Below are 141,731 nucleotides of genomic sequence, written 5' to 3' on the forward strand. Positions count from 1 at the left end.
TTTGTCTTCGAATCCCTATCCACGAGCGCGCGAGCGAGCGCGCACACATACACACACACACACACACAAATAGAAAAGAGAAAGAAAAGAAAAACAGTAAGAAAGGGAAGGTGCCTCAATTGGATTGGTATAGATAACGTCTGTTGAACAGGTTCTCGATTGCTAATTGCTGTAGGAGGACCCAGACCACCACAGGCAGTATCATCCCTAGACAGGTAAGCCTGGGCTGTAAGAAAGGTAGCTGAACAAGCCAGTAAGCAGTGGGCTTTGCTTTAAGCTCTTGCTCCCTTTAATGGACTATAATCCATACCTGCAAGCTAAAACAAACTCATTCCTTTCCAGGTTGCTTTGGTTATAGTGTTTATTGAAGCAACAGAAAGCAACCTAGGGTAGCTAGCTACCTTTAAAGTGCTGATTGACATCAAGGAAGTCTCTGACTTCTTTCCTCTGTGGGAGTCTGATTCCTGGACAGAGGTGACTGGACTTAGAGGTGTCTCAGCTTTGCTGTAAACCATGTGAACCCCAGAAAACAGACACACAATATACAAATACTTGTCATTTAAGTAAGAGAGTGGCCGAGAGAATAGTAATGGCTCTGCATACAGAACTCGGTATAAGGTTGTTTCCGACTACAGAGCTGCTGAGACATACAGCACTCCACAGCCACACCACCTTACATACTAGGATCACTACGGCGGCTATGGCGCCCCAAAGCAAGAGAAGAAGGCTTCCATTTGCGGAGTAAGTGGCCAGCCAGCTACCAGGCAGGAAACACAAGGACCTGCCAGCAAGGCTATCAGTAGGAGTGGATACACATGAGCCTCCCAAACTAACAGTAGGGCTAGATACTGACAATTAGCATCCACTTCCACGTTTTCCTTATCTTCCCAGTGTCAGACTTTTCCTGGGCACTATGGCCTTACCCTTTGATATGACATCAGAAATGACAATGTCTCAAAAAAAAAAAAAAAAAAAAAAAAAAAGCTAAACAGGGCTAAGATGTGACATGTTCTTGTAAACCCCAGTCAGAGCCAGGGAAGAACTCTGCCTTCTGTCTTAGTGGCCCTGTGGAGAGCTGACCATGGGGGACAGTGAAGGAAGGGGAGCTCCACTCACCAGCTCCAAGAACCGAGACAGTCCCAGGCCTGGAGGAGCATATGGCTAGCTGCACACACTGAGGGAACAAGTGGCTGGCTTGTCTGGGTTGGCAGTTATTCCAAGCAACATGTTATTACTAGTTTTCAGCTGAAACCTTGAAAGTTAAAATTGATTAGCTAGAAAGAAAACTCCCCTTTGCATAACCATAAAATTTTCTCTTTATTTAAAAACAGTCAGGTGTAAACATATAATTCAAAGCCAAGCACAAACTTTAGCACAAGCATTGAGTAAACAGGGTAAAACCACTAAGCACAACAGACATCTGTTTAAACAAGTGTGATGCTCACATCCATGTCATGTCAAATACAAATGTGAAACAAAGCTTTTGGAAAAAAACACAATTCATGGGACACTTGTGTTTGATCTTATCTTAGTACCATACAGAGAGACAGTGAGGAACACTTTGTGAACACTCACCCTATCATGTTAGCCAAATGTAGACCTGGGCTGAAAGTGTCCCAACACCGTCACTACCACCTCTTCCGCTGCACAAGCACAACCTAACCAGTTTTGGTTTCCAGAGGCAGGTTCTCTCCACGCAGCTCAGACTGGCCTTCAGCTTCCTGAGGTATATGCCACCATGCCTCACCCAATCTATTGTAGAGTATTTTTCTTTATGAAAACAACAGAACTTCACGATAGCGATGTAATGCAGGACTACATTTTTGCCTGAGAGCCTACAGAGTAATTGTGCTGCGCACCACCTCCATTTCTACTCAGCTCAGTCACAAAGAAGGAATACTTATGCTCTGTTGGTGAACCACACTATTGGGCTCTAAATAAACTCATGACTAGAATCCTGACTGCATCACTCTCTCCCCTCCATATAAGCATGACCTTGAAGAATAAAATCCATGAACACTGCCTTCTGCCTGCTACTCGGCAAAGCTGCCATGTCTGTAGGCTGCTTGAGTGTAGCTTAGTTCCATTTAAGGACAATTTCACCTACTGTCCACTTAGGCTGAGTAGACACAAAGCTGATTTAACTTCAAGAAGGTCTCAGAATCAAGAAAATGCAGTTGAGGGTCTAATAACATGAGAGTCTGAGGCACAGTCTAAAGTGTCTGAGGGGCCCTGATGCTTTCCAGGAACTTAATCCACTTCATTTAGACCCCGCAGGGATGGCCTTCCAATCCAGTACCTCAAGGGGTTGCTTCCACTCTCTACCAGCACACACCATGAGAGGCTGCCAAAGCCTGGCTGTGATTCCTGAAGTCCAAGGTGTGCTATGTTGAAAGAGCTTTGAGTATCTGACTGACGGTTGGGGGGTCCATGCTGATTTGGAATGCACTCCACTCAGCTCAACATGAAGAGCAACACTGTGGTGGCAAGGAGCCCCGAGTCAGCCTTTTAACCACAAGATAACCATTGTTTCTTCTAGGAAGACCTACAACATGGCTTAGCCTTTAGAAATTTTATCACTATACATTTTTCTGGCCTGAAATGCATCCAAATGCTAAGAGCTACCTCTTGGGGGAAGGTAAAGCAAGAAGGGGATGACCAGTACTTGAATCTGGTCCATTTCAGGAACTGCAGCCACTCAGCAATCCCGGCCATTTAGCTGTTGCCAGAGGTGCAGGGCTCCCAGCCCAGGGCCATGTTCTACCATCTGCACCTTATCTGATACTAAAATAGCCAAGCAAATGATTAAACTTTCCCAATACAGGAGGCAGAGGCAGAGGCAGAGGCAGAGGCAGGTAGATCTGTAAGTTCAAAGCCACCCTGGTCTACAAAGGGAATTCCAGGATAGCCAGGGCTATAGCATAGTGAAACCATGTCTCAAAAAACAGAACAAAACAAATAGAACACAAAACTTTCCCAATCCAATTAACTTGCCAAGCTTGTTGCTAGGTCTAGCCTACATGCTTCTACATCGATGTTAAAAACTTGCTAGAGCCTAGAGGGACAAGCAGGAAAATGTAACATGTGACCACAGACTTCTCTGGTGCTCATGACAACTTCTGGTAGATCTTGTAGTGGGTAAAGCTTCAAGTCTAGAGGTGAACTTGGTCTAGGTCTAGAACTTCAGCATGAACACAAACCATAACAAGCTACCCATTTCCTACATAGAATAATAAAAACCAATAACCACAGGTAGAGAAGATTTGATACATAGCAGCACTGCAGCTCATGCGGTCTCTGTAGTGTGCTCCCGCCTTCAAAATGCAGGGTAGCAATTCAATGGCTACTTTTCCTCCCATGCTAAAACAGCTACTATAGCAATCGAAACCATCTCAAGTCCTCCACCAAGCAGCACAGGCACATTCGAGCTGGAAGAGGCACAAGACTGATGTCACGCCCATTTTTCCAAGGTTCCTCCAATCAACCCTCCAGGGTTCTATATACTGACCCTTAGAGAAGAATTCAGAAGTGCCCTATACAGGAGGCTGCCATCAATCCTAAATTCTCTTGTTCACCCAACTCTGAAGATTAACATCGATGTGTGGTGGGAGTGAGGGAGGATGTTGGAGGGAGGGAGGCATCCCTACCAGCTGTGGAGACAATTGGCTGTGGCTGGATTTCAGAGTCCTAAGAATGCTGCTGGGCAGATGGGTGGTCCAGGTGGTGGTGGTGGTGGTGGTGGTGGTGGTGGTGGTGGCGGTGGTGGCGCACGCCTTTAATCCCAGCACTAGGGAGGCAGAGGCAGGAGGATATCTGTGAGTTCCAGACCAGCCTGGTCTACAAGAGCTAGTTCCAGGACAGCCTCCAAAGCCACAGAGAAACCCTGTCTCGGAAAAACAAAAACAAAACAAAACAAAAAAAACACCAAACAAACAAAAAAAAAAGAATGCTGCTGGGCCAAGTCCCTTACTGAGAACAAGTATAGATCCTAGAAATCCTTTCATTACTCCCAATTGTTAAAATTTCTCAAAACTGATCAACTGCTTTAAGCAATCAGTTAGGTTCTAAATGGTTACTAGCATAAATTCCCTGTGAGAACACCTAGGGCGTTTGATTCAAAGGAGCAAGAGAAAGGAAACTCGGCATTCGTGGTTGACAGACTGGGGACAACTATTGATACCATCTCTACTCCTGCCATGTGTCCTGTGAAGAGTGACAGTTGCAGGCTCTGCTGCAGCCATGTATAGTCTGAACTGGGTCAGACAGGGCTCTTTCTTTGCTGCCCCTTAGGTCTGGATAGATACTGTTCTTGAAACAACCCCAAGTCAGGACATTAAAGACCCCAGCAAACAATTCATTAAACACATGGCACAGGGCAACAATCTTAGCAGGACATTTCAGAGCAGCTTCTGGCAGTGCCTCTTAGGGTCTGTCACCAGTGTGCAGCTATTTTTCAAGGCAGGAAATGTGGCAGGAGGGCATGTGGTCTGTCTCTTACTGTGGTACCTAAGTACCAAGACATTATTTCTGAAGGGAGGACAGAATATCTTTCACTATGAATACAAAATCAAAGCAGGAAAGAATGTTAAAATAAAAGTATAAAGGATGATGAAGGAACAAAGCATTTCATGTTCTGTCCTTTCCACCCCACTTTCCAAAACATACAGTTTCCGGAATGTGTGCACCACAGTCCAGTTCATTAGCACCAATCCTAGAAAACTCAAGACTGTGATTCCAGAATGCTTCAGGTCTGGTTAAGAGCTAGCAGTCAACCAATAGTGTGTGTCTCTTCTTTAAGCCAACAAAAATACCTGTATTCCAATCATTAAGGACCTTTGGCAGAAGAAATTCCCAGGTTTGCCCACTTGAGCTGCATATGCTTGCAGCACAGAGCTCAAGGACCTCCAACTCCATGTTGCCATCTCTCTCCAGAAGTCCCTAGACCATCTTTTCCCCCAGATATTGAGTGAAAGGTCTGGATAAATCAATGTTAAAAAATACTGAAGTTTCAATTTAATACTAAAGAAGAAAATACTTCCCCTTTATGTACCAATATCTTGGCCACACAGTTGGGTATGAAGTGGGGCTGTGATGAGGGAAGGGGTACTCACTCTCTTCTGACATACTAAGGTCAGGAAATCTGATGACACAGGAGATAAAAATAAATGACAATTATTAACTTCTAATAGTCACCTGATCATTTGATACATCAAGATTGATTTTATTCTTGGCTTCAAAAATATAGTTTTAGGAAAATGTCTTCCATGTGCACAGAAACAAGTCAATGGGCAAATGAGTCTGCTGAGCAAACACTAGCCACACACAGCTTTAGACACTTTAAGATGTGTTGGCACAGGGGGTGTCACGTACCAACCAACTTGAATCCTCTGGAGCCGCAGGCAGTTCCAGACCAAAGCAAAGATGAAAACCGAACTCACAGTGAGGTCCTCAGGTTCTCTAGAAGAGCCCATTATGTCTCAAGGGGCAGAAGCTTCCGCTCAAACTGCTTTATGCAAGACACTTGAGAAGTGGTCCTCATTGGGTGAGGAGCTGGGGGTGGCTAATGTTCACCTCAAAATGACTCAAACTCTCTGCATGTAGTCATTGAAAAGATATCCTTCAGTTCCTGAAGATAGTGTGTGTGCTGGCGAAATGAGCTCAGGGATGACCTCCCTTCTTCCAGTCAGAAGAGTGTCTCCCCACCGTCCTGTGCCAGGCTTCCTCCAGCACACAGCTCCTCAGGCTCCAGGGCACTTTCTATAGCCGAGTCCATGTTCCTCCATCTTCCTCACTGACACTCAGAAGACAGGAGAATCACAGAAAGGGCAAGGGCTCTGCAGCAACCTCTTAATCCAGTCAGGATCTGCAAAGGAAAGACAGTGGGACCAAGGGTCAGCCTCAGCAAAGGTGACAGGACAGGATGAACACAGCACTGTAGTACAGAGACATGAGGCTCAAGGGCCCAAGCAGTCCAGCCTTTTTTTTTTTTTTTTTTTTTTTTTTGGTTTTTCGAGACAGGGTTTCTCTGTGGCTTTGGAGGCTGTCCTGGAACTAGCTCTTGTAGACCAGGCTGGCCTCGAACTCACAGAGATCCTCCTGCCTCTGCCTCCCTAGTGCTGGGATTAAAGGCGTGCGCCACCAACTCCCGGCTGCAGTCCAGTCTTTCAAGGCCCCAGTTTCCAACATTCTAATGAGGCTGAGCTGAAATGAAAAGGGTTCCCAAAGCTGGGCCTGTGATGAGATGAAGGCCATGGCAATGAGTGGGTGCTTCAGAAAGCCCCTGTACTGGGCATGGCAGTGCACACCTTCAGCACTCAGGAGGCAGAGAGGATAATCTCTGGAGTTTGAGGTCCAGTATGGTCTACACAACAAGTTCCAGGACAGCAAGGAGCACATACAGAGAGACCACGTCTCAAGAAACCAACCAATCAAACCCCTAAGCAAACAAAAGAGCCACAAGTGTTCAAGTTAACCAAGAACTGTATTCACATTTTTTTTTTTTTTTTTGAGACAGAGTCTCACTATGTAGTCCAGGCTAGTCCATCCTCCTGCCCTAGCCTCCCTGGTGCTGAGATTACAGCTATGCGTTATTATGTCCAGTTTATAAATTATGAATAGTATTCTTTTATAAAGTAACAGTAACAGCAACTTTTCAGAAATGCTAACATACCACAGCAGAAAAGTAGGCATGTAGTGACAACAGACCACCCCCTCCTATTGCTGGCCTGTGAAATCTCTGCTCTATTCCAGTTCTGTTCAGATCCATTCTCAGAGCAAGGGTGGAGGTCTTGGTTTTAAATTCCCACCTTGCCTAAACATCAAGTCTCAACTGTAGTAACTGCTTAAGAACTCTCCAAATGTTTTAAACCAGGAGTAAGGTGCAGACTCAGATGGGAGAACTGAGGTCAACTAAAAGCAGATATAGAACCCAAGCTGCCAACATGCAACCTTGAAAGAATTAATTAACAAAAATAAGTATGGATTGAGTTTTAGGTACTCTTGTTTTCTGTTCACCAAAGCATGTTTGATTCTACAAGCCTGTTTTGCTGACCTGTTCAGTTGGAGTGTAGAGTTAGTGAAGTTCACAACAAATGACATTCTTGTGACTATTAGACACCTGATCTCTTGTTTGCACCCAAGATTCTTTCCTTTTTTGGGTTTTTGAGACCGGTTTCTCTGTGTAGCCTGGCTATCCTGGAACTCACTCTATAGGCCAGGCTGGCCTTGAACTCACATAGCTCTGCTTGCCTGTGCCTCCCAAGTGCTGGGATTAAAATGCTACCATAGCCCAGCTCTAAGATCTTATTTTCTAGCTAGCACTCTCAGAAACAGAAATGCTTGAAAGAACACACAGACCAACCAGGAAGTAGCCCTCAATGGCTTCTAGAAAAGCAATACCTGCACCAGGTGCAGCAACAATGTTTCTATATACAGTATCATCGGCAGAGCTATCACTCAAATATAGCCCCTACACACTCCCTTGAGTCAGGCCCTCACACTGGTCCTGGGACCATTTGTTAACTGGTTCTGGCTTCACAGTAACTGCAGAGTGCAGAAATGAATCTGCTCTGAGCCAAGAGCAGGACATTTACATAGTATGGAAGCTGACTCCACCCCACCCCAAGACTAGACCAGCACCCACCTTCTGGAGCAGGGTGCCGGGCAATGCTGTCATGGAGCAGACACCGTCGGTATATCAAGCTCTGGCAGGACTGGTAGGTTAGAAAGCACCTGAAAAAAGACAAGAGTCCCATCTTGGGTCAACCAGCACCGAAAAGCAGTTGGTGCTGAGGGAAACTCACACAGTTATGCAATGCATTCTTAGTAAGTAAACACTCACATATCATACACAAAGCCACTCATTAGTTTTTAAGATATACGAACTGCCTCAACAAGATGATGGGACAGACTTACTAGACTTCTTAGGGGAGGCCTTACCCTCTCCGAGGAGCAGACAGAAGGGGGGGAGTGGGAGGAGAGGAGGGAGGGGGAACTGGGATTGGAATGTAAAAAATAAATTAGCAACAACAAAAATATGGATTATCTTTTAGTAGTTCTCAACCTGTGGGTCTCAACCCCAGAGGGTGTTGAACAGCCCTTTCACAGGGGTTGCCAGGATCATTGGAAAACACATTTACATTAAGATTCACAACAGTAGAAAATTTAAGTTAGGATGTAGCAATGAAAAAATTTTATGGCTGGGGTCAGCACAACATGAGGGACTGTATTAAAGGACGGTAGAGAACCACTGACTCAGGTGCTGGGACTGGAAAGTGTTTGCTACGTAAGCATGAGGACATGAGTTTGGGTTCCAGCACCATGTCACAAGCCCTTGTGCTCCCACTTGCATTTGTAGCCCAGTACAGAGCGGGACATAGACAGGAGAATCACTGGGGCTTGCTGGCTGCCAGCCTGGCAGAAAAATGTGAGGTCTGGTTTCGAAAGAGACTTTGTGTCAAAGGAATAAAGTGGACTGTCATAGAGGACACTCGATGCTCTCCTCTGGATTCCACACACAAAAGTATGCATATACCTCAGGCACATATACCACACACAACACATGGACTTCTTTAAGTATCAAAGATGAAATTAATGGTGTTAAAAAGAAAGGAAACTAACAACTAATAAATGTTCAGAGAGTTCAATTCAATTCTGCCCAATGAGTATTCACTACGCACCTACCAGAAGGCAAAAGAGCAGGAAGTGTACAAGGTGAAGAGAGTATAACTGGGCTCTGGAGGAAAAACCCCAAGAGGTAGTAGTTTTCAGGTGAGCAATTAAGGAGTAAAAAATAGGTCAGAGGAAGGGACTCCAAAGTTGGCCTTAGGACTTTGGTATATAGGAAAAAAAAAAAAAAAAAGAGTTCACCAGAAAGAAATTATGCCAGTGCATTTGGGGGCTAACCTTAATCAGAAAAATGGAAAACAATTTCTGGGAAACAACCCACAAATGTGGGAGGCATGACCAGGCAGTGATTACTGTGAGGGCTCTGAGCCCACTAGCTTCAGGCAAGTTCTTACTATCCCCACACCCCAATACCAGTCTATCTACAAGCTGGAGATCCTCATGGGGCTTCCTGTGTGTGGTCACTTTGAGGATATGGTCACTTAACAGATGTGCATCTGTCCCAATTTGTCTGGCATGCTGACAGTGCTCAACAGATGTTAGTTTGATTACAAGCCCTGGACAGTGGTTCTGTGCTACACAAAACTGAGACAGGAGCAGCTTTGGGGGCTTACCGGAGCCAGATGTGCCCATTGGAACAAACTGCCTGCTTGCGATCCGTGAATGGTAAGACCTCCTTACACAGACTGCAGTGCTCGGGGAAGGTCTGCTTATTCATCTTCTTGGAGATATGTCCAATCAGGACCTGGTGAGACACCATGGATGGCAGAGTGAAGGGTGGATGAGTCTCTGGGAGCAAAGGGTACTCACCGCCAATACAGGATTGTGTCAGGACAGGAGAGGTGTATATCTGCAGGCTAGCTGCTGTCCAAAACCTGCACCTTCAGCCAGTGTCAACAGCAAAGTAAAATAAATAGAGGTGACCCTTACCTCTAGGGTGAACTCTAACCTCAAGGGAGAAATCTCTGAAATCCAAGCTCTCTTGCTTTGTTTTAGCTGCTTTATAAGTATAGTTTTTACTTAAGGTGCTTTAAGAAGGAAAGTCATTAATTTCCCTGTGAAAAGTGTGGACTATTGTGAACTTTGTAGAATTATATAACTACACTGTCTTTAAAAAGATACTTTTTAAAAAAAAGATTTTGTTTGTATGTGTGCCACTTGTGTGCAGGTCCCCACAGAGGCTCCCTTGAAGCTGGAGCTACAGTGGCTGTGAGCTGCCATATGGATGCTGGAAACAACTTGGGTCCTCTAAAAGAGTGGTAGGGGTTTTTCCAGTGCACAAATGTTTAGTCTTTTATCACAGATTTATAAAATAAAAAAATTATCAGGATTAAAAAAATAATAGCCGGGAGTTGGTGGCACACGCCTTTAATCCCAGCACTTGGGAGGCAGAGGCAGGCGGATCTCTGTGAGTTTGAGGCCAGCCTGGTCTCCAGAGCAAGTGCCAGGATAGGCTCTACACAGAGAAACCCTGTCTCGAAAAACCAAAAAAAAAAAAAGCGCTTCCCCTTTTGATGGCCAAAGAGGAGATCTAGTAGCTCCTGCATCTGAGATAACCGGAGTGACCCAGCATGGGAGAGGTACTTTCCTTGGTCCTACTGTTACCTTTGTTTTGGTGGTGGTGGTCTTGAATGTGAGGCTTTGCACATTCTAGATAAACATTACCTCCGAGCTCCAAACCTGCCTCTTTCAATTCTAAATTCTATGACAGAGTCTTAGTAAGCTGTCCAGACAGTCTTAAACTTGCTGTACATACTCCTGCCTCAGCCTCTGAAGTAGCTGCATTAGAGATTACAGAGTAGCTGCATTAGATTACAGGCCTGTGCTTCCAGACCTGGTTTAAAATTTTTTAAAAACAAATGTCTGAAAAACATATATCTATTTTATTATTTTGTTGGAAAACACACACACACACACACACACACACACACACACACACACACACACACACACACCCACCCACCTTCACGGTCTTAGGTTTGGGATATACCAAACCCTTAAGTTTCTTTTACTAGTAACTCCTGTCCTTCCCAGATCTGAATATATTTATGCTTTACCTCCTCTGGTAGTCTATAAGATCTTGTACTTTGGGTTAATTAAGTCACCCAAATTTCAAAGGGTATCTTAATTGCTAATTTGAGCTATCCATGTTAACTCTTTTGAATATAATTTACAAATTTTTGTAGGTTTTTTTTTTTTTTTTTTGAGACAGGGCCTCACTATGTAGTTCTTGCTGTCCCAGAATTCACTATGGAGACAAAGTTAGCCCTCCAACTCACAGAGAACCTATGCCTCTGCCCCCTTTGTACTGGGATGGAGGCGCGCACCACCACACCAGGCTTAATATACAAATTTAAATTACTTTTGGTCTTCAAAATTTTAATTTACAGTCCTTCACATTAGGAAGGACTTCACTCCTATTTTCCAGGTAATCTTAAAATCCCAGCAGTGGTATAGTAGTAAAGATGGCTCAGTGTTCTAAAGCAGAGCAGAGCACGGCCTAAGCTCTATATGAGGAAGAACTGCTTCTATTTACTCTTTGTGGCCTCAATCATGGAAGCTGACTGTTCAGTTTAACTTGTGCATTCTCTATGATAATCCTTCTCAAGGAATTCTGGTTCCTGGAGAACAAAAAAAATTCTTAATTCTTTTAATGCATAAAGCACAGATAGACTTATGAGACAAAAACAAATACACAATAGGTCTGTAGTATTAACTATTAACAAGTCATGGGCAGGATTGAGGAGAGGGGAAAGTGGGGCAGTTGGGAATGAAAAACAGGTTGAGAAATATATCAAACCACATGCCCAATAGTCATAGAACATTTAAAACTACAGTAAAATCAACAATATAGGCTGACAGGTCTTTGTATGAAGCAGATCTAGATTCTTAGACCACAAAGTTATTCTTTAATCAGAACTCAGATGCTACAGCAAAGCAGGGTACAGTCTTCCCATTGTTTTCATATGGCTAAGTCAGAACCATATAACCATGTGAGACATAACAGATCTGCAAGCAAACAGCATCTAATCAAGAATCCTAAAAGTAAGAATGAAACCTATTACTTTTCACAAATGCTTTTGCTAGCATATCAGATTACTTATAGTAATTCTAACCAATACCATGACAGTGAAAAGCAGAATATTCTTCTAGACAGTTTAAAAGACAGAAAATAGGGTTTAAATGTTGACTTTTTAAAGAAGAAAAGTCATGAACATGACTAATACCCCTTACTGTGTTTAATATCACTGCAGTTGTCCTGTGGGCAGCAGTTTCAGGGGCAGACAAATGCATTGTGAATTGAGTTGGCAGGGACAAAGCTATCTAAACCTCTCAATTTCAGTGAGACTTTAGGCAGTGAGTGTCAATATCCAGAGTGAAAGGAACAGACTTGTGATTTAACCTTTCCGTGTATAGCCTGTTCCTTGGTGGGGTACTCTTTAGGGTTCCACAGCTCTAATAGTGTTCCCCTGACCAAGCCTGGGAAGCTGGGCAATAGTTTCTTTACTGCAAGAACCTTCAGAACCCACAGGATGAGAACCTTACTGAGGAGCACATCCTACCATATTCCATATGCTTGTAGCCATTCCATTCTCTGGGGGAAACTTGAAGTCTGTGGAATACACTGTAGACAAGACTATTACATTGTTCCAGTACCCAAATAAATATAACAGCCCAGTTAAGAAAAAAAACAAAAAAAACTGGATTTAACAATTGGTTTCTTTACAATACCCAATCTCAAGCCTTTCAAATAGAAAACATAATCCACAGTAAACCTTTGTAAAGCATGATGGAAGACAGCACAGGTGGCCATCTTCACTTCTGTGACTGACTATCACATACCACTTGCCACTGCAGTCTCCTTGGCTCATCCACAGCCTGGAAATGTCATCTGGTAAACCCTGCACATCAGCCAAAGGTTCATGAAAGGAAGAAAGTATGACCTTAGCTTCAATCCATATTTCCCATCTCATCTATTTCTTTGTACCTCATGCCAATCAGTTACCTCAATAATGTCAATGCAAAAGCCAACCCAAGACCCTTTTACCTAGTGAGAAGAGCAGATGGTTCACAGAACTGGTAGTTTCGATAGACACCTACCCGAGCTGTTCTGTCATCATACTCCTCATCAGACATCAAAAAGTTACAGAGTCCCCTGGTGGGTATACTGGTGTTCTCCGTGATCCAGGTGTGCAGGTACACTTCTCCTAGGACCCGCTTCATGTGCTCCCTGGTCAGGTGCATCTCCACAGCTTCAATCTTCCCTTGGATCTCGAGAAGCTTCTCCTCTATGGGTTCACGGCCTCCGGTGTCTCCCATGGCAGTGAGTGAGTCTTCAGGGGGCTCCTCTGTGTCACCCTCTTTGCTCCTCTCCTGCAGGCCAGCCTTAGTCCCCTGCTTGGAAGTGCCTTCCTCTTGCTGTTCATCCTCACCATCACCCATCCCAGGTGAGTCAACCAGTAAGATTTTTGAGTCCTCGTGAGTGGGTTTCCATAAGGCCTCTGAAGGGGATTTTTGCATTGACTGGTACAAAATCCTTAGAAGAAAAAGCTTAAAACGCCAAAAATAGGTTACCCCACTGCTTTCAATCTTTTTTTCCAAAGCTTCATGTAAAAACTGAGGGATATGTTTATCTTTTAAAATTTTCCATCGGACTAAGTCAATCAAGTCCACCTGCTTAAAGAGATTCTGAACTGAAGACTCCAAAAGCTGAGCAGCTGCCTCTTCAAAGGTCTTAAGAGTAACAAACTGGACCTGGTAGTTCTTGTTCACAGGATGGAGGCCATTGATCATGCCCTCAGTGGTGATGATGGCCAGATAAGCACCACAGGGGCTCACTGCAATGCCATGAGTCCTCACGGAGCCAAATACATCTGAGAGTTTAATCAGCTGGTGTTCAAATTTCAATGCAACATCTGTGAAAATGGGAATCAACTGCCTCACCTTCCCATCACTAGAACAGGTGTACACCGTTCCATTCTGCTTGTCTGCAGTCATGGAGACGATGGGCAGTGAGTGAAGGCCTGTGACGTGCGAATTGTGAACATTCAGACCTGCCTTTGAGATCAGAAGAAGACACCAGAACACATAGGAGCCTCTTGCAGCTACCACTAAACTACAGCTACACTTCTGGTAAGGATGATAAAGTGGCACACATTTGATGCTATGCACAGGCAACTGGTCCATTTCTTTCCACAAGACAACAGGCTGTCTTAAAGTGAAGTAGCCTTTGACTGCTTTGAGATTGACAGGGAGAATTTTTACAGGTCCAAAAGCACTGCCCACAATAAGGCCACTCATTTTCCGATTATTGTGCTCATATTCCCACCAAAACAAAACACTGGGGGAGCTGATTCCTGACTCAATGGTGTTGCATGAAGAGATGGACTCCTTGCCCACAAATGGCAGCTGAAATTGCCACACAGCTATATTTCCATTCTCAAAGAGGACAGCCAGGAGCACACTGCCCACATCCCGGCACTCATTGTTGTGCTTGACTTGCTGAGTAGTACAGATGCCTGACCATTCCATTCTGACTGGGGTCTGCATGCTGTGTCTCCTCTGAAACTCAGCAAAATCCCCCAGGTTTCCTCCGGGACCCTCATTTTTTGAGAGCCTGTAACTGGTCTCATAAAGACGTTCTCCATAAATCTCAGTCAGATCAACCAGCTGAACCCACTGGAGTCTGTTGAGGTTCACTTGCACAGTCAAGCGATTGTCCATGGTCAGTGCTGCCAAAAGGCACCTGCCATTTGCATCACAACCCATAGGAGACCAGCTGGTATATTTGAAGCCCCGCATTGGGGGCAATGCCTTCCCCTCAGGGTTGAACATCCTGTCCAACATGAAAGTCTGGCTGATGGTGGGGTCTTTAGAGGAAGCAAACTTTTCCTTGCATTCAGCAACTTCTGTTTTTGAGCCAACCTGAAAATAAGAGATACAGAAGCTATCAGATATTTACTCATAATAACTGATTTCCATTAACACACAAAAAAATTTATATTAATTCTGCTAATTTTGACACTATATGCATTTAAAAGATCAAACAGCCAGGTGTGGTGATGCACACTCATAATGCAAGCACACTGGAAGCTGAGGCAGGAAGATCACATGTTCAGTCAGCCAAAGTTGAGGTAGAACAACTCTACCTCAAAACAAAATAAACAAAAATAACAATAAAAATGGATTATGTTTAAAGATTTAATGGACATTTACTCAAAAAAAGTCCCCCTCCCCCCTTTTTTTAAAGACTCTATTAATGTGACTGACTTCATGACTGGATTTCCAGATTCTTCTTAGAATTGGCCTATGGAATAGACAGTTGATCCACAAGAGTGAAGGAACACTTGGCTCTGAGCCAGTCACAAAACAGCAGTCTTAAAAGTTAGGGAAATATGTACATATATTCATTTTTGCTATATTAGATAGCTGGATTTTCATAATAGCTTTGTGACACATGCTGAAGATCAAACCAAAGGCCTCATGCATGCTAAGTAAATGCTCTACCACTGAGTTACATTTCCAGCCCAACCTCAGACTTTTTATTTTTATTCTCATTTTTCTCGCTCCACCTTGTAGAGGCAAGGTCTCGTTTCTGCTTTGCTTCCCATGATGCTTCCATCCCTGCCTTCCATCTCACTATAGGAATGTTGGGATTACAGATGCAAGCCATCACACAGCACATTGGGCTTTTTCATGTATGTTCCAGGGACTGAACTAAAGTCATCATACTTGTGCTTTTTGCCCACTAAACTTCCTCATTAAACAACTCCAGGCCTTTTAATCTGCAGTTTCTTTAGAATCACACACATTTAACACCAATTGCCCTGTCTGGTCTTGCTACAAGCTGGCTCCTATAAGACTTCTCTATTCCACCCACTCCTTTTCCTGGGTCCCGTGCCTAACTTGCCCCTTCCCATCTATCCTACCAGGGCTTGCTAGTTCTATGTGGCCTCACATCATTCTAGCTTTGCTTCATCACTCCCTTGTCTAGGCCTGTCAGATGTATGAGTATCTCAGCCAAATGATGAAAACTCTGTAAGATTTTAAAAGGACAGTAAAAATAAAGTTATAAATGACTAAAATTATAAGCCAAAAAGGCTAAAGCCAAAACAAAACAAAAAAACAAAGATTGATCTAAAGATATTTTCAATATACTGAAAGGAGGAAGAACTCCATCTACTGTTTTCAGAAAAATGGATAAAAGGCATGGTGGTACATCTGAAATCACAACACTTGGGACACTGAGCCAAGACTATCACCCTAGCAAGTTCCAGGCCAGTTAGGGATTATGAGGCCAGACTTTATCTCAAAAAGTCAAAGGGCAGGGTGGTGGTGGCAATGCCTTTAATCCCACCACTCTGGAGACAGAGGCAGGCCCATCTCTGAGTTTGAAGCCAGCCTGGTCTACAAAGCAAGTTTCAGATGTTACACAGAGAAACTGTGTCTCAGGCAAGCAAGCAAGCAAGCAAGCAAGCAAGCAAGCAAGCAAGCAAGCAAACAAATAAAACTAAACAAACCAGAATCTTCCTTCCTCAATCTTTCTTCAGACAAAAAACAAACAAACAAACAAAAAATTTCCATTTCAATTTTAATGCCAATCTTTTTAAGAAATTTAATCTTGGAAATGGAAAAGGTAGCGCATGATTAAAAGGGAGTTCAAGTCCTTTTATTATATGGATTTATTAAGTGATTTGATGTAAGCACTGAAGTTAAAACTCTAGAACACAGACAAACCTTGGAAAATATTCACTAAGAACCAGTGTCTCTACATCCTAGCAAAGTTTAAGACACTGTTTTAAAAATCTCTTTCAAATGTTAAGCATATACAAACTGTAAAACCTAATTAATAACAAAATTCCTCAATGTATCAGCAGTGAACAATACACTGTGCAATAGCAACAGCTGTGGACATCACTCACTCAGTAAAGAGTCTGTCCTGCAAGCATGAAGTAACTGGATTTAAACCCAGAATTCATGTAAAAATCTAGTAGGTAGAGTATGTGCCTGCAAACTTGGTGAGGCAGAGATAGCAGATTCCTAAAGCTCACTTAGCCAACTTTTCCTAAAATGCTCCTAGAAAAGATGTCTATAGACAAGTTTTGGAAATGCTCAATATTACCCTCCATCCCTCCTAGAAGTAATGGGGAGTATATAAAATACATTAGTCAGGGAGCCACTGTAGAAACATGTTTAACCAGAGCTAGGCAAACTTTTAATTTAAAAGTAGAATCTTCTAAGTCAGGTGTTGTTGGCACACACCTTTAATCCCAGCACTAGGAGGTAGAGGCAGGTGGATCTCTGTGAGTTTGAGGTCAGCCTGGTCTACAGAGTGACTTCGAGGACAGGCTCCAAAGCAATACAGAGAAACCCTGTCTTAAAGAACAAAACAAAAAACAAACAAAAAAGTAGAATCTGCTAGGCTTTGAAATAGAACTGTAGGCAAACTATCCCAATTTTACAACATCAAGAGATTTGAGGAACAACACTGATCTTGAACAATAAGGTAATTTCTAATACATAATGAAATTTGAATTTCTTTAGTTGATTACATTTCCCTTCCCTTCCCCAAACCAGTTAGCAAATGTAAACAAGCACTCAGATGTCCAAGGACCTAACGACCTGAAAGTTGAGTTTCCAGAGGCTGCCAGAGCCCATCACTCAATCATTTACTGGTCAGTTTCAAGCTAACCACTACCAATATAAAAGCTGGCACAAGAAGCCTCATCTGAAAATTCAAGTAGCAAGGAGCTACCTGAAGACAGAGGATGTGTGATTTCCAAACACAGACAAGTAATTTCACTTAGTAGACATGGATAATACTTCTGTAAGCAACTGATACACAATAAGACTAGGTCATAAATAGCATTGGGATTTGGAACTGTAACAGTAGTCTAATGGGAAAAAATAGGCTTAATCTTTTTAAGATTTATTTATTTTTTATGTGTATGAGTGTTTGCTTACATGTATGTATTTGTCCTGTATGTGCAAGCCTGGGGCCCACAGGCCAGAAGACAGTGTAAAATCCTCTAGAACTGGAATTACAGTTGTAAGCTATCCAATGTGGGCTGGGAACTGAGCCCAGGTCCTTAGCAAAAGCAGCAAAATGCTCTTACTGTTGAACCATTTCACCAGTCCTGTGACTTACTCTTAAGTCACTATTTTCTTGTTTTTAATTATTTTTATCATTCAACTTTCTGTCATATAATATCACTACCCAAGACAGAAACTTACGAATAGCTTATAATCAATGTTTGAGCTGTGATCTCTCAGAATCAAAGCAATAGCTAAAAAAAAGGTTTAGTAGTACTTTAGCTGTGCTACATACTAAAATCATCCCCTAAATTACAAATTATCTGTTATTTGAGTTGAAACAGTTGGCCAACATTAAATTTCTAGATACCATCTCTATGTAGGGCACAGAAGAACTGACAGATTTCTTTATATCCATATTGCAACAATGAAGGCCTCATCATGTAAACTCTATCAATTAGAAGGCTATATAAAGACTTTCAGCTACTATTTAAACAGTGTGGCAAATGTCAAATGTAGCAGTAAGTTGATCAATTTATCAGAATGTTAGTATCACCTTCAAACCCACACCATATTAACACAGACTTTTCCTTCAAGCCTGTATTGTTGTATTTTTGTCTTGGGCACTAACATGTACTCATTACGTGACAATGCTGTTATATAGATAGGTCTATTTTATGCCACAGCCCAGTCAGTCAGTCAGTCTGTCAGCCAGTCTCCCTCTCTCTTGATCGTTTTTTGAGACAGGCTTTCTCTTGGCTGTCCTGGAACTCACCTCATAGACCAGGCTGGCCTTGGCCTTGAACTCACAGAGATCAGCCTGTCTTTGCCTCCTGAGTATTGGGATTAAAGGTGTGTACCATTACTGCCAGAGTAAAGTCCAGTCTCTTATCCTACTTTTTTTTTTTTTTTTTCAATCAGCCTAGCAATCATTTGCTTACCTCTAGCTCAGGCAGTCTCATACTCCTAAAGTACACTTAAACTGTACTCCTAAACTATATTCTCATAAAATTGAAACAACACTCAAGAAACTTCCTGGACTAACCTTCCTATTTCCTAAACTGGTGTCATTTTCTCTGACTCTAGAAGAAATACTTCAACTCCAGGTGATTCATCAGTACACAAGCAACAGTTACACTCATGGCTTAAAGACCTATGTGCATAAGCTAGATACCACCTGGATGGACTTTCTGAGCTTCAAGAAGATCTTACATGGCTCAGCCAGTAAAGGTGACCACCTAATTCAATCTGTAATCCCAGGCAGGATTATCAAACTCATAATGCTATTTAAGAAGAAAACAGATGTATTATCCAATTCAACATTGTGTTTGAAATTTGAATTTTGTGCTAAAAAGAGCTCATGAGGGCTACTCAAACTGTACCCATGACTAATGGCCCAGATTTGGAATGACTGTCTAAAAGAATGTGAAAAAACTGCTTTCAAATTAACATACTGCTATGTGGGTATGTAGCTTTATAGCAAGCACTCTTTGCTTTTAGACTACATTGTTTGTTCATGACCTGCCAAAGAATGTAAGTTCCTTGGGTACTGTTCTCTAGCCTGATTTATCCCAGAACCTAGGTAGGCACTCACTCACTCTGACAGATTATGCACTGTATCTACATACAGAGCTATACAGGAAATAAGTAAGCTTTTTTATTTTTCTAGGCTACAAAAAGGAACAACACTGGTCACTACTTAAAAATACACCATGTGGCATTAACACAATAAAACTTTAGAACTCTAAAGTTCAGGGGCAAACTTGGGTTATAAGAAGTTGAAGGCACTAAATTTACAGAGACCTTGGACTTGGAAGTCTAAGCACTGGATGCTTCCTGAGGTTTTTTTGTTCCACTTCCAAAGTTTCAGAGTATAAACCACTATTTACCTGTCTACTCAAGGAGACACCAGGACCATTCACAATGAAATTGTCAAACAGGTAAGACGATGTTTTGAGACCAGTTTTTCTTCTCAAAGCAAAAGTGGCGCGAGAGGAGGGCGCAGGCAATACAGTATTAAAAAAACAAAGCCAGCCCAGAGCCTCCCGGAGTTGGTCCAGACAATAGGAGCAACGGTAGAGGCAGGTTTGGGGCTGGTCAAGTGGGGGTGGAGTCTCAGAAAGCACCGGGGCAATAGGCGCTCTCTGCCCATCACGAAAAGAGGAATGGATGTCGGAACCTGAAGTGGGGCGGGGCTGGATGGGGTGACCACCGTGTATTGGTAGAGGGGTGTCTGGTAACAGCACAACAGCTTGCAAGGCTTTTTAGAAGCTGTGTCGATATTTGCCCCTTGTTTATTAAGAGTTGGATGAGCAGAGATGTCACGGCCCATAACGATGGCTCTGCTTCATCTTGCCTCAAGGTCAGAGAGTTCAAAACTGTCCTAAGTAAGTCAAAAGACTTAAAGGTCTAAGGCTTGGCTACTGCAGGATGTTTCGGTCTTGGTGGCTGATGTCTTATCTAAGTAACGGACTTGGGCTCAGTTGTGTTTACTCTTGACCCTCAAGGCAGGATAACAAGTGTAGTTACCAAATGCTGGAGGATTAAGGGAAGACTGATTGTTCCTTACACATGATAAAGAAGTCTTCTGCCATGTCCCCCTTTTGGTTAGGGTACTTAAGAATGTTGACGAATAAATTTGGGGCGTTTAGTATTCATTGGATTGCCCTTCTGACTCTACCCTGTGTCTCTCTTTCTTAGCGTCTTTCTTTACCTGCCGTTTCTCAATCCACACTCCCTGTCTCAGGTGCAAACCGGGCGAGTCGGCTGGATCCGACTGAAACCCCACAAGGACGGGTTACTGCCGTAACGTGAGGCTACTACAGGCGCTCACCACACGGAATCCTAGACCCAGGTGCAGGCCAGGCTTCCTTTGGGATTGGTGAGGCGTCCGCGGGAGAACCGCAGGCGGTGGACCAGAGGCTGAGCCGTGGAGGTGACTTACTTTGAGGAGGCAGCTGTTGAGAGGTGCGGGCACCGAGGTGCGGTGGATCACCAGGTCCTGGCCTGGGTTGTGCACATCGCAGATAAGCTCCAGGACGGCGATGCTGCGGGCCGTGGACACTGACACGCGGTGGTCCTCAGACCAGGCCAGTGGCTCCAAGCCGCTCACCGCGTACTGCAGTTTCACGGCCGGCTCTCGTCGAGTAACCATGAGGCGGAACGCGGCGCTGGGCCCGGGGGCCGCTTCGGTCGCGGGCTCCTTCCCGCCCCCTTCGCCCTCCTCCTCTGGGGACGGGGAGGGCTCTTCAGCCGTGGGCCCCACCGGGGCCTGGTCCGCCTCGCTCATCTTCCTCGGGGCGCAGAGGTCGGGTTCCAGGGCGCACAGAGCCCTCGCCACCGTTCCCCGGCCGCCCCCCTGCACCACGGCGCCGCCCCCAGCACTCTCCGCGGCCGTTCGCTCCCCTCAGGCCCGGAGCGCCACCGAGCCAGAAAGGACCCCGCCGTTGCTAGGCAACGCCACCCTGCTAGGTGGCCGCGGAGCTGCCTGTCTGGAAAGTGCGCTCTAGGCGGGCTGACCCGTGGCGCGCCTGCGGCTGAGAGTAGAAAGTGGGAAGTTGCTTTGCTAGACACTGGGTGCTAGGCCGGACTAAGAACCCAAGGAAAAGTGAGTCTCGTGTGGGTGATTGAGACGCTAAGAAGACCAGCGTGGCGGCTGAAGGAGACCCCGCCAGGTGGGCGGTGCGCGGCCTCTTCCGGTTTCTGAGGCATTCGGGACCTCTTGGCTTCGGCCGGTGCGCGCGCTACCGCGACTCCCGGACCCGGAAGGGGCGGCAGCGGCCCGGCAATAGCTGCGAAGTGTCTCACCATCCACGTGCTGCTCGGGCTTCTAGCTCGGTCCGCAGCTCCGCGTCCCGGCCATGGCTACCGCCTGCAGCTCGCTCCCGGACCGGCCTCCCAGAACGTACTTCGGACGCCGCCAGGCCCAGACTAAGCGGGTGAGTTCAACCCCAGCCCGGGAGCTGCGGCGCTCGTCAGGTCGGGTTGAGTTCTTCAGGGTGTCTAGAGGGACCGGCGGGAGGCGCTCGAAAACACGTGCGTCACCCGGGAACCTCTCCTTGGGGGCGAGAGCCGGACGAGCTCCTGAAAGTAGCTGAAGAACTAGTTAGTGTTAGGATTGGAGGCTGTAGGAACCGGTCAAGTTCCCGAGACTAGCTGGTGGTCTAGTTTCATAGGGTCAGTATTGGAGGTTGGAATGTATCCAGGCTGGAAAACAATCCCTAAGACATGACCGCCGTGCAGATCTTGACTCCTGAGCCGGTCGTTCTGCCGTAAGGAAAGTTCAGGTCTGTTAGGAATGAGGACTGGACTCATTTCTTTGAAGAGCTTTTAAAGCGGAGGTTTTCATCCAAGTAGCAGGGAAAGAATATACAGTCATTATAATCTGTTGCCTAGAGAGGGAAAAGGTGACTTAAAACGAACCCTACAGGAGCAAATAGCTCGTTTTATGGTTGTTGGTTTATCTTCTAGAAAGTCTGTAACGTAGTCTGTTGGAAAATCATACGTGATCAAAGATCAGGAACGAAGTGATTGGAGGTTTAACCCCCCCCCTCCCACCACCACACACACCCAAAAGGTAATATGTAATCCCATGGAAATTGAAAAGCAAATTTCGGGTGAGTTCAGATCAACCAATGTTTTGAAGATAAACTTCTTTCATTATCTAACCCTCACTGCCTAGTTTCACTTTGGTAGAAGGAAGGAAGAACCTTAATAAGCTTGGATGCTTAGCAGTAAGGAGTCTTCAGCAAGCCATTGGTATAGCTGAATCTGTGTTTGAGGAGAAATACACAGACAAACCTTGAGGGTAGTGGAGGAGGAGACATGGGATTTACAGTACGATAGACCTGGGCTATTAGATACCAGCTTTGTAACACACTAGCCTATGATAGTTTCTCCTGTCCATAAATAGGAACATTAATTTGCTTCTTAGATTGTTATGAGGTTTCAATGGGATAATACCTGCAATAACTCTGTACATTGTCTGGCCCTTAGAGGCAGTTGCTGAGTGCCAATAATAAAAACAAAAGCAATGTTGTTTCCATTTGGGAAAGTAGATGGCTACATTAGGTCAGCAACATTGGATCAGAGTGGTGCTTGTGTCATGTGAACAGCCCAGTAGAAGGATGTACTTTGCTCACCTAGTATATGCAGGCTTTTGAGTTCTATCCCCAACTATACAAAAAGAAAGAAAATTCCAAAATTTTATTGAGTGAACAGAGTAAATAAGCAGATTATCTGGTTTTCTATTACTTCAACTGGTGTTTCTAAAGCGATTGCTCAAGAGGTAACTCAGGCAGGGTGTGGTTCACACGCCTTTAATTCTAGCACTCAGGAGGCCAAGGCCTTTGGATCTCTGAGTTTGAGACCATTCTGGTCTACATAATGAGTTTCAGACGGCTAAGGCTACAAAGTGAGAGACACCCCCACACCCCCACCCCCACCCCAAAAAAGAAGGAAAGGTAATACAGGCCAGTGAGATGTCTCAGTGGGTAAAGGTGCTTGCTGCCAAGTCTGATCACCCGAGTTTAATCTCCATGACTCTAGTGAAGGTGGGAGGAGAGAAACAACTCCTCATAGTTGTCCTGTGTCCTCCACATACAAAACCAATAGAAAAGATGCTGCAGGTATCCATAGAGACCTGACTGCATCTGTGCTTTGGTTTATGTATCCAAATGGGAGTGGAAGATGTGCAGATTTGCTCATAATGGAAACTCACGGTGGGTAGCTATTACACGGGATTTGGAAGGACCTTCACAGCTTAAATTGGGTTGCTCTGTCTTTATACTGTGCAAAATACTTTATTTTTTCATAAGGATGTTTTCTGGTTATTAAAATAATACAGTTTCATTTAAGAAAAATTAGAAGGTGCAAACCCACCCATAGTTGCCATACCCAGAAATAATTTTTAATATTTTAATGTATAGCCTTCAAAAAAACCCCAACTATATTTTCTAACCAAATAGGATAGAGTTAATCAGGCATCTCAGCGTTATCTTCATGGAAGAGCATGGTACATTCTGGGAATTTAAGAAAGACTGGCAAAGCTGTGGAGATGAGTAGAGGTTGTATTCTGAGGCTTCCTAGACCTCCTTGTAGAAATTTCAGTGTTAGCCTAACGGCAGTGGAGAACCTGCTTCAGTTCACTCCAAGCACTTGTTTTGTTTGTGAAAGGCTCTTACTCTGTAGCCTGGTGGCTTGGAACTCACTTTGTAGCCCAGGCTGGCCTAAAATTCAGAGTCTTCCTGCCTTAGTCATGACTACTGGATTTGTATGTGTAAGCCACCATGCTAGCTTTTGGGTGCTTGCTTTTAGAGAGACCTTGACTTATCTGTAAAGAGTGAGTAGGATGCTGTGGTGTCTAAAATCTGTGTACTACCTGGAATGTTTAGTCCAAAGAAGGGAAAAGGAAGGGTGTGCAAAGGAGGCTGTAAGCTCGCTCTGTTTTGCTACAACAGCATTTTTCAGACTGGTACCTGGGTGCTCAAGGAGGCAGGTCTTGTCTTGATTGGCAGAAAAGTTTCCTGAACCTGAGACTGGCCTGTAGCAGAATAGGTTGTATGCTGAAGTGGTGGAGGTATATGGGCAGAGGCTGCTAGGCCAGCTCAGGAAACCTGTGGTGGATGACCTTCAGACCTTTGTGACTATCAGGTGAGGCTTGCAAATCACATGCTGTCTGACAAATGATCCAGCAGACCTGAGACCTGACTTCATTTTTCTTTAACTGGAAAATTCATAAACTTGGAACTTTTCAAAGACAAATTTTAAGGTGAAGAGGCTAGTGCTCACTTTATTGATATTCAATACTTGAAATTGTGTTTATTGAATTCCTTAAAGGAATTCTTAAGAGTGCCAGGAAAAGACACTTGTCTTTTTTCGTTGGTAGGTTGGTCTGAAACTGACAGTCTTGGTGAAACAAATCAGTGTGTAAACACAAGTTGTTTCAAGTAAAGAGGAAAAGAATGTATTCTAAAACTCAGAATTAGAAGCACTGGCTGTCATATATCCTTGCAGCCTGGAAGAAAAGGCCAAAGAAAATAGGAGAATCTGGTGCTTCTTAGAGGGCAGTGGTTCTCAACCTTCCTGATGTTGTGATCCTTTAAAAACAGTTCACAACACAAGTGGTCACCCCAACCATAAAATTACTTTTGCTGCTATTTCATAACCATCATTTTGTTACTGTTATGAATTATAATGTAATATCCAATATGCAGGATATCTGAAATGTGACCCTTGTGAAAGGGTTGTTTGACCTGGAGTTGCGACCCAGAGGTTGAGAACCACTGTTCTTGGGAAAGTTTGGGCACCATGCATTTAATTACATTCCTTTTGTGAGAATAAGCAACAGGCAAGAAGTGCCTAATGGTGTACGTTATTGATCAGCAGTCAGGAAGGGACTTCGAAGGCAAGAGGGTTGGAAACAGTACGATGGAAGTGATGGATGGAGCGCCACTCTCATTTGGAGTGGGAATGGCAAGTAGCAACTGACTCCAGACCATCTGAATCTGAGCAGCTTGAGGGGAGAGGATGACAGATCCAAGCCCTAGGGAAGAATAGTAATGACAGTTTCTGCTTCCTGGGCATGAGCTAGGATTCAGCACCCCATTCACCTCTCCAGTTTCTTCTTAACATGCTTTATTGGTAGAAAAGAACAGATTCATTTCCCTGTGTGCCTCTGTTCTCACACAAAATGGATTCCTAGGGGTGTGGTTTGACTTAATAAGCATTCGTGCTTCACAAGGTAGGTTCTTGCTTCCTTAGAACAGACTGAATTGATTAACGTCAGCTGGCAGGACACTTCTGTCTTCATGATCCCCACTCTCATCTTGGGTGACTTAACAGTTTAGATGGATGGAGGTCTGATAGATGAATGGACTGAGATTGTGTGTCTCTCCCCTCCTCCACCTCCCCCCCCCCATTTCAGATGAAGCCAAGGAATCTGGTTATAAACCCTAAACTGATGGTTGGCATATGGGGCATAATGATCTCTGCAGGAAGAGATACATTTTGTGGGCAGTCAGGCTTCACTCTGAGGATTGTCTTCATGGACTAATGCATCTCTTCTTGATCTTTCCTTTTGGGAACAATGCAGCAAGCAGAGGCTACCAAGAGAAAGCACCAAGTGTCCAGTGGTGCTCCACCAGCGAAACGGAGGAATGAAATATCCTCTCTTTCAGCCAAGGAAACCATTGATAAAGAAACTCCAAGAACATTTAAGGGGAGTGCACACAAAACGTTTCCTCCAAAGACGTACTTGGACAGTACAGGCAGTGGAAGGCAAGAGAAGCCATGCATCAAGACTTCGTCACTGTTTAAAAACAATCCTGAGATCCCAGCACTCCACAGGTGTGTTTTGCGGTGCAGGTATACTTCGGCTGTGAGCAGCCACGGACGCCGCCTTTTCCTTTGCCACCTTGGCACTGATGCACACTTTGTCTTTCCTCTGCAGAGCTGTAGTAAAGCAGGCTCGAGAGCAAGTGTTCTCTCCAGAGGCATTCCAGGAGCTGGACCTCCACCCACACCTAGTAAGTGTCCCACCCTGCTCTGCAGGTGCTGTGGTCTGTGTTCTTGTTCATTCTGTTTCTGCTCTTGGCTACCCAAGTGAACTTAAGTGATGGGCATTCCCTGACGGCAGCCTGGGTTGCTGTCCTCACTCTCCTCTCCAGTGAATTTTAAGAAGTGCTGACTTTCCTCACCCAATTTAGTTTCTGTTCTGGATTTCATTTATTGGGCTTAAAGCAGCTTTCTAATTACTGGTAGATGTGGTGAAACTGGTGGCAGATGTCTCTGTGGCCTTGGGAAAAGAGCTAAGCTGGCTTCTTACTGTCAAGAGACATGCAAATTTTTGGAGAATGAAGACAAAGAAGGCTATTTAAAGTGTGTTTTCTACGAGCAAATGGACACTTTCTTTCCCCTTTTGTTTAATACCTTGAGTGAGTTTTCTAGTTACTGTGAAAAAGGAGAGAAAAAGACATTGCCTTTGAAGCCTGGATTCCCTTGTCAGCTGGGCACAATTGACCTCTTCTTTTTGGTAGGCTGTGTAGGATTGCTTCTCAGCCTGAGTGTTAGGGGGTTAGGTGATGAGTTGTGAGGGTTTCCTTGTGCATTGTCAGTTTGTAATAGCATCCTGATTCTACAAACTAGGAACCCACCTATAAGAACCAAAAATTCTTCAGGTTCTGTAGGGTAGAGGGCAGAAACCACCTACCACCCCTGAAAATACTGGGATTTAATATGATCATAAATGTCAAGTGCTGTTGTCACTACAGTATTTTGTCTTTATGTCATTGAATATATTTGTATTAAATTGATATACTTATTTTCCTTTTCTATTTTAGATTTCCACAATAAATACAGTCTTAAAAATGTCGAGTATGACCAGGTAAGAGGCTGAGGCTGTTCTTGACACACACACACACACACACACACACCCCCCCCCCGCCTTTAGGGTTTTAATTCCATTATCCAAGAGGGCAGAACACATTTGTGTCTTGGTGCTGGGAATAGCACAAACTGCTGAAGGACTTGACATGACACTTAGCCTGTGGGGCTCTCCACCTGCTTGCAGGCAGACCAGGTTTCTTTCCATTTCTGCACTCAGCTCCCTACTGCAAGACAGCTGGTTTAGGATATCTGCCATCAAGGCATCTCTGAAAATGACTTGAGCCAAAATATAGTATTTAGTCGTGTTATTTATTAGCAGAAAAATAAAGTCAGTCAAGAAAAGGGAGTAAATATTTGCTTGGGTGTAGTGGGATACTGAAAAGGTTTTCTAAATGTCTGCTGATTGGAGACACTTGTAAGAGAGAAATTCAGAGTTAAAGTATAAGCAGTGAGCTGTAGAGTCATAGTTCACTTTGCATAAGTAAAAAGCAAGAACACAGAAGACTAAAGAACCACCAGCTTTTTCCATTTTGTTTTGCTTTTGTTTTTGAGACAGTCTCATAGACCAGCCCAGCTCAGTTGACCTCAAATTTATTTTCCTCTTACCTCAGCTTCCCAAATTAAAGGCACACGCACCATGCCTGGCTTGGTTTGCTTGTTGGCTCAACCAAATTTAAATGAGTTCTCTATCCATTTTGGGCTTGGGATTTAATATACATATAGATAGTGTTCTCAGTATATGTGGCCATTTTTTCAGAGGGAGGTTCTGGTGCTGCTTTGCTGCTGCCTGCAAGCTTTTGCTTTTCTGTGTGGAAATCTTATCTGTGCTACGTGTTGCTAATCCCATGTTGAACAGCAGGCAGGAGGGTGTGTAGTATACTTTGGGAGTGACTCTGATTTATTGTTATGCCTATCCTCTTTTTTGTTGTTGTTGTTTTTGCTTGTTTTTTTTTTTTTTTTTTTTTTTTGCCAAGATAGGGTTTTCCTGTATAGCCCTGACTGTCCTGGAACTCACTTTGTAGTTCAGGCTGCCTTCAAATTCACAGAATCTCCTGCCTCTGTCTGATGGGATTAAAGGCATGCCCCACCAGTTTTTTTGTTTGTTTTAATTTTTAATATTTCAGCCAATCTCTGGCTTGCTTCCCCACTTTCAGCCAAATTTCAGGAGTTTAAAAAGTTCATTCTGATCACCAGAATGTTCTCAGCACTTTCTCTCAATGAAATAACTTTGGGCAGTAAGTAGGCACAGCCAAATACCAGGTGTTTGCATGTCGAGTAACCCGTGTATCTGTCTGCATGCATGACTGAGCCATGTGGTAAAGAAGAGGTGTGTTCTCTCTTTTGGGTACCCCAGTGTTCAGAAGCAGAGTATCCCAGTGCTGCTGGAAGGCAGAGATGCCCTTGTGCGGTCCCAGACGGGCTCAGGTCAGTTGCTGTTTATCCTGCCCCTTATCCCAAGGTACCTAGCCCATGATTAAATGTGTTAGACTCATCAGGAAGGTGTCTATGGTGGCAGAGTATGTTTTGTCTTTTCTGGGGAGGGTGACCATGCTTGCTTTTGATGGGAAGCCCAAAGCTTTTAATAGCTGAAGGAAGGTGGTGATGCTTCTATGGTCAATAGTGTTGAGGGAGTATTCGTAGTTGAGTTCTGCTGCTTTTCTGTGCCTACTACCATAGTGGCCAGTCAGTTTTCACTATGGATGGAGTGACTGTTTATGGCTTGAAAGCAGTTCTGGCCTGATCACAGTCGATGTCAGGGATAGACAGACCACTTTCTTCCTGGTCTGCTCTTCTGACCCATTTTTGCCTTCTTGCCAGCTCAGCCATGTTGAGGAGAAGCCCACAGTTTCCTTTAATCTTTCTCTGTCTTCAGAGGCTGGCTTGGGTTCACACTTGGCACACCAGTACCACAGAAGCTGTTTAATGGAGGGAGAACTTCAGAGCAGCCATTTCCTAGCTTCCATGGACGACTGTGAGGCTGAGTTTCTGTCTAATTTGAGAAACATCATTACCTCCCTTGTGGATAACTTAAGGAGCTGAAGCTTCAGGGTTTTTTGAAGTACTAAATTACAAAACAAAGTTAGGAGTCATGGCAGACAGGTAAAGTGCCTCTTAGATGTAGAACACACAGTTTATCTTCTCCCAGATTTAGCATTATTTACAGAAAGCAGAGCCTGTTTGCATCCCCACTGATGCCATTCTCTTTTAAAAGGTAAAACTCTTGCCTATTGCATCCCTGTGGTCCAGTCTCTTCAAGCACTCACATCAAAAATACAGGTGAGCAGAAAATGTATTTCTGTGCTGTGGTCTATTGTGCCCATGCTGCTGCCCAGCTGAACCCTAGTGGCAATGCTAGAGTCGTAGGGTCTGTCTGCACTTAGCATTGTTTCTTCTCTTCCTATCAAACTAGGTGTGAGTGGGCCAAGAGTGGAGTGTAATAAAGACATCACAGCCACCACTGTCTTTGTGTGGGGCATGTGAGTAGAATGCTTCCAGTGTGCCATATGTGCCAAGTGCTGTCCACATATCACTTGCTTGGCTCCCATCTTCTGCCCATTAAGTTGTGGGGGTTACTGTGACCCTAGTAGTGTAGGCAAGTAAAATAACCAAGGCCACATAGAACTACCAATGGACTTAGAGCCATACTTCATTACTGTGGGACTCCAGAGAGGAAGCTTTGTCATCAGGGCCATGATTTGTGGTGAAGCTTTGTTGATAGTTCCTGCCTTGTTAGGGGGCCTTGCCTTTTTCTTACACAGTATGCAGCATTGGACCTCCTACAGAATTACTGTTAGGGAAATGTGCCAACATGCTTTGACTGGCCCCATTCATATAGTCTCATATCTTGGGTATCTGTTGTACATGTGTGGAATTAACCCAATGTGTTTACTTTTGAGTGAGGAGAGCTGTGCTTTGTATTTAACATGGTGGATTATCAGTACTGAGTGGAACTGAGTGCCTATTAGTGGGTTTAGCAGTCAGGATGCTATATAGTCAACATTATCTAAAATTTGTTGCTGATTGTGAAACATGGTTAATTACCCAGGCCAGACTAGCTAACGTTAGATTGAGAAGCCCAGTTGGCTGCTGTAAACACAGACTTCATCTTATGGCCCAAACTTTCTCACATGTGCAGTGCCATTACTTTCATTTGAGTGAAAATGATGAGAACAGAGATAGGGTGTCGGGTGAGTGCATACTGACAGAGGTCTCACTTCAGGCACATAGATGTGGACATGCCTCAGACCTAACTGATCAGAATGTAGTAGAGGAATGTTGCATTGTAGAGGAAATTCTTGAGCCTTTAGATTGAAGAGAAGACAAGTAAGGAGCTGAAATAGCCAGCACGTGGTGAACTGTCTCTGGCATGGATCATCAGAGGCTAAAGTGAGTAGTTGATAGTTAGATGAGAAATGGTTTCTCCATGGCCTTCAAGTGTCCATACAGGAACTTCTGAACAGATGGGAAAGACGGTAACTGTAATAGGAAGCATTGGCTGCCGCTCCTTAGGCAGTCTTAAGAAGGATATGTTACTTGTGTAGTTTATTTTTGTTGTTGTTGTTTGCCTAAAATGAGTTTAATCTCAAGAGAACATGAGACAAATTCCTGGCCAGAAGTCTTTTGTTTTTGTTTTTGTTTTTTTAAGACAGGGTTTCTCTGTGACTTTTGGATTGGAGGCTGTCCAGGAACTAGCTCTTGTAGACCAGGCTGGTCTCGAACTCACAGAGATCCACCTACCTCTGCCTCCCGAGTGCTGGGATTAAAGGCATGCGCCACCAACACCCGGCCCTGGCCAGAAGTCTTTGGGAGTGTTAAAGGCATAAAAGAAAAATACTGAAGAATTGTCACAAGAGCATGACAAAGGAAGCATGGCCATGACACACATGGTGCCTGGGAGACTATAGACACCTAGAAGTCAGTTGATGAGATTGAATGAAGTCTGTAGATTAATAGTGCAGTCAGTCCTTATCTCCTGGTTTTAGTAATTATCCTGTAGTTTAAATGATGACATGTAGAAGTTGAGACTGTCAGAGTTAGTTGTATAACTCATCCATTTTACTTTTATTTTTCTTGTAAAAACCGGAGCTTTCAAAACAAATAGGTTAAAATTTGTTTAAAAGTGAAGTTTCTTTATAACTTTGTAGGCTTGAACAAGTGTTCCTGCTGTGTTAGCTTAAGAAATGCAGGCTACAGAGCTGCATGCTGTGACTGAGGTTTCACAAATGATAGTTTGTCTTGTGACTCATAGCAAACTAGAATGACACTAGCAAATTGTGGGCTTTTTCTTTTTTGTCATTTGAGAAAGGGTCTCATTTAGCTAAGCTTGAGCTCTTGATCTTCCTGCCTCTGCTTTCCAAGTACAATGTGGACATTTGCTACCATGTCTTTCTCAGCAATTTTTTAAATTAAATAGCAGACATGCATATAATATCTTTGGATATGGTTCCTCCTTTGTGCCCCCTACTTTTCCCTCCCAACCCCCGCCCCCTTCAAATCTAATGTCCATGTAGTGCTCGGTGTGTGTGTGTGTGTGTGTGAAACCTAGAGATATCTGGGAAGAAGGAATCTCAGAGTAATTGCCTCCATCAGATTAGCCTGTAGGCAAGTCTGTGGGGGCATTGTCTTGATTAATAATTGACATGGGTTGACCTAGCACACTGTGAGTGGTGCCAACCTAGGCAGGTGGTCCTGGGTACTATAAGAAAGCAGGCTGAGCAAACCATGAGGAACAACCCAGTGAGCAATATTCCTCTATGGCCTCTGCATCAACTCCTGCTTCCAGGATGCTCCCTTGACTTTACTTCATGATGGACTATAAACTAAGCCAACTTGGTTTTGGTCAGTATTTTATCACAGTAGTAGAAAGGAAACTAAGACAGTATACTAAGACAGTATATGATTATGGGTCAGTAAATTGTTAACAGTGTTTTTCTCTGAGGTAGGTAAGTGAGGAATTCTATTTTCCAAGGGTAAAATGACTTTTCCTCTATTAAGAACTTTACAGAGAGCTGATTCATGTACAGTGCATATAGCCTTGTCCCTAGCATACAGTCAGTGAAGAGTGATAATGGCTTGTGACCAAATCTCACCCTTAAGATTCTAGGATAGCTTTCTAGTAAAGGGTTTTTGTTTGTTTGCTTGCTTGTTTTTTTTTTTTTTTCTTTATACCAAGTTGCAGAGTTTGACAATATTGAGCTGGAATGACTCTTACACTTCCAGCCTAGTTCTCTAAATGGTAAACCGAGAGCAAGAGATTAGATGGCATACATATCTGACAGGTGGGAGGTTCTGCTCAAACCCTGGCCTGAGTGGTGATTTTATTTTTATTTCAAATGCTGAGACTGAGCCCAGGGCCTGTGCAGGTTCATTTCATTCTCTGTCATGACATTCTCTCCTGTCCCAAGTATAACTGGGCATATACTTTTATGCCTTTGTTTCCAGGGTTATGACAACACAGAGTGAGCTGCTCATGTGAAGTGTTGAGACCTAGCATCTGGTCCCTAGATATTACCTGTTATCAACACTGTCATGTGACCATTTCAAACAACACTGATTGGATCTGCTTATATTCAGAGGTATTAATAATAGGCCATATGGTTGTATATTTGCTCAAGATCACTAAGACCAAAGATCAAAATGTTCTGTAAAAATGGTTTTCCGAGCTGGGCATGGTATTGCATCCCTTTAATCCCAGCACTCCAGAAGCAATGGCAGGCGGATTTCTGAGTTTAAGGCCAGAATGGTCTACAGAGTGAATTTCAGGACAGCTAGGACTGTTACACAGAGAGAGAACCCCTGTCTCAAAAAAAACCAAACAAACAAACAAACCACAAACAAAAAGTGATTTTCCAAACTAAACGTGGTGACACATGCCTGTACTTCACTTCAAACACTTGGGAGGATGGTGGTTAAAAGACAGCTTGACCTATACAATCAAGAGCCTGTCTCAAAAAAGAAGGAGGAGGGAGAGGAGGAGGAGGAGGAAAGCATAAATGTTTTTATAAGTTCCAATTTGAATATTTATTTCATTGTATGTGTAAGGGTGTTTTTGTCTACATGTGTGTTTGTTCAAAATGCCTGGTTCCAGTGGAAGTCAGAAGAGGGTATCAGATCCCTGGAACTAGAATTACAGTAAGCCATCTCTTGTGCAGAAGTGTGTGTGTGTGTGTGTGTGTGTGTGTGTGTGTGTGTGTGTGTGTGTGTGTGTGTGTGTAAAGGCAAGAGCAGCAAGGAGCCATCTCTTGTAAGCCTCAATTTAATTCACTTTTTCTAGTTGTATTCAGTGAAGCCCCTTGTAATTCATCATAAAATGATGTGACCTGGAAGCCATAAGCATCTAGTCCTGGACCCTGGCCTGTTCCCAGCCAAGGGGCTGGCGTAGAGTAGACACCTTCAGTGTCTGCTCTCTCCCAGTTATTTTGGCTTTGGCTCTGATTTTTTTTTTTTTTTTAACATCACATCCATCCTGCTTCAAGTACTTACGCCCTGTGAGGAATTGGTGTTTCTATCTTCTTGTCTATGTAGTAACACCTTTTGAAATGTCAGAATCTCCTATCATCACTTGGTGGCACATTAATCCTGTTGTACTAGCATGTTTACTGTTCCTCTCTGGGGCTCCAGTGCAGTCTCACAAAGTTGGTGTTGAGTATAGACTCCTCAGGTTTGAATTCTAAATCCTTCTCTCCTGAGTAAATGTTTCCAATGCAGAACATGAAAGCCAAACACTAATTGGATTTGCTGCTGAGCCCATCCTTCATTTGCACAAATTGCTCGATCATGCTCTCTGAGCCCTTGATGAGAAATGCACCATTGACATAGTACCTTCTTTACATTGCTTTGGATTTTTATTATTGTTGTTCAGATACACCATGTCTAAAGAATTAAAAAGTTCAAAGAATTCCAAGGATCTATAGGGTGTAAGCAAAGCTTCACCCTCTCCAGAGTCCCAGTATGCTTCCTATACAGGGTGTCTCTTTCCAGGGACAGCCTGTCACATCCATCAAAGGGGACTGCACACTTCCTCTTTGCCTTTTTATGTGGAGTCATTTGTTTCTGGGTTGTGCTGAACACACAGATGCTTACATATGATATCATTTGCCCTTTTGATACAGGGTGTAGTCCAAGCCACCCTCACTCAGTCTTCCTGGGATAGCAGCTGTGCTGTCCTTATCGTGCCTTGGGTGGTTTCTCACTGTGCCACATTGACCTGACCTGTCTGTTGTTGCTTGCTTGCTTGTCTTGCTGCTTTGTGGCAGGATCTCTTGCAGCTTAGATCCCTGCTCTTCCCTCTGCCTCCCATTATGTGTGTGTCATAATACTGAGCCATGTCTATATCGGTAAGTGATATTTATACATTATGTCCAGAAAACAACAGTTAAAATTCTGGACACCTGTGAAATATTCTCCAGCTCCTTTACACACATGTAAACATGTAGGAATAATTCCTGGAAGTAAGATTTTTGTAGTTTTGTTTTAATAGCTAAAGCCAAAGTTGATCTGTTAAGGAGTTTTACCAGTGTGTGCCACCAGCAGTGTGGTGTTTGGTTGGCCATACCCGTTCGGCATGTGGCCACTTTATAAGTCTTTCTGTATTTGATTCTATTCCAAACCCAGTTTCTGTTGTAACCTCAACATGCCAGTGCTACTTTGTGACTGCTATAGCTTTCAGTTACTTTATGGAGATATGTTTCCCACAAATATCTTAGTGACTTTTGTACTTTTAAAGATAACTTACTTTGGAATTGTCTGTGGGAGGCTCTACTGCCCACATTCCCTGTGACATTTGTTAGGACTGCATTACAGTCATTAACCACTTAGGGAGTAATCACTATGATATTGAACCTTCTCTAAAGAGAGGAAGGATACATCTTTCCTTAAAAAAAAAAAAAAAAAAATGCCCCTCTGGTATGTTCTAATTGTTCTTCAAATAGATTTGATACTTTTCTCTTATTTTGAAAGTTTCTCACTGTGTGGTCCAGGCCAACCACAGGCTCAGGTCCCCCTCCTAGCCTCCTAGGTGCTAGGATTGTAAATGTGAGCCCTCATGTCTCATAGATTTCACACATTATATTTGTGTCTTTTGTTGTTGTTATTGCCATTGTGTGAAGTTTTCCTTTTATTACAGTTTCTAAATTTTTTTATATATTGGAAAGTCATTGAATTTTAGTTGGTTTAGAGCTTCGAAATCACTCTCACTTGCTGTACTGCCTTGGTTTCCTGAATGCTGTGAATGAATGTAGATGTATGTTACTACACCAAACCTGGCTTCTTGTTGGTTTTGGAGACAGGTCTTTCTATACTGCAGCCCTGGCTGACTTAGAACTCACTATAGTAACCAGACTGGCCTCAAAAATCAGAGGTCTGCCTGCCTCTGTCTCCCAAGTGCTGAGTTTAAAGGTGTGTGTTACCATGCCTCACTTAGCCCTTTTTTTTTTAAGATGTATATTTTATCTGTGTATATGCTTGTCTGTAGAGGCCAGAAGAGGGTCTTAGATCCCTTGGAACTAGAGTTACAGAGAGTTGTGAACCACCATGTGGGTGCAGGGAACTGGATCCTAGTACTCTGGAAGAGTAGCCACTGCTCTTAACCACTGAGTTCTCTCCTCCAGCCCCCCATTGGCTATTCATTTTTATATTTTGCATTTAGCTACTTGACTGAAATATTTTATCGACTCTGTTACAGTTTCTAAGATAACGTTATCTCCTTGTGATTATAATTTTGTTTTCATTTTCAAGTTCTGTACATATTTCTTCCTCCTGTTTGGTTGAATGGGGCAGGAGTGTTGGCACAGTAGTCTGTCATCATAGGTATTGTGGGCATTCTTGTCTCTTCCTTTTCTTCCATAGAAATGTTTCTGATGTTTTTAGCTGACCACTCATAAATCATCTGTTTCAATCTGACCTTCTTTGGTCCTCCTCATGGAATCCTAGTCTAGTCTAGTCTTGTCTTGTCTTGTCTTGTCTTTTCTTTTCTTTTCTTTTCTCTTCTTTTCTTTTCTTTAAGGCCCGCTCTCATATAGCTAAAGCTGGCCTCAAACTAAAAACTTTTGACTCGCCTATCTTAGCCTAGACCTGGCATTCGACTCATTGGCATTTCTTTTTTCTATCAACAGCGCAGTGATGGCCCCTATGCGTTGGTCCTAGTGCCCACCAGAGAGGTAAGCAACTTGCCTGTTAGGTGAGGTTTGTGCATACTTTGTGACAGCCTGTTGAAGTGCTTTCTCCACTTCCTGCCATGTTGTTAAACAAGTCATTGTGTATGCTTTCCTTCATGCTCCTTTCTGGGAACCATTCTGCTGATATTTGAATGCTCTTTGAAAACCCTGAGCTAGGCATGGGAAAACATTTCCTCATTCTCAAAAAAATCTAAGGATACTCAGATTAATGATCCTTCAAAGGGGAATTGCATTTTTTGTTTGCTTGTTTTTCCATATAGGCTTTCTCTGTGTGTAGCCCTGGCTGTCCTAGAACTCACTTTGTAGACCAGGCTGGCTTTGAACTCACACATATCTGCCTGCCTCTGCCTCCTGAATGCTGGGGTTAAAGGCGTGTGCCACCACTACTGGGCTAGAATTGCACTTTTATACTTTAAATATTTTAAAGAAAGTAACTGAAAACATTTGGGTATAAAATAAAGCTACTGCTGCTGTTAATTCTTCCTTCTTCATGAACACCTCTGTCAGAGCTGCAAGATATATCCATAGGGGCAACTGTTAGATGTCTTCGTGAACACTTACAGGAAAATTTCCAGACGACCCTTCCTCCCTCCTTTCCTTTCTTTTCCTTTGCTTTGCTTTGCTTTCCTTTTTTCCTTTTCCTTTTCCTTTTGCTTTTGCTTTCCTTTGCTTTTTTTTTGCTTTGCTTTCCTTCCTACCAAGATTTTTTTTAATATTAGTGTTTCGCCTGTGAACCACGTGTGTACAGAGCCCATGGAGGCCAGAAGAGGATGTCAGATACCTGAAACCAAAGTTAGAGATAATTTTGAGCTACTGTTTGAGTGCTGGGAACCGAACCTGGGTCCTCTACAAGAGCAGCCAGTGCTCTTAACTGCGGAGCCCTCTCTTCAGCCCTTCTGGTCAGCGTTTCATACAGCCGCCCCTGTCTGTTTTATCCCAAGAAGGAGCACACGCAGGGAGGCACATTGAAACGATTTTAGCAGTCAACCTGTTGCTTCCCTAGAACGCCATGCACACTAAATGTGGGAACAACACATAACCTTGAACATAATTCTGCCTGAGCTATTTTGATAGTGTTTAATGACTGCTACCTACATTAATTTTACTTGTCCTATATACATTGGGTTCACTGGGTTTTTGTTTTGTAAACTTAGGAATGACACCTCTATCTTCAGATATCCTGCTATAGCCTTAGGACATGGCCAAGTTCCCCAAGTGCCTGTCAGGCCACTGTTGTCCTTTATTTGAACTATTCTGTATGGCACTTTGGGAATTTGAGCCAGCAGAGGGAGCACAAAACACTATTTTTTGTATGTCTAAGAAATATATGTGATGTCTTCACCCTCATTCCCTAAATTAACAGACTCCAAAGCTTGTTTAAGAATTCTTAGAGTATTTTCAGGGCGATTTCCTATGTGGGATTACCTGTCCTAAGCCTTGAGGTATAGGGTTGCACCCTGATCAATTTAGATTGTCTTGTCTTAAAAAGTGTAAAAAGAAAACAAGGGCCCTGCTCACTGTCTCCAACTTTTAATATTTACAGCTGGCTCTGCAGAGCTTTGACACTGTCCAGAAGCTGCTCAAGGTAAGATAAGCCATGAGGCAGTATTGTCTTCCTTTCTGACGTTGCGAGAGAAAAGCCATATGGCATAGTCTGTTGTCGGAAAGTGAGAATGGCTCCTGTCTCATCTTCCCAATGTGCCTCTGGCCTCCTTAAGAGCAGTTGGTAGATTTCACTGGCAGACCTCAGTAACTTTTTTTTTTGAGACAGGTTTTCTCTGTGTAGGCTTTGAACTCACTCTGTAAACCAGGCTGGCCTTGAACTCAAAGATTCAACTGCCTTTGCCTCCTGAGTACTGGAACTAAAGGCCTACACCCATCTAATAACTCTTGCTAGTAGTTGCTAGAGGTTACTGTTGTTGGCTCACTTGACTTGAAGTGACTTAAAGGCCCAGCCCTTAGGTAACCCAGTGGAAAGTAGCAAGAACCTGTAAGGGCATTCAGGAGAGAGAAAACAGAAGGGCCAAGGTTCAGCACCCACAAAAGTTGACCTTTTTGTGGTCTAGTAGTGAGTGGGGAGTGTATTGCTTAGGTTTTATCTCCCACCCTACCTACAAGACAATGGAATACATTTTCTATTTTGACACCATGAGGAAAAATGCTTTGTGTGTGTGTGGGGGGGGGGAGTGCTACTTGGATTATTTTACAAGTTCACATTTGTCCTAACAGTACTTCTGGTTTAGTACTGCAGCTAATAACCTTAGGTACCTCGGTGCCACCAGGCTGCATCTGCACAGAAACTCCTTTCACACTACAAAGCCCAAATGCACCCTGCTATACACTGGCTTATGCTAGGATTTTAGGATCAGCTCTGCTTCTAGGGAAGGGTCTTTCTGTTGATTGTGGTCTGGTATTTTTATGTAGCCATTCACTTGGATTGTTCCTGGAGTGTTGATGGGTGGAGAGAAGAGGAAGTCGGAAAAAGCTAGGTAGGAAGTGGGTTTGTTTATTTCTCTTGGAGTTTTGTCTGCTCTGTCTTGTTCAGTAACTTGGTTCTTTAGCATGCAAGAGAGCCTCCTCTGCTTCTGTGCCTCCTGGTCCCCACATGCAGACACATGCCAGGTCAGCTGTCACCTCTAGACAGTGCTGTTTATCACAGATTCCCTTTTGATACAGTTAGTGACAGTGCTATGACCTGCTTAACCCACCCACTTGGTGCCCTACAGGCCCCTTGTTTGCTATGCTCTCCTGCATGTGACTCTCTTTGGTGCATATTTGAGAATTTGGTTTTGCTGTTTAGATTATAAAAACAAGAAGATAGGTAGGCTGGGCTACATGAGAGTCTGTCTTCAAAATCAACAGCAACAACAACAGGATGATAATTTCCTTAATGCTTAGGTCTTAATGTATTGATTCCCAGCTCTGCATTGAAGCTTGAGATGGATGTCATTAGAAAATTGTTAGATGGGTACTTTAGCAGTTACACCAGTTCTTTGAATTGTCTGTAACTTGAGAGTGAACATAAAGCTTGACACTTAAAAACAATGATCAGATTAGATTCAGCTATGGGGTCCAACAGCAGTGGGGTCCAGGTGTGGCTTCTCCATCTTTGTGTGTCCTTGTGGAAACTGCCATTTTCAAGATTACCTCATAGCTCCAGCCATTGCACTTTAGTTTCTTGCTTGAAGTGACAAAAATTGTCATAGAAGCTCCATTCAGAGGTGCACATGCGATTATATACTCTTCATTCTTCATTCCATAGCCAAAGCATAAGTGTGGTATGTTGCCACACTTGGCTGAAAACAAGAAAACCTAGCCAAGTAAGATTGTGTTCTGTCTTCTGCTATAAAATAATGCCATTATGGTTGTTTGGGGAATAGGAAAATTAATGATTTTTTTTTTTAAAGGATGTGAAGAATATGCTAAGGGAAATTCAGAGGGGAGAGAAAGTAGAGAGTGGGGGGGGCAGGTATGACTAAGATGCATTGTTTATCTTCCTAAATTATCCAAGAATAAGTTTAAAAAGAAGTAAGTTTTAGTCTACATCATCTTTGAGGCAAAGATCAGACCCATTTTATGGCAACTACCCAGAGGGCTCAAATATGAGAAAAACATCCTAACAGATTATGTCTTAACAGTTAGAATGTGTTTCCTAACAGTCAGAATGTGTGTCCTAACAGTCAAAATGTGTGTTCTAACATACCCACACTGAAGCCTTAAAGAACTGGCTATGGAGCTGAAAAGATGGTTTAGAAATTAAGAGTGCTTACTGCAAATTTTGGATTCCAGCACCCACAACAGGTGGCTCACAGACACCTGTGACTTCAGGTTGAAGGAATCCACCGCCCCTTCTGGCCTCCATGGACACCCAAGTGTATGCACACATAAAATAAGGGTCTACAGAGCAGTCAAAAGCACTTGGTCTTCCAGAGGACCTGAGTTCAGTCCCCAGTTCCATGTTGGGTGACTTATAGGCTGCTTGTAACTGCAGCTCCAGGGCCTCTTCTGGCCTGTGCGGACACTTGAATTCATGTGGCATATGCTCATATACACTACATAAAAATTATAATGTATATAAATCTTTAAAAGTAGATCTTGCTGGGCAGTGTTGGCATACTCCTTTAATCCCTGCACACGAGAGGCAGAGGCAGGTGGATCTGTGAGTTTGAGGCTAGCCTGGTCTACAGAGTGAGTTCTGGGATAGCAAGGGCTACCCAGAGAAACCCTGTCTCAAAAAAAAAAAAGAAAAGAAAAAGAAAAAAAAAAAAAGTAGATATTTTGAAAAGGATTGGCTAGATGCCCATCTATCCAGGATATTCTAGAAAGACCTGTGAATCAGATAAAAAGCACTGAGCATTGGGTCATATGCTTAAAATTTTCTTTTAAAGTAAAGTTTGTGTGATTCAGTGTAACTAAATCTTAGCAGTTCTATATACAGAAGAATGAAATATCACCTGTTGTTTTCACTCAAGGCTTCAGCATTTGTGCTGGACACAGAATGAATGACTGTCTCCTTTGCCTGTTTTGACTGATGTGGTGTTTGACATACTTTCTTTTATGATACTTGATTTAAACAGACTACGAAAAGGCATAAATATCCTTATCTCAACTCCTGGGCGTCTGGTGGATCATATAAGATCCACAAAGAACATTCACTTTAACCGAATACAGTGGCTGGTAGTGGATGAAGCAGACAGGTAAACCTTGTCTAGGAAGCAGGGAAGGTGGGAGAAAGGGGTTGTTTGTCCTGCCATCTCGGGGATAATTCTGTGGCCTGGTAGTGTCAGGTTTCTTCCTTGCCTGGGTTAAAGTCCTTCTCTTACACCATCAGGATCTTGGATTTGGGTTTTGAGAAGGACATTACAGTGATTCTGAATGCTGTAAATGCTGAGTGTCAGAAACGGCAGAATGTCTTGCTATCAGCGACACTCACAGAAGGTGAGTTGAAAAGGAGCTGGGGGGCTGATGCCATGGGTGCCCCTCTCATAGGGAACGGACAGACAGCCTTTTCTGCCCTGCATGCCCATTACCAGGGGCCTGGGAGGCAGGCTGGCCCACCATTTGGTTTTGCTTGATGGTGGGACACAGGCAGGTCCCACTGTGATACTTTCTCCTCAGCACTAGTTTTAGAGTGACCATCCTTCTTTTTTATTACTAGTCCACATTCCCTAGTTCCTTTTTTGACTCCTCTACCCTTGCAAGAAATGATTGGCTTATTTGCATATGGGAAACTAAGGCTTAGAAAACAGAACCACTTCACCAGTTTCACCCTGCATAAAGAGTCACTGTGTAGACATAGCCAGAGCTTTTATGACCATGTATGATTTAGTTACTCTTCTAGGCCACAATATGATACACATGAGTTAGGTGCCATTTGTGTGGCTTGGAAAGTTTTATTAAGAAACACTAGTCTTTAGAGATAACCTTCAGAAAAGGGATTCTGTGACCAAATACATTTGGGAATTGTTTTATGCAGTCACTCTTTTGTGTAATGTAAACATTATTTCAGTAATGACCCTAAGAAGGCCTGCAGCCAAGAAGTCTATGGAACTATTTTAATCTAAGGTTTTGTGGTGACCAAAGAGTCTTTGGTAAAGTGAGGTACAGATACCTGATGAGAGCATAGAAAATGCTAGCATAGATGGACATTAGGCTGTGGATTACCCCACCAACATGGCAATAGGATAGGTCACTGCTGGATTTTCCTTTAAAATCTGGGTGGGTGGGTGTTCTGGGGATGTATATGTGACCATCCTGTTTTGTCGTTTTCACTGTATCCAAGGTGTAACACGGCTAGCTGATATCAGTTTGCACAATCCAGTCAGTATCTCTGTCCTGGACAAAATCTGGGATCAGCCCAACCCTAAGGAAGATGCTAGTACCCAGCTGGACAGCTTTGCCATACCAGAGAGTCTTGACCAGCATGTAGTGTTGGTTCCCAGCAAGCTTCGCCTTGTGTGCCTTGCTGCCTTCATCCTGCAGAAGTGCAAGGTAGGACTGTGCTTAGATCCGGCCGGATCTAGGGATGTGGAACATATTTCATTTGTGCTGGGTAAACATAGCAGTGAGATAAGGCCCCAGAACAAGACAGGAAGGGGGCTGTTAACTTTGTTCTGAGTGTGTGCGTGCATGAAAAAGTGGAAAAGAACCCAAGTTAAGTGCAGTGGGGGTCATAGCATTCACTTTGACTATACCTTGTTGGGACTAACATTAGGGGAATGTCATAGATGACAGGCATTCAGGAGTGAGGTGTTACTAGAAGACTCTTAGGCCAGGTGTATTTACTTACCAGATTCATGAGGTGACTCTGGGATATGAGTTAATATCTTTAGGAGTCACTGTGCATTGGGACTGTGGCCAGGAGTTACTGATTTTTGACAAGCCCAAAGTATAAGGGACAGCTTACCCTAAAGTACATTTGTTTTTCTCTTTGAGGTTGGAGCTCTTGTCACTTTCCTTTCTGTTGTCTTTGTGGAGTGGAATATCAATGTTGGTATTTTTTAATAATTAAAGGCTGTGTCAGTGTGTTTTCAAATAGGGGCCTGGCATGTACATGTACCGTAGAGACATGCGCATTTTACGGGCATCTATGCTAACGGCCATGTGCTTGCTTTCCCCTTGTGTTTGTGTAGTTTGAGAAGGACCAGAAGATGATTGTCTTTTTCTCAAGTTGTGAGCTGGTAGAGTTCCACTACAGCATCTTCGTTCACACCCTGTCTTGCCGCTCAGGGGCTCCCACTTCAGAGCAGCTACCATCTGCTTCCTGGCCACTGAAATTCCTTCGGCTGCATGGCAACATGGAGCAGGAGGTGAGCCCGCTTTCCCCACCCCGAATGCGATGAGCCTGGTGTACTTGTGTCCTTTTCAGGTTCTCCTGGGCCAGGAAAAAAAAAAAAAAAACAGCCAAAAATGTAGGAGCTGCTGATAGATGCTGGTAAAGGAGCCTATTGTTCTTTGGGCTCCTGCTCTGGAGTGGCCTTTTCCACCTGAGAGAGCTCACAGGCCCGCTTGGCCTGTGACTACCTCAGCCAGCTGTTACGGCAACTGAGTAGCACTAAGTAGCTGGCACCAGGGAAGGCTTTTGCCTTTTTAGTACCCAGTGTGTAATTAGGGCTTGATGTCTTCAAATTAAGAGCATTAATGGAGCTAAATTGTGGATCCCATATGGTACCGCTGAGCACGGCGGCTGTCATTGTCAACAAGATACAGCGCTGCACTCTGTGAGCACTTTGGGCTGGGAGAGGGTACTGCACACCAAAAGGCTTTGGTCTCTGTTCTTCCCTGCAGAGTGAGCTTCCTGAAGAAGAGTACCCTTCCCTGCCTTTAGATGTTCTGTGTAAGTCTTACTCTTAGGCTCTTAACAAGGCCATCCTTCAGAAGTTGGTTGGTTTATGGGGAGGGGGCACCTCGCTCCTAGATGGTGCATAGATTTGAAATAAGAGCCATCTTGTGATGAGGTTTCAGGCATCTTAGGAAATCAGAAAGCTGTAAGTCAGGATAGCACAGATCAGTAAACATTGAGAACTAAAAGACACGGTGGAGGTCTGAGGTTGGAAACAAGTCCATCCCCTCATGGTTTTGTTCTTTGACTTTAACAATTAAAGAAATGGGGCTCAGTGACCTTCTTGAAGGTCACTCATGGACACATCTTCTTTGCCACTAGATACATAGAAGTCACAGAATATTCTAGCCTTTGTTAGTTTCCTATTATGCTTTCCGTTCCCTGATTGGTTAAGTCGGTTGGTTTTGTTCTTGGGTATCATGTGTAGTTTGGGGTTTTTAATCCTCTGGGTGTTTGCCAGTCTCAGAGCCATTCTGCAGGAGGTGGCTGAGGATACTGTGTAACTCCAGGGGTTTCAGTAGGTCAGGAAAGATCCCTAGGTAAATGATCTCAGACTGTCTATCTTATGGGTGATGTAGTCCTCCATGGTGTGCCTTCTGGGACAGACTATTTGTGCTCTGACTCTGTTGGTTACTCTCTGACTTCAGGTAAGAATTTAAACCCTGTGTGCCTGTCTCCAGCTCTCCAGAGTCAGGTGATGGTGGTGTTTCTTTCATAGGATTGGTCTGCTACCTAGTTCATGCAGATGAGCCTGGCATGTAGTGAATACTCAGCACTCATTATCTGTTGATGTTCTTAGTTTTATTTTTCTCGGAGATAGTTCAGCATTCCTCGAAACTTAAGAATTGTTAGTATTCAGTCTTCACTGACTCCTCATAAGCTATGAAGAAGGCAGGAGGTAGTATCCCTGCTTCTTGTCCTATATCTATCAGAGTTAAGTGTCTTTTTCTAGACTAATTCCAAACAGTCCAGTTGCATCTTCCTAGTGTGTTATCTGGGACTGCCCCAAGACCTGGGAATGGCCTCCCTAGAAGACTAGAGACTTTACTGTGTGAAGATATGTTGTAGTTGTAATGAAAGCCCAAGCATTTGGTACACATTTTTTTCTTACCCCATACGTGAATGAATCATGTGTAGTCTCTGAAACATTTCACACTTTTACTTTTTCTGGTTTTGCTTCAATGATACAGCAATAAGTATTACAGAGATCATGCAGCATTTGTCCTTTCTGTCCAGCTTGGACCCTGCCACATGCCCTGTTTTCCTGTAACTATGAGCCTGTTCTACAGGCGAGTTCCTTAACTTGGAAAGCACCTACTGCCGTGCCCCTTGATGGTTCCCTGAGTGAGTTGTGCCCTGGGTTTGCAGTCATGAGACAGAGTACATGCTCATGTATGACCAGAACTGTTCACCATGCTGCAGTGGGGCTATGCCAGTGCCCACAGGGAAACATCCTTTCAGCATTGTTAGTTAACAGGAGTGTGCTGCACTGCAACCTAGAGACATACTTGTGCGCTCTATAGTTCATGCTGAAGCCTCAGAGTTCATCCACCCTTACCCCCATGGATCTCTTGTTTAAAAATTAACTGAGCCATTGATGAGTACAGAAACTTATTTAAAAGAGGCTGACCTGGTAACAAACACTGGTCATGCAATAAAATTGTCTCTGATTGGCTGAATCGTATTTGACTGCATGAGATGTTGTGGTCTTTGGATTTTTATTGGCTGAGATGCTTACATTTGATTGGTGCATGATTAAAGCACATTACAATATTGTGAAGCAGCATGTTTATAAATAACATGTTTGGCTTTGTTGGGCATAGAAAGGGAAATATTGAGGTGTTACTGGTGCTGATGGTATGCTTCAATGCAGGCTGATTTTTATTTTCTTCCTTTAATATAAAGTATATATTTTCTGCAATTAAAACATATGATTATTATCAGTATTTTTGTTCTTTTGAGACAGAATCTCGCTCTGTAGCCTAGGCTTGCCTAGTATTCAAATTGTATCCCAAACTGGCTTTAAACTCAGAGAAGTCCTCCTGCCTTAACCTCCCAAGTACTGGGATTACAAGTGTGAGTCAACCCTGGCTTGGTAATTTTATAAATTGATGTGAGCGTTGTTCATGTAAGTGTAGGTACAGCTAGCTAGCTATACATGTGCTTGTGAAGTTCAGAGATCACCTTGGGTGTGGTTCCTCAGGAGTCTTTCATCTCATCTTTTGATTAGGGTCTTTTGTTGGAACCCAGGGCTCACCAGTTAGGCTATCCTGCAAATCCCAGGCATCTGTCTGCCTGTCTACCTCAGCAGTGTTGGGGTTGCAAGTAGCTTTGGACATGGATATCAGGGACCAAACCCAGGTCGTCCTTCATATAAAGCCCTGTAAGAAAAGTTGGTGTTAACTTTATTCCTCTAGAGCATAGCTTCCTAAACAGCATGTAGGAGGCTGTGAAAACAGTGACACTAAAAGGTTCAAGAACAGGAGGTGCTTCATGTGACTTCACTGCAGCATTGGTTTTGAACATGCAGTATGTGTACTGTGTACTACACATGCTACACAACACACATGAAAGCTGCCCCAAACCCTCAGCTCAGAGTGCTCTGTGTAGAATTGCAGTGTTTGTACTATGCATACAAAACCTTTCTCTCTCTCTCTCTCTCTCTCTCTCTCTCTCTCTCTCTCTCTCTCTCTCGCTCTCTTTTTTGTTTTGTTTTGTTTTGTTTTTGTTTTTCAGAGACAGGGTTTCTCTGTGTAGCTTTGGAGCCTATCCTGGCACTTGCTCTGGAGTTCGAGGCTGGCCTCGAACTCACAGAGAAAAACCTTACTCTCATACAGAAGCAATGGTCTAATTATGGAAAGCAAAGTCTTATAATATTTTCCTATCTTTATTTTTTTTTTTTTTAGCACGTAAGTACCAAAATAATTTTATTTATTTATTGGTTTTTCAAGACAGGGTTTCTCTGTGGCTTTGGAGGCTGTCCTGGAACTAGCTCTTGTAGACCAGGCTGGTCTTGAACTCAGAGGTCCACCTGCCTCTGCCTCCTGAGTGTTGGGATTAAAGGCATGTGCCACCACCGCCTGGCCCCAAGATCGAATTCTTAGCATATAAGCAAGCACTTACAACTCATTAGTGCACAAATTCCTTTTAGTCTTGAATAAATGGTGAATTTGCATGCCTAGCAAAGAATTGGGGGTTTGTTTTTTTGATTTGGTGTGTTTTGGTTTTTATATCATACTTTATAGGTACACTTTCTGTTCCAACACTGCTTGGAATTCTGGTATGTTGACTAGGCCAGCCTCAGGCTTGTAGGGCTCTGCCTGCCTCTGTCTCCTAAGTGCTGGTATTATATGTATTCTCTACCATGCCTGGCCCAAGAGATTCTTTTTTAAATTAACTTTTTCGGGTCAGCATAGGGTGTCCATCTTTAGTGTCAGCACTCCTGAGGCAGAGGCAGGCCTGGTCTACAGTGAGTTCCAAGACAGCCAGGACTACATAGTGAAACCCTGCTTCTAAATAAATCAATAAATATTTGTGTGGTACAGTAGCAATAAATGTTTAATTTGTGTGGCTAATTTATTCACCCAGGGTTGCATAATTTCTAGATTAAAAACTGGACTTGATTGGGGAAAGTTTTAAGCTCTGCACTAATTTTTCTCTAAGACTATTTTAAATGGGGGCCTTCTTTGCTGGTGCTGGTATTTATGAATGGCATTTAAGGCAGTGCCCCATTGATACTGGCTTGTTGAGATGGACTGCACACAAGGCTCTGCTGCTTTACTTGGTCTCAGAGGTTCAGTCATACAGGACATCTCATGAGATGTGAAGAAGCTACTTCCTCTTTGCTGCTCTCTGTGCCAAGAAAAAAAAAAATCAGAACACAGAAAATTGGTTTAAACCCTCCTGTTAGCATGTATCTCAAGAGTTTATCTGGCTTTTCCTGTTCCTGCAGGAAAGGACCTCTGTGTTTCATGAGTTCTCACATTCTGGAACAGGAGTCCTGCTCTGCACGGTAAGTGTCACTCTTCTCTGTCAGGATCAATTCCTGTGACAACAGTAGCTGTGATACTTTGCAGTTTTGTTGCTGTTTCGTGAGACAGGGTCTTACTATGTAGTCCTGGCTGGCCTCACAGAGATCATCCTGCCTCTGCCTTTGCCCCGAGTCCTGGGATTAAAGGCATATACTACCATGGCCGAAGGTGGCTGTGACAGTTTGTCCTGTGTCCAACCTCCTGGACAGCTGGCACACCTGGGCCTCTGCATTGCCACCTGGCTGTGCCACATGGTATTGGCTGCCACTGTTGAGAAGACTTGGCGATTTGCTCACTAATAGTAGCAGCTGTAGTCTGAAAAGGTGTGACTTTATCAACCAAAAACTTGTAAATTACAGCTATTGGGAGTAGTTGGAACTGAGAAAGTTTTTTGCACAACAAGGTGCCTATGCTTGCTCACCTTCTTAGAAGAAAGTCAAAGCACCTGGCAGGGTCTGTCTGCTCTTGTCTGAGGCTATCATGGTCTTAGGAGCTTCAAGCTAGTTCATTTGCCTCAGTCTGCAGACCTGTCTTGTATTCTCCAGCACATACCTCACCTTTTCACTGCGAATCTTTAATGCTGTTTTGAGATTGAAAATTCATGCCCTCCCTGTTTGTTCCCCACCTCTCTAGGGATCCACTTCTTAGCTGTTACTCCTGCCCAAGATTAAAATACCTTCTCTACCTGTGCCATTTGGGCGAATAACTTACAAATGGCTCTTGGAGAAACTGCACAGTAAACTTTGTAAATCTTGCAAGCCAGTGTTAGGTGGAAATTGTGACATTTAGCTATCTGCATGCCTCATTAGCTGCCTTTACTTTTTAAAGAACTTCCTGTTCCATGTTTAACTCAAAAGTAATAGAGTCTATTTTCTTTCAGAATTCTGTTAGTTTTCCCATCTACTATAAAGCCTACCCAGAAACCTCACCCCAGTGCCATCATTTTCCTGTGTCCATGGCAGAGTGGCCCTGCTCACATTGTTCAGACATTTTAATTTCTCTTAAACAGCTTGCCTCCCAAGGAGACCTGTGTCAGAGCAAATACCCTTCTCTTTATGGTCAGATGCTCATACTTGTTCTAAAAGGGTCTTCAAATGTCTGAAGCAAAGAGTGAATCCAAATGTGGTACTTGGTAAGGAAATGGCCAGTAGCCCTTACTGCCAGCAGGAATGTTCTGGAGCTCTCACCACACTTCTTTGTTCAATGTTCAAGCCCATCTTTCAGTTCTCTGACTGTCATTCTGACCTCTGACCTGGGGCCTTTGTGCTCTTCTTTCTGCCTGGAACAGACTAGCTGGCTCCCACTTAGAGGTCTAGCTCCTTTGCATTAGGCCCTCTGATGGTCACACCTGTTAAAGGTTTCATTGTGAAGGATCCTAAGCTCCGTGAAGACAATTCTATCCTGGTGACAACACAGTAGGAGCATAGTAGGCACGTGTATTTATGCAGGAGCTGGGTGGGTAGATAGGCCTCAGAAACTCATTGGTGGGACTCGCCTGTCTTTAGACAGGCAGGTGCAGTTTAATGGACTTGCTCTTGAAGAATAAGTTCTGGAAGGTGAACGCAAACATTGTGTTAAAACACAAAGTAGGATCTTTAGTGATTGAATGAGAGTTAGGAGCCTTAAGACCCTAGATTTACCATGGGACATGTTGAGACCTCCCAAATGTAAAATATATATATATATTATATATATATATATATATATATATATATATATATATATATATATGTTTTCCAGACACTGAGGAGCTGTAAGTCTTCAAAAGAAAAATCTGGGTATCTGAAATTTAGTGCTTTAGAGGCTCTACATAGAAGAGAAGATCATACTTTTCTAAAGGTAAATCTTGCTGGGGTCAAAAACATGTGCTCACTTACTGTTCTATTGGCTGCTACCTGCAGGCGGTTGGTGTCAGCTAGTCATTGCCACAGAGACTTCAGCTCCTGCCCACCATGAATGAAGCAAACTCTTGTCCACATCTAATTACCTGAACTTCTTGGTCATAGTGGTTGGCTTGTCTGGGTTGATTCCAGCATGCATACTCCAGTCTCAGCTTTCCTCAGCTCTGAAAGACTATGGAACTGGGTGGGGCTTAACCGCTAAGCTATGATGAGGCTCAGGTTCCATGGTAAAACTCACTCCTCTGTTCCTGCTGTTACTGTTGTATTTGTTTGCTTTCTCTCAACACTTGTCTGTGAGCCACACTGGGATAGATGATGCTTGGGCTGGGGAGATAATATCACTCTGCCACCTTATAAGCAGCCTGTTGCTTGCCAGGCTATCTGAACACTCCAGGAGCCTCTGTGGTGTTAATGAGGAATGAGGGCCATGTCAGGATGAGGCAGATGGAGAAGTGGTTTCTCTTGATGAAAGGAATCATGGTAATTGTTGTGTGGAGATTTTCCCCTTTATACCAAGGCTTTTACTTTTGTTTTGGTTTTTGTTTGTTTGTTTGTTTGTTTGTTTGGTTTGTTTTTTGTTTTTTGTTTTTTTTGGTTTTTAGAGACGGGGTTTCTCTGTGGCTTTGGAGGCTATCCTGGAACTAGCTCCTGTAGCCCAGGCTGGTCTCGAACTCATAGAGATCTGCCCGCCTCTGCCTCTCAGGTGCTGGGATGAAAGGCATACGTCACCACCACCCGGCTTACTTTTTTTTTTTTTTTTAATATATATTTTTAAATGTTCATTGGTGTTTTGCCTGCATGTATGTCTGTGCGACCGTGTCAGAAGCCCTGGAACTAGATTTGTAGACAGGCATGAGCTGCCTTGTGGCTGCTGGGAATTGAACTGGGTCTTCTGGAAGAACACCAGCCAGTGCTCTTAACTGCTGCGCCATATCTCCAGCCTGCCTTTTACCTTTTAATTTATCACCCTAAGATCCTTTTAATAAGGCCAGAGGCTGGATGTATGCCTTTATGAAAATATGGAAGCTTTGGTATTGTGTTCTTTATTGTTTGCAAGTTTCTCTACTCCATTTTTTTTCCCCAGGAGGTAGTAGTTATGGGTGTGTGTTTGCCTTAACTATACTTGTCTTACAAGCTTTGTAATTTCATATGGCTTTCCCAGGACCTGAAACATGCATGACTCTTGTAGACTGGCTATTTGGTACTGTAGGCTGTGGTGAGGGGGGTGGGTAGGCAGAACTAAAGGAGAGTTGGGACAGAAGCATTTTGTTTGCAAGAGAAGACTTAACTGAAGAGGGATGGACTGAGTATGGTGGTATACACCTCCCTGTAATCCCTGCATTGGAGAAGTGGAAGCAGGAAGATCCAAACCTTGGCCTCAAAACACCCTGTCTCAAGTAAAACATAAATGAGGCAAGGAGTAAGGACCAGAAAGGATACTGAAACCTGTTTTTCTAAATAGCCAAAGAATTCAGGCTCAGGACTTTGTTTTATCTATATGCTGGTTCATTGTTATGACCTGCCCAGAGTCAAGGCAGGTAGTACTGTCTTTAGTTCCATGTAGGAAAATGCTAATGGGGGATCACAAAATGAAATTTCAGAGCCCCCCCGCCCCTGGTTTTAAGGTCAGTACCAGGCCTTTTTCTGGTGTGTTTGCTCTCCTTGTTTGTCCCTAGATGAATGGAATGCAGTGCCGAACTCAGAAAGGAGAGGCCTCTGATGCCTGAGTTGTCTGCTATGAACACCTAGGTGGATGGACCATGAGTGGCCACCAGGTAGCTTTCCTACTTAAGAGCTACATGCAAGTCACCTGTGCTGCCCCGAAACTGGCTCGTTGCTTTTGTTTTCTCTGATTGAAACACACTGTTGTCTGCAGTTCTTAATTTTCTCTCCTCCTGGGAAATTTACTGTGCCAGTGGCCAAGAGACAAAGGAGCAAGGACTGTTCGTGTCCCTAGACTGGGTTCACTGCCCTGCATGAGTGTGGCTCCTACACTTCTCTGGTTGTGCTTTTTAGGGGAAGTTTATCCTTAACACTTTGTTTCTGCACTGCTAATGGAAGGATCATTTGGAGATTGTTTGCTGTTTACTCAGTCACGCTAACTCATGTTGCCAGTTTTTTGGCGGCTCCAGCCAAGATCTCTCGCCTCTGACAGCTTCTGCACTCTCCCCTTCCTCCTCTGATTACGCAGCCCAATCTGTCACCCGGACAACGGGGGCCTGTACCCTGCTGATGGCTTTCCACACATGGCAATAATGACTTTTGGCAGGCCAGGAAGGCGTCGGAGGCGAGTTTGTACGTCCGTTCTCAGAGAGATGGCAGGCCCCCTCTCCCTGTTAGTAAAAGCACTTTGTGAGGTTCTTGGGTAAATAAATGAGTCATTTTAATCCAACTGACAGGCTGGCACCTGAGCAAGCTGCCTTCCATCTGTACTCCTGGGTCTCATGGAGGCCGCCAGTTGTCAAGCCCAGGGCCTTCAAGGCTTGTTGGTAAATGTCTTTCAGAGCTGACTTTAGTGATTCTTTTGCCCTAATTAGGTTAAAGGAATAAAATGAGGCTGTGATGGGGCTTAAGTTTTGAGAACTGAGAGTACAGAACTGAAATGTGTCCAGCAAGTCAGTTTCCTGTTGATCTGGTGTGGGCAGCTAACACCTTCCTACAAGACACAGCCATTGTTGACCTATCTCTCATGCCTGCTCAGAGGGCCAAGTAAGATGTGGTGAGGGAGAGTGGAGAAATGTTGCCACCATTTCTTCATTATGAAGCAGCACACTTCAATTGCGGTTGCTAGGATGTTTCCTGTATACACTCCCTCATTTGTCCTTCATTAATAAGGCAGTTCTTAGCCACAGTACAGGTAGGTGGCATGGGGCAGCAGGCTGACTGGCCTCCCCAGCCTGGCTGGCTCCCAGTGCTGCCAAGCTGGTGCCAGTCCTCCCTGCTGTGGACCAGGTCTGATTCCTTCCCTTAGCCTCTGATGCCTGGGAGGGGGTACAGAAAGTGTCTGGTGCAAACCTGGTTGTTAGCAAGCTCTGCACAACGGAAGAAACAGCAGAGTCCAGCAGGGCGGTACCTGCCTGCTCAAGTCCTAGCTTGAGAGGCTGAGAGGGGATGAATGGAGCTTATGTTTAGCCTGGGCTCCCTAACAGGTCTGTCAGAGAAATTGGGTGTGGGTGACTGAGTGGAGTAGTGAGGCTGCTTGTGCTCTTCAGCTTTCATTATTTCAGCACATTTGAGTTCAATAAATTTCAGTTGTTTTAGGTTCTTGGTTGTTCTGTAGTGCTGGGGAGCTCACCGAAGACCTCACCCATCAGGCACATGCTACACCACTAAGCTGTAAATGTACTAAGCTGCAAAATGTACTAAGCTTGCTGTGTGGGGTGGAACTTGTGATGGCCAGGCATAGGCTCTCCAGGCTCAATTTCATCTAGATGCTGCCATCATTGTCTATGTCTATCCCAGCAGAGCATTAAACTTTTTACAGAGCCTGTCTGAAAAGCTTGGGTAGTCCAGTCCTGTGTCCTGCAGCAGAACCCTTGAGTGTTAATCATTACTCAGCAAGAGTTTAGTGGTGTTGGCAGTGGTTAGTGTGAGAGCTTCTTCTGCTCCCCTGTGCTTGAAGAATATTCTAGATTGTGAGCTCCACAGCACCAGCTTCAGGTTCTCAGGATGCTGGGCTGACAGCATTAACTTCCATTCATAGCCCAGTCCTGCTCAAGCATGTCGTTCGGTTCTGTCCTTGCTTCTTATAGAAACTTAGCCCGTTTGTCCAAATTCTTACTTTTATAGCTGTTTTGATTTGTTTTTTTGGAACTGTTTCATTGTATAGCCCTGGCTGACCTGGAACTTTCTGTATAGATCAGGCTGGCCTCAAACTCACAGAGATCTGCCTGCCTCTGCCTCCTATGTGCTGGAATTAAAGGCCACATACTTGGCAAAATCCTTACTTTTAAAAAGTGGAAGGGAAAGCTATTTTTAGTGCAGACATTCTCAGTAGTGAGATTAAGGAAAACATGGTGGACTTAAAAATTCATCTTTTACATCATCAAAGTAGCAGTTGATAGAGACAAGGAGCATCCATAGAACCAAGATCTCTGGTGAAATGTTGAGAGGAAGGATACTCCCCTGACTTTGACTCTGACTCTGCAGTTCTGTCCCTTCTCAGTGGAGAGAGCTGGTAGACACCACTTACCACTTACTGATTAAGCACAGTATTTCCCATGTTCAGCCAACAGGCCTCCCTATGTCATAGAGCCATGAATAGTCCACACTGCACCAAAGGTACCATCCTGCCAGAATGCCTGCCTGAACCCTACCACGTGGAAGCAAGTAGGTATACCTAGGGTATGGAATGTTTTTTGGGACAACATCAAAAAAATAAACAAGGAGCTGGAGAGATGGTTCAGCAGTTAAGAGCACTTGCTGCTTTTGCAGAGGAACTGGGTTTGGTTCCTAACATCCACATCCGTGGTTCACAACTGCCTATATGTAACTCCAGTTCCAGGAGATCCTACACCCTCTTTTGTGGTCTCCACTACACCTGTATGCACATGGTACACATAAACATATGTTCAGGTCCACACACATACACACATAAACAATTTAAAACCCTAAAGCTAGTGGAAAGCAGGAGCACTTTCATAGTCATTGCACTGTGGCTGTGAAGAGACACTATGACCATGGCAACTTTTTTTTTTTTTAAAGATTTTATTTATTATGTATACAACATTCTGCTTCCATGTTGTATATCTGCACATCAGAAGAGGGAACCAGATCTCATAATGGATGGTTTTGAGCCACCATGTGGTTGCTGGGAATTGAACTCAGGAACTCTGGAAGAGCAGTCGGTGCTCTTAACCTCTGAGCCATCTCTCCAGCCCCGACCATGGCAACTCTTATAAAGAAAACTTTTAATTGGGTCCGGCTTACAGTTCAGAGGTTTAGTCCATTCTCATCATGGCAGGAAGTATGGGGGGATTGCAGGCAGTCATGGTACTGATCTGGATCAGCAGAAAGATAGAGAGCCACTGGGCCTGACTTGAGCTTCTGAAACCTCAAAGCCCACTCCCACCCCCAGTGGTACTTCCTCCAACAAGGCCGTACTTTCAGTAATGCCACTCCCTATGAATCTGTGGGGGCTGTTTTCATTCAGACCACCACTGTTTCCAGATTAAGGCAATCTAATGCTCTTGAGCAGGGATTGTGTTCATTGCTTACTTCTGGACTGGAAAGAAAAGCATCCATAGGAGTCATCTCGGGTAGAGTGGAGAAATTTGACACTGACGGTTGATGAGGAAATAAATGGTGTTTCTCAGATTCCTTCAGAGTTTCTCATATGGTGGTCAGTAGAAGAGCACTCTTAATTAGGAGCCCTTGCCGAAATATCAAAGACTGAGTTGTCACTACATTTGCAAATGGCTTTAGGCAACTAAAGAGTATATGAGTGTGTATGTGTGTCTCCTGTGTCTGTGTGCTCAGATGGAAGGAAAAAGCAGATGTGTTAAGGTTAGCAGTTGATGAGTTAGGGAAAAGATAAACAATTCACTCTTCTAAGTAGGTTTAGATTAAAGATTTCTATATCAAAATTTTGGGGGGAAATAACACCTATTGTTTAAACAAAGAAAATACTTTAGGGAAATACCAAAAGAAAAGTAAGAACCACCTCAAATTTCTCTGCCCAGAGAAGTAAGTTTTTGTTATTGTCTGAGACAAAATTTCACTATGTGGCCCTGGGATGGCCTCGAACTTGCTGTATACATGAGCTCAATGTTACACTCCTATGCCTGACTCAGAACACTGCATTATGGAATTATCTGTGTGAACCACCACATATAGCTGTTGGCAGTTTTGAGCCCTCTTTTGGCGTATTCATCCATCTAGTTAATGATTTTTATTCTTATTATTTCTCATACTACCTACCCCTGGATTTTGGGGGGTCTATGGAAATCAGATAATTTGTTTTTTAATTTCTTTTCCTGTGTGTTTGCAAGTGTAGGCATGACAGTGTCAGTGTATGGGGGTTAGAGGACAACTTCAGTCTGTCTTCTACCTTATTTGAGACAAATTGTCTTTGTTGTTTGCCACTGAGTATGCCAAACTGACTGGCCCATGAGCTTCCAGGGATTTGCCTGTCTCCATTAGCCAATCCAACTGTAACCATTGGGCTTATAGACATGCACTACTGTGCCTAGTTTTGTGTGGGTTCTGAGCATTCAAATTCAGGTCCTCATGCTTACCTCCTGAGCACTTACCTGCTGAGCTGTCTCTCTAGTTTTCAGTTTTTCATGGTCTGGTTCTAAAGTATATCTTTTTGTGAGTTGGTTAACATGTTCCCTGTCTCCCATATTCCTGTAAAGTAATTATTGGTTCTAGATAGTTGATTAGATTTGGTTTCTAGGCTTTAGTCTTTGGCAAGAGTTAATTGTAGGGGCTGGAGAGATGGCTCAGCGGTTAAGAGCACTGGCTGCTCTTCCAGAGGTCCTGAGTTCAATTCCCAACAACCGCATGGTGGCTCACAACCATCTGTAATGCAACCTGGTACTCTCTTCTGACCTAGGCAGAACACTGTATACATAATAAATAATTTTTTTAAAGAGTTAATTGTAAGCCACACTGATTCCTATTGCATAAGAGCTGATCACCTTCCTTCATGGCTGACACTCTAGTGTCCACTATGTGTCTTCGGCCCATCTTCCTCCGGGTCTCCTCTTTCCCCTAAAGGTAACTATTTTTTCTAAATGCAGAGCACTGTCCTCCATGAATTTGTTTGTTTGTTTGTTTGTTTTTCTTACATAAAAGCATATTGAACTACACAAAGGTCTCTTAGAAACTCTCCAAGTGAGTAGAATCTTCTTCTCCATCTTTTATCCAGTCTGTTTCTTCATAGACAGTATTGAATGAATAGCCTCTGCTTACCAGGCATTGCCTTTTGCCAGCATCTCTAGTACTGAGGCTGCTTTGGGGTGGGGGGTGTAGATGTGTTCTGTAGGTGTTATTAGGCTCTTTGCACTGAGAGTGTGTACAATTCTGCATTCCCACCTCAGCACATGAGGGATTCAGCATCTCTTGCATGGTAGAATGTACTATTGGCAAATAAGGCCTTGCAAAGTGAAGTAGATCTGCATCTGAAGGTTAAACCTTCCCCACATGATTGTATCCTAGGCTTCAAACCTTGTTTTTTATTTGTTTGTTTTTTGTTGTGTTTTGTTTTTCCTCTCACAAATGGGGGTGATAACTGCTTTTAAGATTGGTTAAAGCAAGTTGGTGAGATGGCTGGGCAGGTAAAGGAACTTGCCATCAAGCCTGACAACTTGATTTTAGTTCTAGGAACCGTGTACCATGAGGAGAGAACCAGCACTACAGGTTGTCTTCTGACCTCCACACATGTGCAGTGGCATACACCTTCTCCCCCAATGAGTAAATTTAATATTTTTAATTAAAGATTAATTGAACTATTATGGGTAGAATGCTGAGCTCCACTTGGTGTTTTGAATCCTGGACTCTTGCTATGGCTGCTGGATTTGAATGTGAAAGCTAAGTGCACATTATTGCTATAGACTGGGCAGTATCATCTAGTCTCTGCCAGAATGGCAGAAGGAGAGAGAGAGAGCTAAGAACTTTGGCTCTTTGGGTGGTGACCAGTTGAAAGGGAAAATAAATCTCTATCCCTTTTATGGCTTCTCAGCTGTCCAGTCAAGTCTTTGAAGTGGTGGGCAGGTTTGGAGTGTATCCTAATCTTAAATCCCAGAAGTGACTGCAAACTACTTAATCCTTTCTGCTCTAAACCCAACAGGCAGCATCCTCAGTAAACACTACAGCTCACCCCTTTCACAAATGAGTGCCTTGAGAGGTTTTCCAGAAGCATACCAGCGAGCTGTATGACTGTTGTTACTAGTAATATAGGACTGGGATAATGGTCGATCAATACATTTATCCTAAATGGCCCTTTCCTTTATTTGAGGGATGGCTGTTTATTTGAAACATGTTCTCCCATACTCCAGGCTGGCCTTGTATTTGCTGTATAATTGAAGATGACCTTCAATACCTGATACTCCTCCCTTCAATCTCCCAAGTAGTTGGGATTGCAGATATGTGCCATCAAAGCTATCTAGGATTTCAGAATTCTTACATGACACTTTGACAGCTGCAATTTAAGGTCTGGGGGTTGACTTGCACATTGTGTTATGAGTTATGAAAACTGTCTAACTCACCCCAGGTCAGAGTTTTGTGTGGAAGTCAGAGAGCAACATGTGGAAAGTAATACTCTCTTCCCATTATGTAGGTTTTAAGGATCAAATTCAGATTGTCAAGCTTGGTGGCAGGAGCTTTTATCCTCTGAGCCATCTTGCTGACCCCGATTCAGAATTTTTAATGATAGGTGGATTTCAGTGGGCCCTTAAGTGCGTGCATGCATGCATGCGTGTGTGTGTTTTCAGAATTTGTATTACCAAGTATTGAAAGTTCAGAAACTCAGCAAGGCATGGTAACACATTGGTAAGGCTGAGATAGAATTACCTTAACTTCAAGGCTGCCCTGGGCTACAAATTTCAAGGGCCATAGAGCAGTAATCTGTCTCCAAAAAAGGGGGGGTGGGGTGGGCTAGAGAAACTCAGTTTTAATCCATAAACTATATTCTCTTTGTTTTAAAGGATGTTGCAGCTCGAGGCTTAGATCTCCCACACGTCACCTGGATTGTTCAGGTAATCTTGTAGTCATTAAGGTGTAAGTATATAAGCATGAGAAGATACATTGAATGATCATTATTACCCTCTTGGGTGTTGCCCTGGTAACCAGGCAGCAGCCAGCCCTATCTGTATGATTCTGACATCTTTTCTTAGCCCAGCCCCTCTGCAACACTGCAGCAGAACAAACCAGGGTGGCAGTCTTAGGAGAGAGTGGCAAACTCTCCCTACTTCTGGACTAATTCATGTAACAAACCAAAGTTTCTAGAGTCTGAAAATAACAGGAGATACCCAGGCCCTTGGGAGGCTTCACTGTGTCCAGAAGGAGATGGCTCAGCTGTTGTGAGAGCTGTGTCCATGTACATTGACCTGCAGGGAGCAATTAAGGTCCTGACAGCATCTTACACACACCTCCTGCTTTGCCGGAGGGTACATGTGTTAGCACTGTGGTCTGGTGGGTTTGGTTTGGTTTGGTTTTTTTTTTTTTTTTTTTCTTTTCATTAGTCTGCAGATTGGTATTTTTAAGCCTGTTTGTCAGGGCCAAGGGACATGTGCCCTGTTTACATGACTCATGGTTTATTCACATTTTGTGGCTTGTCTTAGACAGAAATCTGATCTGTTTGTCATCAGGTATCATGTTGGGACTGGAAACATTGTGTCTCTTTTCTGCTGGCCACAGAGCCAATGGGAGATGGGTAGACTCTGATTTGATTATGGGAAGCCTTGTACTGTAAAGATTGACAAGTTTAAAATGGCTGGCCTTTCAATGTAGTATATTCATTCACCTTGGTCTATGGATCCTCCATTTGTGTAGCAGCAAAGAAAGAAAGAAAGAAAATGTGACCACTTAGCTACAAAGATGGTAGAATTATTGCCAGAGATAGCAAGATGCCTGCCTGATGGTTCTCTTGAATGGGAACTGCCCTTCTCTTGAGTCAGAAGCCTGTCCTGTCTGATCTTGACTGTCTGTCTACTTCCCCACCCGACTAGGAAAAGCGTTTGAAGCAAGGTAGATGGCTTGCCCGTGGGGCCAGCAGCAGAGATGGACTCTGCCAGCACAGTGGTTGGTGCCCTTCATCCTTACTCCTCTTGTCCGCTGTTGCTGCCTCCCAGCTGCTATGTCTACCAAGGAAGTAGGCCAAGGTCATGTGGTCATCCTGGAGAAATTTCCCCCACCTGCTTGCATTTCACCTTGTACAGTCACTTCAGTGAAAAAAATGCAAATAGGACAATGAGGAGACCTGTAGAGCAGTGAAATTAAAAAGGAGATGCTGGGTGAGATGTGTCTTCTTCATCTGAAACTTGGCCACAATTCACATTTTTATGTCAGAGCCTTGTGTTGTGTTAAGAGTAGCCGTAGCCAGGGTACCTGGAGGCAGGTGAGGGGTATTGTTCTTCCAGTTAGTGGCAATCCCTTGATCTACGAATGCCTTCATTTGTGTTGTCCTTTTTAGTACAGTGCTCCGTCTTCACCTGCAGAATACATTCACCGGATTGGAAGAACTGCCCGGATTGGCTGTCATGGGAGCAGCTTGCTCATTTTGGCTCCTTCAGAGGCAGAATATGTCAACTCGTTGGCTTCTCACAAAATCAAGTGAGTCAGAAACCTGAACAGGGTTTCAGCTGATCTCACATAATTAACTTTCTGTCGCTTTTTGAGTGGATGGGCCTTGTAAGCTGCTAAAGAGCCATTAACCCTTGTGATCCCTAAATGAGTTCTAGAATAGCCAATGGCAAAAACTGAAACCCTCAGTACCACCCGCACCTGGCAGTTCCCATTGCAGTGCCCATAAGTTACGGGGCGGTCTGTGCCCCTGGCTTTTCAGCTCTTCCTTAGGAGGCATGCCTTACAGCCAGCTGCTCAGAGGCCTCTTTGTGCTCATTTTCATCCTTGTGCTTAGCATCTTACACTTCAATGCTGATTAGTCTTTAAAGAAATAATAATGTTTGGCTCAGCACAGTTTTCTCCCTGCATGAAAGAATGGGATCCTCAGAGCACTCGGAACAAGGAAACTAGCTGCATATCTGCAGCCTCTGTCTCATGTGTAGTATTTTCAAGTAGCTGGCCTCATGCCCCTGTGGGAAGTTCACACAGAAATGATTGGCCTGGACCACTTAAAGGGACTTGTCTAGCCTTCCATAAATTCTCTGACACCTGAAGTCATAGGTTCTAACAGTGAGTTTGTAACGGCATGAAGTGTTTGACACAGATCTACTTTTAAGAATTTCTTCTACTCAGACATGACAGGGTAATGGATACAAGTCTATTTGGAAGCCCTGGAAGAGCCATGTGTCTGCCCAAGGTGGTGGGGTATGATGCATGCCAAGCCCAAAAGCCCCATTGGCTGCTCTGGTGCTGCTGAGAACTGATGCTGTGTTTTATATGTGTGTCTGTGAGTCTCTGTGGGCTGCTGCGTCTTTTCCTCTTTGACCAGCCATACATTTTATGTAAAACTGAAACTCCAAGGACACTTTTTTCTCCCCTGTACAAAGTTGTAAACACTGCTGAGGAACTGGTCTGAGGATGCCAATGGGACTGACTACAGACTTGCAGAGCTGTGTGTGGCTGTCCCACCAACTCTTGCCACATTTCCCAGCAGGCAGCACTCTCTGTCTAGTGAGATTTCTTAGAACTTTCAAGATTGTTGTGTGGGCATTAGTGGGCTGAGACAGTGCACCAGCTACTTCTGTGTACAGATGGGTACCTGTTCCTGGTGGTCATTATTCAAGTGGGCCAAAATTAAGATTGCTCAGGTTTCCCTTCTGGTTCCCTTGTTCCTCATCTTAACAACCTACCAAGTGAAAGAATGGTTTTATTCCATGAAAGTGCATGCACTTGATCTCACTCATGAGCGGCCCCGTGTTGTTCAGGTAGATATCTCTCTTCTGGTTATATTTCTGCCTGAATTCAGAGCCCTCTAGTCTGGGGTTGCTTGGTGCTCCTTGTGGCCCTCAACATCTGGGCTGCCCTTTTGCTAGGCTGGTGTTCTCTGGGAGTCCTGCTGAAGACCATTAATGTAGCTGATTCTTGGTTTTCCCCCTGGTGAGAGGGAGCAACAAAGCACAGTAGTGCTCTCCTGTCTGCAGTCAGCACTCGTAGAGAGCATCTTCAGCGTCCTGTGCCAAGGGCCCAGAGCAGTGCAGTCACAGCAAAGAATTATCAGCATGCACCATGTAGCCATGTTTCCCTGGTTCCTCTCCTTTCACTCCTTCTAGTCTAGATCTGCAGGGTCCATTCACTCAGCTCTTCTTATTGCCTGCCCAGGGCATTCCCTAGGCCTGTTCACTCTGTCACAGTCCTCAGAACATGAGGGACCAGTTACAAGTGGCATGTGTCAAACACCAGAGCTAATAGCACAGGTGCTTCTGTCTCTTGTCCTGATTTTTCTTTAATAAACACATTCAAGTTGATTTCTGTGAAAGGTTCAGAAATGAACCAAAAATTGAAAAGAGACAGTGACTGTCTCAGATAGGAATTATTAGTGAGCCAAATTATTTTAAAGATGTAGTAATTACTGTCCTCTTGTGTGTCAGCACTTCCTGTGCTGTTCACATAAAAGAAGAGACACAAGGAGGCCAGACTTTGACAGGAGCGTTGAGAAAGATGGTTATAGGGAGTGCCAGAAGGAAAGGAGCTGAGCCTTTTGGGGGTGACTGCTAGGAATGTTAAAAACTGTCACATAGGATGAGGGTCCCTCCTTGCTGCCACCTGTCTCATGGCTAGACCTTGGGTTACTAGGGAGCAGCACGCATCACAATTCTGTTGATATCTATATACAGGCTGTTGCTTTGACTTAATGCAAACTAAAATAAACTCTGATAAGAGAGTAAATTGTAAGAGCTAGAGTTGGAGCTCAGTTGGTAGAGTGCTTGCTAATATGCACGAATTTCTGGGTTCCAAGCCAAGTAAGGTGAAAACAGTGTAGTGGTACAGGCCTGTAATCATAGAACTTGGGAGGATCAGAAGTTCAAAGTCATCGGCCACTTAGTGAGTTCAAGGCCAGCCTTATTTACATGATACACTGTCTCCAAAAAAAAAAAAAAAAAAAAAAAAACCTTAAAAACAAATGTCTTTTTAGAAAACTCACATTATATACATTATATGCAATAGAAATAGCCCAACATCTTTAAACTTTGAAGGGTACATTAATCATTAAAAAGGAGGCAGTGGAGAATGGGGCAGGTGCATGTTTTGTGCTTGAGAACCCAAGAGCTAGGCAATGAGGGTCTGGGTAGCTGCTGAATTGCCACTTGCCTTGAGTGGTGGCTGCAGTACTCTCCTCAGTCGCTATTCACTCTAACATACTGCTCTAACATACTGGGCAAGAGACAGTCTGGCTGTTGCCACCTCCACCTAAGTGCTCAAACTTTGTTTCTCCATCCTTCCCACTTGTTTATGGTGCTAGTTCCTTCCTCTTTAAGTATGTTGCTAAGAAAGTCATTCCTGGTTTATTAAAATGTAAATGCATCATCAGAACATGTATACTTAGATCAAGCAGATGACTTTGGTTTTGTTTTGTTTTTGTTTTTGTTTGTTTTTTTTTGAGACAGAATTTCTCTGTGAAATAGTTCTGGCTATCCTGGAACTTACTCTGTTGATCATGCTGGCCTCACACGCACAGACATCCACCTGCCTCTGCCTCCCAAGGTCTGGATTAAAAGCGTGCGCCACCATTGCCCAGCACAGACAACATTTTGCTGGATGTATTTATTCCTGTCTTCAGATCTGTCCATAGGAGTGAGATAATCCACTTGTTCCTCAGAGGCGGGTTAAGATGAAGTCTTTTAAACTTGGTGGCTGTAGTTCTTTGCTGTTCCTGTTTGCTTATGCCCTGCCCTGGCTGGGTAGTGTCACCTTCTACAGCAAGGACATCTTTCCCATCAGTGGCTGTACGGGCTTTGTGGTTGGGTTTTTGTTTGTTTTGTTTTGCTTTGCTTTTTTTAAGACAGGGTTTCTCTGTGTAACAGTCCTGGCTATCCTAGAACTTGCTTCATAGACCAGGCTGGCCTCAACTCACTAAGATCTACCTGCCTCTGCCTCTGAAGTGCTGGGATAAAAGACATAAGTCACCACCGATTTTTGTTTGTTCGTTTGTTTTTTTGTTTGTTTTTTTTTTTTTCTCATTTTCCTTTTTGAGACAGGATCTTACTATGTAGCCCAGGCTGGCCTCTCCCCGAGTGGCCCAAGCTAACCTTGGGCTTTATTAGTCTTCCTGCCTTAGCCTCCTCACAGCTAATTATAGCTGTGAGCCACCAAAACCCATTTTGCTCTTATTGTATCTGTCTCTGTCCCCTTGACCAAAGGTAACAATAGGAGTCGGATGGGACAGAGAAAAGCACAAGTATGTCTGTCCCACTGTTAGGTTTTTCAGGTGTAGGAGGCGAACTCAGCTACCATATGTCTCTGTCCTTCACAGGTTGGAGGGCAGGAGAAAATGCTCCTGGGGGAAGGGGTATCCTGGCTTTGCCTCCCATCTTCCCCAACCCTCCACTCCTGCAGCTACCTTTCCCTGCTGTAGAGACATCTCTCCTTCACAGGCCTGTGTGATGCTGAGGGTGGGGGCTTAGGAGGAGTTGACACATCTCAGGTTTGTGGCTGTCAGATATGGCATTTTCATTCATAGACTTGTCAGAGTAACCGTTGGGAAAGGGAGGGAATTGTGTTTGCTGGTAAAAGGTTGCCATTTGTGTTTTAATTTGTTGTTACATTTTCCAAAGAAGAAAGAAAACATACAACAAAATCATTTGTCTTTTCATGATCTATTTCTCTCCCCTAGAGCTCCTCCTTCCCTTTCCTCTGGAAGATGAGCTCAGCAGCTCACATTTCCTATCTCTGCTTGTGCTTCCATGTTGCTCCTGGTTCTAGAGCCATGACTTTGTAGTTGCTGTGTGCATTGTTGCCAGACTTTTCTCAGTGGCCAGTCATGGGTTCTTGTTTTGACTACTGGCTTCAGCAGTTTGCTTGCAATTCCAGGTTTGGGGAATCATTTGGTCCTCAGCCCTGAATGATGAAGAGACAAAAATATCAAAGATTCTCTAGAGTACAGAAAGAACTGAGGAGCTGTGCATAGAGCTGGGGCTCTCACTACCGTTACTGTGGTCTTTGCCCAGTAGTTAAGGAAACAGCCTATGAGATACGATTATTTCTTTGTCTGCTCAAATCCAGAAGCAAGCCTACTGTGTTAGTAACCAAGCTTTAGTAAGAAGTAATGGCAGAGGGCTAGTAAGGCAACTGACCTGAGTTCCATCCCCAGGACCCATGTGGTCCTGCAGTTGCTCTCTGATCCCCCAACACATAGGCTATGCTGTATGTATGGGTCCATGTACATACACAAGCACATACAAATAAATAAAGGTGGTAGAGGCCTAGTATGGTGATTTATTTGTAACCCCAGCATTGGGTAGGCAGGAACATAGAGGCCAGCCTAGGTTTCATAGTGAGTCAAGGCCAGCAACTTAAGGTACACGAGACCTTGGCCCAAAAAAGCAGACTAAGAAAAGAAAGCAAGATGGGTGGGTAGATAGAAGGAAGAACTCCCATGTAAGGTAAACTACTTTAGACCCATCAGGGAAAGGGGAATATGGGGGAAACTGGCTGACTTGGTCCTGCTGCTACCTCCCCCTGTGTCAAATGTCTATAGGCCTAAAAATTATCCTTGCTGGGCATTGATAGTGCACGCTTTTAATCCCAGCACTCAGGAGGCAGAGGCAGGTGGATCTCTGTGAGTTCAATGCCTGCCTGGTTGGTCTATAGTCCTATTCTAGGACAGGCTCCAAAGTTACAGAGAGAAACCCTGTCTTGAAAAAAAAGGGGAGGGGATTCCTTTTCTTCATGACAATTTTTATTAACATATATTTATATTTTGTGTGAAGAGGAGTGGTAAACAGTGTGAAGGTCAGAGGACAACTCTGGGATTCAGTTCTCTCCTCTTCCTTTGTAGGCCTTAGTGGCAGAAGTCAGGTTGTGGGCTTGGTAGCAAGTTCCTGTACCAGCTAAAGTACAAGCTGACCTGCTGTCCCTTCTCAGGTGTTGCTTGTACTTTAGGTTGGGTTTCAGAATGGGCCAGTTTTATACATCAGAATTTGGGCTATTTCTGGGAAAGTACAAAGCTGGCTTCCATGTTATCTTCTTACAGTGTTTCTGAGATTAAGATGGAAGATATTTTGGCTGTCCTGACAAAGGATGATTGCTTTAAAAGGAGACAAAGGGGAGCCCAGGTGAGTGACTCATATCTTGATCTGGGTTCATGGGGACTTCATGTGTGGGCTATTTCTTCTGGCAAACAGAATGTACATTTTAGGAACCATCAGTATTAGATGAAGTCAGATCTTGATTGTGGGTTTTTTCTCTTCTCTTCCTTCTGTATATGTTTGCTAGTCTCATCCAGTTAATGGGTGCCAGTCCATTTTGGAGAACTGCCAGACTCTGCAGAAAGGAGGTTGAGGGCATTAAGTCTGAAGCCAGCATTAAGTTCACCCAGGTTGTGGCCCCTCTCCAGATCATCAGCAAGGACTACTTACTAGACCTGTCCATCTGTAGCAGAATGGCAGAAATAAATATCTCTGTCTCTCAGACACATTTAGGTTGTCCATTTTTTAACGTGAGTGCACTGTCCACAGAGGAAGAGTAAAGTTGAGCTCATTAAGAAGAAAAATGTTTACTACCTATGCAGCTCCATATGGAGACAGTGAGCCGTGCCTGCAGACCTGAGCATCCCCTCCCTGCTGCCTCTCTGCCCCGCCCCTCTAGTCCATTGCTCAGTGTAGCATATGCACGTGTGAGTTGCTCTATGTAACTTGGCTAATTACTTGAATATTTTACATTTATTTTCTTAGGCCCTATGATGCAGTGGGAAAATCAGAGTCACTTAGATCAAGCTGAGATATTCCTCTCATGCATCAGGTGCCTTTATTTGGACTAATACTGCCTTTGAGGCAGGGCTAGATGTGCCTGGCCCTCGCTTAAGCTCTCCTCTTCCAGAGCATGCTTAAGGGAGTTCACGTCAGCAAGTACTTTTAGGTGGGCCATCAAATCTTTGCAGTGACCCTGTGAGGTAGATAGGACCTGGCTGCTAGGCCAGGGGAGTGTAGAGTGAAGCAGCTACACAGACACTGAAAGCAGTGGTCTGCCCTTAGAGCTCGCACCCTGTGGCTCCACTCATGCTGACTAACCACAGTACAGGGGAACTGAAGCACCGCTTTGTTTCTTTGTTTGTGAGACAGGGTCCTTCTGTACAGCACACACTGGCTTTGAACTCAGGGTCATACTGGCTCAACCTCACCAGTGCTGAGTATCCAGGTATGCACCACATGACCAACTGGAAATGCTCTTTTCCAGTGGCACTAACCATCCACCCAAGTGGTGTATATTGCATTTCACAACAGAGCCTCGCTCTGAACTCCACACTGAATTGTTTTTTAGTAGATATTTGTTTCCACAGAGGCAAAGTTTTGGTCACCAAATGATGTCATATCACAGATCCTTGTGACTAGAAAAGTCTGTTAAAGATGCATTTGATCAACAAGTTACTTTTTTTTTAAGATTTTATTTATTTATACAACATTCTGCTTCCATGTATATCTGCACACCAGAAGAGGGCACCAGATCTCATAACAGATGGTTGTGAGCCACCATGTGGTTGCTGGGAATTGAACTCAGGACCTCTGGAAGAACAGTCAGTGCTCTTAACCTCTGAGCCATCTCTCCAGCCCCTCAACAAGTTATTTTAAGTGACTTCCCGTGTTAAAGAAACAACACAGCCATAACATAGTGAGCTTATCAGTCTACTTTTCAGGAATTGGGCACCTGTTATACAGGTTCACTGTGGTCTTTGCACACTTCTGTTACTCTGTAACTGCTGTGCTTAGAGTTTTTATGTTTTAATGTTCCTGTAGCTACTTCAAGCTACTTCTTGAGGTTCCAGTTCAGCTCCACGGTGAGGGCAGGGAGTGTGGGAGCTAAGGAGGACGTGGTGTTGAGAGTGGGTGAAGAGCATGTCCTTGAGTCAGCTTCTCAGCCGATGCCTCTGGGAAGCTCTGGCGAAGTCCTGGTCCTTTGCAAGCCTCAGCTTCTTCATGTGTAAAGTTGAGGTGTAACTATTCTAAGGAGAGTAGAGGGCAATGTGGGAAACAGTGTTAAAGTACCAAGCATACTGTGAAGTAGGGAAGGCTACACAGTGTAGTTGCCATACTTTCCTGGCAGTGCTGCATAAATAAATAAGCATCTGCCTGCCATCCAGAAATGAGAACTGACTGGAAAGTGACAAAATTAGATCCTAAAAGTTGAATCAAACTTAACCTTCTGTAGACTGTTTGTGAGAGAAGCTTTGCTTTGAGTCTTTATCCCTGAACACAGACTTTTCTCTCCAGGGAGGTGATGGTTGTGTCTGTCTGAACAGTGCCCCACCCCTCCACCTCCACCCCACCCCTTCCCTGGTCTCTAGGGAAGGAACAGAGCGACTGTGTTTCCCTCTAGCCTTTCAGCTGGCTGTGACATTTTTAACATGTGCCCTTCTGTGGTCTTGCAGCATCAGTTATTCTCCTTAAGCCTTTCCTGGCTAGGGGCCAGTCTCAAAGATGTCCTGAGCCCTAGAGTCATTGTCAATGCCTGGGCAAGAGTCAAGCCAGCCTGGACTCTATCCTTGCCTTGCAGCTGGTACCTCTGTGGCGTTGGGCAGATTTTCTTCCTCCTGAACTCAGTCTTCCTGTCTGTAGAAGGAGAATGAGAGTGCCCATATTTGAGGGTTGCCTAACGGCTTACTGAAATGAGACAGAAAGAGCTCAGTGTGCTTCCAAACTACATGAGTTCTCCAGAGTAGAGACCATCTCCCCAGCTCACCCAGGCTCCCACCTTTGGTAGGAATGAGTTGGATTTTATAGTTTTACAGTTTGCTGCTGTTTATTTGAGGGGGAATGCTAAGTAAGATTGGGTTTTCTCACTGATGTTGCCAGATATGATTAACTTGGAAAAATAAATTCATCATACTGGACTTCCTGCTGATTGAGACTAGCTTGTAGGACCAAGTTTCATTTTAACTCAAAAGAAAGAGTGCTTGGTCTAAGTTGCTGTATTGCTAATCACATAGATACCTGGCCTGTAAGGGTGCAGTGGGTGCTGGGTCCAGTTCTGTTCTGTATCTCATGAAAAGTATCCCTGTCCTGGCTACCCCTCCCTGCCAGGCAGATGCACAAGTGGCCAGCATACAGATGGTCACCTCATTACCATGCCCCTCTTCACCAGGTCCACTCAAGCCCATGGTAAATGTCCCTTTGGCACACACATTTTTGGGCTTCTGTGAACAGAAAGAAAGCGAGTGAAGCATCTATAAAATGTATATTTCATATTTAGGTGTATGAAATATATATACAGCTGCATCTGGGTGTGAGTGTTCACCTTCCTACAAAGAGAATAAATTTGATCTTTCAGCTTGACTGGGAGGCATTCAGAAGGTTCTGGGGACCGAGGGGTGAAGCTTATCTTGGCAGGAAAGTGATTAAAACAAAATTCTTCCATTTAGTTAAATATATCTTGGAAGTTGGCTATTCATCACAATGCTTCCACTGCACACACACACACACACACACACACACCTCTGCCATCACCTAAAACTTTTCACAGAGTGGTCCCTCCCACCTAGTTTCCTCTGAGGCGTCTGGCTCCTGGCTGCTGGGTGTTGTGAAGTTTTCATGCAGAGTATGCACCCTCCCAGCATGTTTTTCTCCCAAGATTTTTTTTTTTTTTTTTTTTTGTCCTGTGAGCTCTACTTGTAAAATTCTCCAAACTGTCGCTGGCATTGAGAAGTGTTAAAATCAGATCAGAGCCCCTAGCTCATCCTTTCTCATGGTCTTTTGTCTCCAGGATCAGTGGGGTGTTACAGACAGAGGCACACCAAGAGCCAGTAGATGGCTGGAAGCATGTTTTTCTCAACTGCCCGCGGTCGGCTAGCTGCAGGTTGGCTTCATTAACCAGTAGCCAGCTTGTGTCTGTGAGGGTGGGAGAGGCAGTGTTGCCTGCTCATAAGCCTCGGGGCTCTGACCCACTCTCATTACAGGAGCATTTACCTGTCTAGGGCTGAGGTGGCTCTGCCGAACTCTGCCCCATTCTGTCTTCAGTTTAAATTTAGACTGTCCTCCCCACAACCAAAATTACCTCATTCATTCTCAGGAGGGGCAGTCTAAAGTATTTCTGGAATTGGGGGTAAGACATGCTTTTTCCTAAATGTATTGTTTTCTGTCATTAACTTTTTCTTACATTGCGCTAAAACTGACCTCATCATTTTAACTGTGTAAGCCTGATTTTATCATTTTTCTACACATTTCACTTGTATATACACTCACATTATATATATGTAATTTTTTTTTTGGTTGGGAAGAAAAGATGCCTCATTTTAAAACCTAAAGGGGGGAATAAGAAAAGCCCTTTGTAATATATTGCCATATTATCACTAAATCCCCTGACAGTTGTGACACAGAAGCAAGTCACCTGTCACTTAAGCTTGAGGTCTCTTTAATTTTCTCCTGGAATTCGCACCAGGCTGTCTTTAATTTGAGGCCTTTATTGGAATTCTGAAACCTCTCTGCCTCCCTGGCTCTCAGATCTATTCTGAGAGCTGTTACAGAATGTATACAATAACCAACAGAGGGATTCAGAGAGGGCTGCAGCTCTGTTTATTTAACACTCTAGAGGGATTTTTGTGCTTATTCGGTCCTGGCTGCCCGGCTTTCAATATCGCTTTGACAACCATTCTGCCCTTCTCATTAATTTTAAACAGTTAAAACACAGGAAAAAGAGGGAAAAGTTTTCATTATTAAAGTGCTTTACTTTTTAATAACAGAGGATTCTGTCCGCCGGGGGAAAGGGCATCCTCACTAATTTCACATTCATATTAAAAAAAAATGCAGGCAAGGTGACAGTTGTGCTGCTGAGGTGGCTTAATGAAAGGAGGGCAGTGGGAAAGTTTGCATTTCACATCAGTTAAGAGGTGAAAAAAATCCTTGCTAATGACAATAGCAAATGTCCACTTTGGTAACATGGCTTCTCAGTGGCGCTTCTGCTGACACTGTGGTGGATAAAACCCTTAGGGGGACTGTGTACTATGAAATCAGCTATACTGTCATCAGCCAAACAGGTAGCAGGATGATGTGACTACACCAAAAAACATTTTCATGTTGTTAAGTCTTTATTAATGCAGAGAAGAGTGTCTATCCAAAAAGAGCTTTTCTCTCCTCTCCCTTTTGTTCTTCCTCTTACAGCCTTAAAAGTAAAGGAGGGAGACATGGGCCAGACACAGGTGTTCACACCTGTCCTCCAAGGGTGGAGAGGGGCCCGAGTTCTACACAGGAGGATGGAGTATCGGGCGCAGTAGCCCCTTTACATGAGTAGCTGCACTCAGGTGACCCACCTCCCTAGGCTACAGAGTCTCCTCGTTCTGTGTTTGTTGTAAGATAAAGGAAGTAAAAATCACTACTTTCTAGAAGGAATTTTTTAAAAAAACATCTTTTCTCTGGGACTTTTAAAAGATGAAAATGGTCTTATATATTATTAATAGTTTTCAGTGGCTACAGTGGTATTCCTGGCTACAGGGACTCTGGCAGCCTTTGAATGTGGCTTACTGAAAAGCTGCCTTCTTAATAGGCCTCAGAACTCAGCTTGGTGGTTACAGGCTTCTGAAGCAAACCTGAAACACTGGCAACCAACTTCCAGGAAAGGGAAGCAAGCTCAAGACTCAGGGATGGACATAAAGCCTTGTAAGGCTGAATTTTAGGCAGATCACTGGAATGGTCTTAAGGAAAAAATGCCTTTTTCCACTGAGAGTGGGGATAAGGGAGAAAAGTCTAAGGGGAGAAGAGTTATTTAAAAACAGCATATGTTCACTGTTTAAAATGCCAGAATTATGCTTCGAAAACTCCAGAGTACCTCTAAAGGTCTTTCACTTTGAACATGAGTGATAAGAGGTCATGAAGGAAAGTAGGCAAACAAATAAATAGACTTGGTCTGCTCCCTCTTCATGTTGTCCTCATCTTTGCTTGACTTTAACATCTCTATAGCTCCCTTCTTTCCCTAGTAATATTGAAAGGATTACCCTGGTTGGTCCCTGGGTGGTTACCTTGTGATTTTACTGTTATTAAATCTATTATAAACTGCTTCATTATTCCTGACTTCAACTTTGTCTCTCCTTTAATCCTTCTGTCACCCTCCCAGAAATCCCATGCCACTGGCTCCCAGGAAATCCGAGAACGAGCCACAGTATTGCAGACAGTATTTGAAGATTACGTGCACTCCAGTGAGAGGACAGTCTCCTGGGCAAAGAAAGGTCAGTCGAATTCTCAAGAGATTGGGGGTAGGGTAACCCCACGAGTTGCTGACTTCACCCCTCACCACACACTTCCATGGTTGAGAGGACATTTGGGGACCTCTGTGTACCAATCAAAGCCTTCATTCTGCAGTAATTCCGCAGGGTTTGGAATCAGGCTCGGAAGGATTTAAAGTGATATTAAATGCTAATTTCATATGTCTCCATCTTTTGCACAAATGAGGCTTTATCTTGGCTTATATCAGGACTAGAGCTCTGACCCAACAGCTTGGATCTTAGGGATCTGTTTTTCTCTGTCTTTGAACACCAGGCAGCAGAGATGACATGTCGGCAGAAATAGTTGTAGGGATGGAAATTGGAGATGAATGTAAGGACTGGAAGTAGTAGAGCTAAGGAGTTCCTGTTTGAAGGTACAAATGAAAATGAGGTTGTGAGGACAGACTATAGACCATGAACCTGGGTGGTTCAAAGAAGTGATATTGATGTAGTTCTCAGACCCTTTGTAGAATAAATTATCCTTTGGGATCCTGGTGTTAAGGGTGGAATTAACAGTTCACCTTGAGCAGAGGGAGTGGTTGTAACCGCCTACTCTTTTCTAGTGGAATGTTCCTGCTGCTAATTTGTGCTAATAAGACCCAAGTTGGAGCTAGGCAGTGGTGGCACAAGCCTTTAATCCCAGCACCAGGAAGCAGAGACAGACAGATATCTTGAATTCAAGGTCAGCCTGGTCTACAGATGGAGTTCCAGGACAGCCAGGACTGTTACACAGAGAAACCCTGTCTCAAAACCAAATAAATAAAAAGACCCACGTTGGAGGAGTACATAGTACTTTGTGGAAGTTCCTTGAGATTTTTGAGAAAAATGAAGCTTTATAAAAAAACAGGAAGTCCTTCTGTAGAGCAGGTTGTCCTCAAACTCATAAGCAATCTGCCTGCCTGCTAAATGCTGGGATTGAAAGTGTTGCAAGCCTGGCTATTGTTCTTTTAAAAACAGTTTTCGTTCAGTTTTGAGACAGGGTCTCGCTATAGCCAGGTCTTAAACTTGGGATCCTTCTGCTGTAGTCTCCCGAGTGCTGGGACTACAAGCATGTACCACTACTCCCAGCTAGAAGTGTCTCTTACAAAAACAATTTACTTGGCAGTGTCACTAGAATTTGGCACTGTTACAGATGCTTCAGTGCATGAGGAGGTAGGTGGAAAGCATCCTCTGCTTTGTAAACTAATGTATTGAAAGGCGCAGTTGTGAGATAAGGAACACAGTAAATGAGTGTTTTAGATAGTGGTACAGACTACAGAAAGGACAATAGGAAAGGAGCAGGCAGGTGTGATGGCTGGGATGTGGTTGGCAAGAGGTCAGAGTAAGCCCCACTGAGAAGGTGATACTTCAGCAAAGCCAGATGGGATAAGTCTTTATATTCTGAAGGAAGGAAAGTATAGGCACGAGAGTGGTTAGCTAGGGCAGAATCCTGTAGGGCTTGGAGGCTGCTATGAGGTCTGTAGAGTTATCCTGAATAAGCATTGAACTAAGGTGTGGTGGCTCAATGGGCCAAAGGGGTTTGGCTGTTTGATTAGATTTTTGTTTTTCTGGGGGGAAGGAGTAGTTGAGACAGGGTTTCTCTGTGTAGCCCTGACTATCCTGGAACTCACTCTGTAGAACAGGCTAGCATTGCCTCCCGTGTGCTAGAATTAAAGGCGTGTGCCACCAGGTTTTAAAAGATCACCTGACAGCTATATGAGAATTAACCCTGGGGTGAGAGTGAAAGCTGGAGACTGGGCTCCAGTGACTAGCCATCAAGCAGTAGATGAGGAAAATAGCAGCAGGACTAGAGATGCAACTCAGTAGTTGAGCAAGTGCCAGAGAGCACAAGGCCCCCAAGCTCTGTCCCCAGCACTAGCAGCAGCAACAACAAAAAAAAAAACCCACAAACAGATGTTTTCAGATAGCCATTATTAACCCTCAGCACAGGGTTTGGTTGTCAAAACACTTAAAATAGAGCTACATGTAATGGAAATCTATCATTGCCAGCCATATATAACTGGTATATGTCCTTCTAGTCATTTCTCAAATAATAACCCTGTCTTCAGCATTTTCTGAAAGTGAATTCAGCAATCTCCCATAGTTCCCAAGAACCTCCCTGTAGAGGAGCCAGAGACTGTCACTGTGATTGTGACCTTTGGAGGAAGATGGCTGACACAGCTGAATTCAAGTTGATACTGACATTGCAATGAAAAGAAAGACACCAGTGCACACCATCCACTTTGGCTGTGCCAGTGGTATTTCCATATCTTGGCAGGAGTACTCTATGTAGTCCCTGGGTAGTCCCTTAAAGTTATCAACATGCAGTTGTTAAGAGATTGTGATTGGGGGTGTTGTCTGTCATCAACAGTCTGTTGAAGCTGTAGGAAAAGAGCTGCTTCCCATGTTGGTGATATTTCCATACAAGAAGAAAATATTTAGATCATTTCTCTGGTTAGCCAGCTCATTTTCACTCCAGTTTTGTAAGGGCTGGAACCAGCTGCCTCACCCCTTAGACCTTAGTCACCTACCTGGGGACATAAAGACCTTTACTAATTTCTCCTGTTACTTAGGATTGTGACTAGGAGTTTTGGGGGAATGTATCTGCATCTGCTGTTCTATAGGAACTGACCCATGACATATGAAAAGCCATTGTACCCTTTAAATTGACAATACCTTTTGCATTTCAGTTTACATATACAAATTCCTTGACGAGCTTGCTTCCCTTTTGTGACATTGCAGAACCTGCCTCATGAATAATTAACAATGCAGCTGGCCTTGCCTTTGGTAGAAAACTAGGTAGAAACTGGGCCCAGTATGCATTTGTTGCCTTTTGCATTTTTTTTTTATCCTATTATCATTAACTATTAAATTGTCGCCAGTTCTAGAACTATCACTTCTTTTCCTCCTCTGTGTTTTGGAGAGCAGGGTGCTCTGCCTACACATGCCCATGTTTCCGTTGTCTGTCATCTCCATTTTCTGGCCTTCCTGCAGAGTAGGGATCATGTGTGGCGCTTACACCTATGCTTGGAAGGGACACTTACTAGTAGTGATATATTTACCTCCTCACTTAAGTAGGATGGCATTGGCCGGGCATGTTGCCAAGCACTTTGTCCTTTAAGAGAACCATATGAAGGCATTTCTTTTCTCACATCCTTTGGATAATGTGCCTGTTGGTATAGGTGGTGGGCCAGATGGGGCTTATGATATGAGGCAGGAGGAGTGTCTCCAGCCTGCAGTATTGTTCCTCTGCCTTCTTATCATAGAAGTCATCTGTACGACATTCCCATTCCTGATCCACATGCCCAGGGTGTCCGTGTGGATTATTTTAGATAGATTCCCTCTAATTCATTCACCTTAAATAGCTCCCTGGAAATAAGAGCCGGCAACTAAACTTTCATTGTCAGTAGCTCCATTCGTCACCCCGAATAAACGTCTCCTTCTAGTTCTCTACTTTCTGCTGTGCAGGTCCCACAGCCCTGTTCCTTCTGTACATTCTAGACACTGCCAGCATGAACCACTTCCTGCCCCTGCCGTCTCAGAGTTAGCCAAACATGGAAGTCCATACAAATGTGCAAGGACAGCCAGCTGTCTCTGTCCTCAGTGACACTAGAACCTGGAGAACATGAAGTTTTAATTAAAATATGCAGTGTGAAATGCTTCCTGGGCTGATGTCTGGGCATGAGCATTTCCTGCCATTGCTCAGCAACTTGTTATCCCTTAAATCTTCTAGATGGGCACCAGATCTCTTGGGACAGTTATCTATCTATATTCTTGCTTCCTTGAAGTGTGTGCTATGGGGGAGGAGGGTTGTGAGCCAGACAAAGACCCAGGGTTCAGCTGCTTATGTGAAAGAGTGGCAGGCAGTGAAATATGGGCTAACTTTGGGGTGGCCCAGACTCTTGGGTTAGCTTGGTTTTGTGGGGTGTTTTAGACCAGAGGTAAGTGTTGGGATTGGGGGAAGAAAGGGAAGGAGAGGAGTTGGGTTTTGGTCACTTCAGTGCCAGGGAGTTGCTCTCTGAGAATATGAGTAACTGTAGGTGGGGCCAGTGTGGGAACCCTCCAGACATTGCAGACCATTTGAAGTGTTAAAGATGCTCTTTGAGAAAGCTGGTCCCTGGTTATTGGAAGGGGAGTGAACACAGATTTAAGATAGAGGTGCAGAGGAGTTTCCGTGCTTATTATTTCTCATCGATTGGGAAAAGGAGTTCACTTTGCTCAGTAAATAGAGCTTTGATGGATTCCCAGGATCCTTCCAGGAGATGATCTGCTAAAATGACACTTTTTATTACTGTTCATAAACGGCAATCTCCAGGTGCTACTGGGATATTACACTTAAGCTGTGGGCAAACTTGCCAGTCCAGTGGCTCAACCGCCCAGGTGAGGGAGGCTGGTGCTTGATGACTCTTTCATCAGTGGTACAGGGCTGGTTCCAGCCCTCCTGGTAGAGGAACTGGGTGTGAAGGTAAAGGAGCAGTGATGGGCAGAGTGCATTGCAGGTCGTCCCTCTGCTGGAGAGAGGGGAGGCAAGATGTGTACTTTGTCTTGTTGTGAGATATTCAAGGAGCCAGACACGGGAAAGTCTGTCCTCAGGTGGGATGTCCTCAAGTAGGTTAAGGCACACGGGCCCTGCCAAAGTTCCAGCACCCAGGAATGGAGCCCGGATCTTCTGTAGCCAGAGCTGGGATCTAGGACAAGGAACCCCTTCCTCCTAACTTTGAGGTGGGACGCAGCTTTGCACCTGGACTGGGGGCAGGCACCTAGGTCAACTGTTACCTGCACTGTTTTAGTTTTTATGATTTCCTTTCTCCTTGGCATGTTTATGTGCATTAACTGTTCAAAAATAACTGATTTTTCCCAATGTAAGTATCTAAGAACTTTTATAAGAAAATGTTGATCACTTAGTTTGTGCATTCATTCTGCTATATTTAACAAACGAGTATTAAGTACATGCTACATGCCAGGCACTGTGATAGGCCTTGAAACTGTGTATGACAAAAGAGAAAATGGGCCCTGCCCTGATGGACTGTTGCAAACTCTTCAGTAAAGGCAAATTTAATAGGATTTATTTGAGTGATAATTTTGGCTATAATTTTTTGTTTAGGGATGTTTTTAAACTTTCATTCTTTTAATTATGTGTATGCGAGTGTTGTATCTGTGCATGGTAGGCATAGGTGAGTGCAGTTGCCTAGGGAGGTATCAGATCCCTTCAGAGCTGGAGTTACAGGCTGCTAAAAGCTATCCAATCTGGGTACTGGGACCAAAACTCTGATCCTCTGCAGGAACAGTACATCACCTTAACCAGTGAGCATCCCCCAAGCCCTTCAGAGATTTTAAGAACATGGACAAGTGTGGCTTGAGGTTGCCTGTGTGATTGCCCTGGTTCTGTTCTCTTTCTTGGCAAGGTAGAGTAGGGTAACATAGAGGTTAGGTAACTCTGAGGCTTCAGAACCCATCCTTACTTCTCCTCCCCCTTTCTTCTAGCTCTGCAGTCCTTCATCCGAGCCTATGCAACCTACCCCAGGGAGTTGAAGCCCATTTTCCATGTCAGATCCCTACACCTTGGCCATGTGGCTAAGAGTTTCGGGCTAAGAGATGCTCCTAGAAACCTCAGTGTCTCCACTGTGAAGAAGAAAGCAAGCTTGAAAAGGTAAGATGGGAGTTAAATTATGTGCAGAGCTGTTTATATTAGCAGGTAAGGTCATCTGGAAGGCTGGTGCCAGCTCTTCTGTCTCGTGGAGGGGTGGGCACTTGGAACAAGGAGAAAAAGCATCCCTAATCCTGCAAAAAAATTCAGTTGGACACAAATGCAGTGGGGATTATTGAGCAGAAAGACGGGTCTGTTGAGTTGTCCTCATGTCCCAGTAGAGTAACTTGGGAGGCTTCTGGTGTGTTCCATATCATTAGGTCTGGTAGCAATTTCTGTCCTTGTGAGCTATGGGATGGCATGGGGCTGGGGACTTAGAAGAGCAGCCTGTATCCTGCCTGTGCAGCTATCCATGGTAAAGCCAGACACTTGCCCTTTCCTCAGAAAGCACACATCTGGGTGCACAGTTGCTTTGTCCAAAGGATCCTTGTGAAAGGAATGTCAGGGTGAGCAGAACTGACCCTAGGTCAGTTATCCTGGGTCACTGGAGTCAGGGACTAGGCTTGTCCCTGAGTCTAACCCCACAGTGCTGAGCTGAGCTAACAGTTGCTCTCAAATTGTCCCTATTGTTCCCTTTCCTCCTTAAGGAATGGTGTTCTTTTAGCAGCAAGCCCAGCCTCACACCATAGGCAGACTGGAGACCCAAGAGTGCTCTGTAGGGGTCTTGGGGTAGGGGGCACCTCTGTTGGGTGACCTGTATAGAGAAAACACAGTGAATAAGTAAGTGTTGGAGAATAGAAACTTTTCTTCCCTTGCCCCAGTTTTGGTGTAGATTCCTTGAATGCTCTGGGTACAAATGCTACCATATCTTTGCCCTGACTTGGAGGTTAGGCAGCCTCATGCTTTGCTGCCGTTCTCACACAGTCTCTCCTGCTCTTTTCACCAGAAAGTACTCATTGCCTCACTAGCTTGGTTTAACACCTGGCTTCAGAGGGAAGAAGGGCTACCCAGTGTAGGATAGTGATCTTAGAGTTGGGGGACTCAGACTTCACTTCCAGCTCTGGTCTCATGGGGTCCTGGGAAGCAAATGACTTAGTGGCAGCGTTGACCTTACCTTGAGAAGCCTCAGGGGAGAGTGTGACTGCCACCTCATGTCTCAGCCAACCCTAGCTGGCAGATGGGCACCAAGACCACTATACCCCTGTGAGCAGCTGATTGAACAGAGCTTTATTCAGGGAAGAATGGGCTGATTAGCTGCTAAAGAGCATGTAAGATGGTATGGGGCAGCCTTTGATGTCTGGCTGGCGCAGCAGGGAGCCAGGCAGTGAGTGACAGCAGTGTGTCACAGGATTACTGTGAGTGGCTATGCCGCTCTCTGTTCTTACCATGTCACCACTCTGTAGCAGCCCTTTTCAGTTGCTGTGCCCTTCTTTTGAAGGCCTTTTTCACCATGCACCCCGCCCCTGACTTCCTAATACAGACGGGCACCGAAGAGACAGTAGGTACCTTTTTGTATTTGGGAAAGTGTTGTCACTCCTGGAAGAGGAATGACTTTGCAGCTAATCTGCACATGAACTGTCTAATTGTGGCCAGGGTGAGTGGCAGAGAGAACCTGACAGATTGTCCACACTTCTCCGTCAGGACTCAGGCAAATGCCAGTTGCTGCCTTTTGAGGACTGGAAAGAAAAGTCCATTAAATCCTACAAGGTACAAAGAATTGGGGCTGTGGTGGCCATGATTATTGTTCTGAGATGAACGTCTTCTGAAATCTGCCTGTCAAGAAAGAGAACGGGTTCCTTCTGTCACGTGCAGATGAGTGCAATGGTGGCACTGAGTCCTCAAGTGCTCTGCTTCCCAGCTTCTGGTGGTCACTGCCAGAAAGAATAATTACATGCTATGCACAAACCCATGATGGCTGCTAGCAAAGTCCAGCCGGCTGTGAACCCATCATCCATCCCCAAACAGGAAACTTGGGTGCTGGTTAAGTGTGAATTGAGAGCAAGCAGGTCAGGGAACTAAATCCCATGCAGTGGCAAAGGGATTTTTGTCTTTCATGTACATGACTTCTTTCCTTCTTCACATCTGCTTTTCAGAACAAGAAAATAAGTAACATCTCCAATGAGATCTCAATATTCAGGTCTCTGTCAGCTTCCCCACCCTCAGTTCTAAAAGGGAACAGTAAACATCTCTCTACACATGGGAATACAGTCATACTCACAAAACCTTTCCTGGCACCTACACACAAACCTGTCAAAACAGCCCCCACCCCAAACATCTACATATACATGTACACAGGTGCTGTTGGTAAAATATTGAATGGCCCCTTAGCAACATTCATCACAAAAACAGCAGTTCCCGGGAAGCAAAAGTGGTAACATAGTCCTCTAAAATTGCCATCTTCCTTGGAGACATGGAGACTGAGTCCTATCTGCTGTTCAAGTGGGACTATTGGCCAGGGTGTCTGTCTAGGCACACGTGAGTGAGGTGAATCCAGGGACATTATTTGTTAGGGCCATGATTCCTTCTCACAGTAACAAAGCTGGTGTCACTGACAGTGTGGAAATGTGAATGTGCAGTTTCTAAATCACCCACCTTGGTGAATTATTCCATACACCCAGCACCACTTTCCCACAGCAGTCCTCCCAGCTTCTGCTGTCACCTCCAGTGTGGTCATAAGCAATAGTGTCATCAGAATCCAATTTCTGTCCCTGTTCTCAGCTCATCTCTTTTAAAATTAATAGAGGAATGACAGTTTCAACATTGTTAGCTATTCTTAAATAATTTTGTTTTACTTGTATCAGTTCTCTCAGTCCATCCTAGCCAAGGTATTACCTAGTAGTTCCCATTTCATCAAACAAGGTGAGCATTCTAAAACCTTTTTGGTCCTCCTAGATGTGACTGTGCTTGGTCAGGGAGAAGAACTTGCTGAGGGCTGGCTATACCAGGCTAGCCCAGCACAGCTAAGCATTTCCTTAACCTCTACACTTCTAAAGCCCTGTAAATCTTTCATGTCTCAAGTAAACATCTTTATGGAAATTGCACATGGCAGGCAAGAGAGAGTTGCCCTACCCAAATTAGCACAAATGCCTCATCATTGGAGCTCACACTGAAGACTTTGCAAGCTTTATCGTGTGGCACTATTCATATTAACAGCCTTTACTGTGCTGGTGTGTCATTGTAAGCAACCAGTAAGTGCTCACCCTATGCAACTATGTGTGAGCTTGAGACATTGGTTCTGTTTGTGTGCCTTTGGGCAAGCAACAACCTCTCTGTACCTCGGTTCATTTGCCTCCTGAAGGCAGGCACTTGAGCTTCATGGTGGAGACAAACCATTTGCTGATTCTGAAACATTGCTTCAATGTCTGTGTAAAAAACAAGCATTTTGCCATTATGGTGATGCTGTGATTATCTAGCCCTTCTGGCCTCCAGTATCACAGTATTCCTGGGACTGAGGACCAGAGTATGTGTGGAAGTAGCTACAACCTTCCAGCACTCTGGAACAACCTTGAAAGCAGAATCAGGTCCCCTGAAGATGAGCACTAAGAAGCTGCAGCTGCATCACCCTGGGAAGCAATCCTCATCATTAGGAGCAGCTTGCTGCCAATTTTTATGTGGCATTTACAACCTCCCTAATATCACTTAATTAGCTGAAGGAAAACCTGGAATCCTGCCCATTGTGAAATTTTTCTGAATTTCTTTGAGTCAGTTATTCTGCAAAAAAAAAAAAAAAACAGATTGGCCAAATGTGAGATGAGAGGCTGGTCACAGCCACACTTGGAAGCACAAGGCTTTGTCCATGTGTGCCTACTACACCTGAGTTGGTGCTCTCCTGGTCCATCCTGCAGCACACAACCTTGGTCCCTTGGGCCTCGTCTCTTGACTTCCAAAACACTGTGTTCATGAGGATCAGCTCTTGGCTGCTGATTTCTGAGCTCCTGGATAGAATCTTTCCATGCCCCCTGCGCCACTGCCATGCAGGCAGCACACTCATACCCTTAAACCTGCCCAGCCCTAGCTTAGAACCTTTTGGTTACATCCTGTTCCTTTAGCACCTGGTTCCCCGATGGTACCTGGTGGCCTCTCAGTCTCAACTGATACCCTGCTGTCACTTTGGAGACCTGAGCCTGGCCTGGGCTCTCCCCCTTTCCTCTCAGATAGATGTCCTCACTTGTTCTTACACAATGATGCTGTTGCTGTCATCTATGTGTGGTTGTGTGTGTGGTGAATGTCTCTTGAAGTGCCTCAGCAGAAACCATATCAGGTTCATGTTCTCTGTATGCCTAGCACATTCCTGTCACATGGTAGGTACAAAGGACATCTTTTGAGTTTAATGAGTGGAATCATTTAGAACTCTGAGGGAAGAGAACAGGAATTCTTATACTGTAAAAGGGAGGTGAGCTCAGTTATTATTTAGTGAACTGTGAAGATGACCAACCCTACTTGGAGAAGCAGTTTTTCAGATCTCTATGTTGGGTGGCAGCCCTTCTGTGTGGAGAAGAGTCGGGCTAGACTACCTCTGCTTTGCAGAAAGTCTCCAGGAAGATCAGCCTGTCCAGCTTCCCCTTTGTCACCCTGGCTTCCCAGGTGAGAATGTGGAAGAGAGCAGGCTACCATGACTGTTCTAACCACTCATCCAAGGCCTGAACTTAATCTTACTTGAGGACCAGAGAGAAATAAGACTATCAGCAAGAGCTTGGAGACAGATGGACATGGATGGGAAAACAGAATCTATTCCTAAAGTCTGCTGAGGAGCACTGTGAAAAACCAGGATCCCAGGTCCCACCCCAAAGACCACAGTTCATTCATAGATATGACTATAGACTTTACTTGGGGACTGGAAAGGGTGTCCTTAACAATGTAACAGGCAGAGCCCTAGTGTCTTTGCAACAGAACTAACAGCAGAAGAGCTATGCAAAGGACCTTTGGCCAGGCAGTAAACTTGGAAGTGGAGGCTGGGTGCTCTAGAGCCCTTGTCCTGAAGTCAACAAGAAGGTGTCTGAGGTACTGGAGAGATGGTTCAGCAGGTAAAAGCACTAACTGCTCTTCCAGAGAACCCAGGTTCAATTCCCAGCACCCACATGGCAGCTCACAACCATCTGTAACTCCATTTCCAGGGGGCCTGAAACCCAAGACAAAGTACTAATATGCATAAACTTTTAAAAAGCAGGTGGCCCAATGAGTGACAGGGCTCTTCTAGACAGATTGCTATAACTGCCCAGGGCCCTGAACCTACTTGTCAGAAGCTCACAGTGTGTTCACAGGCTTGTCCAAATGGACTGGCCACGTGAGCCCTCTTCTCTGCAGCTCTGGTACTGTATGTCCTGCTGCCCTGGACTCTGGGGTAATTATGGTTCTGCACACACAACCTTTACATCTGCCCTTTTGTTTCTACTATATTTTTTTTCTATCTGGCATTGTGCAATTACCAGCTTTCTGCCTCCTTGTGGAACAAGCACACCCTCATCCCCACCGGGCTAATGAGGCGATTAGAGGGAATTCACAGTGACCTTGAGCTTCCTCCACACCTGAGTCACCTGCAGACAGCAGGAGCCATAGGATATGCTTTCTGTCACACAGTCAGTGCTGACAACAAAGAGCAGGAGCCCAGTCAGCTTCTCCTGGGAGAATGTTGGAGATGGTGATGTTTGCTGTTGGAGTCATCCAAGCACTTGGAATTAGAAGCTGCAAACTGGCCACACCAAGACAAGGCAGCATGCTGCAGGAGAGTAGTTCTCACTAAACTGCCTGCTCTGGCCTACCTAGTTCCTGTCATTTGGAAAGTCAAGAGAGAACTTGATAGCCCCTAGCTCTCCCCTGCTACCTTCAGTTTAGTTTTCCTCACCCTAAAAACCCTCCTGTGAGAACTTGCCAGCCCTGCTCCTGGTGAGTCACCTCTGTAGGAGGGGGCATGCTCCAGCCTTCCTTCAATCTATTCTCTAGAGGCCAAGCTTCCCGTCTGGTTTTGACCTGTATGAAATATCTCCAAGTATTTTTCAGATGTCACCTTTATTCTGGCCATGAACTCCTATACGTAGCAGTCCAAAAATACAAGATTAACTTGTTGAACATCAAGAAAGGGTTTGCTGCTGGGTGCAGGGGAGCATGCCTTTAATACTAGCAGAAGGTGGTGGATCTCTTGAGTTCAAGGACAGCCAGGGCTATGCAGAGAGACTCTGTTATGAAGGGGAAGAAGGGCATTGAGAACCAGCCCCTCCAGATCGCCAGTGTGCTGTACCCAAAATGTGAAATGTGAGTTCTTTGACAGCAGCAGGGTCATCTCTCCTGAGGATTCATGTTCTCTGCCAAGCTTATTCTGTCTTGTACATTATCCTGTGGAGACTCTACCAGACACTGTGACCAAATGAAAAACTGGAGCCCAGGCTGAGCTACTCCCTCTGTATTTTTACTGTGCACAGGCACGCGCTGCAGTATGCATGTAGAGGTCAGAAGACACCTCTGTGGTGTCAGTTCTTCCACTGTAGGTGGGTTCAGGGCAGTGACTCAGACTCAGGTCAGCACAGCAAGCACCTTTGCCCAGGAAGCCATCTTTGCAGCCCAAGGAGATTTTCATTTTATGTGAGATCATCTTTGTGTAACCAGAGAATTGAACTTAGAGCAGGAGACAGGGTTGTATATAGAAAAATGGAGTTTCACACTAAGCATTGAACCCTAGGGTGGGCTTTACGACTCTGCTTGTGGAGAAGCCAACAGTAGGCTTGTAAAGAGATACTTGTGGGTAAGTTCTGACTCTGAAGTGGTGTCAGTTAAGAGCACTGGCTGTTCTTCCAAAGGTCCTGAGTTTAATTCCCAGCAAACACATGGTGGCTCACAACCATCTGTTATGAGATCTGGTTCCCTCTTCTGGTGTGCAGATATACTTTAAGGATTATTAATACAGATACAACATTAAGCAGAATGTTGTATACATAATAAATAAAATGTTTTTTAAAAATGCCCATTTAATTTGGGCATTAAAAAAAAAATAAAAGTTCCTCTCTCCCTACTTTCAGGGTCAGGGCCTCATAACTGTCCTACTTGAAGATCACTCTGTGAACCCATCCTTTTGGCCCAGTAGAGAATTGTGGGTATGCTATCCTTTGTAAATGTGATAAGCAGACTGAGAGCATCACTCAGGACACAGAAATGTTAGATAGGAGAGACCCAGAGGACTGAGCCCTGTATTTGAACCCAAGATGCTCCCTAAGCTGCTTAATGTTGGTAGTCCCAGAATCTCACATTAGCAGTTTTATAGATGCTTATTTTCCAGGTCTGCCTACTATTTCTCCATCTTAACAATAATCCTTAATGTTTTTATGGAGAACTGAAATAACACCAATGTTCTTCCATGCTCCTGCTGCTTGTTCTTTATGCTCAGGCCCTTCCTGAACTTGCGGCTCCGACTTCAGGTCATCAGCTAGGTGACTGCCAGAGCTGGGTTCCAACCACTGCCAGCAGTTTCTACTCTACCCACTCCTCAGCATGGCCACCTGGGCTAAGTAAGCTCAGTGTTCCTACTGCTAAAGGACTCTGGCCTAGCTCTTCCCCTGAGTCACCAGGTAGGACTTCTCTACTCTCCCACATGGTGCATAAATCTGTCATCAGCAGACATTTACCAGTTCCCCCAGGTGACACTCTTAACATTGTGCCTGCCCCTAGCTAAGAACTCACAAGTTCTGTTCCATTTCTCAGTAGTCTTACTCTTTGATGAATGCCAAATGTTCATGTGTCTTAGATTTCTTTTGCTGTGATAAATCTGTAACCAAAAGCAACTTGGGACGGAAAGGGTTTGTTTCAGCTTACAACTTGTAGTCCATTCCTAAGGAATGTCAGAGCAGGAACTCAAGGCAAAAATCTAATCAGGAAGTGAAGCAGAAACCATGGAGAGATGCTGCTTACTGACTCTCTTCTCATAGTTTGCTCAGCCTGCTTTTTCATACTGCCCAGGGCCACCTACCTAGGGTGGCACCACCCATAGTGGGCTGGGCCTTTCTGCATCAAGGCAGGTGACTATAGCCTTCAAGTTGACAGAATACTAACCAGCACTTCGTGCTTAGGACTGACTTCTGCTCTCATGCCTGCTGCTGCAGCAGGGCTCACTAAGACAGAAACTCAACTTAGGTGGATCCTGAGAATCAAAGATGCAACCTTGGGTGGCTAGCCTGCCAGTCAACATCTCTGCCCGAACAGCCCAAAGCTGGACCCAGATATGTCACCTTCCTTCCCATCAGGTCAGATGTTAGACGGCATGCTCCCCTTTAAGAGACAAGGTGATCCTCCCACACTGGCTGCTGCTTCACCTGAGCTTTATGCTGTCCTGGGGGGAAGGTGCTCCCTTCTCTTTCTGTCATCTGAAAGTCAACAGAACCCTTGATGATACACTGCCATTTCCTCTTCTATTTAGCCAGGCACAGCTGGAGAAACTTGCAGTCAGCCTAAGGTCATCACTGCCTTCTAGATTGTACTTACACTCAGAATCTTCCAGATTACAAAGCAGTTGGAAAGGAAGAATTGGTCCTTTGAGCTATCTTTAATTACAGTGCAATAGAACAAGGCTTGAGAAACCAATTAAGACCAGAAGGCAGTGAAGTTTTCATAAATAGAAAACCAAATACTTTGAGATTTGAGCATAGGACAAATTACACGGTTTGTTAACTGTAAAGAAAATATACTGATTTTTTTCCCCTCATTATTAAAAAAAATACATGCCCATTTTAAAAACTAGAAAGTAAAAGCCAGAAGTTACAAAAAAAAAAAAAAAGAAAAAAAAAAAACTCAGTCCAAGATTAGCTTGGATTTACTCATGAATGTTATGGGTGACTCTTGGGAAGAAATAATTGTATTCGTACCTTAAGGCAGCATTAAAACCAAGGTGGAGTTCAGGCATTGGCCATCAAGGAGAAGGTATATTGGATGGTTTTAAAATCTTAAAGACTTTGCTGTTCACGGCCCTAAAGGTATTTAAAAATAATAATAATGATGATAATAATAATAATAAAATAGTGGTAGATTTAAAGCACATCTTTTCCTGTCCTGAGTCAGAGCGCATGTCTTTAATCCCAGCACTGAGGAAGCAGAAGTAGGTAGATCTCTGAGTTTGAGGCCATGCTAATCTATTGAGTGAGTTTTGGGACAGTCAGGGTTACACAGAGAAATCTTGTGTCTCAAAAAATAAATAAAAGAATGGATGGATAAATGGAAATAATAAATCCTGTCCTGCAGAAGAGTGCTGTGAGCAAAGCCCAGGTTAAGTTGCTTTTTACCTAGGAAACTGCCTGTTGAGTTTGCAGGTGATGGGGAGAGAGTGCTCTGCAGTCCCCCTTCAAGGTCTCAGTGCAGTGGGGTGATTACTAGTTAGGTTGACTGCATTACTGGCAGCAGAAGTGGCATCTGCTTGTCCTGCTGAGTAATCCAGCCTGGAGAACAGGGTCTTCAGCCTTCACTGTGAGGGAGTTCCCTGCAGTTAGATAAACTGATCTGTTGCTTGGTAACCACAAGATTTCCACAGTGGATGCTCAGGAAGCCTGAGTCAGAGGGTCCAGGTATTTGGAGGTCTAGAAGTTGGCAGGATCCTGGGAGAATGGCAGCTTGTCAGAAGGCATGAATACTGGATGCATGCTTGGGTTTAGAGGGGTTCACCTTCCCATCTGTAGTGCACCTTCTCTTAGGCTATGGGCCTCAGAACAGAGGAGGGAATTGGGAGCTGACTATGGGAGAAGTGCATCTTGTTGGCATGGCTTTTGTGACAGCAGTGAGGCCCTGCAGGGTTGCCTGCCTACCAGTGACCTGAGTTGGAATGTGTAGGTACCTGCTTGTTTTCTGTATTCGTGGGCTGCTGGGTTTGCATGAGATAGCCAGGAAGTATGGCCAGGATACATGAAGATGAGCGGAATAACCTCTCCCTGTTAAGCATGCACTGCCACTGAGCCTACCCAACCCTGAGACACACTGTCTAGAGTTGGTCTGTCATTGTAGTCGCAGAGCTTACCTCTACTGCTCCACCCAGCTCTCCACCTATGAACAGACAGTTCTGGGGCACTGCAAGGGGCCCTTGGGCATGTCGTCTATAGAGGTGTCTTTATTGGGCAGCTGAAGGCATGGGAATGATGCTCTGGGCTGCTTCCCACAGCCTGCACTTGCTCTGTAGGCATTTCATGTATCAGTCACCAGATGAGACTCTGGTTACTATTGTTTTCAGTGATGGCAGGAGCAAGCTTTTTTTTTTTTTTTTTTTTTTGCTGGGGAGAATATTTTGAAATTTTGCATATCTTGAAACTCAGGTTATTACATTTAAAATTATACGCATTGTGAGCAGCTGCTTCAAACAAGAGGGGAGAAAAAGCATCCCTTCCTGTCAGAACCTTTCGCTCTGTCTGTCATGTAACCTGACTAAAAATAAACTACAAGTACAGGAAGTTACAGCCTTTGCTATGGAGCAAGTCAGTGTCCCATCACCACAGTCTGTCTACATGCACAGGCCTGGAAGCTCAGCCCTGGCCAGGGACATGGCAATCCGTGTGAGAAGTCAGGGTCAACAGTACTGCTCATAGGAGGCTGTAAGTAAAACCTGCCTTCACCCCCAAGTAGACCTGGCAGTAGTTTTCAGTCTGCAGGCCTCAGTTTCCCCTGTATAACTCTTGATTGTGATCCCCATCGTAGTCTCTGGCTGGCTGGCACTTAATACCTATTTCTGCCAGCTACATGTCATTAGCAAGGTCTCAACCTGCAGTTAATGGTACTGCCCTGTGTGATGCTAGTGGTCTTGAGCCCTGCCCCGGCACACTTACTGAATAAACTTCCAGCCCTAAATATCATTGCTAACATACCTTTCCCTCAAAATCTTTTTCCCTAGTAAGGTTGACTCTTCCTCTTTCGGGGCGGGGGGGGGGGGGGGGGTTCTTACAACTGCAGCCCTGTGCTCTGGATAGGATTATAAATGGCTTTACCTTCATTATAATGGGATCTTCACCCTTCCTAATAAGGCTAATAGCACAGTGCAGGCTGTTTTTAATTCTTGGATTTTAAAGGACTTCTGTTTATTTTGTCCAGTCTCTGACTTCCACAGTACAGAACATGCTGTCAGGTCAGAGAGTAGCCAGAGGCCTTTCTGGAGCTCCTTACACTGAGTTTTCCTGGGTCTCCGTTGTGTAGGGGTGCTGAAGGACTTGCCAGAAAGCCAGTATGAACTTAATTGGTCATTGCCTCTGAGTTGGTGCGTGACGCTGTGAACATGGAAGCTTTGCAGCTAACTGCTTTGCCCTGTCGAGTTTCTATGGGCTTTCCCATCCCCGGGCAAACTGCTGTCTCATACACCTCATTTGCCATCAGAGTGCAAGAGTGTACATTTCTTCTCTCCCCCACCCTTCATGAAAACAACACAGAACAAAGCCTCACTTTTAAAAATGCCATGATATTTTGCCACCGTTATGAAAATCTGTCAGCACCATATCTAATCTTCTGGTGCATAGAATATCAAAACAAGTGCTACTGAAGAGATTGCTCTTCTGCTAATACAAAAATGTCAGCTTCCTGGTCTCACAGCCAGCTGCTGTCAGCCTCCTTCCAAATGGGAAAGAAAAACACTAAAGTCTTCCCCTCTGCTATTACTGTTCCTTAGGCCTGACCCTCGGAGGAAGACCCGGAATAAGCACCACTTTGTGCTCGCTGAAGTACTGCACTCTGAATACTCGAGTGGTCTGGAGGCCGGCGGCACGAAGGGCGGAAAGCAAGGCAAACAGTGGGGCTTTCAGGTGGCACCCAGCAAGCCAGGGCCAAGGAGAGAATGAAGCTGCTCCTGCATCCAGAAGGATCACCACCAGCCAGCAAGCTTCTTTTGGTTGTTTTTAATCTCTCCAGGTCAGGATGGATTGCCAGCCCCTGGCTTTAGATTGGTGTCCTATTCTTATCAGGGAAGCTTCCTGCACCTTTCCCTGAACACAGACCCTCACCTGTTGGAGGAGGAGCCCTGACGGAAACCAGCAGGCAGGGGCCAGTGCTAGACAGTCACCTGCCTTTGCTCAAGCCTCTTTCAAGATTGTGCATAGGGACAGCAAAGCATTCTGTGCATCAGCCTGGAAGAGTGTGGCTCCTGGAAAGCTTGCCAAATGAAGCTGCCACACATGTATTGCTTGAGTTTTGTAAGGTGGAATGTTAAAAATTTGCACAAAAGGATAAAGTCTTTGTTGAATTGCCTTTTTCTTAGTGTCCACACATTCTGTCAGGAAGGGCCAAGAGAGTTTTTGCTTTGGGTCAAAAACCCAAATGTGTTGGCAGCGACACTTCTTTCTTCCATAAACACGGCATAGTGCCATGTGCATTGCCTCCCCTTTCATGTCCGCAAAAGACTCAAGCTCTCTGGGCTAATTGACTTACTGTTGCCTTTTTATTATTGCCTTTGAAGTCAAAAGGCACCAGCACCCGAGCTTGCCTTTTCCCATCGGAGCCTGTCTCCTCTTCGAGGTCTGAGGTCTTTGTGTTATGACCTAGACCCAGAACCCCCACATTCCATTGTGTTTCTGGGAGGTTTGAAAGAGGACCCCTGGAGTGTATTGATTTCCCAATAAATGTAAGATTTGGACATTACAGAGGACTCACGAGAGAAAGGGTTAAAGCTCAACGTGTTCTGTTGGGACACCATTCTGTGCCTACTTTCCTCTGGGTTCCTGTGTGCCCAGGCCATTTGAAGCCCTAGGGCAAGTGTTGTGGTACCACCTTGCCCCTCTTCTGAAGGCAGGCAGGGTGGAGGCTGTTTCAGGGAGGAAGATCAGTTAACACCCACACTAGGGAAAAACCCTGTGCAGGGGGAGCGCGGCCTGGCCAGGACTGACAGTCGTCACAGACTTGGTGCCTGTAGGTGACATTTGTAAGGATGCTCTGAAGCTGTAGCAGGTGTGGAACTGACTGGAAAATCATCCACCTTTCTTTGGGTTTGTAATGATTCGCATGCTTTTGATGGGAAATGAGGGATCAGACTATGAAGAGTCAACCAGCTGTGTGAAAACAGGATTAGTGCCTGTAATCAGGGATGGCCACGTAACAATCTGTGTCTGCCTCCCAGCAACAGGCCCCTAAGGGCCCAGCTGCGGGCCGTGAGGCTTGCTGGGACCTTACTGAAGTAGCAATATCTCTAACCCTAAATTTGGAACTCATACATGCAGTTTTCCAACTAGCAGGGGTGTCTTCAGAAATGTTGGTGACATCTGCTTAGGTAGACTTGCTGTTTAGGTAACATAGCAAGTACCCAGTCATCAGGAAACAGATGAATTTAGGGTTGACATTCTCTGAATTTAAGCAACCTTAAAATGAATCTTTTATGGATCTTGATAGGATGTACATCCCAAGTATCAGTTGGACACAATGTTAGCTTAATTCCAGTGTACATAATCTAATTTTGTGTATATTTTTAATCATACCTTTTTCTAAGGTCCCCTGCTTGGCATTTTTCTCACATCATTTCGGTTACCATATTAAAGTCTCAGGAGATTCAGACACCAAAAAGGAGTGCTGTGGCTGTAGAGTGCTTGTTTTGGGGTCCAGAGCCTTCCTCATTTGTAGCCAGCTGCTGTGCATCTTGTGAAGAGCCACCACTGGAGGGCAGCGAGCCCTTGAGCAGCTGTCTGCAGCGGGACATCGTGCGTATCCTCCACTCCCACAGAAGCCAGGGCCAAGCAGAACCCAGACTGTTCTGATAGAGGTCTGCTTTGATTTCTCTATTCCCTGGCACAGAAGAGAAGAGGGGTGTGAGCCTTGCAGTGCAAGTGATTCTAAGCTGCCAGTGACTAGGTCCAGAAGTTACACAGCCAGCAGAAGCCAGTCCCAGAGATGGGAACTTCAGGCCTTTCCAGTGACAAGTTTCCCTGATTGAGAAGTGATTAAGGGGCCTTTCCAATTTGCCTCCATGACCATCAAACTTTCTCAGTCTGCTAGACTGTAGGAAAATATAGAGCCAAGTTGTCCGGATAGTGTCCCCCAGTAAAAAAATAAAATAAGTAGCCCAGGTTCCAGAAGCCTTGCAGCCGAGGGCCAGCTGGAAAAGCTAACCTCTTAAACTTAGTTGCCCCACCCTTTGGAGTCCACATTTAGAAGGATCTGCATTTCAGAGCCTGCTTGTTGTTTGATCCACTGGTGGTCTCTCATGGTCATTATTTTTTTCTATTTTAAATGAGGGCACCCAGCCCCTGGTTAGGAACAGAGAAACCAATTTAGCCTTCTAAATGGATGGGAAGCACAAGCCCACCTCACTGCAGAGGTTGTGGAGTTATTATTGCAGATGGGATGTTCAGGACAATTTAAAATATTGTAATTATAAACTTGTAGGGAAGCCTTGTTCTTCATTAATGTAAGATATGAAATCGCCTCTTCGGTACAAGGACAATTACATAGTCAGAATGTGTCTGCGGTTTACACTGCACTGTGTAAATGTGAGGGTGGCTGCTCCAGCCTGCCTCCTCCACTCTCACAAAATGAAAAGCACACCACCGCAAGTTGTCCTTTGATAGATTTTTAATATGATTTTAAAGAGTTTTGTTTGGTCTCATTCTTATTCAATGAGATTAATTTAAAGCACTTATCCCCTGGGTTTAAGTCAATCCGTGTAGGATTTGGGCAGGGTTTGTTGCTTGGGGGGTTTTGTTTGCAGGAGGCTATGAGAGACTCCTTTCCCACTTCATTAACCCTGAGTTGGGGACAGTCCCCCCTCACACCCCACCACAGCCAGATCGAGGGATTTACCAACCCGCATTCACATGCAAAAGAACTTGAAAGCCGAGGGGCTCCTTGACTTAATTAGCTGCTGTGCATTTTGCAAAATTAGAATAATACCTCCACCATCCCAGAAAAGAAAAGCCTGGGTGTTGAGGATCCGGGGAGGTGGGGAGGAAACAGTAGCCGAACTGGCTGTGGTTGTGGCAGAGTGGGATGCTTTCTGAATACGCCCCCTCCCTCCACTGCCAGGTTCTCTCTCAGAACAGTTGGGCCAGGAATGCTGGGTGGGTACTTTGCTTGCAAGCATCCAAACTCCTCCGCATGTCCATCTTGTAGGTAGTGTGCTGCAGGTGGTGTGGGGGAGGGCAGCACCTGCGCCCATATCCCGGGAGATCAAACGGTGTCAGGAGATGTGACCTTGGCCCTTTGAACGTGATCTGGAGTCTGACTCCCCGAGATGTCGGAGAGGCGGGTGGTGCGATCTGCCCCCTTTCCCACTCCTATTTGTCTCAGGACAAGGGCGGTGCGCGGGGGTGGGTTGAGGGGCGGTTAGAGGATGGAGAGCAGAGGGTTGCCCGAGGTGGTGTCAAGCTCGCGAAGGCCCGTGGGGTCCTACCAGGCCTTAGAGACTAGGAGCTGCGGGTAGCCAGAGCGGAGGGCGCGGGGCCGAGGAGGGTGGGACAACAGGGAACAGCCTCGGAGTCCATCTGTCTGCCTCGAGCCTGAAGGGCCGGTCACCAGCTGCCGGCGCCCTGGTCTGAGCCAGATGAGTCGGCTCAGTGAGTGCTTCGTGGCCTGACACGCACAGTAAAGGGAGGCCAGGAGCTAGCCTCCCCCGTGGTCCCCGTGTGGAAGCGGGACGTGTAATCAGATGGGGAGGCAGAGCGCTACAGACTCGCCTCTGTGTGGAAACCGGGAGAGCCCTGGAAGTCCAGTCGGGGTCTCCTGCGCATGACCACAGCCCCTAGGAACCGGGGAGCGGGGCAAGAGGGAGACAAAACTTTGTGCGAATGTAGTGTAAGATGCCGAAGTTGCTTATGAAGGAAGGGGTGGGAGAGGGCCTGAGTGGGAATCAACGGACGGTAGCGCGGACGGGCGCATTTGTAAGAAGTTTATTTCCACTTTTAAAAAAGAGAACCCAAGAGGCCTGTCTGCCCCGGGACCTGGGTGGAGGGGTGGGGCTGGGGGCCCGGATGCATGAGCAAGCCCTCTTCCTGCCCCACCTGGGACTGGGAGGGCACAGGCCACAGACTCACTGATTTACGGACACGGTCACGGGCTCATGGGTCACGAATAAATAACTTCATATACACTTTGCACACTGTATGTACAGCTCTGCCGCTAGCCCGGGACTCGGAGAATAAAGGAGATGGGAGGGAAGCTCCGTACAGCACACCCACCCTGTCCCGCAGCGGTGCGGGAAGAAGGGTGGACCCGGGGCTGGGGCACCGGAGGGCGCCAGTCGCTGGCGTCCCCTTACCTGCTGCGGAGAGGACAGGGGGCACTTAGGGAAGCCCGCATGGACTTGGGGTTGGGTGGGAGGTGGGCAGGGACGCGTATATACATCCGGCAGGTGGAAGTGGCTCTGGGGTGGAGCAGCCGGAAGAGAGGACGCAGCGGAGGGGTAGCCTCAGTGGATTCATCCCCCTCGGGGACACTGGGCTGCGGCGCTGCGGGGAGCCGGGCAGCCCTGCCCCGGGGCGACGGGAGGAACCCGCACCCAGCCTGAGCTGGGGGTCCCGGAGCACGGCTGGGGCCGAGAGGACGCCTCACCGAGGCTGCGCGGCGCGCGGGAGGACGCCAGGCAGCGGGGGCAGCGGCGGGGGAGGCTCGTTGGCGCCCTGGAGTCCGTGGATGAGGATTCGTGGGACCAGAGGTCTCTGCAGGGCAGGCGGCGGCGCGCTGGGGCCGCGGTACAGATAGAGCGCGGCGCCCGGGTCCAGGTTGGAAACGAGACTCTGTGGGTAGAAATAAGGCGATGGGAACATTCTCTGGAGCGCCGAATAATTGCCTGCCTCTGCCAGCAGCTCCAGCCCCACGGCTGTCTGTCGCTTCCATTTAGTCCTGGGAACCGAAATCAAAGCAGAGGAAGTCGTCAGGATTAGGACACTCCACAACCCTTGCCCCTTCCTAGTGACTGGCACAGAGAGCCATAGGGTGGCCAACAGGGAGCATGCTAATTTGTTAATAAATAACGGAGTGCGCAAGGCAAATGCATCATGCCTCATCCCCACTTCCACTGGCTTTCCATGACTGTTGTCCCCATTTTACAGATTAAAACTTTGAGGTGTGAGCCAGTTTTCATGATGGTCTGCAAGTGGCAGGCAGAGCCCCTGTTCCAAGCCAGATCATCTGACTCCAAGATGCACATACACACTCACAGGTCCGGGTATCCTCTGGATATGCTTCCCCTGGGGAAGCCTAATGGAAGTGGCTTGACAGAGAGGGTGGTAGAGCTGGGTGACTAGGTAGCCAACCCCTCCCAGGGGGTAGCCCCAGAAGCCTGGGGGACTCCAGGCAGAGATTTCTCTTTAAAAAATGCACACACTTTCTCTCCCAGCTCTGCCTACACTCAGGCCACCTAGGTTTGAGGCCTGGGGCTAGCTAGTCCCAAATCCCTCTGGCCCAGAGTTGGGAGGCCTAGGGTAAGGCAGATGTGAGGAAGTTAAAACCAAGGCCTCTGCACTCACCTGGGGTGAGGTTGAGCATGCCTGTCTGGGTTTCATGAGGTGGCCTCAGTCGCACTAGCCCTGTTTCCCTCTCTGAATAATTCCTCATCGTCATAATTGTGTAATTACTGCAACAAGCCTTAATTATTGATGCCTGAAGCCTTAATCGGTATTTATTATTAATGGGGCTGTGTGTTCTGAGGCTTGTTTATGGAAGGTACCATTCCTGCCTCTGCTAAGTATGTGGGAGAGTGTGTCACTATGCAGACTGACATGTCTGGACATGTGTATCTTACCAGTATATTCAAGTCCTATGAATGCCCAAGAAGGAGATTAAGAAGCAGGTTCAAGATCGGTGTCCTAATAACAATTTCCTGGTCTCTGTCTCTCCCAGAGGAGCTAGGGTGAAGAGAGCCCTTTTCTTGGCTGTAAATGCTAGAAGGCCAATGGCCCCTTGTTCAACAACCTCAGGACCTCTCTGCTTTCTGGAGACTTGGGCTGCCATTCTCCCCTTGTGGCCCAGAGGCCCTAAAGCCTATCCTAGGCCTGGTTCCTTGTGGACTTAGACTGGGGTGGAGCAGGGCTTGAATCTCTATTAGCCTCTGTGCCATGCCATCTCACCTGGTCTTGGATGCCAGTCTAGTCCTTTCTGTCTCTCACTGTGGAACTTGGGGCAAGGTCTTTTCTCAAAGCCTCGGTTTCCCTACTTTTACAGAATGGGAGAGACCCAAGGTTCCAGAAGAAGGCCCCTACACCCCTACACACCCCGCCCTGCCGCAAACCTCACCTGCGGTTCTGGTACCAGGTCTTGACCTGCGTGTCAGTGAGGTTGAGTGAGGCAGCCAGCTCCATGCGGTCTTGTACACTCAGGTATTTCTGCCTCTCGAAGCTACGCTCCAGTTGCGCCAGCTGATGGTCCGTGAAGGCGGTGCGTGCTTTTCGTGGCTTTTTCAGGCGCACCGGGGGGCTGTCCCTAGAGCTGGAGATCTCACGGTCGCCCTCCTCCTTCACTGCGGAGACACAGAGGGCATGTCAGGGCTCGGTAGTGCTTGCGCCCTAGCGTCCCACTCCCCCCTGGACAAGGCGCAGACCTCTTGGGGTCCCGAAGCACCAAGCGCATAGGGACGCCATCGCCATCAGTGCCAGGATTCCCTGACCTCAGAAGGATGTGAACTGTGAATGAGGAGGAAATGGTGTTAGGGAGTGCCTGGGGGCAGAGCCGCTGGCAGCTCCCGGAAGAAACCACACACACACACACACACACACACACACACACACACACAAACCCCCCCCCCCCCCACACACACACACACACACACACGCCAGGAGAGAGAAAGCCAGCCTAGGGCAGTATGGCCTAGTCTGCTACTGGCCGAGAACGGGTTTCTGGATGGTTGCCTCTGCGTTTGGAAGCAAAACCCGCACAGAGAAACAAAACCCTATTCGCTCCTCAGCACCCCATCGTCCCGAAGAACAGATAATTGAGTCCTGGCCGGCTCCGGTTTGGCTAAGAATCTGTAGCAGTGGATTCCTAGGCCACTTCCGAAGTATGCCGGTGGAAGGCCAGCAGGGTACCGGCATCTGTGAGCGCCAAGCGCTGGGAGAAATACTCATTGTCCCTGGGCATGAAGAACTGAGTGTATCACAGAGGTCGGGGCTTCGTTGTGCCCACTGTGGCTCCCACCCCACAAGTGTAACGATCCTGTGGACAGTCCTTAATTAGACAAATTTGTTCCTCGTTACTGAGATTCACCGCGGACCACTCAGAACTGGATTACTTCATTTTCCTCTCTTTTCGTTGGGGTTGATTTAACAGAAAACACATTTCATCGAAAGAGTCTGGCATTCCCATCCCCTTCTCTTAAGGCGAGATTGGAACAGAATAGTCCACTTCTCCTAATAACCTTTTAGGCTGGGGCTCCCACCCACTCTACCCCCTGCTTTTCTTATTTTCTTTTATAGTGAGTTTCATTGTGCCTGGGGTTTGTCATGACAGGGTTCAGCTGAATGCAAGGTGATTTCTCTCAGTAGGAAACAATAATCCGGTTAATTGAGCCACTGGGGAGGGAGGCTTTTCAGCTGGAGAGGCTGGGCTTCCCGTCAGGGAGGGAGCCTGGAGCCTGAGCACCCGTGCACTTAGGAGTCCTGGAAAAACTCTGCCCCAGTTCGCCTTTCTACCTCCACTGGGAGGGTTCAGAACCCTCAGGGACGAAGATGACTTTTCCTCCCAGAAAGCCTAAAGCTTATCCTTGTTCAAACCCCAAACTTGATATCGAAGAAATCTTACTTTTCCTCGCCCGTCCCCTTAATTATTACTTGGACTACTTATAACAATCCCTCATTCCGGTGGGATGGTCAGCCACTTTTTATTTTCTTTTAACTTTAGTCATTTCCTAGCTCTGCTGGAGCCTTTAGGACTCACTGAGTTCAGTCTGTCTCTGTCTGTCTACCTTGTGTCCATTTCTCAGACTGACCTGCATGCTAGCAGCCTATACCCTGAGGGCTAGAGATCTTTCCTGTGTGGAATGAAGCCCTGGTTTGCGTTCTTCAAGAATCTGGCCAGTGTACTGCTGCCAGCTGCCTTACTTCCAAAGCCCCGGTCCAACTTCAGTAAATACTGTTTAAGAAACCTTTCAGGACAGAAACTTGTGATGGGACTGGCCTTTTCCTCACCCTTGCCTCATTTCGTCCTTGGAGGAAATGACTCAGTATTCTGTGGCTAGGTGGTGATGGGCTTAAATGCATGTACCTGGTTCCTGTGTCTGTCTCTCAAGCCAGTTCCCTAACTCTGCAAAAGTCACTTCTGTTTGACAAATGTGCTAGGCCTGGCTTTGCTCTGCCAATATACTCCCCCCCCCACACACACACACATGCTCGAGAACACACACACACACACACACACACACACACACACACACACACACTTTTCACTTCACAGAGTTTTAAGTGCAAAAGCAGCAGCCAGTGCCTAGAAGTGGCTGCAACTTTCCGCAGCAGCATCCTGTGCTCCAAACCTGTTTAAGTGATATGTAGACAGCCGGCTCTCGGCTCTCTCGTCATCTCCCTGCTCAGATATCATCAGGGACAGGAGAAGAAAATTGATATTCCAATTATCTTAAACGAAATGGAATCTCTCCTCAAAATCCTGCTTAGGGGCAAAAACATAAAAGGAGGCAACTGTTCATACAGGCAGGGCTGGACCAGATTGTTCTTTGCTTTAACCATGAAGCTAGGAAGAGCTGGTTGCAAATTGTAAGGAATAACACACACACACACACACACACACACACACACACACACACACATTTTATCTGCCTTTCATTCACACACCTTTTTCCAAGGTTAATTCTCTTTGCTTCTCTAAATAGGTGGGGTGGGGGGGCTTCTGGGGCCAAGTTTCCCAAATGCCTCTAGACCTCTAGACCTCTTACTGAGTGCTGTGGTTGGAACTGCCAGCTTTCTAGATTTGATGGGTCCATGGCCCGTTTGAAGGAGACCTAGCCATTTCCACTGGGGAAGAAGAGAGCAATGAGATGTGGACTAGAACCACTGAGGGGCTTCAGTTTGGAGTGCAGGTCTACCCCCCAAAGAGTTATTGGTTGGGAGGAAGAATTAAGTGACTCTAACTACATAGTTGTGTAATTTAGCACACATGAATGCCAGGAGATGCAGGCAGCAATAAAGCTGACTTTATAACAAAGTATTGGTTCAAAGATATTAGGATATTAATTGTAGTAGTTGCAAAGCCAAGAGCAGTCTCCACCAGGTTCTAGTTTTCTGCTGGTTGGCATAGAGCTCCATCCCCTGCTCCGTCTGACACCCAGGGCCTCTGCCACTTAACTTCTTCCTGGAAAGAACATTGTGCCCCTGGATCTTATAAACCGCTAAAGTCAAGTTGGAGCCTAAATATAAGAAACAAAACTAAAGAATGTTCTCTTTCTTTCCTCCCTCCCTCTCTTCATTTTTTATTTCTTCTCATCTTTCCCCTTTCTTTTTAATCCCATCTCAGCTCCTTAGTTAAGACACAATGAAAAGGGAACCACTGCAAAGATCCCCAAAGTGAAAACGGGAGTAACTGGACCTGTCACTCAGGCACCTCTAGGCCTGAATGCAGCCTGGTGATCACTACTTAAGACCCAATTCAGGGAGAGCTGCTGTGTGGAAGGACGTGGGGGCCTTCCCCCTCAGAACCAGCCAGCTGGCCAGGCTGCCTGTTTCTTCTTCAAACTGATCTCTTCATTTGCAGGTTCACAGGCCTCAGACTATACTCCCCAATGGGTGGGGAGGCCCACTTTCTCATCTTGTTGGGAAATTCAGATTAAGGGCCAGAAGATTGTTGCTGTACTAGGGCTCTGGCAGGAATTTTCTGCCAGGCTTTCACTCCAACAAAACAGCACCCTCCAAGCTTTGCACTGTTGCAAGCTCTCCTCCCTGGGAACTTCAGCACAACTGGTGGAGGAGTTATGGTCCCAGCTGGGAATTTAGAAAGTTTGCTCTGTACTTCTGGTGAGGCTTTCCCTCCCTTACACAAAATATCCCCCTCAACTTCTCCCTGCCACACACACACTGAACTCTTTGTTGCTCCAGGGTCCAACCTTAGGGCTGGCAGAGCAGTGGAGACTATACCAACTCCCAGCCTGGCCCTGGACAACCCCTGAGGTGACTATGTACCTGTCTCCAAGTGTGTGCTCTCAAGTTCCAAGTGTCACTTTTTAGAAACACCTGTCTCCCGTTTTCACCTCGTTTCTTACCTTTGTACTCAGAGTCCGACGAGGCGCTGCTGACACTTTTGTCCAGCTTGTCGCGAAAGTCCTCCCCGGCCTTGGCCGCAAGGCGGCCCCCAGGCTCAGGGGCTGCAGGCTGACCGCTGCTAGAATAGGGTGCACACGCTGCTAGAGGTTTGCAGTCAGCAAGGATGTCTCTGATCAGAAAGGAGGAGGTGACGGTTCTTGACTGGGCTGGGGCTGAAAGCTGCCCTGGCTGCAGGTGAGAGTCCAAACCTGGGCCAGATGCCGCACTGGGCCTCGAGGTACTGGTCTCCAGACAGTCTCTTCCGGGCGAGGCTGGAGAAGAGCAGTCGCTACTGCTCTCTGAGCGTGGACTCAGCTCCAGGGGTGAACGGCAGTCCCCAAGCAAGGGGTCCCCCTTGGGAAGGGCGGGGCTGCTCGCTCGGTGGGAGAGAATGGAGTCAATCCCAAAGCCATTGGAGCCTTCCATAGCCAAACTGCGACCTGTCCTCCCCAAAAGCTCCCCACCCACCCCCAACCCCAGCCGCCGCTGCCCCCTGCCCCTAGCTGCGGGCTGGCATGGGGAAGGCGGGCAGGGAGCCTGTGAGCACCTTGGATGGAGTTCAGCCTTGGGGGAGCCCGGGAGCTCTGGGCCAACCTCCTCTGCGCATTACATCCAAAAGGGTTCAACGTGTCTTCTGCAGCACCGCGCCGAGCAGCCGAGCCGAGGGGGGTGGTGGTGGGAGTGTCAGGGAGGAATGGGAGGAGGGCGCGCCAAGTTGGGAGAGCCAAAAGGTAGAACAACGGCCTGAGGGCCCCTTTGACACAGAAGAAATTCGAGGCTGTTGGAATCTGAATCGAGATCGTCTTTTTAAAACAGCAAAATCCAAAAGGCACGTTTCCTCCAGGCAAACGGTAGCCTACGGTAGGGGTCAGCAGGGCGTCTAGCGGCCGGCCGGGGCCACGCTACTGACAGGCAGAACAGAGCGCACCTGGAGGCCTCAGCACCGCGGACAGCGGCAGCGGCCTGCGGATCATGAAGCTCCACCTGGCCCCGGAGATCTTGCGTGCGCGCAGGGCCCCGCCAGGACCCGTCAGCACCGTGGACAGCGCCCCGCGGCTCCCACTGCAGCTCTCACCTGTCCTCGGCGCGCGCTTTCGCCGCCCCCCTTTGCTTAAAAAAAAAAAAAAAAAAAAAAAATCGAACTTGTGTCACTTTTACTTTGGGGCTGGCTTTTTTTGTTGTTGTTTCTCTTTCTCTCTCTCTCTCTTTTTTTTTCGTTGTGTTGTTTTTTTTTTTTAAAGGAACTCACTCACGTGTCCCCGGAGTGATGACGCTGATTGGCTCCGGCCGATTTTGGGGGTGATGTCACGGCTCCACAAGCCACGGCCCGATTCTTTTCCAGTTTGATTAAAAGAGACACTGAATTAATTACAGCACAGACCTAACTGTTTACCGGCGATTTCCACACAGTTTGCTTTCATTAGGTCGGCGATGACGCCCCTAATGAAGATGATTAGCCCAGGAGGGGCAGGGGCCGGTGGGAGGAGGGCCAGCACGGTTGCGTGGCCTGTAGTTGGGATGCACGGCCTTGAAAGCCTTCTCCGGAGCCTGTCCATAATTATTCAAGCTACTCGACCGAACCGCGGCCGGTCGGAGATCCCTTTCCTACCTCCCATTTTTCTTCCTCATCCCACAGAAAGGCAGCAAAACCAACTGTAGAAAAGACCTGTGTGTATAGGGAATCCCTTTCCTAGTAAGAGAAAGAATTAAAAATTTTGTTTTTGGGGTGTTTTACTTGGGTTCTAGATCTCTCTTACACACACACACACACACACACACACACACACACACACACACGAGACAATCCTCTCCTGGCCTCTGGGCCTGCTGTTCTGGAGCAGAAGATTAAGCCTGATGTCTTTCAGAGAAGAGACCCGATCGCTGCCTTACTCGGAGGCAAGAGTTGAGCCGTGGGAAAGATCAAATTTAGAATGTTAAGGGGACCCACGGATATGACTGTGGCCCGAAGAAACAAAGAAGGCAGTGACCTCTTCATCCCCAGCCAGTAGCCTTCCTGGGGCTCGTGTGTGTGTGTGTGTGTGTGTGTGTGTGTGTGTGTGTGTGTGTGTGTGTGTGTGTTGTACCTCTAGACACAACAAAGCAAGTTTTGAGCTGGCACGAACATGACGAAGATGTCTAAGGCCAGTTTGGTAGTCAGCACCTAGACGTGGTTAGCCTGGGTTCTATTTTCAAGGCAGTGCTGAAAATGAAATTATGGCCTTTCCGCCTTCGTCTCCCAGACTCCGCTACCGCGCTCGCATTCCACGCCTTTCTGGGGTCAGCTTCTGGTAGTGCCTTTGGGGCCTAAGACCCCAAAGTAGCTGCAACGAGTGGGGGCCTGGATTCTCTGCGCTCAGCCTCAGGATCGACTGTGCTCCTCGTCTGCGAGAAGCAGAGCTGCGCACCTGTGCAGCAGGGGCCCAGCGGCCTGCCCAGCAGCTAGCGGGGAGCCCAGACTTTCCCCTTAGATGCACTGCTACCCCTAGTCCTGGGCCCCTGGGAAACTATTTGAGGCCGGTGTCCCGCTCAGCGTCGGAGGCTGCTGTGGAATCCTGGAATCGTTAAGAGCTGCATCCCGCAAAAGCGATCTCAGGCCGGGAGTGGCCCCTCGCAGCGCGCAGAACGGAAACTTTGTCCTTTCCCGGGCTGGGCCGGCGGTGGCCTCATGCCCCGCTCCCGCGCGTTCCCTCTGCTCCTCCCGGCAGATTGGAAGCGGCCTCGCCGCCGGCCGGGCTGGGAGCGAGGACCCGCTGCTCCCGGGGGACAGCGGAGGGCCAGGCTCGGCTGCAAGCTGTCGGAGAGGCGGGAGGGCGGGGCCCCTGCGCTGGGTGCCCCCCCGCCGGGCCTAGCTTGTCTTTCTTTTCAATTTGGTGGATGGGGGTGAGAGTGATAAATCACCGTGAGCCGGTGTCTCGGGGCCTTCCTTGTCAGCCCCCAGCTTGGGCTTCTCTCCTGCTGCAGGCGGGTCCCTCCTCGGTCGCCGGTCGCCTACACCACCTCCGCTGCTTCTCCCCTCAGGAGACCCTCATCTTTCGTAGCATCCTAAGTCCACAAGAATTGCAGACATCCCTGTCTTTCGGAGTCTGTAAACATTGCTGACGCGGCCAGCGAAGAGTCGCGGTTTCTCAGACATTAGGTCGCCAGACTCCTCTGCCTCAAGGGCTCCTAGCAGCTCCTGCCCTGGCCAGCTTTCTAAATCCTAGACTTGGGCAGAGATCTCAGACCCAGCAAAAGTGAAAGCTAGAGCTCACAGATCAGAGCCCAAACAAGCAGAGAGGAAAATCAGATCTTCTTAGGGAAAGGGGAAAAATAAACCAGGCCAAGACTGCTCTTGCAGCCCTAGCCAGCTTCTCTATGCTTCTCGGAGGCCCAAGAACATTTAACAGCCAGTTAGCATAACATCATTAGTATTGAATTATTATAATCTATAGCAACATAAAAATGCTGTGAGGGGTGCTTCATTTGGAATTTAGGGTCTAGCCCTCTTTCACATGCCTGCTTCTTTCCAACTTAGGGTGTTGACCAGAGGTACTCCTCCTCTAGCCTCTGTCATCTATCTGGGAGGCTCTTGATCTCAGCCTGCCTGAAGCAGCCTGAAGGAGATAGGGAAAATTTTTACCAAGAGGTCTGTCCAGAGAACCTGGATCCAATGCACTCTCAAACAAGGAAGCCTGCTTGGCAGGGATGGGCTTCAGGACTTGGAGTCCTAAGGTGGTTGGTGTAAGCCTCTGTAAGTTTCCCAGTCTCTCTTGAGTCCCCAGTACACAGTAGGAGGTTGGCCTGCCTCCAGACACCTATCCTCCAACAGTACTTGGCCCCTTCCCTAAGACTCAGGAAATGGAGTGATCTGATGAACATTTTTATGGGAGCAGTCACTGTTACCGCAGGACCCAGAGCTGTCACCCCAGCCTCTAAATCTCTTCTTTCAGGCTTCCCACTCTGGATCCCAGATCTTTTCTCCCAGCCCCTCATTCCTCTAGCACTTCCTTCACTTCCTTATTTCAAAGTCCTGTCCTCATGTGCTCCGCTCCCCCCACCCCGGTGTGTGAGATTGCCTCTCATAAATCCTGAGCCCCTCAAAACCCAAGACCACCTCACCAGAGAGGTGGGGCCAGGACAGGCAGGTGTAAGGACAGAGTTTGAGAGGTTAGGTCCTCTGCCTGCCTCTGAACTTGTCTCTCCTGCTAGGGGCTCTGTTTCCCTTTATACAAAGGCACACACAGAGTCTTCCAAGACTCGAGGATGGGAGAAGCCTGTGGTGTTATGTGGCTGCCTGACTATAGATTCCATGGCCTTCCCTATCAAGGGCCTCAGACCTAGGCTTGGCTTTGGGTCAGGACAAGACCTGGATGCTTCCCTTGCCTATTTCCACCTCCACCCCTCCCTCTCTCTTCTCCCTCTGTCTTTCCCCAGCACCATTCATCCCTGGGATTGGACACAGGATTGTTTCTGCTCTTTTTGCTTACCTGGCTCTGCAGGCTGAGCTATACAGAGATGTTCCATGTGTCTTCCGAATGCCCCTGAGGTCTGTGCTAAAATATATAAACAGCCATCATTCAAGCTTTGGAGTTGCTGAAGAAAGGGGCCAGATGATTTTGAATACTGACTCAAGAATAGGCCAGAGGGATTGGAATCCTAGCTCCAAATCTCAAACTGGGACCTAGTGACCCAGACAAATCCTCATTTAAAAATGTTTATTTTATCCATCCTGAGTTTTAAATTTTATTTTAAGTTATTGCACTTTAAATATTGTCTTGGTTGCAGAGTTATTTTGGTATTCCCTTAAAATTTGCACGTGCTCTATTCTGGGACCCTGAGAAAAGTCACTTTCCAAAAAAAGGGGAGATTGCTTTCTGAGCCTCATTTGTTTGGTTTTCTGACTTTCATTTTGTTTAGTCTTTCATCTATAAAAATGAGGCTGATGACACCCCACTTTCTAGGGTTCTTCTGAGGCATCTTTGTACTTCATTCTGATCCATTCATAGTTCTACAACTAATAATAGCAAGAGCTGTTCCTGAGGGCAGACTAGGGCCCCAGGCTTGGTTCCCCAGCCCCAGGAGACATCAATTCACTTCTTTGCCCAGGACCTTCCTACCAAAGCCAGTTCTTAGGGCGGCGGATTGGGGGTGTCTCTATGCTCTCGGGCAGATGGGTTTGAAAAGCTCTGGATAAACAGTAGCCTTGAGGCCAGACTGTCATCCTCAACCCTTTGTGTTTGTTTAGGTCAAAGCCCTGGGAGCCCCTGAAAGCAGAAGGAGAACACATTCCTTCCTTTCTCCCTCCCTCCCTTCCCACCAAGTCTGTGCTTCATGCCAGATGCCAGCAAGTCACAGAGGGACCCATTCTTGTATGGTCTATCTAAATCCCCACTGAGCTGGGGCTCCATGGTAGTGAATTTGCTTAAGATGTGTGAGGGCCCTGGATTCCAATCCTAGCACTAAAAAGAAAAAAAATGCTTTGCAGATTTCCCACCTATAGGTTCAAGTTTGTCACTTCTCAGCATCCAAGATGAGGAACCAGAATCAAATGCCAACCTGGGACTGAGGACACAGCTCAGTGGTAGAGCACTTTCCTTTCACGGGCAAGCCTCTGGATGGGGTCTTCAGGGAGCTAGCTTAGGTTTCCTGTTTGTCCCCACACACATACACACACACCATATGTGTTTTCCTTCCCTTTAATGATAGCCCAAACATCAAAGGATTTTCCCAGGGAAAGGAATGAAGAAAGTAGAATATTTTGGCCCACAAGAATAAGTGAAGGAGAAGGCAGTAGGCTAACAACACAGAGTAGTGTGGTCATAGTGCAGGCCCATCTCAGCACCAGAGCAGCAGGGGCTTGCTTGCTGCTGTGGGGGAGTCTGTTTACACCCCTCTGTCTATGTTTTTGAAGCCAGCACTTAGTTGGGGTACTAGGATGAGCAGATTAAGGGCTGGGTAGAGAGGTATATGCCTGTTTTCTCAGTGTGTGTGTGGGGGGGTGGAGACAGCAAGTCCCAGAACAGCAGCCTGGGCTTCTCAGGGAAACCTTGTCTAGGAAAAACATACCCAGTGGCTTTTGAGACAGGATGTGATACATAAACCAGGCTGGCCTTGAACTCAGGGCGATCCACCTGCATCTGCCTCCTGAGTGCTGGGATTAAAGGTGTGGTATGCTCAGCTTTCAAGTTGTGTGGTTGTTTTGGTTTGGTTTGGTTTGGGTTGGGTTTTTTTGGGTTTTCGAGACAGGGTTTCTCTGTGTAGCTTTGGAGCCTATCTTGGCACTTGCTCTGGAGACCAGGCTGGCCTCAAACTCACAGAGATCCGCCTGCCTCTGCCTCCCGAGTGCTGGGATTAAATGTGTGCACCACCAACGCCCAGCCAAGTTGTGTATTTTTAAATGCATGATACCTGGGATTGAACCCAGGATCTCAGGAACATCAGGTCAGGCAAGTAGCAGACATCCCACTGATCACAGTGCTATAGAAGTTATATTTCAGAAGCAGCTTCCTTTCTCTGGCCAAGAAGATTGTTGTCTGGGGGATGGGGACTGCAGTTCAGTTGGTAGAGTGCTTGCTTAGTGTGATTGAAACCCTGGGGTTTGATCTGAAGCACATGTCTATAATCTCAGCACTTGGGTGGTAGAGGCAGGAGGATCTGGAGTTCAGTTACTCCTGGCTAAACAGAGGGGTCAAGGCTAGCCTGTACTAAATGAGACCATAGGCTACATGAGACCATGTTTCAAAGAAAACTATTATCTACTTTCCAGAGGGGGAGAATATGAATGATACTAGTTTGGAATCTATAGGCTCGAGGTGGGGGGTAAGCATAAGAGGAGATGGGGTCCCCCCATGATAGAAGCTTGTTCTAGTCTTGCTGCTGAGTGACACTCCAACCCCCACAGCTTCTCTTGATGTCTCCAGATGTTCTTCAGGACTCTTCATTCTTTGTGAGCCCTTCTTCTAGGAGCTCCATCTCAACACTCCTGTCTTACAGGCCCACACCTTCTGGTCCTTCCTGCTAAGCAGTCCAGGTTGGATTCAGACCTCATGCCTCCCTGTGGCTCCTAGAGACAGTGTATACACACCAGAGCCAAGAAGCCAACTGGGAGGAAGAATGCTCCCAAATTCTAAGTGATGATGTTGGGGGATGGCCAAAACAGGGGCTTAAAGCCTACCTTCATGGCACCTGTTCTCACACAGAATTGTTGAGGACCTGGGATGGAAAGCTAAGTTCTCCCCATTTTTATACATCCCTAGTTGAGAAGTCATTTTAGAGGTAGATTCTAGGATGATATGTTGACCTCTCTTATTAAGTGAACTCTAGTTTTTATTTGTGTGTGTGTGTGTGTGTGTGTGTGTGTGTGTAGGTGTGTGTGTGTAGGTGTGTGTGTGTGTGTGTGTGTGTGTGTGTGTGTGTGTGTGTGTGTAGGTAGGTAGGTGTACCTGTGTGCGGGGAGGGAATAGGTCAAAAATTAACCCCAGATGTCAGTTCTTTGGGAGCCACCCACCTTGTTTTTTGAGACCAAGCCTTTCACTGGACTGGTGAGAGCTAGCCAAGTAGGCTAGACTGTTTGGCCTGCAAGCTCTACTAGGGATCCACTTGGATTCACCTTCTCAACACCAGGGTTAGAAGATAGCAGGCCCATGGGCTGGGTGTGGTGGCACACACACCTTTAATTCCAGCACTTGGGAGACAAAGGTCAGATCTCTGTGAGTTTGAGGCCAGTCTGGTCTACACATCAAGTTCAGGACAGAGCTACATAGTGAGACTGTCAAGCAGGAGGACAGGGGGCAGGTCCTTATGCTTTTAAGGCAAAAAAAAATTTCTGACTATGCCATCTTCCTGGCCCTGGGTTCTAGTGTCCTTTGATCATGAATTTGCCATGTGTGAGATTGTTAGAGGGATTGTGGTAGAGAGAGGTTAATGAAGTCAGCAAAATGAAATTCCAGCCCCTGCAGGCTGGAGCCTTCAGGGCCTCTTTCCTCGATCAACAGGAGGCAGGCAGCTGCATCCAGACCCCAAGCCAGGCCCAAGTGGGGACAGGGCTTTGGATAATGTGGCAGGATACTTGAAGCAGTAGAATCAGACCAAACCCAGACACAGAGCTCTGTACAGGCTTAAATAATTGATGAGGTCAGCGGAGCCCAGCATGCTGGCCCAGGAATCTCCAGACTCTGCCTCTGGATCTCCAGTGGGTGGTGCTGTAGGACAAGGAGCTGAGGATCTTCGTTGAGTTCACTGAGATCCATCCCTGATCCTGAGCGTGGCCCATGGGGTCAGCACCCAGGCATTGCCCCAGGCCTCACAAGTGGCACAGTGTGCCAGGCAAACAATAGCTGAATAAAGGAAGTACCTCAACACTTCAGTGCGTGCTGGCCTAGCCCAACTACTACCTCAGCGAGGTCCTGGGGAAAGCCACCCTGGTATTGCTAACTACTTTCTCAATGCCACAGCAAGGCTAACCCCACCCTTAGTAGCCCAAAGCCCAATTTTTTGGGGGGAGGGGGGCAGGGAGTGCTTTGGAAAATTATCTGGCTTCCTATACAGCTGCTTCTTTTTCTGGAAGCTGGCTCCATCCCAACTATCTTTTCCTTGTCTTTTGAACATGGGCCCATCCTACATCAAAGGACTTAGCCCCAGTGTGTTGTAGTGCAAGAAAACAAAACCTCATGTTTATCCACAGTTTATCACGTTATCACATCCTACACATTCTCTAAGGGCCTACTCTAACTGGGGCGGGTGTGGAGCAGCACCCTGCCTAACACTCAGGCTCAGAGGTCAGGACTCTGGCTCCAGATCATGCTGGCTGCCTGTTCTTAGCCACAGCGGCCCTGATTTGCTGGCTCCATGGCTGACCCCATCTCTGGCTCACTTCTGCATCTCCATCTGGCTCTGACACTCAGGATGGCTTTAGCCAAATGAGTCAGGAGACTTGTTTCCCTCTGGGAGTGAGAACAGAGTTCGAGCTCATAGGTGGGGTAGGATCCTTCACAGCCTTACTGCACCATGTTCCCAAGGGGGTCAGTATGCTAGTGAGTTGCAGCATAGGGGTGCATTGCATGTGAGCATATATGTGCAAGCGTATGTACTGCGTATTTGTGTATGTGGTGTATGTAGCAACGTGGACACCTACAGAACCCTCCAGGCCCAGGGGATCTCCAATCAGTGGCCACTATGCAGACAGCCCTGAACACCTACTAGATGCCTGGCCCATGACCATGGGATTTGGCTCTGGCATCTGAGATCCCTGATGGCAGTGGTGGGGTCCCTCTGGAGGGAAGACAGCAGTGAGCCAGTAAAGAAACTGTTGTGTGTTGAGTGGGGTTGTGTGCTGCAAACAGTTCACATAGGCCAGTGTGAATTTACTTGGGTCTGTGGGAGGAGGGACTCAATGAGATCTGAAAGACAAGGAAGAGGCAGGTGACACTGTGAACCTCAGGTGCAGCAGACAGAGAAGAAAACAAGCATTAAGCCTGAGGCAGAAGTGAGCAGGTCCAGCGGGGAACGAGGAGGGGCCAGAGGTAGGAGGTGACTCAGGTAGGAAGTGACTCAGTGATTGGCCTGGGGATGTCCCAGCTGGACCTTGGCTTTGCCTTCAGAAGTCACAGAACTTGAAAGCCTGCTCTAGAGCAAAGCTTCTGAGGAGCTGGGAAGCCAGGGGGTGGGTAGCTAGGAGCTTTCTGAACTTCTCTGAGTTGGGATGCAACTCAGATGGAGGGAGTGGAGCTGGAGAGAGGCTGCTGGGGCGCCAGCTTTGCAGACATCGACAGTGTCCAGGTGAACCTCAGCCACATAGCTTTCTTCCCTTTCTCCCTCTCTTTTCCTTGTATTTGGTTTTTTTTCTTTTCTTTTCTTTTCTTTTTTCTTTTTTGGTTTGTTGAGACAGGGTTTCTCTGTGTAACGGTCCTGGCTGTCCTGGAACTCACTCTGTAAACCAGGCTGGCCTTGAACTCACAGAGATCCACCTTCTTCTGCCTCCCTAGTGCTGGGATTAAAGTGTGTGCCACTATGCCCTGCTTTTCTTTCTGTTTTTTTTTGGGGGGGGGGTGTAAAATTTAAGACGCTGCCTGAGAGAGAAAGACACCATGCAACAGAGCTCACACGGAGAGGTTTTTTATTAGGGGAAAGGGAATGGGGAAAGTGGGAGGGAAGAGGGGAGACTGGCCTCTAGGGACAGGAGCAACAGAAGAGAAAGGGGGGGAGGGAGGGAGGGGGAGGAGGGAGGGGGCAGGGTCCTTTTAAAAGGGAATGTAGTGAATATGTACAGGTGGTGCTCCTAGTGGCTATAGCTGAGGATGTACCCTGTCAGAACATCAAGGGCAGGCCAGTACAGAACAGGGAGTGTTTTTGTTTTGAGACAGGCTGTAACCCCAGCTGTCCTGAAACTCACTCTGTAGACCAGACTGACCTCGAACTCACAGAGATCCACCGGCCTCTGCCTCCCAAGTGCGCCATCACCACCCAGCTTCTTCTCTTTTTCTAAGACCATATAACCACATAAGTTCCACATAACCCAGGCTGGCCTTGAATTTACTATGTAACTTTGATTCTCATGCCTCTATGTCCCAAGAGTTGGGATTAGAGGTGTGTGCCTCTATACCCATTTTATCCCATGCTGGGAATGGACTTCAGGGCTTTGTACAAGCTGAGCAAGCACTCTACCCACTGACCTACACCCCAGAAGCTCTCTGTGGATGACATGTGAAAGATGAAGGGACTTGAGCAAAGGAAAGTCTGAGCTTTAGCAGCTGGGTGCCTGGTGTCACTTATGACGTGTGAAGACAGAGGAGGAAGCAGGTTTGGGGGAAACAGAGTGTTCTGTATATTCAGGCTGGTTAGAGGTGAATAAATGTCAGACTCCCAATTCAGGCATCAGGCAGGCAGGGGCCTAGGTGAGTCCTGAGAACTCCCAGTTGCCTGGGGCTCCAGGAAGGTTTGAGTAGGAATGGCCCCCATAGGCTCATAGATTAGAATGCTTGGTCATTAAGGAGTGGTGCTACTTGGCAGGCATTAGGAGGTGTGTCCTTGTTGGAGGAAATGTGTCACTGGGGGTGGGTTTTAGGGTTTCAAGTACTCAAGCCATACTCAGTGTCTTTCTTCCTGCTGCCTTCAGATCCCGACATAGAACTCTCAGCGATGTCTCCAGCACCATGTCTGCCTACATGCCACCATGGTTCCTGCCATGTCGTCAGTGGACTAAACCTCTGTACTGTAAGCCAACCCCAATTAAATATTTTCCTTTATAAGAGTTGTTGTGGGCCAGTCGGTGGTGGCACACACCTTTAATCCCAGCACTCCGAGGCAGAGGCAGGCAGATCTCTGTGAGTTCAAAGCCAGCCTGGTCTACAGATCAAGTACTAGGACAAGTCATGGTGTCTCTTCCCAGTAACAGAACACTGACTAGAACAGACTCTGAAGAGGCTCAAAACCTGGCCTGTCTGAGGGAGGGATCTGTGGGCATGGAGTAGAGGTTGGCATACCTTGAAAGTCTCTGTGTAACAACATCTATATCTGAAGTTAGTTCCCTTCCCTTTACAGTTTGATTTCAAATAAAGACTCAAGGTGAAGAGGGCAAGTTATCTTTTATATTTAAATTTGTAATTTGTAATTTGTAATTTGTGGGGAGAAGCCAAAGACACTGGGGAAAGATGGGATTCAGATACCAAGATATTCCACCCCTGGAGTCCCCCAGACACCCCCCCACACATCTCCCCCCCACACAAGGTGCTCTTCTTTGGAGGGGTGAGCGACATCCAGGTAGTCTTAAGACCATGCTGGTCTGTGTGATTGACAGGTCCATAGCACTAAGGGTGGGGGCTGGCCCTGAGTAATGAACTGCAGGCTCTTCCTGCTGTCAGGGGTCCCAGAGAGAGAATCCTGCCATGTCGAGACCCCAGACATCTCCAGAAGGGCAATTAAAACTCATGTTTGGAATATGAAATGAGGGCTTTCAAAGCCTGTGGGGGGTGGGGGGGTGGTATTCTTTCTGTAGTAAATACACAGGTCATTCTTGGTGCCTGGTAGACAGGGCTATGAAATTGACTCATAGCCTGGATTTATTTATTTTAATACTTCCTTGTAATTTTGGTTTATTTTGTAAAGTAAGTCTTGTAAATAGGCCGAGTGGGTCTCCTGGAAAAGGAGGAGGAGGTGAAAACGGAAGGAGAAAGGGGAAAAGAAGAAAAAGGGGAAAGAGGAGAGAAGAGTGGAGAAGAGTGAGGAGGAGGAGAATGGTGGCTCCCTAGGCAGAGGGAAATTGGGGTTAGACAAGACAGAAAGGGTGGGGAGGCTCGGGGTTCTTATAAAAAAATAAGTAACCTAAAAATCTGAGGTCCCTGTGGCAGAGCTGTGTCAGAATGTGGGAGTGTCTTCCTGGAGTTTGGGTGTGAAAAATGAATTCTTTGGGGATTTTTCTACTGCATCAAGAAGGCTCCCTCTGTGGGGAGGGCTAGGGGTGGGTGTAGTTGCCCATCCTCAGGGGGCCCTGGCGCACGGCATACTCTTCCCGGTGGGCCTTAAGAGCTCGCTGGCGATCGGCCTCAGTGGGGAATGTTGAAAGTTGGGAGCTCGCCTGTGGACAGAGGGAAACAACAGGTGCTTCAGGCTCAGTCAATTGAGACAGTCCTGTGCTCCCACATCCCTCCCCAAGACTCAGTCCCAGAGCAATAATGACAGTAGCTGTGACTGGGAAAGTAGGACAGTGCCAGCCCTAGCTCTGGGCCTGAAGGAGACAGGGCAAAGGCGCCAGGGACAGTGGCTGCCAGTTGGTAGCTTTTAGGTTCTTTCCAGCTCATTGCTAGGGAGGATATTTGTCTGATAGATGTCACCCAACAGTGACTGGAGTTGACATTCCCTAGGACCTGGCAACCTTCACATGGTGACTTTCTACCATCTAAAACTCTGCCCCAAAAAGGGCCAGAGAGGCTCAGGGAGTAAAGACACTTGCTGCCAAGCAAGCCTGAGTTCCACCCCAAGGAGATGAGAATTGGTTCCAGCAAGCTCCTCCACATATACACTACACATACTCTCTCTTTCTCTCTCTCTCTCTCTCTCTCTCTCTCTCTCTCTCTCTCTCTCTCTCTCTCTCCTCACACCACACACACACACACACACACAGAGAGAGAGAGAGAGAGAGAGAGAGAGAGAGAGAGAGAGAGAGAGGGAGATTCTTTCCCCAAGAGGACAATCTAATTTTTCCTCTCCTATGTAGAAAATAAGACCCCCGAGAGTACCAGAGCCAGAGCACAGGAACATGTTGCCTTACAATGGCAGGAAAATAACAGAGGCCTGAGTGAGAGCTGGGCATGTGGCTCAGTACTTGACTAGCATTCAAGATGTCCTGGGTTTCATTCCTGGCACCAAATAAAACTCAGCCTGTAATCCTAGTACTTAAGAGGCAAAGGCAGAAAAATCAGAAATTCAAGATCACCCTCAGCTACACAATGAGTTTAGCAAGCGTGGGCCATATGAGATAGTGTGTGGTCTCAAAGCAAAACAAAACAAAATTGTAGGAGGGAGACAAGTTCCCAAAGTGACAATTTCGGTATTTAAGACCCTGTCTTGAGACACTGGGGAGTAACTCAGGGAGTAACTCAGTGTTGGATTTTGCAAGGTCCTGGCTTCATAATCAGCACCACAAAGTACAAAACTTTAAAGGGACAAGGGCTCAGCAGTTAAGAGCACTGGCTTATAACTCCAGTCTCAGAGAATCCAATACCCTCTTCTGGTCCTCTTGGATTCTACGTGCACACATGCTGCATAGGCATACATGCACGCAAAACACTCATACACACAAAAATAAAAAAAATTAGCCAGGTGGTGGTGGTGCACGCCTTTAATCCCAGCACTTGGGAGGCAGAGGCAGGTGGATGTCTGTGAGTTCCAGGACAGCCTTGTCTACAGAGTGAGTTCCAGGACAGCCAGGGCTACACGAGAAACCCTGTCTTGAAAACCAAAAACAAAAAAATAATAAAAAATTAAAATAAATTTAAATCTAAAACCAAAAAGAGGCAGGATTTTATGCCATCAGCTGCTTAGCTTGCTCTCCCCTCTCCAAAAGTAGTGGCAGCTGAGAACCTGCCTCTTCTTACTGCTGCCCCTGGACTAGTTAGTTCCAAATGCGGAGAGACCCCACCCAACAGTGCAGCATCCTCAACATGGCATTTCTCCTTGGGATACCCTCAGGGCAGGAAGAGTGTAGACTCTAGCTGCCCATTGATAACTTCTATGTGTTTTCTCCCTCACTCACACATTCATATCTGTTGAACACAGCTCTGGGACAGACACACTCAGATCTGCCCTTCTGGAACTGACAGCCCTGCAGGAGAGCAAGTGTCTCCCAACAACTTCCAGGCTACTTCTTTACAGTCATCGAGAATAGGTGAATACAGTGATAACAACCTAACCCAAGGCTTGGTGGGCTCAGAGGAGAGGGCCTGGAGAAAAGACTTGGGGAGAGCTGGAAGGATGTGGAGGGCTTTCCTAAGCAAAATGAGGGCCTGCCCACCTACCCAGCTCAGTTACATCTCAAGTTCAAGATGGGGTGGGGTGGCTGGAGTAAAGGGCCAACATGGTTTTGTACTGTCAGGAGTACTGGTGACATCATGCTAATGCAGGGCCTCAGACATGAGGTCCTCATGGAGAACCCAGGCTGGGTCAGCCTTGTAGGTGTATGTCTGGGTTAGACTTCTCTCTTCTCTCTCTCTCTCTCTCTCTCTCTCTCTCTCTCTCTCTCTCTCTCTCTCTCTCTCTCTCTGTGTGTGTGTGTGTGTGTGTGTGTGTGTGTGTTCGTATTCCCACTATGGGCTGGAGTTTGCAGAAGCTAGAAGAGTTTGTCAGAGCCCCTGGATCTGAAGTTGCAGGTGACTCTGAGTCGCTGGGAACTGAACTTGGATCCTCTTAAAGAACAAGTTCTCTTAACTGCTGAGTCATCTCTCCCTCTCTGGCCCTGCCACCTTATTTTTCCCCATTGTAGCTCACCAATTAGCTAGAGCATGGGTGTGCCTGCTTCTGAAGCCTCCCCTGTGGGGGAGTGGGTGGGGGGAGGGGGGGTGGGGGGTGGGAGTGACACACGTGCACCACCACAACTGGCTTCTATACAGTGGTTCTGGTCCTCACGCTTGGCAACAGGCGCTTTACCGACTGAGCATCATGTCCTCCGAATCATCTCACAGCCTTCACGCAGGAAGGAGGATGAAATGTTAGACAGAAAGAAGGAGAAGAAAGAAGGTAGTGGGAGCCTCTGACTTGGTGCCCATCATGCAGGAAACCAGTCCTCAGAGCAGAGCCGGGGCCAGGGTGGCCCCACAGGGAACTGATGGCAGAGAAACCCTTCGCTTCCAAAAGACAGCTGAAGCATCTCAGGAGAGTGGGACAGTGAGTCTCGGGGCCTTGGCCATCCAGCTGAAGGGTCATCCTGTGGCTCATTCTTAGGTTTCCCAGTCTCCAGGAGGCATTATGGCCATAGGAACTCTGTCCCTAGTGACTGGTGATCGGTCCACTTTGCCTTTTAAAATATAAGCATTTTATTCCTAAGTGTGTTTCTGTAATAGTAATAACTTATGCACAGTTTTACAAAATGCTTAACATTATGCAAAACAACTCTCCATGTTGTTATAATGTCACTGTAAAAATAATTTTCCTTCTCCCAAGAAGAGTGTTCTGTGGGGCATGGCGGCACACTCCTATAATCCCAGCTGTTGGGTAGGCTGAGCTAGAAGATGTACAGACCTAGGCTAGCTGGGGAAATTAATGAAACCTTGTTTAATTTTTATTAATGTTAAATATCTATTTACTCTTATTTTATGTGTATGAGTGCCTTGCTTGCACATATGTACATCATGTGTATGTACTACCTATGGAGGCCAGAAGAAGGTGTCAGATCCCCTTGAACTCAAGCTATAGGCAGCTGTGAGCTACCATGTGGTTGCTAGGAATTGAAACCTGGTCTTCTGCAAGAGCAGCAAGTACTTTTAAATTTTTAAATTATTACTTATTCATGTGTATGTGGGGTTTTACCTACAAGTATGTCTGTGCACCACACCCATGTGCCTGGTGCCCTTAGCTGTCAGAAGAGGGCGTTGGATCCCCTGGAACTGGAATTACAGAGCTGCCATATGGATTCTGGGAATTGACCTTGGGTCCTCTTTAATCACTGAGCCATCTCTCCAGCCCTGCAGCAATTGCTTTCACCAGCTGAGCCATCTCTCCAACACCTAAACCATGTTTTAAAATAAATACATATGGATGATGAGATGGGTAAGGGGTAAAGGCACTGGCTGCCAAGCCTGATGACCTGAGTTCCAACCTGGATCCCCACAGAAAGGAGAGAACCAACCTCACAAAGTTGACCTCCACACACATCTCCATCACACATACACAATAATAAAATTTAAAACCACATGTGGCTTTATAACACCGAAAAATAAAAGATAATTTTGAAAGGAAAAAAAGATGTAGGCATGGCTTGGCATATCTAATCCCAGCACTCAGGCGGCAGCGGCAGGAGGATCAAGTTCAAAGCCAGCCATGACAGAAGATGGCTTCCTCAATTGTGCTCCACCACAGTTTTTGAGACAGGGTCTCTCACTGACCCTGGAGCTCACCTTTTCAGCTAGGCTGGCTGGCTAGGGAGCTCTGTCTCTACCTCTTCAGCAATGGGATGTCAAGTACCTGATGCCACACCTGGCTTCTTCATGTGTGTCCTGGGATCCAAACGTGGTACTCAGACTTGTTGAGCAAGTACTTTAGCCACTGAGATATCTATCTCCCCAGCCCAGAATAGTATTTTTGTTTGTTGGTTGGTCTTTACATTAAGAGTGTGAGTGTGTGTGTGTGCGAGCGCGCACGTGTGCGTGTTCTTGTGGGTACAGGTGCACGTGTGGTGTGAGGGTGGAGATGACAGGACAGCCTGAGTGTGGGTCCTTAGGTGCTTTCCACATCTTGTTTGATGCAGGGTGTCACTGCCCTGGAACTTCCCCCACAGAAGCCAGGCCAGCTGACTCCAGCTTCCAGGGGTCTGCTTGTCTCTACCTGGTTTTTATACACAGGTTCTGGAGGTCTGAAGCAAATTATCTTTACTAGCTGAGCCATTTCCTCATCCCTGACAAGAAGACACAGAAGCCATGAAACGATGGAGTAGAGTTTGTAATGCTGGACCTTGGTCCAGAAATGCCAGGAGCCACCAGAGCCTAGAGGAAGAGGCAGGATGGGCCCTCTCCTAGAGTCTCTGGAAGAAGTCCATAGCTTGCCTTTTGATTTCTCTTCTCCAGAACTGGGAGACAATACATTTCTGTGGTTTAATCCCTGAGCTTGGGTTTATTTGTTATAGGAGCCTCAGAAGAAGAACATAGGCCCCGAGGCAGACCTGGGCACTCACTCCTGCAGGAGACAAAAGCCCCATGGAGCATTTCAATTGGCTCACATACTATAGTGAAGCCTTGTTAGAAATGTTCTTTTGTGGGGCCCAAGGAGATAGCACAGTCACTATCCTGGCTAGTTTTGATTGTCAATTTGACAGAATCAAGAAATCGTCCAGAAGAGAGACTCTCAGAAGGGATTGTCTAAATCCATTTGTCCTGGGGCATGTCTGTGGGAGAACTTGATGTGGGGAGACCCAGCCCATAGTGGGGCAACACCATTCTCTAGGCAAAGGGTCCTAAACTGTTTACATGTTGAGAGGGAGCTGAGCACTAGACACATGTGCTCATTCTCTCTCTGATCTTGTCTGTAGATGTGAACAGCTACATCAAGTTCTTGCCTTACTTTCCCAGCAATGATGCACTGTCACCTGGAGTTGTGAGCTAAAATGATTTCTCCCTTAAAATTACTTTTGTCAGTGAAAGAGAGGGTTTCTCTGTGTAGTCTTGGTTGTCCTGGAACTTGCTCTGTAGACCAGGCTGGCCTCGAACTCACTGAGATCCAACCTGCCTCTACCTCTCAAGTGCTAGGATTAAAGGTGTGCATCACCACCTCCCAGCTAGAACTCAGATCTTTATGCTTGTAAGGCAAACAGTTTACCAAGTATGGAGTTCTGTTTCTGTGATAAAATACATGGACAAACTGGCAATATATATAATAAATTGAAACTTAAAAAACACAAACATCCCCACACAAAGATGTGTTCATTTTGCAAACTTCATTTACCAAACAATCCCACTGAAGTAGAAACATGCATTAATCCATCCATCTAGAATACATTTATTAAGCACTGTCTACTGTCATAGTTAAGCTTACATCTCTTCATTGTTTTGTTTTTTGATGTTTTGAGACAGGGTATCTCTACATAGCCTTGCCTGTCCTAGAATATACTGTGTAGACCAGACTGACCTCAAACTTAGAGAGATCTACTTGCCACTGCCTCCTGAGTGCTGGGATTAAAGGTGTGTGCCAACAACAACAAACTAAACTCAAGTGTCTTACCTGTCATCAATCCAAGCTCCATTTCCCATGGGATTGCTGACTGGGTGTGTGGAGTATGGGCAGTCCTTTTTAGAGTCTGGCAGCAGGCATTCCACATCTGCTCTGTCCTCAGTAGCACCAGACTCACTCTGGAGCAAGTCACAGCACAGCACCACAGGCCAGTCACTGCACTGGACTTACCCACAATGGCAGCTTGGGCAAGCATGCACATGAAGCCCCAGGGTTCCCGAAGGCATGGCCTTCTTCCAGCATGAGGTGTTTAAACAGGGTGAGCCCAATAAAGAGAGGAATGTGTGGATAAAAGGGATGTAATTCATGTGACCTCAGGTGGTTAGTGAAGGTGGACCTGGCAGTATTGGGATGGGAAGGTAGGCTCTAGAAGGGAAGTCATGTCAGCAGAAGGAAGAGTTATTGTATACCTCCTGGCCTGGAATGGCCTGAGGAGTGAGGCTCAAGGGATCTGCTTAGTGGTCAGCCTGGTGGCTCAGAAACCAACTCAAGTAAATAGGCCTCTAGAAAGAGAAGGGGGCTAAGGGTGTGGCTTAGTTGGTAGAGTGCTTGCCTAACATGCATGAGATCCCCCTAACATTGCATATACTGGGCATGGTGGCACAGTCCTGTAAATCCCAGCACTGGGAGGCAGAGGCAGGAGGATCAGAGGCTCAAGTTAGGCTTCAGGGTTAAACTCATGTCTTTTTCAATGGCTCCCCTTACACAGGAGCCACTCGCCACCCTGGAGGATCCCATTAAGCAGCAGCCTGAGAGCCCCTGCATGGTCATGACCCTGAGGCCCTGTGGAGTCAATGATGAAGAGCGGTGGAGTAAGGAATTCCTTCTGAGATGCTTCTAAATTAAGCCATCTGCAGTCTGTCTCTGCCTGGAGCTAAGAAACTGTAATGGCTTTGGCAGGAGACAGCTTTGCCGAGTGAAGCTCTGAGCCACTCTGAGGTCAATGCAGGTAAATAAGAAGCATTGCCACTGTTCACTAGCAACATGGGAACCGGCAAACTGGTAATTCTACCCCAGGTCAACAAAGGTGTGGCCCTGCTTAAAGGCAGGGTGCTACACAAATCTAAACATTTGTTCAAAGATGGCCCTGAGAGTCTGCAGCACAGTGCCCATAGAGGAAGACAGGACAAGCCTTGCCTACGTTGCCCATCGCTCCCCAGAGACACAGTTGCTAAGCACACAATTACTGAATTACAGTTTACACCACATCTGGGACAGGAATATCTAACTTTATGGGGAGAGGCAGGGTCTCTAAAGAAGATGACGAACATTGGCCAGGGGAAGGAAAAAGAAAAATGTCCCAGACAGGAGGGGTTAACCTAAGGTCTAAGGTGGAAAGAATTTGGGCAAATTAAAGAAAATGAAAGCAAACAAGTGTGGCCTGGGTCAGTGAGCCCAAGCAGGGAGCTGACAGCAGATGCCAGGGTAGATGTGTCCCCAGTGTATGTAGGGGTCACCAGCCCCTCACAGGCAATGCCTTTGTTCTCTGCAGTTGAATCGAATAAAAGAGTCTCAGATATTTGGGGCTGGCAGAGACTTGGGGACTACAATCCACTGCAGGTGGAGACTCTTGGCCCAGAAGCAGAAAGCAGATTTCTGAGTCTCCAGTGAGCCTGGGGAGAGCTGGGGCCAGAGCCGCCTGCCCTGTGCCCTCTGGTCTCTGCCATGCCCTGCTTCCCCTAGGCTCCACCTGCAGGCAGCCGTACTCTTCTCATAGGCTCTGGGGAACAGGTTCCACACTGGGTACCTGCCCTTCCTTGTGCTGTTGGTGTTCCCATAATTTTGCCCTTGGCCTCACTGTTTGCATGTTGCCTGCTTCCAGTAATTCCCATCTAAATCTCTTTTAGCTCCTCTTGTAAATTTTGACCATTCCTTTATTTATTTATTCATTCATTTGTTTTGTTTTGTTTTTACATCCCGATCACAATTGCCCCTCTCTCCCCTCCTCCCTTTTTCTTCAGAAGAGGGCGGGCCTCCCGTGGATATCGACCAACCATGGTATATTGAGTTGCAGTGAGACTAGGCTTCTCCTCTCCTATTAAGGCTGAATGAGGCAACTTCGTAGGAGGAAAGTGTCCCAAAACCAGGCAACACAGTCAGAGATAGCTCCTGCTCCCGCTGTTAGGAGTCTAAGCTATGCAACTGTAGCATATATACCATTCCATTTTTAAAATGTTTTTTTTTTGAGAATATAATTGCATCCTCTCCTCTTTGTCATTCTCTTTTAACCCCTCCCCCCAATATCTAGCCCAGGCTGGCCTTGAGCTCACATTATACCTTAGGATGACTCTGGACATATGATCCTCCTAACTCTGCTTTTCAAGTTCACGTACTGGTATACACCACCACACCTCATTCAAAACACTTTTCCCCTTGGGCCAAGTTTATTCTATGAGAGAGTATGTATTACAGACATGCAGACTGAAATGGCGGGGCCAGCAGAATAGACTTGTATGCAGAGCCACATAGATGAGGTAGAGCTGGCCAGGGAAAGGGATGTGTTCCCTGTGGTGATGGAAGAACAGGTGGAAGAAATGAGCAGGCAGCTTCCAGAGTAGAGGCCTCCATGGCCAGCAGACCTAGGGACATGAGATCTGGAAGTGATATATGGCAAGAGAAACACACCACTGCATGCCCATCAGATCAGCAATAACAGTGTCTGATATTAAACACAGGGATGTTTGCTGGTTGGTTACAGTGAGGAACACCTGCAATCCCAGCAATTGGGAAGCAAAGAAGTACTAAAGGTTTAAGACTATCCCATGCTATTTAGTGAGAACTCATCACAACAAAAATGAGAGGTTGACCAGATGGTGCCATCAATAGAGTGTTTGCTGCCCAAGCATCGGGACCTGGATTCAGGCTCCCAACAGCCACATAAAAGCCAGATATGATGGCACTCACTGGCCAATCAGTCTAGCTGAAATGGTAAGCTCTGGATTCAGGGAGAGATGTCTCAAAAATAAAGTGAAAAGCAACAGAAAGAGTTGATTTCTGCACTCCATACAAATACACACACAGACACAGGAGAGAGTGCTCCCTCCCCATACAACACACATCTGCTAGTGGTTAGGCCACTTTGGGAGGTGTTGGGACTCTAAGGTAGGACTTATTCACACCCTGTGAATCCGGGGTTCATTGTCACATGGGAACCTAGACAGACTCTTCAGAGTGTCCTCTAAGAGTTGTATATGAGGCAGCTTCATAGTGACATGGAATGAACCCTGGAACCCAGAGCACACCTCCTTGATGGGGATCAGGTCGATGGAGCCTGACAGACTGAGGCAGGGGATACCCTATCTGCCTACGTGAACGCTGCAGAGGGTACCTCCAGCACAGCAACCCCTCAACCCATACAGCTCCTTAAATCCCAGTGAGCTAAAGTCAAATAAAGCCATGGATTCAACGCACCAGTGGCTCCATCCACACGGCACAGGCTGGGTACCCACATGGCCAGTAGCCACTGCAGTGGATCAGACTCTACAGAACAGCCTGCTCCAGATTGATCTGAATCAACTTGTAGAAGCTTCAGAGCCATGGGGTTGTATGAAAATCATCACAGAAAATGGCTACAGAATAGAACACAAGCATGATGCCATTTAAAGGTCTATTTTTATTTTATGTGTATGCTTTTTTTTTCCCGCTTACATGTTTATCTGTGCATGCAGGGCTGGCAAAGGCCAGAAGAAAGTATCAGATCCCTGGAATTAGAATTGTTAGCCACCATGTGGGTCCTGGGAATTGAACCCAGGTTCTCTGGAAGAGCAGCCAGTGCTTTTAAAGGCTGAGCCATCTCTCCAGCCTCATTTTTATATGAAAAATGGAAGACATATAAAGACATGCAGTGTCAGTCAAGTGCATATGATCTTTGGCTGCCTGGATATACATGCTCAAGGTCAAGGGCAGATAGCATTTTTGCTTTCTCCTTCTCTCTTGCCTGCTTCATATTTTTTTAGCTTGAGCCTCTGCTACAGATGGGGAGTTTAAGCAATCACAGCAGGGATCCTCTGGGGACCAGGGCAAGCAGGATTGGCCATAAGCACCAAAATGGTGTCTTACAGCTGCTTATTCAACTGTACCAGAGATGAAATGGGGCTGTGGTGGGTTTGTGGTGGTGGTGGTGGTGGTGGTGGTGGTAGTGTGTGTGTGTGTGTATGTGTGTGTGTGTGTGTGTGTGTGTGTGTGTGTGTGTGTGTGTGTACCCACCCCTTCCATGTTTACAATAGTCAAGAAAATTCAAGCCCACAAGAATTCACACTCCTAGGCCAAGCAGAATTTCCACTGAGCACACTAGACTCCCAGGTTCTGACCCATACCCATGGTTGGGCCCCCTGACACTTGGCTCCTCTCCTTAGCCAGACACAGTCTCCAACTGGATACCAAGCTTTCCAGGGATAGGTCTGAAGCCTGACAAGGCAAACAGAGGCTTGAAGGAAACAGCCAGAGTAGGAAAAGAGAGAGAAGGAGAATCTGCTGAAGAACTCAGGGGTGGGGGTGAGGGGGGTGACAGGCACCAAGGTTTAGTTGAGTTTTTTAAATGACAACTGCTCAGGTGACTGGGAGAGAGATCCTGCTGTAAAGATTGAGGGGCTGTCTGCTCTAATGAGAGGCACTTGAAAATTATGGATCAGTCCCAGGCCAGTAATTTCTGTCAAGTTCAGGGCAGCTGGAGGTCAGAGGCCCCAGCAGAACACTAGTCTGGGCAAGACCTCTGTGTCGAGCAGACTAGAGCCTCCCCTGTGATGTAGCAGGTTGTGGTTTAAGTAATTAATGAGGAGAACAATCTCTCCTGAGACATCTGGTCCCCTAAATTGTTATTCCGCTACTGGCTCCAAAAATAGATGGAGCAAGGACACAGAATCCGACCCTCCCTGCTGACACATGCTGAGGCTTCAAAGAACATCCGACTAGGCTGTGCAAGCAAACTTCCTGCCTCCCGACAAGGGCTCTGTTCAGTTTTGAACCACACTAGTCTTGACTCACAATTGGGGATGGGTTGAGAGAGGACCACCCTTCCTCGACAGGAGAGGGGACTGAAGTGCAAGAGAGACAGACACCAGCCTGCAGAGGTCCCACTACTAAGTGTAAAAGTCAGAACAGAAAGGCAGGTCTGTCTCTTCGTCTACTGACTCGTCAGGCCAGGAGAAATCATGGGCAATTGTGCCTTTGAAAATGAGACTCTGGGGCCAAGGAGGGGGTTCAATCAGTAAAGTGCTTGCAAATGAGACTTGAATTTGATCCCCAGCACCCACATATGAGTTGGGTGTGGCAACACTCCCCTGTAATCCCAGCAGTGGGGAGGCAGAGATAGGCAGACTGGCAAAATCAGTGAGCAACAGGTACAGTGAGAGACACTGCCTCAAATAAGGTGGAGGAGGGTCAGTGAGTGGAGGGAAAGTGAGTTCGATCCCTGGAACCCACATAAAAATGGAAGGAGAGAACTGACTCCACAAAGTTGTCCTCTGACCTCCACGATCGTGCCATGGCCCTCTCACCACGCAGGTACATCACACATGCACAATAATAAATGAATAAAATAATTTAAAAAGAGCAGAGTTGGAAACCTGAGAGAGAGAAGATGAGGAGTGATCAAGGAAGACATCCATGTTGACTTCTAGCTTTCACATTCGTGTGCATTCACTTGTCACACAAACAAGTGAGAGTCTGCCAGGCTCTCTCCATCATGCTCTGGGATTGGGTAAGGCCAGTCTGCAACAGATGAAAAAAAAAATTGCACAACAAAGGTGTTCCCTGTTGCAGGCAGATAAATACTTTGGCAGCCTCGGTCACAAGTAGCAGTCTGACTTTCAGGTCAGGTCCCACTGCCAGTCTGACACATGAGGCCTGCTGTGGAAGTGAGCTCTAAGGGCACACCGGACTCCTATAGTCAGAGGTCAACCAGCACCCTGCTCTGGCCTCCACAGGACAGGGTCTGCACAATAGTTGCTCTTCACACTCAAGGGAACTATTTGTTTCAAGAGGCTTGAAGGGTTTGGAAAATAGTTTAGACTCCAGTTCACAGGGTTTTTTTTTGGGGGGGATGGGGGTTGTTGTTGCTGCTGCCCTTGTTTTTTTTTAAGAGAGTGGCACACATTCTTATAATCTCAGGAATGGGGGAGCAGGGACAGGTATATCCCTGGGGCTTGCTTGCAAATCTAGCCAAATCTACAAGTTCTAGGCCAATGAGAGATGCTGCTTTGAAACAATGAGACAAGAAAAGGAAGTTGGGCAGTACTTGAGGAACAACACCCACAGCCATCCTTTCCCCGCTACAGGCGCCTGTGCACACACTCGAGCACAGCCCCTCACAGGTGTGTACACATACACACGAGGGGGAGCCTGGAGACCTGACTATTTTCTTAGCTTAAGTGTAGAAATCAATTATTTGGGCCTATGTATAGGTTATAAACTACTGTCTTAATCTCTCCCCACCCCCAAAGACACACCTGACCCGATAATAGTCACCCCCCAGCCTCTACAGTCACCATCAGCTTCCTGCCCCTGTGCACTGGTGTGGTTTGAAGTTTGTCCACCTGTGGTTCTTGGTGGTGGCGTTTTTATCTCTTGGCATGATGTTTTCAAAGCCTGCCCAGGTTGGAGGATGGACATACCTCGTTTCTCATGACGGTGTCATACATCTTTGCATGGACAGGCCGTGTTTCCTTTACTTGTGTATTAACAGATGGATGCTTGAGTCATTTCCATTATCCTCTCATTTATTTATTTATCATCATGGATGCTGTTAGGAATGCCTGTGTACAAGTCTTTGTGTGGCTGTATTTTTTCATACCTCTTGGGTATACATAAGAAGATAACTTCTGTGCCCTATGGGACTCTGTCTAAGGTTCTAGCAAACTGCCAAAGTATTTTTGCAAGGTGGGGTGGGGCATTTTTTATTTCCACCTGCAACACATGGGTGCTCTGGTTTCTTCCCAGTCTTGTCAACACTTATATTGTCTCATTCATTACAGCCATGCTTATGGGTGCAAGGGCAGCTCATTGTGACTTTGACCCACATTTCTCTAGTGGCCAGGGATGCTGGTCATCTTATGTACTGATTGGCATCTTCAGACAGTTTATTCAGGTCATGTTGAATTTGGGGCATCTATGTCTTTATTATTGAGTTGCCATATATCCTCATATATCCATAGGTGCAAGTCTCAGACAAGACATGATTTACCAGCCCATAACTCACCACAAAGCCAAGGATGACCCTGAATTATGATCTCCAGTGTGGATTCACAGGTGTGTACTACCAAGCCCAATTTTCTTATCATTTTCTTGTTAGTGGTATTGGAATAATAACATTTTTTTTCAAATTTTGGTGAAGTCCAGTTTATCTGTTTTTCTTTAGACATATATATGTTTATGTATGTATATATATTACATAATATATATACAGTTGTGGTTTTTTATTTTGTTTTTGTTTTTTGTTTTGCTTTTCTCAAGACAGGGTTTCTCTATGTAGTCTTGGCTGTTCTGGAACTCGCTCTGTAGACTAGGCTGGCCTCAAACTGAGAGAGATCTGTCTGCCTCTGCCTCCCAAGTGCTGGGATTAAAGGTGTGTACCACCACTACCTGGTATAGTGAGTTAAATTTTATTTCCTTTTGCATGAATAATCATCTTGATGGGACATTTAAAAAAAAAGAATTTAGGAAAACAACTAGTTAACAGATGTATTTAAATGGTTCCTCACAGCATCCTCCAAGGCAACCAAAATGAATGTAGACCCTACCTGCTTAAGTAGCTTCAAGTCACCTGTCCCTGGGACACCCATTGTGTGTGTGTGGGGGGGGGTGCTCATCTCTTCCTGGCTGGATGGAACATACTGATTCAAGAGGCAGCAGGAGATCAGCAGGGCTTGGCAAAGGCATGAATATGGACTCCCCAATCCTTGTTAGTTACAGAACACTCTTAGTAGTTATGGGTGCCAGAATAAAATCAGGACCAATGCATGCTTCCATAAGTATCTTAAAGGAGAGTGTTGTGAGCCATTAAAATATATATATGTCTGTCTTTAAAACTGTCACAGTCTTTAGCAGGCTTTGGAGCAGGGGTGGAGAAGCTGTGGCCATATGCTTGTGAGGAAAGACTGAGTTCCCTCACAAGGAGATCCTGAGCACAGCCCCCAACCATCCTCATGGTCTTTCCACCCAGCATCTGCCCCAGCACGGCTTTCTCTGGTGCTTCCACCATGGCCTCCCTCCACGGGAACCCCATAAACATCCATCATCTTGGCCTTGCATCTTGTCTGCTCTTTGAAACACCTCAGCCCAGTAATAATGTCATACTGGAATATGCCACTTAAGTGGGGGATAAACGTGACACATAGAGAGACCCCTTTCTGTCCCCATTTCTGTCTTCACCTCAAGCCCACCATCTAACCCACTCATGCACACTCACACACACATAGATGCTTGCACACACACCCTGGGATGCAAATGATAACCACCCACCCATCACTGTGAAGCTTGACAGAAAATAATGAGAAACACTAAATCTTTTATAAGGTCAACACTCGCCTTAGCCGAGCAGCTGTCAAACAAGAAAAGAATTTAGCGGTGGAGCCACGAAACTTCCATCGGCTCATTAAACCCAACAGGGCCCGGGCCTGGCGTGGCGGAGGAGACGAGGGGCCTTCCGTTTTGTGTCAGTAATTTGCGGTGGAGAAGGCAGAAGAAACAGCCAGCGCCAAAGGGGCCTGGGGGGCGACTGGGGAATCGTTAGCGCGCCAGGATCGGCCGCAGCTCCTAATTGGAAGCATTGGGCATTATCAACGGAGGATTTGCCTCAGCTCCCTGACAGCTCGTGGGCCCAAAATGATCGCCCACTTGTCAGCGTAAAAGACCATTAAAAACAAACCGTTTTGATTTAATTGGAGGCGGTGCACTGTGGGACCAGGTGAGGAGGCTCAGCAATCGGCTCACCCAGGCTGCACCCCTTCTCCCTCTGTGAGCTGGGCCAGGCCCAGGGGCCAATGTGGGTTGTGTGTGTGTGAGTGCATGCAGACTTTTTGTCTTTCAAAAACTGTCTGAGAAAGGAGTGAATGGGAGACAGGGAGAACTTCACAGCAGCAAGGAGGTCTCTTTTCAATGGGCCTGTCAATAAACACAGTGACAAGCTGAGTTGCTGAGAAGTGGGGGGTCCCTCTTTTCGGAGACCACATGATAGGAGTCTGTTGATTCTATTCTTTTGAGGGGGAGTGTCCCCAGGCCTCCAGACACAGGCGCTTAGCCAACCAACAAGCAATGGAATATCCCAGTGGGTACCCCAAATTCAGCTTGCCCACACCTTCAGAATATCAGAACATAGAAGGTCATGTTTGCTTATCAGTGGACAGCAAGGCTTTCTTTCTCTGTCAGCTCAAGAAAGCTAAGGAGTTAGGACAGGAGATGGCCTGGAAGAGACCTTTCTGAGGACCCTCCGTAAATGGGACAGCCCTGGGGACCTGGGGTATCTCAGCACCATCTCTTTGGGAAAGAGCATGGTCATCTGGTCAACAATCTTACTTGGTCCCTGTAAGTAGCCACTCATAGATTTATTGCCTAAGCACCGGTTGGCTTCTCTGATCAAGGAAAGTACCTCCAAGCACACAAAGCATTTGTTAGGTTAGAATCTGGGAGTGGAGTCACCCTGAAGTCAGGGCCCATGGGCACGGTGTGTTGCTTCTCAAAACTACTGACGCCACAGGAACTCCATAAAAACCACTCACACCACAGGTACTCCATAAACACTAACTGGCTCTTGTCAGTCCTCGAAGAGGAGGGGGCATTCATTTCACTCCATCTCACAAAGCACTCATCTCGTTTATTGCCTATAGCTTCTTTGACAAGACAACACATGCAGGCCCATGCAGTGCTGGAGAGGTGTGCTAGGGAGAGCCAGGGAAGCTCACAGCCGATCCCTTCCCAGACAACTGTTCATTTTGAGAAACGATCAAATGGGAGGAGACACTGGATCCCTGGTGAGCTTCAAACTCCAGGGCTCCAAATTTTGCTGCTGAATTTGGCCAATGGGGATTCCTTAATTACTTTCTCTGGAAATTTCCCCGGTAGTGCTTTCTCAGGTGGTTATCTGAGCCCACCGTTCCTCGGTTGACAGAGTCTTTGATTTTGTACTGTAAATTAAGTCCTTTGCTGTCCCGCTCTTATGGCGCCTCCCTCCACCTCATTGAGTATTCATATAGGCTGTTGAGAAGCTCCTGCAATACTGCTAGGGCAGCCACAGCCACACTCAAACGGTCAGTGCCTCAGCCTGCGGATATTAGGCTTGTAGTCACTATGTCTCATACTGGAATAATGATCAGGAAGACATTCTTCCAGTGTCTTTGAAGAATAACTTTTCCATGGTCAATGACGCTAACAATGTCAAGTCACAAGGAGGAACATCAGAGCAAGTATCCTCAGCTAGATACGAAGAAGGTAAACACCATGTTCTAGACAGTGTCCTGAGGAAATATCAACAGGTGGGACTCTGCTGAGGATAACTCTACCATTAAGTGTGTTCAGTTGGCTATTTAGCTAATATTTGCTATAAAAACAAAAGGATAGATGATGGATGAAAGGACACATGGGCAAATGGATGGAAAGATGGATGGATGGGAAGATGAATGGATACATGAATGCATGAGTGAATGGATGCCTGGATGGATGGATGGATGGATGGATACGTGGATGGATGGATGGATGGATTAAGAACCCACACTGAGATAGCAGAGCCCATAGAAATTTATCTTCTTGAGCTGAAGAGATGGCTCAGCTGTTAAGAACATTGACTGTTCTTCCTGAGGACCCAGGTTCAAATCCCAGCACCCACATGACTGTTCATAACTGTCTGTAACTTCCAGTTCCACCCTCTTCCTGGTCTTCCTGGACACTATACATGCATGTGGTACACAGCCATACATGCAGATAAAACAGTCACATACAGCCCACACTCATACACATAGAAGAAAATTCATCTGCTTTTCTCAATTTAATTTCTAAGTGCAAGGATTTCATTTTCTCCAATATCTGTACCCTGTCTCCTTCCTGGTGATTTGAAGGTACCCATTGGTTTGCATGTGAGGGGAAATAAGATATTCCAGGGTTGTGCAAAGCAGAGCCATCCCGGAGTGAAATTCAGATGTTCTGGGGCCCCTGAGTTGAACACTTTATAACTATTGTTTGGGGTCTGCTTCATGTCAGCCACACTTCCACAGCAGGAGACACAGCGCTAGCATACTATGGGGAGGAATGTAGGTACGGAGGCAGACAGCTGACTTCCAGTCTGGGCCCTATCACTGTCCAGCTGTGTGACCAGGAGCCTGTTTCTCACATACAAAGTCAGTGTCATGTGGTCCATCCATCCTGTGGGGTCACTGTTAGGCTCATGACTTGGCACCCGGCACCAGGCGCTGGCATCGAAGGCAGGGTGGCTGCTACTATTGTGACTATGAAGTGATACACAAATCCCAGCAGTCTCTCCTGAGTGTGCTCCAGTGGGAGCTTTCCCCACAGGGAAGTTGGGGCATGTGACAAGCATCTGTAACCACAACATGTTCAGAAATGTGTAGAAGTACAGTTCCAATTGACAAATCACAGCAAGGGGTAAAGGCAGAGGAGACATTGCTGAAGGCCAGAGGTCACAGTCTGGGTGGTCCCCTATTGTTCCAAGGCAGGACTCTCTACTTCTCACACTCAGAACTCTGCCCCCAAGAGCAGTCAAGAACCTGGCAGCTGTGGAAAAAGTAACTGCCTTGGGAAATTTGCAAAACTGTCATGTTCAAGGGGGGAGCCAGGGATTCAGGGGGCTTCAGAAGCCAGAAATATAACCAGGAGGTGGGAGGCAGAAGGAGACAGATTTGCACTGAACTTGAGAAAGAAGTTGCCAAGGACTGACGGGCCCCTTCAGTCATGGTAAAAGCATCAGTGGGATGGCACTGGAGGCCTCTGGGAGGTGATTAGGGTTACATGAGGTCATCAACAGGAACTCCAGTGATGACACAGGTGGCCATCTGAGGATTCCCCCACTTCTGCCTCCCCATGTTTCTCATCTTTGGGTACAGTAAGAAGGTGTGCTCGTTGAAACCTGCCTGTGCTGCAGACTGAATTTCTAGCCTTCAATGCCAGAGGGCTACAACTGCTGCTGAGGCTGTCCAGCCTAGGGTACTCTGTGATAGCATCCCTGAGAAGCTGGTCCTTAGGGCCTGTCACTAGCAGGCCTGGTTCCCTTTGGAGGGCCCAGCTTGCTGCATGCCACATACACCCATCCTAGTAAATACATAGCTCAAACTCCTGAGCAGTGGCACTGACCTTGACCCAGGGTGCTTTGATAACTGCTTGCCAAAAGTACAGGTCTGGAGGTTGTCACATATCTGCCAGATCAGGTCCTGGAATATTTGAGCCCAGGTGTAGCTATGCTAGAGAGCTGTGGGTGGGAATGGCCAGGCCTAATATAGACCAGAGGTTGTGCTTCTGTATGACCAGCCCCTAGCCAAGCTTTGAATGCACCCATTCCTCCCGACAGCTGTGATCACACTGCAGTGAGGTTGGCAGCCATGAGGCAAGCTGCACTATAGAGCCTGCTTGTGGTTCTCAGCCTGCAAATTTAGCCATTTCCCACAGTTGGTCTGCTTCCCACTTGTAACAAAGCATTCTGAGCCTGGCATCGATGGCCTCTTTCCTCTTTAGCCTTGGGGCCAAGCTGCAATTTAAAAGATGTCAGAGGTTTTTATCAAAGCCTATGGCTTTCAGGGCAGTGGGATGTATGGTTTACAGCAAGGGCTTAAATCAGCCAAAGCAGGGCTGGCCACGACACTCTGGACACCCATCAAAGCCTTACTGCTGTGCCTTTCCCACCCTGCCCCCCAGGCCCTGCAGTTAGCACAGTTGACCCCTGACCTCCGCTTCAGGCCCTCAGCCCTCCTCAGCTCTTGCAGAGCCTGACCCTGGAGGTTGCCAGTCAAAGTCCAAGTCTCTGCTGGTACCTTGCTGGCTATTAACTTGGGCATGTGTAAGCCTGTGAGCCTTAGCTTCCCCATCACCAAGGCATGGGACTCTTTCATGCCTCAGGGAACTGAGAGATGACCATGAAATGGGACAATTCACAGAAGCACCCAGGCTGGTATCTAGGTGGGCCAAGGACATCAGAGAACTTAATCTTCACTTCCCTTTTCCCACTCTACTTCTACCCACAAGTCTGGTTAAACCTCCCACAATTGTTTGTGTTGCTCTAAAACACCATTTCCCAGGATGCTTTTGAGTAGAGCAAGGAAGGAGACCAGGGTGTCCCTTCTTCTCCATAGAAAGCCAGTGAAGGTGTGTTTGCTCTTGTAACAGTTGTGTACGTCCCACCAGCTTATCCACAACAGCAGCTTTATCCCCCTAAATCACTCCATTTATCTGCTGGAACCATGGGTGTCAAGCAGCTTTGGGGTCCATTTCACCAACCGCTTTGGTGCTCCCTGACAGGAGGTGACAAGTGGGACATGGAGGGAGACATTTCAGAAAGGGCAACTCCTCCTTGCATCACAGGATCCTCCCTGAGTCCTCCTTAGCTTAGGGAAGATTTATTCCCTTGGAGATGAGCTAAATGAAGACATTGAGAAACTCAAAAAAATTCCCTCATTCCCAAAAGTCAGCATGAGATTCTCAACATCTTTGGCAATTAGAGATCTGCAGCTGGGCTGAATGGGAAGCTCAGCTTGCCTGGCACAAATGAAGTCATGGGTTCAAGCCCCAGCACTGCATTCCAGGCAGGGTGGAGCAAACCTATAATCCCAGGGCTCAAGAAGTGGAGGCAGGAGGACCAAGAGTTCAAGCCCAAGAGCCAGAGAGACGCTACAGCAGTTAAGAGCACATACCATTCTTGTAGAAAGCCCGAGTTCAGTTCACAGTACACATCTGGCTCACACCCTCCAGCTTCAGGGGATCTGATGTCTTTCGTCTCCGCAGGCACTTGTACTCTCATGTACATACATAATCACACAGACATGCATATAATTTTAAAAATAAGCATGTGAGGCCTGCCTTGGCTACATAGTGAGTCTGAGGCCAGCCTGGGATGCATGAGTCCCTATCTCAAGAAAAAAGAAAAGAAACATAAACATATATTAATAATGTTAAATAAGCTGTCTATATTTTAGGTTGGTTTTCTTTCTCTTCTTTTTTTCTTTCTTTTTTTTCTAAGACAGGATCTCACCATGTAGTTCTAGCTGTCTTGGAACTCACTCTGTAGACCAGGCTGGCCTTGAGCTCACAGCATGCCCAGCTTCTGGTTGGTTTTCAACTTAAAATATTTTCACACCCAGTAGGGAAGAAGAAACTTCTGGATTAAGCTGAAAATCCCCAGGTGCTGGCAGGATTCAGGGGGCTGGGCCATCAAGTGGCAGGACAGGGCCTGTGGGATGCCAGCCTCAGCTCTCTCTTGGTGTCATTTTCTCCAGCACAATTGTGGCAGGCACTCCAAACATCTTTGCTGCTCCAGGTAACTGGCCACCACTTCCTCCTCTGCCCCAGCCCAGCTCTGTCCTTCCCTTCCTGCACCAGATCTTCAGCTCTGGCTGTTTGTGAACATCAATGTCACCCTGAGCAGGAAACCCCAGAAAGTGTCTGATTATGTAAAGTCCCCACTCCTGTCTCCTCCCAGGCAGCTCTCCTGCCTGGATCTGTTTATAATGGGACAGCTGTTTGTAGGGAGGGTGGTCGGCAGCACCAGGCTTCCAAGTCATTCTCCATTCTCCTAATGCCACCTGTGAATATCCCCTTCCTGCCCTCATTGCCCTTCTAGATAACACTGCATGATTCTTACTCCAACTTGAGAGTGACAGGATTCTTAAAATATGCCAGTCTGAGGCTCAGGAAGGGCTACAGGTCTGGCTTCTGTCCTTCCTGCTTGGGTCTGGGAAATGGGATGCCTGGGTTGGGCGTCCACTGGTCCCTCTTTGTGTTAAGTTTTCTGAAGAGGTGGAGGCAGTAGGGTGGACTGGGTTGGAGATGCTCTGGGGTTTAACAGAGAGTTAACTTTGCAGCCAGCTATGATTTGTAGGAGAGCTTAAAGGTGGCAGAGAAAATCCTTTTCTTACATTCAGCAGCCTCTCCTAATCGCTGCTTCTCCGGGTGGCCCTGCTTGGCTGACTGCAGATGCATTTTCTTCCCTCCATCCAGAGACCCAGGAGACCCAAGACAGGGTTAGTCTTCCACAGAAAGAGGAGGCTGATCCCAGCATCCAGAGCACAAGAGCTTGTAAATCAAACTGTTAGCTTAATGGCTTGGGCCATTATTCTAAAGCAGTGGGGCTGAAACCAAAAGCCAAATGAAAATATAGTCAATTTGTTCATACTTTAGTGACTGAAAGACTATGTAATGTTGGTGGGGATTGGCACTGCAGACAGGCAAGGACTAGCAAGGATGGAGTGTCTGGCCAGAGATGAGGCTGGGATGTGCCTTGAGCAAAGCCCCTTTTCTTTCTTTCTCTCTCTCTCTGTGTGTGTGTGTGTGTGTGTGTGTGTGTGTGTGTGTGTGTGTGTGTGTGTGGTGTGTGTGTGTGTGTGTGTGTGTGTGTGTGTGTGTGTGTGTGGTAGGTGTGTAAGTGTGGGGTGTGTGTGTATGTGTGTGATGTGTGTGTGTGGTAGGTGTATATGTGTGATGTGTGTGTGTGTGTGGTAGGTGTGTAAGTGTGGTGTGTGTATGTGTGTGTGTGTGTGAGGTAGGTGTGTGTATGTGATGTGTGTGTGTAATGTACGTGGTGAATGTATGGTATGCACTTGCTTGGATAATAAAATTGTCATTATAGGACCTCCCAAATATGGGGCTGCTAAGTGAACACTGTGTACCTGGGGATAATACCTCCCCAAACTTCCCCCTACTTGTCTGTGTATCTTCCTGTTTGTCAGTCTTGACACCTGTCTGTCCATCTTGTGTCAATTCAATAGCTGGTAACTCCATGGCAGCAGCAGTGGCCAAAGTTATTTTGGCTCAGTCACCACCACATCCTCAGATTCTGAACAGGACCTGGCCTGAAGGTATTCAACGGACAAATTTGTGAATGAATGAGTGAGTGGGTGGATGAGCAAATGAACTGATAGGCAATTGAGCAAGTGAACAGATGGATGGATGAATAAATGAACAGATGAATGAACGAACGAATGAACAATGGCCTCCGTCCTCAGGGCATGTACTGCCGGCTTGCTGTGAGCCAGGAGCTCTGCTTAAGTCTGCACACACATGTCCTGCCAGAGAAGTTCCTTAGCACATTTAACAGAAAAGAGTGTGAGTCTTAGACAGGCAAAGCTATTTGACAGAATAAGGTACTGCTGGACACTGGATGCTCTCTTGTACACACAGGTATCATACCAGGCCATTCTCACCCCCCTGTCACTGGCCTCCATCTTACTCCACTGTCCCCAGCACACATTGCAGACAGCATGAGAGTTCCCATAACACTGGGAACAGAGAGCGTCAGCCCAGTGGCTTTTTCTTTCATGGGGTGGGGGTGATGACTCCATATCCCCCATAGGAGAACTCAAGAAAGAGACTGAGCTATTCTCCTAATGATCTAGGGTTTTTCACTTCCAAGAGTCCTCACTCCAACCACGTGACTCCATGGCCAAGTAAGAGGAAACCATGGAGTCAGTCCTGAACAGCCCTCTCAGGCCTGAGCCTACTCTCTCCTTTTTCAATGTGAAGATTGATGCTCCAAACTCCCAGCCTCTCAACCGGGCCCTCACAGTATGAACATCCCGGCTGGAAGGCTCCAAACCAGCTGCTGGGTAACCCTCCACCCTGGCACTGCTACCTCCTGCTAATTGCAGGACACAGAGACCAGAAAGAAGCCAGGGCTACCAGAGGCCCCTCCTGCCGGGGCCCACTACAGGGACGTGCCACTGCCTTGCTTGGCCTCTCCTCACCCTGTGGTCCAGAGGTCTTCCCAGCTTCCCTTAGGGCTGGCTGAGAGGGAGCAGAAAGTAGCCTGTCTGACACGATGACCCAGCCGCGGGGTGGCTGCCCCACCCTGCCTGCTGCTTTTCCATGTGAAAGGTGTTTAATTATTTCTGACAGAGTTCAGCCTCGACATCTGTTCATGAGCGGGGAGGGTCCATTTAGGTTATCCATCACTGTGACAGGTTCAACTTTTTTGGAAGTGCATTTTCCCATCATAATGGAGCCAGGGCAGGGGCGGCAGAGCAGCAGTGACCCAAACAAAGACCCTCCTGGGGCTTCATGTACCATGAAACGACAGCAGCCAAACCTGTCCCCAGCGTGCTTTCCAAGCAAAGGCCCTGTGTTGGCAGCGGGGATGTGGCGGTGCTGGGGCATCTGTGTGGGTAGGAGGGTGTCATTGTGCCTGTGAGAGGCTTGGAAAATCTTTGGTCACTCTGGGCTGGTTAACCATTCATTCATTCACTCATTCATTCATTCATTCCAAGGGTTACTCACCACCTCGTCTGTGCCAGGCACCCTGCTTAGCTCTGGGGACATGACTAGGGCCTTGAAGCCTGGTTCTTGTGGACTTACTCTTTATGAAGGAAGATGAAAGTCTGTCTAGTTAATCACCTGACTGCCAAGTTGCTAAGTTCTTCAAAGGGAAGCAGCAAGGCCTGAGGCGCCCCTTGGTGATGGGGGGGGGGGGACGGACCTGGTGGGGTTGTGGCAGAGTCAGGAAGGAATCTCAGGAGCCCCTGGATTAAGGCAGCTCTATCCGCAGCATCCACACTGGTGCACTGGTACCTACAAAATTGTGCTCATCTAACACTTGGTACTGCAGGCTCAGTCAATATTGCTATTGGTCTGTGTCCTATAACAGCAGCTCTTGGGGGTTTAAGAGACTCTGCTGGGCAGATAATGCAGATGAGAAGTCCTACTCAAAGAACCTGGCACATATGCTATGTTCCAGGGCCTGTGTGATGGGTGACTGGTGCACTAACTTGAAGGATCCCAGGGGTGTCCTTGGAAGACACAGAGGGAAGGCTTAGGGCTCACTCCTGCCCTTTTGTCTCAACTAGTTAGTGTGTTACCAGCATGGGTATGAAGGCATAATCCAAGGATCCAAGCTAGCCATTCTAGGGAGTCTGGAGATGCACTGGACTCACTTCACCTGCAAGGCACAGTTGGGGTATTTGTTTTGAGGATAAAATGACATTGTCTATACCACATTAGCCACACATGACACCTGCCACCAGAAAGAGTTGTCATTGCTGGGTCACTACTACTCCTAACAGCACCTCAGAAGTCCTAATGAGTAGCAGAGCTCCCCAGACCCTGACACAAACCCCCTCTCTTGCAAACAGAAACACTGAATTATTTCTACCCTCGAGCTCCTGTCAGGACCAGCTACTGTAAAAATAGAGGCCACCTGGAGGGCATCTTGTGCCTTTGGGAGCTGGGGGTCCTGGTGCCCCTCTGGCAATGTCATCCAGATGCCTACATGCATTTGGTCACTGGCATAATAGGAAAAAAAGGGCCAAGGAGGAAATGAAACAGAGGAGGGTCCCGGGAGGAGGTTGTGAACAACGGAATGCTGTAGCAGGATCTGTGCGGGACACTGAGAGAGATGGAGAAACGGGAGGGTTTTGCTGTTGAGGCTCCTCGCTGACAGGTGCTAAGAAGTGGCAGTGTGTCCATGACTCCTGCCACCTCCTGATCAGTGTCTGGTCATGTTCTTTCGGTGACATTTGCTGTGAGCTCAGCAGAGGCCTGGGCTGATGGGCAGCAGGGCACATGGTCACTGACATATGTCGATGGAGGCCACTTGGGCAGGACACGAGAGGCTGCATCCAGTGGGCCAAAGCAGCTTTGCTGCCGAAGCTCAGCAGCTTGTTCAAGTGCATTAGGCTCAGGAAGGCAGCGGCCCCTGCACTGTCTAACTCGCAGTTTTAAGCAGCACAGCCGGGCTGGCTGGCTGGCTGGGAATATTGCTTGTGCAGCTGTCTTGATGGGGCCGGGGACGTCCCTCATGACCTTCAGGAAAGACTCTTTCTGCCTGGGTTGGGTACACACAGCCTATGCAGCCTCTTTCTTGTCCTGAACCCAGCATTTTCAGCCTTCCAGTTCCCTTAGTCTGTACAATGCTACTTCCCCTACCCTCCACACACACACTGTCCTTGTCCTGCTAAAAATTGCTGAACGTGTGTCTCTGTCTGGGTATTACAAGACCACATGGGCGAAAGAACACAAAGTCAGCTCAAAAGCCAGAGTGTAGCCTAGCCCCTGCATCATGATTCATCTTCACTCAGCACCCGCCCAGGGCAGGAACCTGAAGTCATTGTCTATCAACAGGATACCATCATTCAGGTATATTAGCAGTGAGGGCACAAGCTTGTTTCCTGTCTGGGTACATCTTTCCCTTACAAGATACATTAGGACCCTGTCACTAGAGCTATGCTTCTATGCAAGACAGCCTCTGCCTCCAGGTAGCCAGCCATCACATGCTGAGATGACCTGAAATCTCCCAAGACTCTGCCTCTTCCCAGCATTCTCCATGTTTCCTGTCTATAAAACAGGTCAATATCAGCAGGTTACCCATGGGAGCGTATCAAGAGTCTTAGCTGAGGGCTGATGGGGTGGGGAAGCAGAGACAGGAGGATACCCAGAAGCTGTGGGCCAGTTAGCCTTCTGTACAACCAACACAAGAATCCACCTGGCTTCAGGTGACACGCAAGGCTGTCCTCATCATAGACATCTGCATTCACATACATGCACACATATGCCTACTACCCTATCTCTGGTCACACACTAAACGCACATTTAGAAAAATAGAATCTGCTGAGCTAAGTGGGCTCCGAACCTGGATAGAGGAAAAGTTCACAGATGTTGGGTATCATCTGCTGCTGTGTTCTGAGCATCAACAGTCGGAAGCCCACAGAACTCTGTGACAAGTGAGCATCAGCTAGCCCAGCTTTGGTGCAGAAGGAGGTGGGTGAAAGGGCCACTGACCTTCTGGAAGTGAGGCATGTGCCAGAGAGTATCCAGCTTCACGGGCGGCTTGTACTTCCTCAACTGACTGCTCCTGGTCTCGTACAGCTTTCCCAGGATCACCTGCAGGCCAGAAAGTCAGGGGTAAGATGCTCGCCATGCAGCCTGGAGGCTTCAGAATTGCCATGGAAACAAACCCTTGAACATGTCTGGAGTAATATCTAGATTGGGCTAATTGAGGAGAGAAGACTCCCACTAATGTGAGCACTAACATCACACGGCCTGGGGTCCTGGACCGAATGGAAAAAGAGAAAGTGAGCTGAGCAAAGGCATCCATCTCTCCCTGCTTGCTGGTTGATGGAATGTAACTCCACCTCCATGCCCTCTCCACCGGGATATCTAGACGTATCTTCAAACAGTGAGCCAAAAGAAACCCTTCCCACTTTAAGTCATTTTTTTTGTCATGCATGTCACAGCAACGATACAACGAAAACACCAGGGCAATGACCAAGGAGCTCTGGGGCAGCAGCTGCGGTTGCTGGGTGACAGACTCGAGGGTCACTTTCCTCCAGGCTTTTCTCTTCGGCCATTTCACAGCCCAGCACCACTGGCCCTGCCCCCTGTGCGCAGTTCACGGTTGCTTTGATTTCTGGATGCCTCGAGCAGTAGCTGTGAGGGAGTTACCCTTAACCCCCCCTGCCTGTGGCTCACACAGAACCCTATTATCTGTATGAAGAAATGTATGACTCAACAGGGTGTCACTGTCACATGGAGCAGGTCCATATGATGGCCTGCCCAGGAGGAGGAAGGATGGTGAGTGTCTTGAGAGGGGCATGAGCTCCTTTAGAGCCTGGGAAGTCTGTCTCTAGGGGGTTCCAAAAGTGGGGGAAGCCCATCCCTTCTGAACCCTGATTCCATGCCCACTAATAGGTATCAGCAGGTCATAGCCAGTCCTGTAGTTCATGGTGTCTGTTCAGAACTGAGTTGTGTCCCTTCTAAACTCAGATGATGCAGCTGGTCCTAGCCCTTGTGCTCTGTGTGGAGGTGAAGCTCATCAAGTATGGCTTCCAACTCAACACAGCTAGAGCTCTTAGAACAACAACTGTTTTGTTTTGGTTTTTGTTTGTTTTTTGAGACAGAGTTTCTCTGTGTAGCCCTGGCGGTCCTGGAACGAGCTCTGTAGACCAGACTGGCCTCAAACTCACAGAGATTCGCCTGCCTCTGCCTCCTGAATGCTGAAATAAATGTATGTACCACTACCACCCAGGTTTTAACTGGAGCCTCTAGAACAAGGGGGTGAGTGATAAGTGTTCTACCTCCAGCATGTCAGGACACAGTGGAATGTGGCCACCTGTAGCCAAGCAGTGAGACCTTAGCAGAGGTCAGTCCAGCGGGTGCCTTGAACTTGGAGTCACAGAGCTGGGAGATGTTAGAGCCATACCTGGAGTAGTGAGGTGGGGGATGAGGAGGCACAGGCACCCAGTGTGTTCCAGCCTCTCTAGAAGGGCCTCCTTGGCCTGTCCCTCTGCTTCCTTCCTGCATTCTTTGTTGTGGTAGTTCCCTGGGGACAGTCGATGGGGTAGGCTGGGGATTGAAGCTTGGCTGGCCTACATCTGAATTCCACATGTTTCTATAAAGGTTGTGGCACCATTTGTGGCATATGAGCGCAAGCTGTAAAAGGGCCTTCTTCCTCTTCCTAGAACTCTTCCAGCTGTGTTAGCCCGAAAGTATAGAACTCTAGGCCACGGCTTAATGTGACCTAGGTAGAAGCAAATGTCTGTGACAACCTGAGAACTGGAGGAAGGGGAAATGGCTTTGTCTCCACAGATTAATATGGTGGCACCGTACTGCTAATGTAATGTCCACAAGTAACTTTCAAGCCTTAGGCTGGATATTCGCTCTGCCTTCACAAGGTTGAGACTTTAAGTCAAGGCAGAGAAGCTATCTAATCAGGTGGCCAAGCTGGACTTAAGAATACAACAGACAGCCCTGTGGTCTTTCCAATGCTCCATTTCCCTGTCTAGATGGAGTGTGCCAATGCCTGACCAGCACAGTTTTTGTAAGAGCTGCTCGTGGGTGCTTTGAGCAGAGTAGCTAACCCAAAGTTCATTAGATGTCAGTTGTCACCAAGAACTTCATTAGGGGGTCATTTCTGTCCAAGATTCAGGGTCCCCTTAGCAGCATGCTGGCTGATGGCAGAGCCAGGCGTCCTCTGGGATGTGGGTGGTTTGGCCTTAAAGACAGATCATCTTTTCAAGCCTGGTAAATTGTGATTAGCTCAGACAGTGGCCCCAGCATCTGGCATCATCACAGAATATGCAAGACAACAAGATACCTACAAAGACTTGGAGCAGGGTGCTGGGGAGACAGTTCAGTGGGTAAAGCCCTTGCCAGGCAAGTGTGAGGACCTGAGTTCAGATCCCTGGTACTCACATAAAAAGCAAGGTGTGGTGATATGTGTCTGTAACTTCAGCTTTGGGGAGGTAGAGCTAGGCAGATGTGGGGGCTTGATGGGCAGATAGACTAGATGAACCAGTGAGCTCCAGTTTAGTTAGAGACTGTCTTAAAAGACAAGGTGAGACCAATTGAGGAAGCCAGTGTTGACCTGTGGCTTCCAACACACACACACACACACACACACACACACACACACACACACACACACATAAACACACACACACACACACACACACACACGAAAAGAGAATTCTGAGGCTGGCTTTCTGTTTTCTGCGTGCCTGCCTGCTGTGTGCTAGGGCATAGGACTCAGGACATTATAGCCCCAAACCACTACCTCAGCCTCTCGGAAAGACATCCCAGGAAGTTCCTCCATCACTCTCATGCTGCCGCCCTTATCCTTGAGGTGGGACCTGCATCCTAGGAAGAAGGGCCCTGAGACCTCTGGAGGCCTGCTTTCCTACAGGAGGAAGGGACCACCTTGTCTCTGAAAATGCAGGGCACAGAGGAGAATCCGAACACACTTACCTTGCAGGGTCACTATCTGATCGTATTCTACTTACTCATCTTTCCCAGGGCCATCACCACCTCCACCCCAATACAAAAATGCACAGGCCTGTTTCTTTGGGTCTTCACTTCTTTGCGAAGATTCCTGAGCCAGGGGGAGTTTTTAATCCACATGCTTTTTTCCTGCTCGTATAACATCCTTAAAATATTTTGATTCATATACATGGGGGCATGTATACATATATACAACTGCCTGCAAAGGTCAGAGGTGCTTGAGTCCTCTGGAGCTGGAGTCATTGTAAGCCACCAGACATAGGTGCTAGAAACTGAACTCAGGTCCTCTAGGAGAGCAGTATATTTTCTTAGGCCCTGAGCCATCTCTCCAGCCCCTCTGCCTCATCTCTTTTATCACACTGGCCTCAGCTATGAACCCACAGGGTAGGAAACCACTTCTACACAGGTGTGTTAAAGAACTGGTGTGAGAGAGTTCCTGTTGCCTCCTCAGTTGATCCAGAACTGGGACTGCCAAGTCAAATCCCATACTTTTTAGATTTCCCTGGAATAGAGCACCAACCAGGTATGGTCTCTCGAAGTCTGGAATACTTTAAAGGAAAAGCCTTAGAGTACTTCAAAATGTGTGGGGCAGCATAGAGAAAAGCAGGGAGCATTTTTCTGGTAAAATCTCACCAAAGCAACTTCCTGCCCATTGCTAATGACTCACATCAGTAGCAACTGAAGGATTTGGGAGTGCAACGGGGACCCCAGCTCCCACTTCTCTGTGCTGTCCTGGCTTCTCCACATAGCTTTCCCTGCCTAGGATGTAGGATAAGGATGCCTCCTGGAAGCCAGTATGAGAAGATGTGTTCCCCATGAGAGGATTTCTCACTACTTAGTAACAAAATGCTTTCCTGCTGTTTAAGAAAACCATGTTCTTGGGCTGGAGAGATGGCTCAGAGGTTAAGAGCACTGGCTGCTCTTCCAGAGGTTCTGAGTCCAATTCCCAACAACCATATGGTGGCTCACAACCATCCGTTATGAGATCTGGAGCCCTCTTCTGGTGTGCAGATATACATGGAAGCATAATGTTGTATAAATAATAAACAAATAAAATTTTAAAAAAAGAAAAAGAAAAAAGGCCGGGCGTTGGTGGCACACGCCTTTAATCCCAGCACTCGGGAGGCAGAGGCAGGCGGATCTCTGTGAGTTCCAGGCCAGCCT

At 46.3% G+C, this 141,731-nt stretch overlaps 4 protein-coding genes across 9 annotated transcripts in view; 1 reads left to right on the plus strand and 3 right to left on the minus strand.

The window, feature by feature from the left end:
• Positions 1 to 5,197: 5,197 nt before the first annotated feature.
• Positions 5,198 to 21,087, minus strand: Gtf3c4 (general transcription factor IIIC subunit 4). Its single transcript, XM_027423079.2, has 5 exons — positions 20,603 to 21,087; positions 12,727 to 14,550; positions 9,240 to 9,370; positions 7,643 to 7,731; positions 5,198 to 5,863 (listed from the first exon to the last, which is right to left on the minus strand). The coding sequence occupies exons 1-5, from the start codon at positions 20,945 to 20,947 to the stop codon at positions 5,799 to 5,801; spliced, it is 2,454 nt and encodes an 817-aa protein (XP_027278880.1). The 5' UTR covers positions 20,948 to 21,087; the 3' UTR covers positions 5,198 to 5,798.
• A 92-nt stretch (positions 21,088 to 21,179) lies between these two features.
• Ddx31 (DEAD-box helicase 31) lies at positions 21,180 to 89,667 on the plus strand. Of its 6 annotated transcripts, none has more exons than XM_027423080.2 (21): positions 21,185 to 21,596; positions 25,751 to 26,004; positions 26,108 to 26,183; positions 26,997 to 27,040; positions 28,397 to 28,467; positions 29,255 to 29,319; positions 36,156 to 36,200; positions 37,762 to 37,803; positions 38,643 to 38,707; positions 40,796 to 40,915; positions 41,050 to 41,156; positions 42,001 to 42,209; positions 42,851 to 43,027; positions 47,513 to 47,572; positions 49,332 to 49,430; positions 58,141 to 58,191; positions 59,628 to 59,767; positions 65,310 to 65,391; positions 71,375 to 71,486; positions 76,986 to 77,151; positions 88,703 to 89,667. In XM_027423080.2, the coding sequence occupies exons 1-21, from the start codon at positions 21,519 to 21,521 to the stop codon at positions 88,869 to 88,871; spliced, it is 2,232 nt and encodes a 743-aa protein (XP_027278881.1). In that variant the 5' UTR covers positions 21,185 to 21,518; the 3' UTR covers positions 88,872 to 89,667. The 6 variants fall into 6 exon arrangements, 5 of the variants coding, with proteins under 5 accessions (XP_027278881.1, XP_035302770.1, XP_035302768.1 ...); XM_035446879.1 differs by having other exon boundaries at positions 21,186 to 21,596; positions 25,836 to 26,004; XM_027423081.2 differs by lacking the exon at positions 49,332 to 49,430 and having other exon boundaries at positions 21,187 to 21,596.
• Positions 89,668 to 93,557: 3,890 nt separating this feature from the next.
• On the minus strand, positions 93,558 to 99,674 carry Barhl1 (BarH like homeobox 1). The gene is made up of 3 exons (XM_027423082.2): positions 99,209 to 99,674; positions 95,245 to 95,467; positions 93,558 to 93,852 (listed from the first exon to the last, which is right to left on the minus strand). Exons 1-3 carry the CDS (start codon positions 99,672 to 99,674, stop codon positions 93,558 to 93,560), a joined length of 984 nt encoding a protein of 327 aa, XP_027278883.1.
• Positions 99,675 to 110,946: 11,272 nt separating this feature from the next.
• Cfap77 (cilia and flagella associated protein 77) overlaps positions 110,947 to 141,731 on the minus strand; it is a 123,450-nt gene continuing 92,665 nt past the window's right edge. Inside the window, exons 5-6 of the mRNA XM_027423083.2 lie at positions 137,571 to 137,672; positions 110,947 to 111,798 (exon numbers count right to left, since the gene is read on the minus strand). Of these exons, the coding sequence (XP_027278884.1) occupies positions 111,676 to 111,798; positions 137,571 to 137,672 (225 nt within the window). The 3' untranslated portion in view covers positions 110,947 to 111,675. The remainder of the gene's footprint in view (positions 111,799 to 137,570; positions 137,673 to 141,731) is intronic.

Source organism: Cricetulus griseus, chromosome 6 (genome assembly GCF_003668045.3).
Source record: "Cricetulus griseus strain 17A/GY chromosome 6, alternate assembly CriGri-PICRH-1.0, whole genome shotgun sequence".
NCBI lineage: Eukaryota > Metazoa > Chordata > Mammalia > Rodentia > Cricetidae > Cricetulus > Cricetulus griseus.

What these genes read in the sequence shown, in the direction of transcription:
- Barhl1 (XM_027423082.2), bottom strand. Translation starts at nt 99,674, where the DNA reads ATGGAAGGCTCCAATGGCTTTGGGATTGACTCCATTCTCTCCCACCGA. An exon ending in GTCGGACTCTGAGTACAAAG is followed by an intron (nt 95,468 to 99,208) that starts GTAAGAAACGAG and finishes GTGTCTCCGCAG; the next exon opens with TGAAGGAGGAGGGCGACCGT. An exon ending in ACCTGGTACCAGAACCGCAG is followed by an intron (nt 93,853 to 95,244) that starts GTGAGGTTTGCG and finishes TTCGGTTCCCAG; the next exon opens with GACTAAATGGAAGCGACAGA.
- Ddx31 (XM_027423080.2), top strand. Translation starts at nt 21,519, where the DNA reads ATGGCTACCGCCTGCAGCTCGCTCCCGGACCGGCCTCCCAGAACGTAC. An exon ending in GCCAGGCCCAGACTAAGCGG is followed by an intron (nt 21,597 to 25,750) that starts GTGAGTTCAACC and finishes GGAACAATGCAG; the next exon opens with CAAGCAGAGGCTACCAAGAG. An exon ending in AAGAAAGCAAGCTTGAAAAG is followed by an intron (nt 77,152 to 88,702) that starts GTAAGATGGGAG and finishes ACTGTTCCTTAG; the next exon opens with GCCTGACCCTCGGAGGAAGA.
- Gtf3c4 (XM_027423079.2), bottom strand. Translation starts at nt 20,947, where the DNA reads ATGAGCGAGGCGGACCAGGCCCCGGTGGGGCCCACGGCTGAAGAGCCC. An exon ending in TCAACAGCTGCCTCCTCAAA is followed by an intron (nt 14,551 to 20,602) that starts GTAAGTCACCTC and finishes TCTTATTTTCAG; the next exon opens with GTTGGCTCAAAAACAGAAGT. An exon ending in ATGATGACAGAACAGCTCGG is followed by an intron (nt 9,371 to 12,726) that starts GTAGGTGTCTAT and finishes GTGTCTCACCAG; the next exon opens with GTCCTGATTGGACATATCTC.